The 114751-nt window shown below is 37.7% G+C and overlaps 7 protein-coding genes, 4 long non-coding RNA genes and 4 pseudogenes across 18 annotated transcripts; 8 read left to right on the top strand and 7 right to left on the bottom strand.

The window, feature by feature from the left end:
* Positions 1-4767: 4767 nt before the first annotated feature.
* Positions 4768-9332, top strand: LOC137720935 (tRNA-specific adenosine deaminase TAD1-like; annotated as a pseudogene). The gene is made up of 12 exons (XR_015964879.1): positions 4768-5037; positions 5143-5263; positions 5583-5773; positions 5869-5991; positions 6166-6278; positions 6434-6602; positions 6662-6737; positions 6847-6966; positions 7047-7134; positions 8732-8846; positions 8976-9071; positions 9193-9332. The product of XR_015964879.1 is annotated as a tRNA-specific adenosine deaminase TAD1-like (transcript).
* Positions 6677-22798, top strand: LOC137720934 (uncharacterized). Of its 2 annotated transcripts, XM_088697966.1 has the most exons (9): positions 6677-6737; positions 6847-6966; positions 7047-7134; positions 14352-14578; positions 15126-15682; positions 15822-16014; positions 16158-16222; positions 21920-22130; positions 22287-22798. In XM_088697966.1, exons 4-9 carry the CDS (start codon positions 14396-14398, stop codon positions 22647-22649), a joined length of 1572 nt encoding a protein of 523 aa, XP_088554092.1. In that variant the 5' UTR covers positions 6677-6737; positions 6847-6966; positions 7047-7134; positions 14352-14395; the 3' UTR covers positions 22650-22798. The 2 variants fall into 2 exon arrangements, with proteins under 2 accessions (XP_088554092.1, XP_068316155.2); XM_068460054.2 differs by lacking the exons at positions 6677-6737; positions 6847-6966; positions 7047-7134 and adding an exon at positions 13528-13630 and having other exon boundaries at positions 14325-14578.
* A 788-nt stretch (positions 22799-23586) lies between these two features.
* On the bottom strand, positions 23587-25406 carry LOC137721425 (actin-depolymerizing factor 1-like). The gene is made up of 3 exons (XM_068460516.2): positions 25265-25406; positions 24372-24637; positions 23587-23961 (listed from the first exon to the last, which is right to left on the bottom strand). Exons 1-3 carry the CDS (start codon positions 25265-25267, stop codon positions 23811-23813), a joined length of 420 nt encoding a protein of 139 aa, XP_068316617.2. The 5' UTR covers positions 25268-25406; the 3' UTR covers positions 23587-23810.
* A 34776-nt stretch (positions 25407-60182) lies between these two features.
* Positions 60183-65344, top strand: LOC137720115 (FT-interacting protein 7). 4 transcript variants are annotated; one of them, XM_088697960.1, is made up of 4 exons: positions 60370-60622; positions 61587-61613; positions 61717-61758; positions 62001-65344. In XM_088697960.1, the coding sequence occupies exon 4, from the start codon at positions 62082-62084 to the stop codon at positions 65112-65114; it is 3033 nt and encodes a 1010-aa protein (XP_088554086.1). In that variant the 5' UTR covers positions 60370-60622; positions 61587-61613; positions 61717-61758; positions 62001-62081; the 3' UTR covers positions 65115-65344. The 4 variants fall into 4 exon arrangements, with proteins under 4 accessions (XP_068315228.2, XP_088554086.1, XP_088554080.1 ...); XM_088697954.1 differs by lacking the exon at positions 61587-61613 and having other exon boundaries at positions 60387-60622; XM_088697964.1 differs by lacking the exon at positions 61717-61758 and having other exon boundaries at positions 60387-60622.
* A 1889-nt stretch (positions 65345-67233) lies between these two features.
* LOC137720116 (kiwellin-1 pseudogene) lies at positions 67234-67806 on the bottom strand (annotated as a pseudogene).
* A 6411-nt stretch (positions 67807-74217) lies between these two features.
* On the bottom strand, positions 74218-74527 carry LOC148699184 (uncharacterized). Its single transcript, XR_015954452.1, has 2 exons — positions 74457-74527; positions 74218-74312 (listed from the first exon to the last, which is right to left on the bottom strand). It is a non-coding gene; the product is annotated as an uncharacterized LOC148699184 (long non-coding RNA).
* A 1255-nt stretch (positions 74528-75782) lies between these two features.
* On the bottom strand, positions 75783-76570 carry LOC148699183 (uncharacterized). The gene is made up of 3 exons (XR_015964801.1): positions 76482-76570; positions 76208-76333; positions 75783-75908 (listed from the first exon to the last, which is right to left on the bottom strand). It is a non-coding gene; the product is annotated as an uncharacterized LOC148699183 (long non-coding RNA).
* A 168-nt stretch (positions 76571-76738) lies between these two features.
* Positions 76739-78165, bottom strand: LOC148699182 (uncharacterized). Its single transcript, XR_015964804.1, has 2 exons — positions 77882-78165; positions 76739-77189 (listed from the first exon to the last, which is right to left on the bottom strand). It is a non-coding gene; the product is annotated as an uncharacterized LOC148699182 (long non-coding RNA).
* A 409-nt stretch (positions 78166-78574) lies between these two features.
* LOC148699181 (uncharacterized) lies at positions 78575-81062 on the bottom strand. Its single transcript, XR_015964799.1, has 3 exons — positions 79587-81062; positions 78922-79009; positions 78575-78783 (listed from the first exon to the last, which is right to left on the bottom strand). It is a non-coding gene; the product is annotated as an uncharacterized LOC148699181 (long non-coding RNA).
* A 10017-nt stretch (positions 81063-91079) lies between these two features.
* On the top strand, positions 91080-91649 carry LOC137719432 (putative ripening-related protein 1). Of its 3 annotated transcripts, none has more exons than XM_088681969.1 (2): positions 91080-91193; positions 91275-91649. In XM_088681969.1, the coding sequence occupies exons 1-2, from the start codon at positions 91080-91082 to the stop codon at positions 91647-91649; spliced, it is 489 nt and encodes a 162-aa protein (XP_088538095.1). The 3 variants fall into 3 exon arrangements, with proteins under 3 accessions (XP_088538095.1, XP_088538118.1, XP_068314571.1); XM_088681992.1 differs by having other exon boundaries at positions 91080-91210; positions 91298-91649; XM_068458470.2 differs by having other exon boundaries at positions 91080-91649.
* Positions 91650-96342: 4693 nt separating this feature from the next.
* Positions 96343-97009, top strand: LOC148699180 (putative ripening-related protein 1). The gene has a single exon (XM_088681909.1). The coding sequence runs from the start codon at positions 96380-96382 to the stop codon at positions 96944-96946; it is 567 nt and encodes a 188-aa protein (XP_088538035.1). The 5' UTR covers positions 96343-96379; the 3' UTR covers positions 96947-97009.
* Positions 97010-98579: 1570 nt separating this feature from the next.
* Positions 98580-99707, top strand: LOC137719821 (putative ripening-related protein 1; annotated as a pseudogene).
* A 4966-nt stretch (positions 99708-104673) lies between these two features.
* LOC148699179 (uncharacterized) lies at positions 104674-105093 on the bottom strand. The gene has a single exon (XM_088691262.1). It carries the CDS (start codon positions 105091-105093, stop codon positions 104674-104676), a length of 420 nt encoding a protein of 139 aa, XP_088547388.1.
* A 1176-nt stretch (positions 105094-106269) lies between these two features.
* On the top strand, positions 106270-106955 carry LOC148699178 (putative ripening-related protein 1). Its single transcript, XM_088681849.1, has one exon. It carries the CDS (start codon positions 106368-106370, stop codon positions 106932-106934), a length of 567 nt encoding a protein of 188 aa, XP_088537975.1. The 5' UTR covers positions 106270-106367; the 3' UTR covers positions 106935-106955.
* Positions 106956-109379: 2424 nt separating this feature from the next.
* Positions 109380-109954, top strand: LOC148699177 (putative ripening-related protein 2; annotated as a pseudogene).
* The last annotated feature ends 4797 nt before the right edge of the window (positions 109955-114751 follow it).

Below are 114751 nucleotides of genomic sequence, written 5' to 3'. Positions count from 1 at the left end.
GCTTTTGGGACCCATAAACATTTTATCTAATAGTGCTTTTAGTCAACAAGTCGATTTCTTCCAAACACTTCCCGACTCAAATAATTGAGAAAAACTTATGTGGAGCTTAGCTTGTCACTAGACTTTGCTGAGTGGCACTTCACTCAGAACTTGCCACGTGTTAAACAAATTAATATAAAATTCTCTTTATTAAGTTTAATCTAAAAAATAAAGGGTAAATTACATTTTCATACCTCAGGTTTGGGGCCTATTTCAATTCCTTACAACATCTTCAAAACATTTCACTTTCATACCTTAAGTACTATTTTATTTCAAAATAATACATCCGTTACATTTTCCATCCATGAATCCGTTAAGTGCTGACGTGGCTACCAAATGTGTGCCATGTGGCAAAAAAAAATATTTTAATTTTTTAAAATCTGACTTTTCTCAAAAAAAATAAATAAAAAAATAATAATTGAAACCCATCCCATCTCCTCTCAACCACCCCCCACATCCCTAAACCTACAACAACAACAAGGAAGAAGGAAAAAAAAAAAAAAACAAAAAACAAAAAAAAAAAACCTAGGAAACCCAGAACCACCCCCCTCCCCCACGTCGAAGCCCCATCCCCTTCAGTCTTCACCATCTTCCCTCCCACCCCCATGTTTCCCATCTGTAACCCAAAAAAGAAGGGGAACCAAAAAAAAAAAAAAATTAAAAAAACCCATCCCATATGCAACCCAGAAAAGAAGGGGAACCAGAAAAAAACAAGGAAAAACAAAAAAAACCCATATGCCTTTCCCTGCAATCCAAATCCCGTCTTCCTAATGAGTGTGAATTTAAGGAGTGGGGTGTGTAGAGGAGATGCGAGGGTGGGTGCGAGGGTCGGACGAGCCCACTCGACAATGCGTCGGGGAGCACTGGGTTCGGTTTTTTTGGGGGGGAAGGGTTCGGATCTGGGTATGTTTGGGGCGGGGGGAGGGGGAGTTTTCTTGGTTTGGTTGTAGGTGTTTTTTGGGGTGGGGGGGGGGGGGGGGGGTGGGCGGGGGCGGTGCGGGGATCATTGCTTCTCTTTCTTTCTTTGTTTTTTTTTTTTCCTCCAGGTTTAAAAAAAAATTATTCTTTATGCCACGTGTCACACGTTTGGCAGTCACGTGGTACAAATGTGGCAACCACGTCAACACTTAACGGATCAATGGATGGAAAATGTAACAGATGTATTATTTTGAAATAAAATAGTTAAGGTATCAAATTGAAATGTTTTGAAGATGTTGTAAGGAGTTGAAATAGACCTCAAACCTGAGGTGATAAAGTGTAATTTACCCAAAAATAAATTACATAAAAATATCGAAAAACAAAATATATGAAAGTCTCAAACTCACCTCATCCCTCTCCCCCCTCTTCCTGTCCCCACAAACCCAACCCATTCATTAAATCAATGATCAATTCCTGCCCAAAAATACATCTTCCTCAGCTCATCACGGTCCTTACCCAGAAAAAAGGTTGGAATCAATGACCAACTCATCAAACCCTTTTTCTGGGCACTGCTAGCTCTTCGTTTTTTTGGGGAAGATGGATTGATGGGATTCCAAACCCTTCATTTAAACCAATGATCAACCCTTGCCAAAAAAATACATCTTCCTCAGTTCCTCAATTCGGAGTTTAGATGTCAATGCTCTATGTATATTTAATCAAGGCCTTTACCCATAAACCCTAAAATGATTAGACCAATAAAAGATTTTCTTTTTTTAGTACAATGATATATATATATATATATATATATATATATATATATATTTTTTTTTTTTTTTATTATCTACACTAAGGGGGGAAGTTGGATTGATGGGATTCCAAACCCTTCATTTAAACCAATGATCAACCCTTGCCAAAAAATACATCTTCCCCAGTTCCTCAATTCGGAGTTTAGATGTCACTGCTCTATGTATATTTAATCAAAGCCTTTACCCATAAACCCTAAAATGATTAGACCAATAAAAGATTTTCTTTTTTTAGTTCAACGATATATATATATATATATATATTTTTTTTTTAAAATTTTTTTTATTATCTACACTAAGGGAGAGATGGTGAGCTTAGCCTCACAATAGGCTAGTAATAATGTGGTTCAAATTCGCTTTTGACGAGAATTGAACATAAGACCTCTCACTTACTAGTGAAGAGGAATACCACTAGACTGTAGTACTAAGTGGCAGTACAATGATATATTTTACTCTAAGAGAAGGGGAGAGTGCGGCTAAACTACACAAAAAAACAATTTAATTTGGTATCGAATTCGCCACCCACACAATAAAAGACCTTTTAAATAATGAAATGAAAACATTAATGAATGGGAAAAGACCAAGTAAAGTCGTTGTCGAAGTAATAAAAAGAGAAGAAGAATTCAATTACGCATCCGATCTTTAGTTGAGGGATTCCAATGAACTGGGAAGGGGTGGATGGACCGTGTGAGAGTTTGTTTTCATTTTCATCTTTTAGTTTTAATAATCTTTTTTAATTTTTATATTCTAATATTTTGAAACTTTTAAACAGAAATTATATTCAATGTTTAACAAATGGCAAATTTTGAGTGGATGAGAGTGCCACTCAACAAAGTTTAGTGGCAAGCTAAGTCCCACATAAGTTTTTCTTTAAATAATTTAGCATTAACAATAACAATAATAATAAGAAATTTTCTTTTATTGAATCGAGAAGGAGTGATAATTGGATATTCGCAAAAGGTCTATAATTTAGTTGGGGCTTTTTAACCCAAAATAGTAATAAGATTTGCATAACTTCTCACTTTGGTTCATGAGATTTGAAATCAATATAATTGGTCCCTAAGTTTGTCCACCATCAATCATTTTGGTCATTCTGTGCAAAATTATGTTAAATAAGGATCAAAATGATAAATATATCATCAATTTAATACACAATAGGCTATAATGATTTGACAAAATAACGGACCGAGACTCAATCAAGAAAAACCATACCAAATTTGAAGTGCAAGAATTTTTGTTTTGTTTTGTTTTTTTATAAACAAATACTACTCTTACCACGTTTGTACAAAAAATATAATAAGTGTGTTTTCAAAAATAATAATAATAATAAGTGTAGCTAATTTTAGAATCAATAGTACTAGAGGCACCACCGTATTACAAGAAGATTGAGGTGCCAACTGATGCAGTAATTTTAATTTTTTTGGTAAATAAATAATATTCAAAGTGGGCCTACACCAAACGATAGTGTTTGTAATAAAGCGTTTTCTAATGTGCGGACCCAGCTTTGTGGACTACACATGCGGATCGAATGTGCAAGAACAAGGATGATGCCTTCAAATTAGGTCTAGTATACCTTTCCCAAGATGTATTGATAAGGGTAAAGAACAATGTTGATGTGATATTAATGTAGTCTTCTTATTTGGAAGTTTTGTCAAACTCAGGAGGAGTGTCCAAAAACATATTCACTTGATTTTAATATACTCTTTTTCCTCACAAAGCAAGTTTTTTACCACTTAGTATTAAGGTCTAGTGGTATTCTTCTGTATTTGTAAGTGAGAGGTCTTAATTTCAATTCTCGCCAAAGACGAATTTGAACTACATTATTGCTAGCTCATTGTGAAGTTAAGTTCATTCCTTTGCTAATAAATTAAATTAGAGTTAAAATTAAAACGTTAGTTTATTTTTGTTGGCTACATGATATAGTTTGTTAAAAAAATAACGAGGTTTTGATGAAACACTTGTCTTGGGCTAGTCATACCATTATGAGGTTGACTACTTTCGTTCCGTATGACATTTGTTTTTAACCTTATACATACTTCTCAAGTTTTTCTTTCGTCTAAGAGTTTTTCATCTACTTTAGGTTTTACTATAGCAAGGTTTTGGGAGTTTTGTGACCAGTGCATGCTTTCGTTAATTTGAGACTCGCATTCGCCCGTTGTGTCGATGGCTTCATCAACTGATGTACTTCGTTCGTCGAAGATCTGATGTGAGATTGTGTTTGAGTATTTACACACTCGAGGGGAAGTGTTGCAGACCTATTAGATTCGAAATGTGATCGTGTAAATTCTAACTTATCTTGGGATCCTTGTGGGATTCTACTATATCTCTTAGATTATAAATCATTGTGTAATTCTAGAGAGACTAAATTTGGAGATTAAATTTGCAAACTAAATAATGTGTCACCAATAGTAATAAGCATGTTTATCAACGTTTAAATAATAAACCAATCATCAACTTTCATGTCCTTTAGTTTGCAAAATTGTATCTAAATTTAGTCTCTCTAGCATGACCCTATATTATTCTATTAGAATTGTAATCCTATTAGGATAAGAAATTTACATTCCCTACTACTATAAATATAAAATAATTATATTAAATAAGAGGAATTCAAATTAAGATATAAAAGAAAAAATATATTGTTCGAACCAACTTGACTAAATAAAGGTGCCACTAATTATAATCTTGTTAGTTAGTTCCTCGGACTTTGTAATATTATTCTTTAAAAAAAAAAAAAAAACTAATGAAAAAGACTTGAAAACTTTGAGTTTTAATCAAAATGACAAAGAGTGTTGTAACTGAATAGTACCATGAGTGACTTTTTAGAGTAAAAATATCATTTTCGTTAAAAATGAACAGTACCGGGAGTGTTTCGTTAAAACTAATAAAAAAAAAAAATTAATGTTTGAGTGCAAAATGCAAAGATATAACTTTTAAGCTTTTATGGAGAAGTAAAAAAAAGACTAGGCCCAATTACTTGAACTTAACCGGCCCAACTACAATTACGTAGGGGTCCGGCCGACCCGAACTCCGAGACCGGAGCTTCTCTTCTCTCTCAATGAGTCACTGGCCCGACTACCCGCCGCTTCCCAAACCATGGCGCCGACGCCCTGCTCCGAAACGCCGTCGTCTCCTTCTCCTTCTTCCTCAGAACTAGCATGGGGCACTAAGGTCTCAGACAAAGTGTTCTCACTCTACAACTCCCTCCCCAAGAAAGGTAAGCCTCAGGGCCGCGAAGTCACCGTCTTGGCCGCTTTCCTCCTCTCCTCCCCTTCTCAAGGTCCTCCCCTGACCCCCTCCATTTCTTTCCTCTTCGCGAATTTAATTTTCCTGCATTTTCCCGGAAACCAAACAGTGCTTTAAGTAACGGTTTCCATTTGCTCAGAGCTTGAAGTCGTCGCATTGGGAACTGGGACCAAATGCATCGGGCGGTCACTGAGGAGTCCCCACGGCGACGTCGTCAACGATTCCCACGCCGAGATTATATCTCGAAGATCTTTACTCAGGTTCTATTTTCATTTTTCCTCAAATTTTATTTTTCCTTAATTTGATTTAATTTGTATATTTAATTAGTTTTTAGTTACTAATTTATAGAAATTGCTTTATGTTGCAAGCAATGCATCCAGATTATTTTGTAAGATGATAATAATACAGTGGGACATTGTGTTAATATGTTTTAGTTTGGATGCTTAGCTGAAAAGTTACCATTTTTCAGGGGGGAATTTGCATTTACCCTTGTTCTTAACTATATTTTGTTAACTATATATGTATCTCATATTTGTAATGTATGGTGCTTATTCGGGTACGCGGGTTTCGTGGTGGTAGGTTCTTCTATGCACAGATTCAATGTCTTTCCCAAATTTGTAGTAAGAAGAGTGATGACGATGAAAGCACGCAGATTCAAAACGGTGATGCCAAAAACTTGATTTTTGAATTGGACCCGGGTGGTGATGGCGAAAGAAAATACACAATGAAGAAGGATTGGAATTTGCACTTGTACATATCGCAACTACCATGTAATTTTCTGTTCATCTTGTTTTTGGTCTAATTAGACGTTAACTTATATCAGGAGGAACCTCAATTGTAGTTATACTGTTTATTGTTCTTGCAGGTGGGGTTGCTTCTCCGAGTTCAATGTCGTCTCCTCCAAAACATACTGCACCGAGAGAACGGGGTTCATCTTTGGACGAGCTTAATAATGCCATCTCAGGAGAGGCTCCACCAAAGACTAATGGTAGTGTAATTTTGAACCATTCTCTACTTTGTTTCCATTTTTTACCCCAATGCGGTGGGTTTAGTAAAAAGTATTTCTGTAGTGGTTTGTGGTGGTTTCCTTTCGAGAAAAGAATCATTGCACTTGATACGAAACTTAAGTGATGTAGCATCTGTATGTTGCTTCCATTTTCAGGTGATGCTTCACAACTAATTGGCTTGGTACAAAGAAATCCTGGTCGCGGTGATACAACATTATCAGTTAGTTGCTCTGACAAGATAGCCCGCTGGAATGTTGTTGGAGTTCAAGGTTTGTCGTTTGATCTGTTGTGTACTCCAGATACGGTTTCATTCAGTCGATCCTGGATATTCACAGCTTGACTTCTTCATGATTACTGGAAGTACTTAAATGGTTGGGCACTTCTAGTTATAATTAGTTGATGACCATTCACATTCTTATTCCTGGATCTTTGCTTTCATTCTTTCTGCAACCTGCATACCTTTCTTCAGCCACTGTTGGGCAATCCTGAAACTATAAAATGGTTTCTGTGGTTGATCAATTGAAACAAGCGTTGCATGATCGCGTTCTACCGTTATCAAATGAGCTGACGAGTCCTTTCCAAGTGAACCAGGTGAGTGAAATTTGTACTCTGTGATTTTGAAATTGAGAAGGTTATCATAAACGTGTGCACTAATGCTACTGGCAGCTCCAACACCATGAAAGGAATTTCAGCATTCTTAGACTGCTTTGACCACTTTAACATGCAGGTAATTTAATCCGACATGTTCCAACAAAGTTATCATGTAATTATTTGGTTACTAATTTCTTAATGCTTTACGTTTTTGGTACATGATTCTCTAATGTTCTGATTCTCAGGTATTTGATATGTTGGAATAAATCTGGTCTGCATGAAGTCATTCTTGGAACCACTGGGAGAAAGCAAGGAACCGCTGCCAAAGGGGCACGTTATCCATCAACTGAGTCATTATTGTGCAAGTAGGGTGATAAGCGTGATGCAACCTATATATAGAGAAGGCATTTATTACCATTTTCATATCGTTCTTATTGTTTGACAGAAAGCTTCTGTTGGAGATTTTCTTGTTTCTAAGACATGAATGCCCTATCAAAATCCCAGTGAATGAGACGTCTTATCAAGAAATCAAGGTACGGTCAATACTCCAGATACTGATTTGCAGACTTCTTTATATAATATTTTGTTGATCTAGGTGATTATGTAGTTTTGGGAATAGTCTTTACAAGTCATCAATAAATTCATGACATTAAACTATCAAAACCTGCTAAGTTGCACAAGTCGTTTAACAGGTCTGTGTGCTTTGATTACTTAGAAGTTCAAACTACGTACTGAGACCATTGTTCGCATGTAACTGCAAGATTAGTTGTTGCTTGTTGTGTAAAATGGTATGATCTACATAATTTTAGATATCTGTAGAAGTAATCTTCTGCTCAACATCTTTTAGTACAAAATTATGAATTAGTTATTGTTGACACTAAAAATTACAAAGCCTACGTGGTATGCAGGCTGAGTAACTAATAAACTAACTACGTCATTCGGTTGATGCGGGGCGTGCCAACTCATCGGCCGAGGAGTAAAATTTATTGATGTTGCGTTGAGCACGTTGTTGACTTCTTGATCTTGCAACTGCGGCTGAGGAAGGAACACGTCTCGGCCTTCGGGTTCTCAAGCCTGAAGACAAGGCTGTTAGTTCTGCGAAGTTCACGAATCGTCGGCACCGGGTTCGGTCATGGTGATTATATTCGTAAGAGTATAAGCACGTTGAACTGACTCCAAATCGTACAGACACATGTACTTAAAAGAGATGTACGTCTTGATGGTAAATGTGGTTCGGCCGTCAGAATGTCGAACTCTGAAACTCACTTGTGAGTATCTAATTATAAAATCACTCGGCGTTCAATGTGCCAAATGTAGTAATTTGTAATACCTTACTTCCCCGAGAAGGCTCCTAAGATGACCTCTGCCGATAAGGATTCGGAAACCCTTCTCGACCAAGACTTGAATAGGTAACCAGTCGGCCTCGACGCAGTGCTGTTTATCCAAACTAAAGGTGCTCCTCAATTGGTTGACAACAGTGCTGTTTATCCAAACTGAAGATGTTCACTGGTTGCTTTCACAGTTCTGTTTATCCAAACTGAAGATGTGTTGGCAGAAAAAGAAAATAAAAATCTCAAGATGTTTGAGAGGTTTGCGCAGGGCAATTTGTGTGTTGAATTGGAGAGCTTTGAATGATGCATTCTGCTCTCTATTTATAACAACAAATCCTCCTTAAGATCGAGTTGAAACCATATTCGGATTAGGACTTCTTATTCTGATCCAACCTTATCTCGACCAATCATATTCCTATTAGGACTTTGAACTCACTCCCTTTTGAGGCTGTATTCATTTCCGGCCAAGAATCCTCATTGCATTAGGACCCCTTATCATACTAGGACTTCGACCCATCCGCTCTTATCCAAATCACTCCTTTTTGCCATAGGACTTGACCATCCTAACTGAGCGGCTTAGGACCACCAGACAGCCCATAGTACATTTGAAAAAGCTTTGGGCCGAACATAAACCTACGCTTGGCCCAATAATATTATTTTGGGCCCAAACAGTTATATAATTACTAATGCTTATATATTGTGCAACAGCCAAACAATAGAGGGAAAAAGAAGTGCTTCTTAATTAACTGGATATCATTTCTTTTTCCATTAGCTAATTTTACCCTGTTGCTTCATGCAGGAAGGGGCACAGGAATACAATTTAACATCAAAACTTCTAAAAACAAGACCTCCCTTTAGTAATTGGCCATTGAAATCCCCACATTTTGAGGCATTCGCTGCCATGATACAGTAAGGTCAGTGCATATCAAGAAATAATAGTGGTTAGTGTGTGTGTATATTACGATCTTTGCACGATCTTTGTGAGTATATAATTATTTATGGTAATCAAGTGAAAAGTGACACAGATTGTTTGGAGGTTTCAGGAGTCAGGACATTAGCTGTTAGAAAATGACAGTTTCCGCACTCCAATGGCATAATACCGATGGAGTGGTTTGTGTTCGGACCAACAAAGGAGAGAGGTCATTGTGTCTCCCCTCGTTACACCTTTCTGCATATCTCTTCTTGAAATAGCAGACTCGCAGTTAATATTTTGGTTCTATTGCTTATTACTGTGAATTGTGTGAATGCTTCTGTCTGCAGCAGCTGCGCAGCCTTTCTCGCAAACAACTCTTTAGTGCCAAACTGGCTGAGAGTTCGATCCTCCAGCTTTCATAACTGATCTTTTTGTTGATTAGAGAACTTCTGGAAGTGTTAGAATGGCTATTTGAACGGGCATGAAAATTAGCAGAACTTAAGAGCTGGAAGTGTATGTTATGTCGAAGGCCCGAAGAGCTCTGGTCTGTATTTTTTGCTGGACATGTCAAAACTACACGCCCAAGGCCGGCAATGCTGTGATTAAGGAACCGAAATATGAGTCCCTACTGCCTAGGGGGGGCCCAAAGAAGCAAGGGATTTTGTAGGTTACGTACTTGTTACTCTTAGATTCACAAGTCATAAGGACTTGTACCTTTATAATCCCTTGACTTACTTTTAAGTTCCACACGGCAATTGTTGTGGTGGTGCGCCTAACTTGCATCCCCATTCTGCACCTAGCGTGTACATTTTACAAAAGCTAGAAAACAAATTTAGAGATTTTGATAACCATTTTGTGTTTAATGTTATTTTTTTTAATTATCTGTGATAAAGATAGAGGAAAGGAATATGAGGAAAAATATGAACCAGCGAAGGGTGAAGGGAGGGAGAAACGAAGGATGATGCATGAGACAAACTTGGAAGTGAAATTAATTTAAATAGTTCTCAGTTTCTTACTTTTGTTTTCAATTTTGTGTACCACTTCATATTCATTTCTTTCTTGTCCATTATACCATTCTTCTTTTCTCAATTCAGATCCTTTCTGGATCTTTGTGTCCAGAGACGATGGATTAGAGAATCTGGATCGTTCAAGAGAGAGAGAAAGAGATTTGGGCCATCTAAAGTCTTAGTTTTGTGTGGGGTGCGTTTGTGGGATGAGTTAATGACGCATTACTCTAACAAGTAATCATATTTTATATATATATATATATATATATATATATATATATATTACTAATAAAATCTAAATTACCTATTAATAAAATTCTCTTTGTCAACCAAGCATAGGTAAAAAGACAATTTGCCACTCAGTACTACAATCTGGTGGTATTTCTTCTCACTTGGAAGTGAGAGGTCTTAGGTTCAAATCTCGTGGATGGCAAATTCGATATCAAAGTAGATTGCCTATTGTTTGGCTTAACTGAACTCCTTATCTCCTTAGTGCAAAAATATCGATGTACTTATAAAAAGACAATTTTACCCAAACTAATTTTTTTTCTTCCAAACTTCACTTACATATCAGCATAGCATCTCTAATATAAAAAAATAAAAATGAAAAAACTCACATTCTCTCTCCCTTGCACTCTCTTTTTTCTCTCAAACTACTTTCTTTCCATATTATGGTTTTTCTTCTTTTTAAAAAATTTATATGTACGCATACATAAAATATAGGGTGAAGTGCCGCTTTAGTCTCTAAACTATCATCTCAGGGAAAATTAGGCTCTTGAATTATTTTTTGGGTAAAATAAGCCCCTAATTTCGTTCCTTGGAAAATTAGGCTCCTGAATTATTTTTTGGGTAAAATAAGCCCCTAATTTCGTTCCTACTATTATATTCAAAGTTATTTTATTCAATTTTTCGTCAATTTAAGTCACTTAACAGACTTTATAGTGTAATACCGTCATTTTCTCGTCTATAAGCCCTTAACATTTCATATAGGTTACAAATCTAACATCTAATTTACTCTTCAAAGTTAACTCCATGCACTATTTTTATGGAAAATTACCAATCTACTCTCCAATGTGTATCAAATGAAAGTAACGTTACTTAAATTGACAAAACATTGAATATAATAGTTTCAAATCTAATATTAGGCATGTAATTGGTAGATTTTTATAATTTAGTGACTAATTTTTCTAAAAAAATAATTTTAAGATCTAATTTTTACTTAAGTGATAATTCAAAAACTATATTAGTAGTTTACTTTACAATATATAAAATGGTAAAATGGTATGAGTAATCCCACAATACACGTAATATGGCCGAAGGTGACAGGATTTTTCTGGGCGTTGAAGTGGAGGAGGGTTTGGGGCCTCAAATTAGGAGGGGTGGGCCATGCGTGTTTAGTGTGTGCCGTAGAAGATCCGGTGGTCTGTTATCATACGGTAGAATTCCATCAACGCAATTTAAAATATCATGAAGGTTGTAAGAGAGTAGGCGTCAGTATTACTGTCTAGTAATATTTCTCTTTATTTGTAAGTAAGAGATTTTGAGTTTGAATCTTGTAGAGGGCAAATTCGATACCAAATTAGGTTGTTCACTGTGTGGCTTAGCCGAACTCTCCCTCCTCTTAAGGTAAAATATATCGTTGTACAATACATATATATATATATATATATATCATGAAGGTTACAAGTTTTAAGCTATTGCCGCCTCCCTCTCTCCCAGTGGCTGAGCTAGAATTTTGGCTCAAGAGGGAAAGTCTCACTCTAAAATGCTCTTTTGATCCAAGAAAAATAAGGATCTATTGTGTCCTAACTACCGACCACCATCATTTGAGTTTGATATGATGTTGTTCTTATCATTCTCTTCCTGAACTCAACCCCCATGCCCAGTATGATCACGACTCAGATTCAAAATAAAAATCCCTTTAACCGGAAGAATGAAGGAAGGAGGACGGAAATAGAAAAATAAGAAAAAAGCAAAAGCAAAAGTAATAGTATTAAAAGACTTTAAAGATTAAAAAAAACAAAAAAAAAACCAGCTCTCTCGCCAACTTCCTGTCTCTCCCTCTTCTAATGATTACCTGAGCCCCTCAAAACTTACAGTGATGTCGGTTAACTGCATAAGAGTCACCAACCTCAAATCGAACTTAATGAAGGAATAAGGAAAAGATTGGGGGCTCTAATATCCTGAAAAGTCTTTGAAAATTAGAGAGGTAGCTCTAGTTTTTTTATATGGAAAAAAATTATTAAAGTCGGTCTGAGACCATCCTTGTTCCTTCATGGCTCCACGCCTGCTCCCTTCCCACCAAATTAGTTTATATTGGTTATTTGGTTCGTGGTTTTCAATATCGTTCCATCTTCTTTTCTAGGATTTAACAAAACTTCCTTTTACATCTTTAATCTCTTATTTTATGTACTTCGGCTTTACTATTTTCAGCCCTTCACACGTCAAATTTTTACTGTCCTGCCCATAACGGTGTTTTAGTGCCATACAACAAATGGGTATTGCCTCCCATTTTTTTATTTGTGAGTCTGTGAGTATGGGAAGGGCTGAAAGCAAGACACCGCACACTCCACGACAATGTATACATACATGGATATTTGTGAGTCTGTGAGCCTGTGAGTCTGTGACTATGGGAACGGCTGAAAGCAAGACACCGCACATTCCACGACAATGTATACATACATGGATATTGCCTCCCATTTTTTCTTTGTGAGTCTGTGACTCTGGGAAAGGCTGAGAGCAACCTCTTCCAGTCGTACTTTGGAATCATAAAGTACAAACTACAAACCATGATGCACCAAATTAAGTACATAATTAGTCGGTTCACGTTTTTCCTTAATTAATCTTCATTTCACGCTGGAGAGCTTGCGCAGTGATGGATAATTTGCATGGAAGCAACTGTTACTTGAATAAATAAATAAATAAATAATAGAGGAAGCAAAGCATGCATGCAAGCAATTCATCATATATACAGGAGAGTTAAAAACACACCCTTTCGGCCTTGATGCATGCATGCAACGTTGTTTCCCTACAATTTCCACTTTAACCGTCGCTATGTTTCACCCCTTTTTCCAATTTTTACTCATCATCCTTGTAAATGATCAAGGTTAACTTATGATGATATATAATCGATAACAATTACGTCAACAACTTTCTAAACTTTTTCTTCAGAGATTTTTTTTTTTCATTTAAAAACCATATATATCCCCTTTTGAACTACAAGACAATTATTATTATAATATTTCTATTCTTTTCTGTCGAAGTAAACGATACAATTAGTTAATTTTCTACTTAATTAATAAACTTAATTACTGTAACATGTTTGATTTAATTGAGTAGTTTGTCATCTGTAATTATCTGACTCCTTTTGTTTATTTAAGTATATATTTAATAAACTTTATTACCGCAAATTGTCCCAGTAGGTCACGGTAGCAGCGTACCTTATCCATCCACTGGATTAAATGAGGACTGTTGAAATTTAGATATATATGTAGGATAAAAATTCTTAGATGGTTTAGGTCAATAATGAAAATTAGGCCATAACGGCGGAGGGTGTTCCATTTTCGAAGATCGATAAAACACGCAACCCCTTGACTAACTTGGTCCATTGTTAGGCCGAAGACCTTATAGGCTTTGGAGACTTTTCTTCAAAAATTAGGGAGTCCTTCATGCGGAGATGGTGGCATAAAACGAGAATTATGAAAGTAAGACACAGCACATTCCGCGATAATGTAAAAATACATGGTAAGTGCAAAGTACGTATATGTATAGTTTTCTTGCCAAACAAATGTTGTCAATTGTTAATATATATATATATATATATATATATATATACACACACACACAACACACACACACACGAGTTTTCTTGCCAAACAATATATAAGTTGTTATGGTGGCAGAAAACCTATATGAGTTGCTATATGGGCCCTTGTTTGACTGGACGGTCTAAATTGATAGTCTGACAATATAAATAATAAGGGGGTGTATTCAATTGAGAATTTAAAAGACTTTAATGGATTTATAAATCCATGGATTTTTCTGGAGTTTAATTGATTTGTAGAGATTCCATATAAAATTTTGATTCAATTCTCTTGAAATCTTATGGGGAGAGATGAGATTTGTGGATGATTAAAATACACTACGAAATCTCTTCAATTCCCTCTAATTCCTCAACTTTCTCAAATTCTTTAAAATCAATTTCTAATTGAATATACCTGGAATGTTATAAACTTCTTTAAAATCCTAATTAAATACACCCATATTTCTAAGGATTTTAATAAACTATCTTAAAATTCTAATTGAATACACCTTGAATTTCAGAGAATCACTTAAAATCCTGATTGAATACCTCTAGATTCATTAAAACAATTAAAATCCCTCAAAATCCCAATTGAATACACCCCCCTAAATATCTGATCGAGAAGAAGCTAGATAGCAAGGCCAAGGACTTGTAATTGAAGTTCTCATAGACTTGACTATATAGCATAGAAGTACAGGAGGCCTCCTCAAGGTGGCTTGGAGGATAGCTTGAAGCATAAACATGAAGAGGAACAATCGGAAGCATTTGTATGAGTTGTTGGATGGGACAGGATTGCATCGGCATTTTATAGGAACAAGTTGGAGGCCATTGCAGAAGAGAAGTGCAATAGCTTCTTTAATCTTCTTCCTGTTGTTGCTGCTTTTGTGTGTTGCTGCGTTGTTATCTGCTGGCTGGATTGATACTGTAAGTTCAATGAACTCAAAATGCTAGATTATACATAAAGTTTGAATAAAGGAATTCTAGTTTGTCACAGGGTATGTTTATTATCTTCTATATTTTGTTACTTTAAATAAGACTATTTATAACAAAAATCCTAAACTAAAGAAAAACATATCGAAGGTATTTATCAACCACCTTACTTGAAGTGGATCCATATATTGCAGAGATGGTCAGAAAATGTAGTCTGGAAAATAATAACGCTACTATACATAAGGGCTTGGTCGTTAGACGACTATTGTAGTCTTACTCTCTTCTCACTTAGCACGAGTGGAAAAAACTAAGATTTCCAAAGTTTGGTCATAGAAATACAATAATAGTTTACTTCCTTGTTGTTCAGAGCAATTAGAAAGAACCAACTTCAAACTCCAGATGGAGTGTTTAATCTTTTTACTTCTCTAATATTTAATTTTATTTTTTGGTACCTTTGCATTTCACATAAAAGATTCTTTTGTATCAAAATTTCGCATTATACTAACGTATAAAATATTTTCATCCCTTCTCTCTTTCTCAGAGAAAGTTTATATTTTCAGGTACTTATTCTAACGAATCAATCATACCCACAAAAGAAACCCCAAAAAGAACTGAATTCCCTCTGCAGTGTACCAAAGGAATTAATGTAACACAAACTTGTCCAAGAACCTACCCTACCACACACAACCCCACAAATCCTAACCATCCATCAAACCTCACATGCCCGTCACACTTCCGATGGATCCATGAAGATCTAAGACCATGGAAAGGGACGGGAATCACAAGGGACATGATAGAGCGGGCCCGAAAGACTGCGCATTTTAGGCTTGTGATCGTGGACGGAAAGGCCTACATAGAGAAGTACAGACAATCCATACAAACTAGGGACATGTTCACGTTATGGGGCATTTTACAGCTTCTGAGGGTTTACCCTGGTAGATTGCCTGACTTGGAGCTCATGTTTGACTGCGATGATCGGCCTGTCGTCCAATCAAAGGACTTTCAGGGGCCTAATGTTGGCCCGCCACCGGTGTTTCGATATTGTGCAGATGAGGAGAGCTTGGACATTGTGTTTCCAGATTGGTCCTTTTGGGGCTGGTAAAATTGCTTATGTCTCACTCTTACAAATATATAGTGTTTTTCATGTGAAATGCCCTTTGTTTTTGTTTCTTTGTTTATTTGAAGGAACCATATGTTACACATGGAATCTTGCAAACTCTTCTTTTAATTTTGGCAGGGCTGAGATCAACATAAAACCATGGAGAAGTTTATTGCCAAGCATAAAAGAAGGCAATAAAAGAACAAAGTGGAAGGACAGGATCCCCTATGCTTACTGGAAAGGTAACCCTCATGTGGCTCCAACCAGAAAGGACCTTCTCAAATGCAATGTCTCAGAAAAAAATGACTGGAATACACGCCTATATATACAGGTAAATTTCTCTATATATACACAAACATAACTTCCTAATGTATTAGTTTGTGTACTTTCTCGTACCCAAATTAATCTCAGAAACTGTTTACTTTTGTATAATAGATAACACTGCATGTTTCTATTTGTTACTTTAATTTTCAGGATTGGGAGAAAGAATCTAAACAAGGGTACAAGCAATCCAACTTGGAAGACCAATGCAAGCATAGGTAGTTTTCGATATCTTTTCATTTCACTAGTACAAAATATGTTTTGCGTGACGGAAACTTGCCCGACGAAGCAAATTTTGTCGCGCAAGGTTTGTTTGCGCGACGGAGGCAACAAAGCGTTACGCAAAATTTCTTCGCGTGACGAAACTTTGCGTGACGAAGTATAACGTCACGCAAAACAGTTTTGCGCGACAGATATATACATAACGTCACGGAAAACTGTTTTGCGCGACGAAGAAACACCTCCGTCGCGCAAAACAGTTTTGCGTGACGTTATGCTTCATCGCGCAAAGTTTTACGCGACGTACATAAACCCTTCATCACGCGATGTTGGGAAAAAAGCGGTAATCATCCTTGGTTTCGCGCCAAAATCTTGCGGGACGCACAATTGTGTCACGCAAACTACCTTTGCGTGACGAATCTCTTATTCGTCGCGCAAAACTATTTTGCGTGACGTGACGTTCGTCGCGCAAAGTGGACGACTTTTAGCCCCGTTACTTGATCTCCGAACGTTTGTTTTTTGTGATTTTTTACGTATACGATCTCCACGCATATACAAACAAGTTTGACGGTTCGATCGTTCAAATTAGTTTTCAACAATCCGTATCCCATCAAAACAATAGATTCACTAACACTTTTGGAATTTATTTATACTTTCATTAAGTATAACATAAGATTTTGTGGTATCCACTAGCGTAAATATTTTAAATTGACGATCGAATTTGTTCATTGTATTCATATAGGATCAAGGAGTGTAGCTGTAAAAAATCACCAAAATCGGAGTTAAAACTACCGTTGAATCATGCTTTTTCGTTTTTAACCGTCCAAATATTTTGTCCCGTTACTTGATCTCCGAACATTTGTTTTTTGTGATTTTTTACGTATACGATCTCCACGCATATACAAACAAGTTTGACGGTTCGATCGTTCAAATTAGTTTCCAACAATCCGTATCCCATGAAAACAATAGATTCACTAACACTTTTGGAATTTATTTATACTTTCATTAAGTATAACATAAGATTTTGTGGTATCCACCAGCGTAAATATTTTAAATTGACGATCGAATTAGTTCATTGTATTCATATAGGATCAAGGAGTATAGCTGTAAAAAATCACCAAAATCGGAGTTAAAACTACCGTTGAATCATGATTTTTCGTTTTTAACCGTCCAAATGTTTTGTCCCGTTACTTGATCTCCGAACGTTTGTTTTTTGTGATTTTTTACATATACGATCTCCACGCATACACAAACAAGTTTGACGGTTCGATCGTTCAAATTAGTTTCCTACAATCCGTATCCCATCAAAACGATAGATTCACTAACACTTTTGGAATTTATTTATACTTTCATTAAGTATAACATAAGATTTGTGGTATCCACTAGCGTAAATATTTTAAATTGACGATCGAATTAGTTCATTGTATTCATATAGGATCAAGGAGTGTAGCTGTAAAAAATCACCAAAATCGGAGTTAAAACTACCGTTGAATCATGATTTTTCGTTTTTAACCGTCCAAATGTTTTGTCCCGTTACTTGATCTCCGAACGTTTGTTTTTTGTGATTTTTTACGTATACGATCTCCACGCATATACAAACAAGTTTGACGGTTTGATCGTTCAAATTAGTTTCCTCCATCAAAACAATAGATTCACTAACACTTTTGGAATTTATTTATACTTTCATTAAGTATAACATAAGATTTTGTGGTATACACTAGCGTAAATATTTTAAATTGACGATTGAATTAGTTCATTGTATTCATATAGGATCAAGGAGTGTAACTATAAAAAATCACCAAAATCGGAGTTACAACTACCGTTGAATCATGATTTTTCGTTTTTAACCGTCCAAATGTTTTGTCCCGTTACTTGATCTCCGAACGTTTGTTTTTTGTGATTTTTTACGTATACGATCTCCACGCATATACAAACAAGTTTGACGGTTCGATCGTTCAAATTAGTTTCCTACAATCTGTATCCCATCAAAACGATAGATTCACTAACACTTTTGGAATTTATTTATACTTTCATTAAGTATAACATAAGATTTTGTGGTATCCACTAGCGTAAATATTTGAAATTGACGATCGAATTAGTTCATTGTATTCATATAGGATCAAGGAGTGTAGCTGTAAAAAATCACCAAAATTGGAGTTATAACTACCGTTGAATCATGATTTTTCGTTTTTAACCGTCCAAATGTTTTGTCCCGTTACTTGATCTCTGAACGTTTATTTTTTGTAATTTTTTACGTATACGATCTCGATGCATATACAAACAAATTTGACGGTTCGATTGTTCAAATTAGTTTCGTACAATCCCTATCCCATCAAGTTCAATGGTATATATATTTATTAAGTATATTTAAATTTATTTATTTTGTATGTATAACACTTAAGAAATTGAATGATATATATATTTATTAAGTAGCTTTAAATTTATTATTCTAGTTCGGGTCGAGTTTTTGTTAGAAAAATATATTATTGTGGATTTTATGTAAAAAAAAATTGATTTTGAAAGGAATAAAGTCATTTTATCAGTATTTAAAATAATTTAAAAAAAAAAAAAAAAAACCCTTGCGCGACGCCTGAATGTAGTCGTCACGCAAAAACAATTTGCGTGACATGAACTTGAATACCTACGTCACGCAATTTGTTACAATTTTGGCGTGCAATTGTAAAAATAAGGCGGTTTTTTTGAACTTTCCAAGTTCAATTATGCGCCCTTTCTTATGCCCAAATTCATATAGCCTTCCTCATCATTTCACCCTTTCTTATACCTGGACTCCCGTAGCCTTTCTTATACCCAAATTCCTATAGCCTTCCTCATCATTTCACCCTTTCTTATCACTGGGTCTTTCACCCTTCCTCATCATCTCACCCTTCCTCATCATCTCGCCCTCTCTCTCCGTCTCTGTATCATCTTTTATATTTTGAACTCAGACCTCTGTTTTGAATCCAGATCTCTCTCCCTCTCGTTCTAAACGACGGGCAGCCACCACCCCTTCGTCATGCTTGTCTCTCTCATTAAAGGTAAGTCTAATTACAAATTATGAAATTGTGAAATTAAGGATTTTGATTGTGAATTGAGATGAATTTTAGAATTTAGGGTTTTAATTTGGGATAAATTACTAAGGCATGTGATGGATTTCAGGGTTTAAAAATTTGTGAATGGGATTTAGGTTTTTAATTTTGAAATGGGGATTGAATCAGGGTTTTTATTTGGGATAAATTATTACGAAATGGGGATTGAGTAAGGATTGCATGGTAAATATATTGGTGCCTCTGTTGCTGCTACTACTATTGGTACCTCAGTTTCATAGTGTTTGTTCCCTGCTGGATACCTGCTGTACAGTTTCATTTCTGTTTCTTCATAACTTTCTTGGTCCTGGGATATATGCATATTGAGTACAACAAATGTCCATTGTTCTCTAACTGTTGGGCTTTACTATCTTTGTAGCAGCCTGCCTAACATTTTTTAAGCTCTACAGTCTACCATCCAATTTAATGAAAAATTCAAAGATTGGACGGTATTGATTGCAGAAATGAAAAAAATACCATGATATTAGAAAGGTGAATGTAATTGTGTTAGAAGAAGCGTCTAGCATGATGGGTTATATTTTAAGTTTCTATTTCTAAAATTTTTTCGTTCTGGAGTATCATTTACCTCAATTGTTTTGTACTTTAATCTTTACAAATTTTCATTGTGGAGTATGATTTACCTCAACTAACAACTTTTCATTGTTTAACTTTTTCCTCCCTTAGATAGTTGCATATGTTTGATTTGTTAATCTGCTTCTTACACATGTTGTTTCCTAATGGTGTAGGTGGGTTGCCGGATGCATGTGCAGATTACTCGAATAGACGAAGCTAAAAATGACTTGGTATTGAGTGAGAAAGAAGCTTGGGTCAGTTGGATTTCGACATTTGATTTATTCATGTTTTTTGTTGCTTGCAATGTTCTCTCAATGTTTGTTCTGAGATTCTATGTTCGTATTTTTCATAAGAACTGACATTGGTTTGCCATATAATGTTTCAGGAACTTATACAACAACTAATCACCTTGCTTAGCTCTCACGAGACATACTTAACAGGTTAACAAACACTAACCTATAAACTGATCTGCTGAGCGGGACCATTAACCTCTGTTTATATCCCCGCCACTCATCTTTTGGCACTTATCAATAGCAAAATCTAGAATTGCAGAAACCCCAATTTTAATGAATATTATTTTTAGTTGATAATTAAAATTAATTGATGATTAATCTATTCCATTGTGCCTTATTTTATCGCCAAATACTTTGAATATTCATTAGCAAAAGATATAGGGTTCACTATTTAATGAATACAATTTTGATCGTGGATTGCATTTCTTGAGTTATAAATGTGGTCAATCCATTATTTACTAGCTGAATAATCATAATGTTTTGGCCACTTATCTTGAATTTTGTTCAAATTGAAGAAGTCACATGTTTCTTTCCGTTGTTGAGGTAATCTCTGTTGAAAACTTCTGTTTCTTTTTTCTATTTGCAGGTAAAGCTTCAATTACCATATAAAGTTTACGTTTTTCATGATTTCTTGAATTAGGGTTTTAAACAATGGAAATACTGCTAGATTCTTATCATTATGTGCAAATTACTGGCGATTTGGATTGGTGCCTAATTGATTCAGTGGAACATTAATTTTTTTTGCTAATTTGCTAACTATTGTTTACTAGGTAAGATTAGAAATGGGCTGTTGTGTCATCCCAATTTAATATGATAATGTTGATAGTTGAACATGTAATTCTTTATTTTGTTTTCCCCAGGCTCCTGATCCTTGAAAGTACTTTCAGAGAGGTACCTCCTCTTCCAGATTGACCACAGGAGAGGTCATTGCCCTCAAAGAGGAAGTGACAACCTTGAAAGGTAAGCTTGCGGCCCAGGACGAGCAAATGAGGGCTCGGGACGAAGAGATGAGGGCCCGGGACGAGCTAATAAGGGCCCAGGGTGAGCAGATGAGGACCCAAGGCACGCAGATGGGTATGATTCTACAGGCCTTAGCGATGTCCGGTCTTCAAATCCCGATGCCAACACCTGATCTTGATCCACCTTCGACTTCCCAGCCATTTTGCCCACCCGAAACCCAATAGCATGATGTATCAAACTTAGAAGATTACTTGTAGTTTTTTCTTTTGTTTGGACATCTTGTACGTACATTTTCATATATTTTAAAATTAAATACTTTTTTTCTTTGTTTATTAATTATTGTTTAGAATTTAATTACAATATTTATTAAAAATTAAATAAAAATATTTTTGTAAAAAAAAAATGAAAAAAAAAATAATGGTTTGCGTGACGAAGAACCATACGACGTCGTGCAAACCTGCTTTGCATGACGTAGGTACATACGTCGCGCAAAGTGGGTTTGCGTGACGTACGTACCTACGTCGCGCAAAGTGGGTTTGCGCGACGTAGGATATTTCTTCGTCCCGCAAACCCTGGTTTCACAGCCTTGGCGCGACGCTTGTCGCGCGACGAAGGTTTGTCGGGCAAATATTTGTGCGACATTTTCTTGATTTTGCGTGACGTAGGACCTACGTCGCGCAAAGTATTTTTTGTACTAGTGTTTGAAGTTCCACTTATTAACAACTTAAAACTTTCTTCCTTTTTGCTGTGTTGTACTGATATATAGAGCTTAATTTGGTTTGCACAGGTATAAAATTTATGTAGAAGGATGGGCATGGTCTGTAAGTGAAAAATACATCATGGCATGCAATTCTATGACGCTGTATGTAAAGCCTCGGTACTACGATTTCTTTATGAGAGGTATGACGCCATTGCAGCATTACTGGCCTATTAGGGACAACAGCAAGTGCACTTCTCTTAAGTTCGCGGTGGAATGGGGCAATAATCACACAGACAAGGTTATATACCTCTGTCTATGTCCTAGTAAAACTTCAAGCATACGATGAAATTATATGTATTTTTTGTGAAACAATAGGGCATGTTATGTTGCATACTGTGAATTTGAATTGTAGGTTCATGAAATTAACATTTTTGGTATCTTGTAAATATGGCAGGTGCAGGAAATTGGGGAGGCAGCTAGCAAATTCATACAAGAAGATCTAAAGATGGACTATGTGTACGATTACATGTTTCATGTGCTAAATGAATATGCAAAGCTCTTGCAATTCAAACCGACTATACCTCCCAGTGCAGTGGAGGTATGCTCAGAAACAATGGCATGTGCTGCAAATGGTACATGGAAGAACTTCATGGTGGAGTCCATGGTGAAGTATCCTAGTGATGAACTGCCATGCACTCTGCCTCCTCCATACGATTCTCCGGCTCTTCGTAATTTTCTTGAGAGAAAGGCTAATTCAACTAGGCAAGTAGAAGTTTGGGAAGATGAATACTGGAAAAGTAGAAATAAAACGCAATAGAACCTTTTCCAATGTCTCCTGTTGTGCATTTTCTATGTGTTCCGTAGGCTATGACTTGTAATTTTATGTCCTAGACTTAAATGAAGAGATTTGAACATAAGATTCCAAGTAACTTTGCTGATTAATATCCACTTAAAGTTTTGTCCTTACACGATCATTTAGTTGACTGACAGTCTTCACAGAGAATGTTCTGAATTCAAATCTCCTAGGTGACAGTTATATCAAAGAAGGTTTTATCCTTGACTTTGGCTAAACAACACTCCCCTTAAAGTTGATAGGGAATTTTAAACACACCCTAACAATATTTTCCTCAAGTCTCAAATACGGAAAAATCCCAAAGATAAGTTTACACCAAATACCTTGCCACTTAGTACATCTAGTGATATTCCTCTTTACTTATAAGTGAGAAGTCTTAGGTTCGATTCTCTCTAAAGGTAAGGTTCTAAAAGACGCTAGACACTAGTTGGGCAATGGGTTGGGGCCTAGCGCCTAGGCAGGGCCTAAGCGGGCACTTAGGTGGACTAAGTGAATTTAAGTAAATCTATTATATTTCGTTTAAATAAGTGTCTGCTTATACTTAAAATATTTATAATTTCACCTTAAACTTAAAAATAAAATGACATAAATATTATGAAGTATTGGAACGTAATGAAACATGGGTTGTGTGTTCATTTAAGTAAGCAACAAGTTTCTTACAATTTATTGAAAAAAATAAAATGCAAAGTGAAAGTTATCTATTTTCTGTCTAAGTCACAACCTAGGCGGGTTTGGGCAGGTGCTTAGATGATCTAGGAGGGCACCTCAGCAAGTCTAGGGCCCATTTCTTAATTTTTAAACACCTAGACATTAATCGAGGTGGTGGTCAACCCATTGTGAGGTTTAACCCACTTCCCTCAATCTCTTTAGTGTAGATAAAATCGTATGCTAAAAAAAAAAGTTTACACCAAATATCTTAAGTGATATTATCCTTTGGTAAGAGAACATAACAAACTCTGACATACACCAATACAGTAGAGGAATGTATCAATCAAATTAAGTTTTAGATCTGAATAAACAGCTGATCTGAAAATAAAGTAATTAATTTAAAATAACTCACACGACTAGGAAAATTGAAAGACAGATCATATGACGAAGTGATGGACCAATGCTTTACAGGAATGTTTAGAGCGCCCGCCCTTTTATGATATCCAAGCTCATCTCACTAGGATCTGTTGCCTGCAACTCCACTTGAATGCCTTCCAACTCCCTCTTGAATCTGTCCTTGGAGCTTGCATAAAGCATCTTACTTCTCACCCTTGATGTATCAGGTGCCCTATATATGTACATCCACAAGAAGCCGATAAAATGGTCTATAGCTTTCATTAATCAATTCTAGTACTTTTTCTTTACTTTTAAGGAATTTGATTGTCAACAATGGGTGTTTGAAGACTACGGTTCTCTTGTTAGATATCTCTGACATGTTATTCCTACGAAATGATATCAATTAGAGCCTTAATTATACCAAGATTCTTCCTAACATCAGTTCAGTTTTAACTTTTAGCTTAACAATCATAGTACACAATATGTCTCGTCTGATAAGAAAACATCTCTATTACGTCGTGTTACGCAAATATTCACATAATGAGCCATACATAACACAAGCAACTTAAGTAAAATCAATTTGTGTACTTTTGTCTTTTTTATTTTTAAGAAAAAAAAAAATCAATTTGCATACTTACTAACCATGCAATGAAGAATATTTTGCTTTTCTGGCAGTTCTCATTGGTTGTAAAATCAAAATCATAGACGGCATAGCGGCACTCATCGGCAGGCATGGAGGCACTGAAATCATCGTAGCTTTCGTAAGGACCTCCAAGCTTCTCTACAATCACCTGTTGTATCTTCTCCTCGATCTTGAACACAATAAATCGGAAATTTCTCTTCGCTTTTAGTTCTAAGAACTTGAGCTTACAATCATCATGCACAGCCATTCCAGACGCCGCGTTTGCCTACCCATCAATGTCACCGAAAATTAAAATAGTCTAACAGCATAATTGATTAGATTTTTTTAAGTCACAGTACAGTTTGTTTGGAACTGTGCGGTCCTAGAACAATTTAGCAACATAACATGCCAGATTATATGATAATCATAGAACAGTTTAACAACATAACATGTCAGGCTATCTAGCTAGCGAGAAAGATGTGTACGTCCCAAACATTATGATCATTGGAAAACAAGATAGATCAAGAGATTTGGAAAATGTTGAATTATGCCTGAAATTTCCCACATTAATGGGTCCAAAGAAAATGAAAACAGTTCCATAGCATCACAATTCGGAGGTAGAAAAAGATTTGATATGTGATAATATTAAGAAAACAAATCATCACAGATCTTCTACTCTAGCCAATAGCTTTTATGATTTAGGGCTGGTTTGGTATTGTTGTGCTTTGAAAAAAAAACTGTTTCTGCTGCGAGAATAAGCTCATTTTTGCTGCTTCACATTTTCAGCTTTTTTTTATACCAATTTTTTATAAAAGCACCTCAGTACCAAACCAGTACTTAATTACGCATACATTTCCATAATTACCTTCACAGAAAGAAAAAAAAAAAATTAGCTGGAGAGGAGCATGCTTACCATGTTGATCTTCTATAGGAGAAAAACCTTGTGCAATGAGAAAAGAAAATGCAGATAAAAGAGAAAGGTGCGACAGATATGCAAAAATCTCTGATTTTGATAACTGCATGGGAAAGTGAGTTTGGAAGGAAAAGAAAGGCAGGGGAGAAGAGATTTTTGTGGGAGAAAATGGGGGTCGGTATTTTCTTGGGATTTTATTTTTATCTTAATTAGTTAGGCTGATTACGTCAAATAAGTTCATGTTGCCACGTTAAAGGGAGCATTTGGTGCCTTATTGGCCAATAATTAAATGTGATTAAGATTTTTAATCAAAGGGTTACATTGTTTGGGCGTTTTGACCATGTTTTGATCTCCCATATTAAGATTTCTGGAGCCTTGGCCTTCCATGTACTTCGCAATTCAGTTATGTTTTTAGAGGTGGCCAATATGGGGATCCAACTAGGGTTTGAAGCTGCATGAGTCGTGAGTTATTAACTTTAAGGATAAACCACACAAAAATACCTTAATTATGGGTCGAATCACAATTTCATACATCATGTTTTAAAAGTTACAATGTCATACCTTATTTACGAATTTATTGCAATGTCAAACCGCATCAGTTTTTCGAGAAAAACTTGTGTGGGGCTTGTCTTGCCACTGAATTTTGCTGAGTGGCACTACAATCCAATCAAAACTCACCGCATGACAATTCTACAATATAAAACTTTTATTACTTTTTTATATTTAAAGCTCTCATAATTATTTTTTCTATGAGATTAATCTAATGTTTTTTTTTCCTACTCGTGTCTTCCTTTCCTTTCTTCATAAGAATATGATAAAAAAAAATTAAGCCATTCAAATTTTCTTCCCAAGTCCTTTCTATTGCTGGGAAAAAGGAAAATGGAGATGGAAGTTTGTTCCTTTTTCCTTTGTTGTGTAATATTTTTCAAAATCTATTTTTCCTTTTTAACTTTTCACCTTCCTCAATGTATATATAAAAATATAGTTTTCCTCAGGTATGTGAACTCACCTTGTATCAACAGCCGGTTTTGGTCACTGGGTTTCCAACATTTGCAATCTTAATTACTGTAGTAAGTTTGTGTGTTTAAAATATCAAAACGTTCATTATTATTTATAATATTGTTAAAAATATATAATTAAATTTTAAATGAACGAACAACTCTTGTAAAAATACAGCTTTTGTACAATATGAAATATTTGTTGGATTTTTTTTTTTCATTTCATGATAGTGGGAGAAGATGACTTAATTGTGTTTTTTTCCCATATTCATATGAAGAAAGGAAAGACAGAGTGGGGAAGAAGACAGTAGAGAAAATTTGGGAAGAAAAAAGAGAGAGGAGAAGAGGAAAAAAAAACCATTAAATTATTCTTATGGTATATATTAATTAGTAAGAAATTTTTTTATAAGAGCTTTAAATTTAAAAATAAAAGATTATATTTAGACTTACCATGTGGTGAATTTTGATTGGATTGTAATGCCACTCAATAAAATCCAATGGCACGCCAAGCCCCACATAAGTTTTTCTCCAATTTTTCTGTCAATTTTTCTACTAAATACTGACGTGGCTTGAGGTGAAACTCACTTCTTAGCCCAATTGCATTAAAAATTTAATTAAATATTAATTTTTTTTTAATAAATATTTTTATAAAAATTGTGGAACATCATCAGCCTCACCCTTTTCCCCGGCAACATCGGCCTCGCAGCCACTCATTCGACTCCCCCTCCCTCTGTTGCTCTCCTACCTTCACCACCACCTACCTTCACCTCCTTCATACATATATTTTCCTTGTTTCCGGTGTTATTTCCGTCAAACAACAAAAAAATCCCCAAATGTCCATGTAACGACCCCCTCTCTCTCTCTTCATTTTTCCTAAATCCTCGCCACACTTGTAGCCCACAAAGTCTCAACGGAAAGTAGCTCCATCTGCCATGGAAAACGGCGACTCAGTTGAAAAACTTGACCAGCTGCTCCTCTCCTCCGCCATCTGCAACAGCGAGGATGTGGGCCCCTTCGTTTACAAGGCCTTCACTTCCGGGAAGCCCAAGACGTGCTCCAACATCTCTAACACTTCTTCCGATCCAAGGAGTCAGAAATTGAGGAGGTTTGCAAGGTCCATTACCAAGACTCCCCTCCCTCCGTTGTCTTCAGCTTCACTCCAATTAGTTGATCCAAAGCTTTTATTATTACACATGTTTGTTTTTACTAGGGTGGGTCCGGTGCGGTTTCAAATAAAACCGCAATCGAAACTGAAACTTTTTGCAATGCGTTTCGTTGCGGTTTTGAAACTAAAACTGAAATGAAACCAAAGCGTTTGGTTTGATTTGGTGCGGTTTCAACCAGTTTCGGTTTGGTTTTTTAGAAAAAAAAAATATACAATTTAAAATATACACCTATTTACGCATAAGATGGTTTTATTTTCCTCATATATTAATTAATGAACCTGGAGCAAAAATGGCAACAACAATGCAGCAAAACTGCAACAAAAAACAGCGGCAAAACTGCAAAAAAATGCAGCAAAACTGTATAAAAAGTGAACAGGCTCGTATAAGTTCTGTGAAATTATTAATTCTAGCTTGTTGATTATAAACCTCTGTCCTCTGATAAATTTTCTTTAAACAATATGTAGGTCGACAAATAAGCTGCTCTCGCAAGAGAAGCACCTTCGTGATCAACCCTCATCATTGAGGAAACCAGTGGCAAATTAAGTATGACTTGTATCAAATTGTGAATACTTTGTGATGCTTGTTAGTATGAATAGAAGTATCGCAAATAAATCACTTTAAGGCGGCTTTGATGACATGAAAATAAAAACTTATGCAACAGAATCTAATCGAGATAGAATTAGAAAACAAACGAAATTAGAAAATCTAATTGATGTCGACTGTGGAAGAGATGAATATGAGTTTTGAGAGAGAGTGATAGACATATGGATATGATGACTCAAATAGTGTAGTTGAACTAATTAAAAGTTAAAACATAACATTCAAAATATATAGCGCGTTTTTGGTTTCGATGCCGTTTTGAAAACCTAAAACCGAAACCAAACCGTTTTCTTTGCCGCGGTTTGGTTTCTAAACCGCAAAACCAAACCGTTCGGTGCGGTCCAATTTGATTCGTTTTTCGGTTTCGATTTTGGTTTTCGTTCCAAGTGCCCACCCTTAGATTGACCTCCTATTCCCATCTTAATCAGACCTACTTAACTAATTTCTATGGGTTAAAGTAATTGTCTTGGATTATCAAAACAAAATCGGGGTTGAGATTGAAAACGCACTAGCCGATTCTAATCATATTTATCCGGTTCCCATCATTATGTGTCTTTTTGTTTTTTTGTTTAGAGTTAGTTTCCTCTGCAATTTTCCGTCAAAATGGGCCGGAGTGGAATAGATTTTCTTGGCTACGACATGCTCTCTTTTCAAGATTGGGATTTGGGGAATATCGGATTTTTGGGGCTGGGTCTTGGCGTAGGCTTTGAGGGTTAAATCTCCGAAGAGGAGGGTCATCTCGTTGTTGACGACGACGTTGTAGAACCCGGATTAGGCTTCGGGTCTGGAACCGAATTGGGTTTTGAAGAGGTATCAGAAGAGGGAATGTTGGGGGAGAGCTTCTTGGAGTCGTTCTTCTTCTAGAAGAGAAAGGGCTTGATGGGGAGGTGGAAGGAAGGGGAGGAGAGCGACAGAGGGAGGGGGAGTCGAAGGAGTGGCCGAGGTTGATGCCTTCGGGAGGATTGGGGAAGAAGGGTAAGGGTGATGGGTTTGTAGGATGTGGGTTCTACATTTTTTTTAAAAAATAGTTAAATGATTTTATTTTAAATTTTGGATAAATTACATTTTATCCCTTCAGATTTGGGGTTGACTTCAATTTCTTACAACATCTTTAAAACATTTCAATTTCATACATTTACTTATCATTTTATTTCAATTTCATACATCCGTTAGAAAATCTGTTAAGCAAACCGTTAAGTTATGATGTGGCTGTCAAATTTGTGTAACGTGGCAAAAAAAAAAAAATTTATGGATTTAAAATATTAAAATAGTTGACCTATTTAAAAAAAAAAAAAAAAAAAAACATACAAACCCAGAACCCCCGACCCACCTCCCTCTCCTCCACTCTCTTCACCTCCCCTCCCATCCAAAAACCCACCCCATCCCACGCCACCCCGACCCTTACCTCCCCCGCAACCCCCCCCCCCCCCCCCCCAAAAAAAAAAAAACTATGTAAAAAATTTGAACTTTTGAATTCAATTTTATTTTTTTCTCACCTTGGGCTTAATTTCTGTTTGGTTACAAAGAAAATGGCGTTGAGCCAGTCGGATCTGTCCATGGCATGTAGGGCGTTCGCGACGGAGGCGGAATCACCAGTTCTGGAGCACCAGGTGAGGGGTGCGCACGATAAGGGGTGTGGTGGGGGGGGGGTTGTGGGGGAGGTGGGGGAAGGGTGGGATGGGATGGGGTAGGTTTTTGGATGGGAAGGGAGGTGAAGAAAGTGGAGGAGAGGGAGGTGGGACAGGGGTTCTGGGTTTGTATGTTTTTATTTTATTTTTTATTTAATAGGATAAATATTATAATATTTTAAATGTATAAAAAATTATTTTTTTGCCACATCACACAAATTTGGTAGCCACGTCAGCACTTAATGGTTTACTTAACAGATTTTCTAATGGATATATGAAATTGAAATAAAATGATAAGTAAATGTATGAAATTGAAATGTTTTTAAAATGTTGTAAGAAATTGAAATCGACCCCAAACATGAGGGGATAAAATGTAATTTACCCTTAAATTTTTTAATCTAATTGGACTAGGAAGTGAGCTCTAACATTGCAATAAATTCGTAAAATGATGTATGACATTGTAATTTTCAAAATATGAGGTATGAAATTGTGGTTCGACCCCATAATTAAGGTAGTTTTGTGTAATTTACCTTAACTTTAATTTTAATTAAGGCACGTGCATATGATAGCCATTTCACCTGGGGCTATGACTATGTGGATTGATGTGAGACTTTTCATGTACCTAGAAAGAGTTGAGTATTTTATTTTTTTTATTGTCAATTAGTTTTATTGAGATCATATATTTTTGGAATCATGTAGTTGCTTCATATGTAAAGTCTAATGGCTACAAGTGCACGTCACTTAGATAATACGTGTTGTTTATTTGTTTGGCTTGACTGTCATCACACGTGAGAGGGAGTCTGAAGATGTAGAATGTGATCTCACATTGAAAAGTCAAGAGACATTGCATGCACTTAGGATAGAAATAAGAAGTTAGGCTAGCTATTTCCTTATTTATAATTGGCTTAAGGGCTTGTGTCAAAACCACTCAAGTTTCTTTAAGGGCTTTTCGTAAAACCAAACAAGCTACTAATTGATCATAGAATTGAAGACGGAATGCAGATATAACTTTTCATCCACTCATGTGTACATGTTATTAGATAGCCAATGAAAACCTCACATTCGAGCAATATATTTTGACAAAATCAACGATCTTGATGGACAATCTAATAATATAACATATTTGGCTTTAAAATTTACTCATGATGTCATTTACAGACATGTATGATTACTTTTCTTAACATTATTGGGTTTTGAATATGATTATATGTCATGAACTCGAGATATAGATTCATTTGATTTTTAGCTACTGAAGTTAAAGAGGCACTATTTACATCTTGCAATTATACTAATAGGCCAACGATCAAGAACAATTCTCCCCAGTTTGACATTACTACCTCATATGAAATTGTTCAGGTTCTTTCACGTTCTCCTTTAGCAAGGCAGCTACAAAGATAGGTGTTTAATAAAATACCTAAAAGAGACGGAGACGAGCAAGGGAAACAAGAAAAAGTGGTATGCATGCTTCATCCTGATTCTAGTAAGCAAAATTCTTGAATCCGTCATCACCATATATGGTATTTAGATTTATCTTATAGTTATATGATTCGTATGAAATTTATTTTGCTCTCTCTATGTAGATTGAAAGTTAATTACAAGCTCACCCAAAGATCAAAGCTTTAAAAATCTTCAGGTTTCAGGCCATCTTAAAATTATTCAAAGCTGTGCAATGTCTAGCAAAAGCCCGTACGTATGAGTTTAAAGGAATCACATTAGAAAATGATCAACTTTAGAACATGAAGCTTTGTGGCATGCATGATTATCACTTTCATGAAATTAATATATATAATAAGAGATCCACCTTTTCTGAACACATTTAATTATTAAGATGCAGATGGCTAATTTTTTGTTAACGAATCCAGAAACCTCCCTATGGGTGTTAAGGCTAATCGAACCATTTTTGTGATAGTTAATGCTGTCATCTGAGTCATTCTTAGGAATGTTTTTTGTTAATTTTCTTCAAGTGATGATGATACTTCGTATTCTATTTGTCATTAGTAGATATGTGTAGTGAATAGATACAAATCTCAAAATTTAAACTTATCCAACAATGATAGATAGATTGGTGAGCACTATCACTACTTGAGGGTGAGATGCAAATTTCTACCGTCCCCTTCTTTGATAAAATGTACCTGCAAAACAATAACACCTAAGATTAAGGCCAAAAACCTCACGTGCCCTCGATGAATTGGAGGGGGGACTTTGGCCGAACAATCTCCGATGTCAAAGTTAGAATTTTGAAAAGAATGTATTTTGGAGTTTGTGGGTAGCAAATAGCCTAGTATTTTAGTGTGATAAGAGGAGTATTTATAGGAGGGTGACCAACCCTTTGGGTGGAGAGTGGCCGGCCATATGTGGTAGTAATTGGAGAATAACTACAAGATATTATGTGAAATATTATCTTGCAATTAACATGACAATTATTCTTAATTTAAATAGGAAGTTTTGAGAGTTACCTTTTGAATAAAATCAATAAGGGATTGATGAGGAGTGATGAGAGGAATATGAAATAAATTCCATATTGATCACCTTTGACTCTTCCTTGATTGAGTCGTTATTGTCCATTGCGTGAGAATCTCAATATACCTCAAAGGTAATTTTGTTTTTTGTTTTTTTTTTTTAATAAAAAAATCCACGCGTTACCTTCATAGTTTTTTAGATTATTTTTTGCCCCACATGGTGACAAAAAGACAACCATTCTAATACTTGCAAATACTGCTCTCACATGATAATCAATATATAATTAGACATTGGTATTATTTTCTTGTGGATAATGTGTTCATTTGATTTTTATTTTTTTTACATTGGAATTTTCTAAACAAGTGGTAAGGTTGCAGTGCTTTCCGATCACCATAAAAATGATTTTTGTGACCATTCTGGGGGCCCTCATTGATTGATTAATACCGTATATCTCAGTGTACAACAGGTTAAAAGTGTTGAGGCGTATTTTATTAAAGGAAGAGAGAGTGAGGGTGAGCGATCTAAGGGAAGGGTATTCAATTAAGATTTTAAGGAATTTTAATTCTTTTAATTAATCTAGGTGTGTTCAATCAGGATTTTAAGTGATTCTTTGAAATTCAATATGTATTTAATCATGATTTTAAGATAGTGTATAACATTTCAGGTGTATTTAATTAGAATTTGATTTTAAAGAATTTGAAAAAGTTGAGTAATTAGAGAGATTTCTTAGTGTATTTTAAGTATCTCACATCTCCTCATGAGATTTCGAGGGAATTGAATCAAAATTTTACTTAGAATCTCTACAAATCAATTAAACTCCATAAAAATCCATGAATTTATAAATCCATTTAAATCTCTCAAATTCCCAATTGAATACAACCCCCTCAAGATGGAGAGGCATGAGGAATTATGTGTTATATTTTATGTTTTGTGCCTTTATTTATAGTTAATTAGATACGATTCTTTGCCATAGAAGTAATACAATTATAAGAGATAGGATCTTCTAGTATCCTAAATACAATCTATTAGTAATTCACATAATCACATGTGCTATAATTAATTTAACAACACTCCCCCTTGAGTGTATAAATACTTAAGTAGATGGCACATCAGATCTTTAGGCAAATGTAGAAGCAGTTGATGAAGTCGTCTCATCTAGTCGGCACAAGTAACAAACGCTAGTCTCCAATGAGTAATGCATGTAGGAGTAAGTCTCACCAAAAACTGGCTAAGGTAAAACCCAATACGATAAAACCATAGTTTAAGGAAAAAAAGATGAGTTCATGCAACATGTCAATACTTAACATCTTTAGGATGTAAGTAGTAGAACAAGCACATGAGGGTATGACCATTCTGAAGTGGGTGCCTCGTTAAAACCTTGTTAGGTTAGCAAAAACCTAAAGGAAAAAATACTTCTAATCTAAGGGAAAATGAGTACATTAAAAGGTCAAGTGAGTATACTTTAGGGTACTCCTCTTGAGTTCGACAAAACTCCCCTTGAGAACTACAAGTATTGCAAATGAGATAGTTATATATATATATATATATATATATATATATATATATATATATATATATCTATTCCTCGAACAAGCTTTTGGAAGGTTGACTGTGGCGATGACTTTGTGAAGAAGTCGGCATGGTTGTCTTGGGATGAGATTTGCTTGACTTCAATCTTCTGATACTTTGCTAATGTGAGAATGGTGCAATATGCTTGTGTGGCATGCTCCGGAAGAGATTGACCCTTCCCCGAGTCAGTCCAGTCGGAAAGGGAAGGGCCCGTTGTCTAGACTGCATATATCTATTCCTCGAACAAGCTTTTGGAAGGTTGACTTTGGCGGTGACTTTGTGAAGAAGTCGGCATGGTTGTCTTGGGATGAGATTTGCTTGACTTTAATCTTCTGATACTTTGCTATTGTGAGAAGGGTGCAATATGCTTGTGCGGCATGCCCCGGAGGAGATTGACCCTTCCCTGAGTCGGTCCAGTCGGAAAGGGAAGGGCCCGTTGTCTAGACTGCATTTCGAGAGTTTGAACACCATCTCATTTCAACCTTGTCTTAATTGTTATCCTTATAATTTAATTTTTTATGTTGTAATCAACTACTATGATATTAAACACTCAAGTAGACTCTCGCACAAAATTCTAAATAAAAAAGAAGAGAACACAACCCCTTCAGCAGAGTAGCTCATTCTTTGCTCCTTCTTCGAAGCCACAAAAGCAGTAGCAGCAATCGTCATTTCAAATTCAACAGTCCTCACAGCCCTTTCAGCGAAGCAGCTCATTCTTCTCCCAACAACCACCGCAGCAACAGCAGCAGCAGACGTCGTTGTTTCAACAACCACAATTCCAGCAGTAACAACCGCATCAACAACAACTGTATTTTGCATCAAAATGTCTGCCTCCCTCCCTTCTCTTTCAACAGTGCAGTGACGAGCACGTCGTCTCCACGGCTTCCCTTTTAGAGGTTGCTCCTCGAGCCTTCAAGTTCCGATCTTCGTGAGACGACTCAAGTGACGATCAATCCAAACTATTTTTCTCCTTGTCTCTTGGTTTCATGGTTTCACATCAAACACGAAATCTGACAAATTTTTTCTTCCTCCCTGTAATCAATTACATGGCTGTTTGGAAAATTTAATTTATGGGTTATAAGGGTGTTTGGAAAATACAAAAAAAAATCGTATATTAAAAAAAAAAAAAAAAAAAAAAGGTTTATGGGCATTTTTTGTTGGGTGAAGAAAAAAAAGTAGGGATTAGGGATGGGTAGGATGGGGGTAAAGATCGGGTTTTGGTGTGTTTAATGAGTTGGCTTGAATGATTTTCTGCTTGAGACCAACAAATATACTTGTTTTGAAATATGAGATGCATGAGGCGAGGGGAAGGTGACACTGAGAAGCAAAATAGGACGCAAGCAACGTCGATTTACTTGAAACGGTGAAGAGAAGAAGGTGAGGATTGAGAGAGGGTGAAGAAGATGATAAAAAAGAAAGAAGAGTTATGTAAAGAGGAAAAAAAAAAACCAATTATTAGGTGGTGTCGCTTTATAGTGGCTATTTTATTTCTCCAATTATTAGGTGGTGTCGATTAGAACCGACACCAGTCTGTCAGTACTTCATGTCGCTTATATCCGACGTAAGCTTCAATGTCGGATTAAGGGGATTAACCAACATCAAAAGCCTTTTCGTGACGCTAGCAATGATGTCGGTTCTTTTATCCGACATTGCACGAGTTTATGTTGGATTTTTACCAAATATCTGACATAAATTATGTTTTCTTGTCGTTTTTTGGACCGCCACTTATAGGTAATTTTGTGGTAGTGTCCCTAACTTTGGCAAAATTTGTCAGCCATTGTACTTACTTAAAAACAAAAAAATGGTTTTCACTAGAATCCAGAAGCTGAGCAAGCTTTTCACTCTCTCAAAAGCACCATGTCTTCTCCACAAGTTTTAGCCCTTCCAAACTTTGCACTTCCATTCGAACTTGAATGCGATGCCTATGGTAATGGAATTGGTGTTGTATTGCAACAGCAGGGTAGACCTATTGCCTTCACTACTTAGGCACTTGGTCCTAAGAACCAAGCCCTCTCTACTTATGAGAAAGAACTTATTGTGATTGTACATGTAGTTAAAAAATGCCAGTCCTATCTTCAAGGCAGGCACTTTGTGATTAAGATTGATCATTGCAGTTTAAAGTACTTTCTTAACCAAAGGGCTCACACAGCTTTTCAACAGAAATGGGTTTCAAAACTATTGGGATTTAACTATGAAATTCACTACAAGAAGGGTTCTGATAATTGTGTAGCTGATGCACTATCAAGGGTGCAAGTGTCTGATGAAAAAGCTAAGGGACTAATGGAGGTGAATGATGAGACTATGAGTTGCAATGCCATATCTTAACCCTACTTTGGATGGCTTGATGAATTGAGAAGGAACAATGAGAGTGATGATTGGATTAAATAGAAAATGAAGACCATTGCAGATTCTGAGGTTATTGATGCTACAAGTTCAAAATCAGTCCATTACCACATTGATAATGGTCTGCTTAAGTACAAATCTAGGATTGTGCTTTGTCCTAACTCACCCTGGAAATTCAAATTGATGGAGGAACATCACTCTACCTCAGCTGTAGGTCACCAAGAGGTGTTAAAAATGTATCACAGGCTTAAAATGGGGTTTTATTGGCCTGGCATGAAAGGGGGCATCAAGTCTATTGTGGCTCAGTGCAATACCTGTTAACAAAACAAGTATAAAACCCTATCTCCACTTGGTTTAGTTCAACCCTTGCCTATACCACTAAAATTTGGACTAATATTAGCATGGATTTCATTGTTGGGTTAACTACTTGTCATGGGAAATCAGTTATATTTGTGGTTATGGATAGGCTCACCAAATATGCTTATTTCTTAGCCTTAGCTCATCCTTATACGGCTGTCAGTGTAGTTCACTTATTTGTGGAACATATATTCAAGTTGCATGGCATGCCCTCTACAATTCTGAGTGATAGAGATCCATTGTTCTTCAGTATTTTCTGGAAGGAATTTTTCAAATTACAAGGCTTCAAGCTTTGTATGAGCTCAGGTTACCATCCTCAGAGTGATGAGCAAATTGAAGTGGTAAATAGGTGCTTAGAGACCTATCTCAGATGCTTTGTGGGAAATAAACCAAAAGGTTGGGTTAAATGGTTACCTTAGGCAGAGTGGAACTATACCACCTCATACCACACTACATCTAGGTTCACTCCATTTGAGTTAGTTTATGGCAACCCACCTCCGCATGTGACAACTTATGAGTTTGGTACTGCTAAGGTAGACATTGTTGAACAAAAACTTATGGAAAGGGATCGATTACTCTCAGTGCTCAAGAACAACTTAGCTATGTCTCATAACCGGATGAAAGTGCAAGCAAATAAAAATAGGACTGAAAGGGAGTTCGAAGTTGGAGACTATGTTTATTTAAGGTTGCTGCCCTACCAATTGCAGTCTTTAGCCTCACATTCCTATCACAAATTACATCCCAGGTATTATGGACCATATGAGGTACTAGAAAGGATTGGCCTAGTCGCCTACAAACTAAAGTTGTCTGAAGGAACAAAGATACACCCAATTTTTCATGTGTGTTGTTTAAAAAAAACATGTGGGAAATAGGGATTTGCAGGTGGCAGCTCTTCCAGTAATTACAGAAGATGGTCATGTGCAGGATTATCCATTGGTAGTGCTTGCTAGAAGAATGTACAAGAAATGGGACAAAGCTAGTGTTCAGTTGTTGATATAATGGGTTGGACAATAGGAGAATGTAGTTACTTGGGAGGATTATGACGACTTTCACATCAAATTTCCAGAATTCCAGCTCTAAAAACCTTGTAGACAAGGTTATTTTGAAGGGAGGAGTGATGTTAGGAATGGTTTATTGCACCTCTTGTATTTTGAGGGTTTTATTTTAAATAAAAAAGGAGTTTATCTTGTAGTGAGTTAGTTAGCTATTGGAATGCCGAGTTTGCATTTCTTATGGGAATACTTTAAATGGAGCAATAGCCTCATTGCTCTCGGAATGGTTATTTTGGAATATATATTAAAAAAATACAACATGAGCTTTGCTCATCTTCTTCCTTCGTATGTTCCCTCTCTATCTCCATTGTCGCAATTGCTTGGTTAATGCAGGTTTCTAATAGAATGCCGATGAGCTTGACACTATTGCCGATGCTGCTGCTCCTCTGTGTACGACGGCGTTTGGGTTTCTTGTTTTTCGTTTAAAGTTTCGGTATTTGTTGGTATTTTTGGGTTTTTGAGGTTGGTTTTGATGGTGGATTGGGTTTGGCTTCTGCAGAATCTGGTACGCCCAATCGGTTCTACGTGCAAGAAATATTAAATAAATGTAACAATGCAATAATTTAAAGGTAGAAAATGGAGGAATTTGAGGCAAGAGAAGGAAAGAGAAGTCTTTTTCTTTTCAAAGATGACAACAGAGGCCAGAGCATTACATATATCAAGACAAAAAGGGGAAACCCTAGCTCAATGGTAAATACCAGATGTTGTGTCGTTCCAAGAGCCTGGGGGCTTGGGCTTGAAAACAAGGTAGGTAATTATTCACATAAAAAGGGCCGGTGCTGAGAGAGAAGTGTGATGCCCAAAAAGCAGGTTCGAACAACTCCTCCCTTGAAATGAGGTTTGTCCTCAGGTTGTAAAGTCGGGGTATCTAGTAATGATGTCATTTGCTTCTTCCCATGTGGCGTCTTCGGCTGGAAGTCCCGACCACTTGATTAACCACTTAATTACTGCAAAATTTTTCTTTTTGAACAGTCCTCTATCCAAGATGGTATCTGGTTTCTAATGGAAGACACATGTAGCATCTATTGGACGCAGGTTGGGGTTTGGAGAAATCGCATCACCTCTCTTTTTCTTCATCAACGAAACATGGAATATGAGGTGGATTTTGGAGTCTGGTTGAAGATTCAGGAGATAAGCGATTATGCTAATGCACTCCTGCACTTGGAATAGACCATAATATTTGGGTGCGAGTTTGTTAAATTGTCGAGCAGCCACAGATTGTTGGCGATAAGGCTGGAGCTTGAGGTATACCCAGTCACCAACATTGAAAACTTGCTATGTTCGCCCTTTATCATACTTTGCTTCATGTGATTTTGAGCAAGTTGCAAATTTGCTAGCAATAAACGAAGCAATTTGTTGTGGTCTTGTAATGCCTGATCAACAGAGTGCACGATAATGGTGCCTAGCAGGTATGATTGAACTGATGGTGGATGGACATCGTACAATGCTTGTAATGGAGACATTCGAATGACCGATTGAAACGTGGTGTTGTACCACCATGCAACCCAAGGAAGAAGTGTAGCCCATTTGTGCGGTCGATCAACAGAAAACAACGAAGTAAATGTTCCAAGGTGCGATTAAGGACCTCGGATTGGCCGTCGAATTGAGGGTGGTAGGCGATGCTACGACATAGTTTGGTGCCCTAGAATTTAAAAAACTCTTGCCAAAAATGACTGAGGAAGGTTGGGTCGCGATCCGAGACGACTGATTTTGGCATGCCGTGGAGGTGAAATGTTTCCTTGATGAAAATGTTCGTAATAGAGGAAGCCGTATATGGATGCTTGATTGGGATAAAATGGCCATATTTAGTTAGTCGATCCATGTCAACTAAAATGATTGTATAACCATTTGAGGAAGGCAAACTTTCAATGAAATCGAGTGCGATGTTCTGCCACCCTGGGGAATAGGCAGGGGCTATAAGAAACGGGGCAGGTGAATATTCTCACTTTTTATCATTGGCATTTGTTGCATGTGGAGACAAAATTCTTGACATCCTTCCTAATGTCGGGCCAAAGAAAATTGCGAGAGAAGTGGTGATAAGTTTGAAGGAATCCGAAGTGACCACGCTGGAGTGAAAAGTGAAAATCCTCCAATATCTTGGGACACCATTGTGACTTAAGAGGAACAAATACCCTGTGCTTGTAATAAAGGATGCCATTCACAAGAGAGAAACCATGAATGCTTATGTTGGGTGCCTGGAGCAATGAAGGCCAAATAGCTTGGACTTGTGGCTCTGTAAGGTAGGCGTTTTGCAGTTTCAGAATACAATCGAAAATAGGTGTTGATAAACCCATAAAAGGTAGTAGTTCATGTTTGCGAGAAAGGGCATCTGGAGCTCCATTATGAGAACCCGGCCGGTAATCAACCGTATAATTGTACCTAAGAAGTTTGACAAGCCATTTTTGCTGCTGAGGAGTCGTAATCTGCTGCTCTAGGAAGTACTTTGTTGATAAGGTTGTTAGTAGTCATAAGCCGTCCTACCTACAAAGTACAAGCCGTCCTATAAGCCGTCCTACCTACAAAGTATAAGTCGTCCTATAAGCCGTCCTACCCACAAAGTATAAGCCGTCCTAAGCCGTCCTATAAGCCGTCCTACCTACACACTTGTATCCCTTAATTTAGGGTGATTTGATCTTGATACTTGAAGTCATGTATATAAATCCTTGTAACCTTGTAGAGAAAGATGATGAGAATCCAAAAGTTTACATGGTATCTTCCACCTTTTCAATCCCCAATATCTCTACCCTCGTTTCCGTTAAGCTTTCTGAAACCAACTATCTTCCTTGGGAAAGTCAGGTTAAGCCTTTTCTGATTGGCCAAAATCTTTGGCGTTTTGTTGATGGAACTCACCCCTGTCCTCCTCTCTTTATCACCACCCCTGCGCCTGCTGCCTCCCCCACTGCTTCTGTTGATTCTGATGTTACTTCTACGGTGGTTCCTCCTGTGGTCACTACGACTCCTAATCCCGATTACCTTGTGTGGTACCAGACTGATCAGACACTTGTGAGCCTGCTACGTGCTACGCTTACTGAGCCCGTTCTTTCTTTGACTGTTGGGCTGTCCACTTCTCGTGAGATATGGGAGCATCTTCGTCAGAATTTTTCTCAACAATCCCTTGCCAATTCTACCCATAATCGGTTTCAGTTGCTTTCTCTTCAGAAAGGGAACCAAACAATTGCAGAATACTTGGGTCTGGCCAAGCATTTGGCAGATCAATTGGCCTCCATTGGTCAACCTGTTCAGAATGTTGATTTGGTTACGTATGTGCTTAACGGCTTGGGGCCTGAATATGAAATGCTTGTCTTGGCCCTGACCAATTTTCCACCTCTGCCATCCTTTAATGATCTGCGTACCCGTCTCCTAGTCTTTGAGTCCAAGCACGCCATGAAACAGGTTGCTGCATCATCCCATTCTGCTTTCTATTCTGCCCGTCATACGGTTGGTGGTTCGTCTAATGGACGCGGTGGTCACTCTTCTTCTCGCCCCAATGGTGCTTCTGGTGGCCATCGATTTCCCCGTACCCCTAGTGGTGGCCGATCGAATCAACATGGAGGTGTTGGGCGATATGGTCAACGTGGTGCTGTACAACAACGCCTTGGTATTCTTGGACCTGCTCCTGTCAATCGTGGTCCTCAGTGTTGGGCCTGCAACCAATTTGGCCACATTGCTGCATTGTGTCCTCAAGCTCCTCGTTCAAATGATGATATCTCTCGTGCCTTTGCTGGTATGCATCTTGCTTCTCCCTCTGATCCAACATGGTATCCCGATACTGGGGCTACTCATCATATGACGAGTGATGCTCGAACAATGACTTCGGCTACTGGGTATGGTTCTCATGACAAGGTGGTTGTTGGTAGTGGTGAGGCCCTCCCTATTGCGCACACTGGTAATATTTCATTTGAGTCTGGGTCGTTTATTTTTCGATTATCCCAAGTTTTACATGTTCCAGCAATTAAAAAGAATTTATTGTCGGTTGCTAAGTTTACACGTGATAATCTTGTTAGTTTAACGTTCTTTCCTTGGGGTTTTGTCATCCGTGATTTAAAAACCGGTGTTGTTCTTTTTCAGGGCCCATGTGAGGATGGCCTCTATCCCATTAAGCTTGGTCTTGCCTCTAGGAATTGGTCAGCTCCCAAACGTGCTTTTGTTTCCGTTTTAGCGTCGTCCTCACTTTGGCATCGTCGTCTTGGGCATCCATCTCGTCAAGTTCTTAGTGTATTAGCCTCTAGTGATGTATTAGGCTCGTCTTTTTCAGTTTCAAATAAAGATTTTTGTAATCATTGTGCGTTGGCTAAATCCCATCGTCTGTCATTTCATTCTTCTGAACATTATGCTAAGTCTCCTTTTGAATTAATTCATTCTGATGTTTGGATGTCTCCTATTTTTTCAGTCTCCGGTTTTCGTTATTATGTCTTGTTTACCGATGACTACACACGGTATACATGGATTTATCCCATGCGTAATAAGTCAGAGGTTTTTACTCACTTTAATACTTTTCTCACTCTTATTTATAATCAATTTTCGACCATGGTTAAAATCTTCCAAAGTGATGGGGGTAAGGAGTATGATAATTTATCGTTTCGGACCTTGTGTGCGCAAAAAGGGATTCACCACAGATTTTCTTGTCCGCATACCCCGCAGCAAAACGGCCTTGCTGAACGCAAACACCGTCATATTTCTGAAATGGGACGCACATTGTTACTTGCTGCCAATCTTCCTCCTAAATTTTGGGCTGAGGCACTTTGCACCGCTGTTTATGTTTTGAATCGGTTACCCTCTCATGTTCTTAAGTGGGCCTCTCCATTCCAAATGCTATTTGGACGATCTCCAGATTATATGGCTTTCCGAACTTTTGGTTGTGCTTGCTTTCCGTATCTTGGTGATTATATGACTAATAAACTACAACCTAGATCTTTGGCTTGTGTTTTTCTTGGCTACAGTGACCAATACAAGGGTTATCGATGTCTTCACCCTCCGACTGGCCGAGTATATCTCTCTCGTCATGTTATTTTTAATGAGGACTCCTATCCTTATGGTGCTCTTGCTGCTTCTTCCACGATGCCACCATCGGACTTTGCATTTGTGCCAATTATTCATGCACCTTACTCGCTGCCCTCTGAGACGCAAACTCTGCCTACACCGCCATCTACTAGTTCTCTGCAACCACCTGTTGCTCCTCTCTCTGCAGCAGCTGCTTCAGATTCTGGTACTGGATAGGGTCCACCTGCATCTGGTAGCTTACTCCCGTCAGCTAGCGAGCCATCTCAAGCTATTGTTACTGCCCCAGTTCCATATATTGGACCTCAAACTCGCTCCAAATCGGGTATCTTTAAACCCAAAGCTCGGTCTTACTTTGCATCGCGCCATCCCATTCCTCACGCCTTCATTGCTTTGGTTGGGGAAGATTCTGAACCTACATGTTACAGCCAAGCATCTAGGTCCCCTGAATGGAGACAGGCGATGTCAGATGAATTCAATGCTTTATTAAAACAACGTACGTGGTCTTTGGTTCCTCCGGTTCCTCGTGCCAACATCGTCGGTTGTAAATGGGTGTTTAAGTTGAAACAGAATTCGGATGGCTCGATTGAACGTCATAAGGCGCGTCTTGTCGCCAAGGGGTTTCACCAACAAGCCGGTGTTGATTATTCAGAAACTTTTAGTCCCGTGGTTAAACCTACGACGATTCGCACAGTTTTGAGTTTAGCAGTGCACTTTGGGTGGCCTCTTCATCAACTTGATGTGAAGAATGCTTTTCTTCATGGCTCTCTTATGGAGGAGGTTTATATGCAGCAGCCGCCAGGTTTCGTTGATCCCACTCGCCCTAATTATGTGTGTAAATTGCACAAGGCACTCTATGGTCTTAAACAAGCACCACGTGCTTGGTTTCAACGCCTCAGTGCTTTCCTTGTCCATTCTGGCTTTGTTCAAAGTAGGGCGGATAGCTCCATGTTCACTTTTCATCAGGGTTCTACAATTTTGATTTTTCTTCTCTATGTTGATGACATAGTGTTGACGGGTAATGCTTCTTCTCTACTTCAAACCTTTATTGCAGTTTTGGGTAAGGAGTTTGAACTTAAAGACCTTGGGCGTTTACACTATTTCTTGGGTGTCGAAGTCTCCCATCTATCTTCTGGCCTCCGGTTGACACAAAACAAATATACTCTTGATATTTTGAAACGTAGTAATATGCTTGAGTGTAAACCATGCCCTACTCCAGTTGCTGCCAAGACTTCTTTATCTGCTACCTCAGGTTCACCTCTTCCAGATGCATCCCTTTATAGACAAATTGTGGGCTCACTTCAGTATCTCACGTTAACGCGTCCTGACATCTCCTTTGCGGTGCAAACTGTTGCTCAATTTATGGGACGTCCTACCACTGACCATATGGATGCTGTTAAACGTATCTTGCGATATCTTAAAGGGACTTTGGGCATGGGAATTACGTTCACACCCTCTGCTCAACCATTTCAGCTTGCTGCCTATTCGGATGCGGATTGGGCGGGGTGTCCAGACACCCGCCGTTCTACAACTGGTTTTTGTGTTTACTTGGGGAATAATTTAATTTCTTGGTGTGCCAAGAAGCAACGGACAGTGTCTCGCTCTAGTGCTGAAGCGGAGTATAGGGCTCTTGCCTTTGCTTGTGCCGATACCATTTGGATCCTCAGTTTACTACATGAACTACGGGTGCCTGTTCGTCTTCCTGTTTTGATGCATTGTGACAACTTAAGTGCAACGTACATGGCTGCTAACCCCGTGTTTCATGCTCGCACTAAGCATATTGCCCTTGACTATCATTTCGTTCGTGAACGAGTTGCTTCTGGTACTCATCGAGTTCAGTTTTTGCCTTCCACATTGCAGCTTGCAGATGTCTTTACGAAGGGGCTGTCTACGGCGCGTTTTCGATCTCTGTGTTCAAACTTTGTCTCCTCCCCGGAGTCAAGTTTGCGAGGGGATGTTGATAAGGTTGTTAGTAGTCATAAGCCGTCCTACCTACAAAGTACAAGTCGTCCTATAAGCCGTCCTACCTACAAAGTATAAGTCGTCCTATAAGCCGTCCTACCCACAAAGTATAAGCCGTCCTAAGCCGTCCTATAAGCCGTCCTACCTACAAAGTATAAGCCGTCCTACCTACACACTTGTATCCCTTAATTTAGGGTGATTTGATCTTGATACTTGAAGTCATGTATATAAATCCTTGTAACCTTGTAGAGAAAGATGATGAGAATCCAAAAGTTTACATACTTAATAGGCTTGTGATCAATCACTATGCGAAACTGTTGGCCAAGTAAATATGGTCTCTAGTTTTGCACTGCGAATACGATGGCAAGCATTTCTTTGTCATAAGTGGAGAGATCGAGATTACGACCCGATAAGGCCTTACTAAGGTAAGCAATGGGGTGACCATCTTGGCATAAAACATCACCTATATCGATCGTAAAAGCGTCTATTTCCACTACAAACTGCTTAGTGAAATCTGGAAGGGCAAGGACCGGCATGGTGGTTAGCGCTTGCTTGAGGTTGGCGAAGGCAGCGAGTGATTCAATTATCCACGAGAAGTTCCCTTGTTAAAGCATGTTTGTCAAAGGCTTCGCTATCAGTCCATAATTACGAATGAATATTCGATAATAACCGATAAAACCTAAGAATCCTCTAAGACTTTTGAGGGATGTTGGTTGAGGCCATTCTGTGATTGCTCGGATCTTGGAATTGTCCATTGCCACGCCGTGTCACAAAATGGAGTGTCCCAAGTAATCAATATTGGTTTGCCCGAAAAAGCATTTGCTAAGCTTGACTCGCATGCTGTTAGTAGACAAAACTTGAAAAACAGTCTCCAAATGGGAGATGTGGGTAGTCAAAGAAGGACTATACACAAAGATATCATCAAAAAAGACTAGAACAAACTTACGTAAGTAGGTCGAAAAATGGAGTTCATCAGAGCTTGAAACATGGATGATGCATTGGAGAGTCTGAATGACATAACCAAGAATTCAAAGTGGCCGTCATGTGTTCGAAAGGCTGTTTTTGGGATGTCGTCAGATCACCATGTTGTTTTTGGGATGTCATTAGAGTACCCTGACCGAAGGTCAAGCTTAGAGAAAATGGCTGCACCATGTAGTTCGTCAAGCAACTCATCGACAACATGAATACGGAAACGGTCTTTTATGGTGGCTACATTCAAGTTCTGTAATTAATGCAAAGACACCTCTTTTTTTTTTTTTGTCACGAGAATGACTGGAGAGGAAAATGGGCTGATACTGTTTTGTATGACCCATGAGTTGAGAAGGTCTTGTACTTGCCTTTCTATTTCAGCTTTTTGAGAGTGAGGTATCGATAAGGGCTTACATTGATAGGGGTGGTGTTTGGTAACAAGGGTATTTTATGGTCGATGTGGCGTTGTAGTGGAAGGCCTGATGGAATACAGAAAAGGTGTTGGTATTTGGTCAACAAGGAAGTAATGGTTGGGTGGGTATTAGGGGGTGGGGAAAGGGAGGTATCGTTGGGTGAGGTAATGGGGAAGAGGGAATGGGTAGTAGGGGATGTAGGTTGTAACAAGTGTAAGGCTAGGATTGTAGGTTGAGTAATTACTAAGCCTTGAAGAGTATGGGTTTTACCCTGGACATTGAATAACATTGTTGTGTTCTTGAAGTGCCAACCAATAAAACCAAGTGACTTTAACCATTCGGACCCCAAAATGAAGTCATAGCCTGGTATGTTTAAGAGGAGAAATGAACCATTAAGATTATAGCCCTACGGTTGCACATCGACGTTATGAACTGGCAAGGAAGAAGAAACCTGTTTGTTAGATGTCGTGGTGAAGTGAATTGGGGCAATTGATTCCATGGGTAAACCCAGGTGGTGTGTAACGTCAATGTGGAGCAAATTACAAGCAGCACCGGAGTCAATAAAAACCATAATTGGTTTGGATTTAATGAACCCTTGCAATCTCATTGGTTGACCCATGCTATAACCTGGAATGGCAAAGAGCTCCAATATGTGACAAGTTGGATCGGGAGGAAGGTCTTCCTCTGATTGACAATCATGAAACTTCGTGGATTCATCCTCTGGACTAATAACATCAAGTAGCACAATCATCAGGGCTTTGCATTTATGTCCTGGAACATGAGGTTCGGAGCAATGGAAACATTCCCGTTTCCGAATCTTCTCGTGAACCTTCATTGGGGTTAACCTTTTAAATGGACCAAGAGGGGGCTGCGAGGGTTTAGGATCAAGAAGGGTTGGTGTGGTGGTGGGGTTAGGAGGTCGAGGGAAGCTGGAAGAGGTGTATTGGTGAGAGAATAGAGGACGAGAGAATTGTTTAGCTTGGTTCTTGGTCTAAAAAATTTTGGCTAACTTTTGAGCCTAGTGTAAGGAGTCAGGTTCTAAAGCTAGGACATCATGACGAATGTCCTCTTTTAAACCTCCCAAAAAGACATGCTTCAGTTGATTCTCGGTCCAATCAATTACCCAGCACGAAAGTTTAGTAAACTCGAAGATATATTCATCCATTGTTCCAGTTTGTTGGATGTGGGTGAGTTGTGATTCGATATTGGCTCGATCACCACCCCTAAAACGTTGTAGCAACAATTCCATAGTGAGGCCCCAATTATCTTGGATGTGGGTGAGTTGTGATTCAATATTGGCTCGATCACCACCCCTAAAACGTTGTAGCAACAATTCCATAGTGAGGCCCCAATTATCATGGCCATATCGTTATTCACAGTGACGGATCCATATAGGGACCCGGGAGGTCCCGGGACTCTCCGAAAGCTCGAAGAAATACTTGCGATCAACCTTCGGGACCCTCTAAAAATTTGGGTAGGTGCAGAGGGATGGATCTGTTAAGGGGCCTGGGTGGTCCTAGCATTACCGCAAGCTGAGATAAATTTCTGTGAGGACCTCCGAGGATCACCCAAGTCTGGGCATATATGGTGGAGGAGAAGATGAACGGAGTTGTAGAGTGTTCTGGTATTCTGCAAACCAGAAAGAAGAAAGAAGACTACTTTTTATTCAAATGACTTGGGAAAACGGTGCGTTTGATGTATGGTTTGAAAAAACCTTCTAAGTAAAACGGTGCGTCAATACAACGTTCTTTAATATATAGTTTTTGCAATTTTTTATTAAGCAAAATGGTTCATCTTTCAAACAGAGTCAGAACTTTTCCAATTCCATATCTAACTACTAATTGGCTAATCCTATTCTCCAGTCACCTCCCCACCCACTAGCACAACCCCAGTCTCCTCCCCCGTCTTCACAAACTAAGTAGTTCAATTCCAATTTTAGATAATTTCAACTATATTCTGGATATTTTCGTTCTAGTTTGCAATAAATCTATAATGACACATTTTCGAGTATGAAACTTCGTCATGGACAAATTTAGTTTTTGTAATTTATATTTTCATCTAATATTTTTTTGAACTTTTATATTGAGACCACCCAATCTTAAAATCCTGCATCTACCATTGGGTGCAATGGAGTGGCTTGTAGCCTCCATGGATGTGCAAGCAGCAATGGAGAGGACATTTTTTGCTATGAATATCATTGAGGGTCTACTCCGCAACAAAATGGGAGATCAATAGTTCCGTGGAGCGGACATTTTTCACTATAATTTTTTTTATCTTTATTATTGAGACCCTCCGAGTCTAAAATCCTGGATCCGCCACTGGTTGTTCAAAGCCCCTCATCCAAATGGAAGCATCAACACCAAAGTTACATGCTACCACAAGGACCCGTTGCTAATGAGGGACTTCGTAATAATCGAGGTAGTGTTCGGCCATGGCCAACCAAACGTAAGGATCATCCATGTTGAAACGAGGAAGTTCCAATTTAATGGCTTTAAAGTTGTTTGGAGGGTATTGGTAGGTATGTGGTGTTGGATGGGTGTGGGTAACAGAAGTAGGGGTGGGGGATTGAGCAACATGGAAAGAGTGGGAGAGGGATGAAACAAATGTGTAAGTGGGGGATGAGAATAGTGACAAAGAGCCTTGGTGCGGTTGAAAATGGGTGGGTTAACTTATAATGGTAGTAGGGGATAGGGTGGGCCGGGTTGAGGGAATGTAAGTGAGGAGTGGGGCTAAAGTGGGTGGTGGGGGATTAGACAGGCCCAAAGCCGAATAGGAAGTTGTGGGTAGAGCAAAAAGTGAGCGGAACGATGGTTATAGGTTTGGAGTCGAGGAATGTGGGTAGGTGGGGGTGGCTGTGGGTAGGACTTTGGTGATTGGGGTGGCTGTGGGTGGGACAGTAGTGGTTGGGGTAGAAGGGAGGGCCGATTTAAGGAGGCGAAGCTCGTCGAGCATCAAAGATTGGAAGGCTGCGAACTGGGATGTCATGGTGCTTTGGAAGGCCAAGTTAGATTCGTTCATTTGGTCGAGCGACTTCTGGAAGGATGTTTGTTGGTTTTCCAGGCCAAGATGGAATCGCAAACATCGTCGACCTGGTTACGGAGGTATTCATGGTGGACATCGACCGTCGCGGCGACAGCGTCGGGGTCAGAGTTTGCGGATGAAGTGTTTTGCCCATCGGATCGACAGACTCTGATACCAATTGATATTCCCAATCGATTCTATGTGCAAGAAATATTAAATAAATGGAATAATGCAATAAATTAAAGGCAGAAAAGGAAGGAATTTGAAGCAAGAGAAGGAAAGATAAGTCTTTTTCATTTCATAGTTGAGAACAGAGGCCAGAACATTACATATTTATATCAATACAAAAAAGGGAAACCTTAGCTCAATGGTAAATGCCAGATGTTGTGTCGTTCCAAGAGCCTGGGGACTTGGGCTTGAAAACAAGGCTGGTAATTATTCACATAAAAAAGGTCGGTGCTGAGAGAGAAGTGTTAAGCCCAAAGGGCAGGTTCTGACATAATCTGACAATTGCAGAGTTGCGGCGGTTTTTAGGACTGTTGGAGCGGTGGCGCCCTAACGGAAAATCTTGGTGGATGAGTTTTTGAATTCAGAGAATGAGAAATCTGATTATGGCTGGTGAGTAAATTATTGTCAAGTTTAAGTCTTTGATTTTATTCTTATTTTTGGTGGGATTAAATTTTCTTAAGACTAATCAAAGTTATAAGTCCCTGGTTATGGTAACTTGTTGAGGTGATGAAGAAAATTGTTGGGTTACTAAATTGGGTGGGATTAATTTATCATTGTCTAATGAATTGTAATGAAATTAATTCTAGGGCATTGATTTAAACAAATTGCATAATGGGAGTTTTGTGTTCTTGCATAATTATGTTTGAATTATAAGAGTAAAAAGAAAAAACTCGAGAGTCTGCTACACGTGGTGTAAGTTTCTTTATGTTTTGTTATATTGCCACATTGAATTCCATGATCAGGGTTCTTCATACTGCCACATTGAATTCTAGGATCATGTTGCAGAGAAAGGTTTTGGTTGGAAGAGGTGTGTCATAAGGTATTGCTATCTTTCTTGTTTGAAATGTAGTAAATGATATTTCTATCATGTCGTACATGACTAGTTGAGTACCCAAGTGTTATCTAGAGAAGGAGAATTAAAGATGAATTGTCACATCCCGGTCTGAGGCGGATCACTTCCCAGGCCCGCTCCACCACCATAGCACGATATTGTCCGCTTTGGGTCTCGACCACGCCCTCACGGTTTTGTTTTTGGGAACTCACGAGCAACTTCCCAGTAGGTTACCCATCATGGGATTGCTCAAGCTCCCTTCTCGCTTAACTTCGGAGTTCCTACGGAACGCGAAGCTAGTGAGCTCCCAAAAGGCCTCGTGCTAGGTAGGGATGAGAATATACATTTAAAGATCACACCCCTAGGTGATGTGGGATGTCACAATCCACCCCCCTTAGGGGCTCGACGTCCTCGTCGGCACACCACGACCAGGGTTAGGCTCTGATACCAAATTGTCACATCCCGGCCCAGGACGGATCACTTCCCGGGCCCGCTCCATCACCGTAGCACAATATTGTCCGCTTTGGGCTTACCATTCCCTCACGGTTTTGTTTTTGGGAACTCACGAGCAACTTCCCAGTGGGTCACCCATATTGGGATTGCTCAAGCCCCCTTCTCGTTTAACTTCAGAGTTCCTACGGAACGCGAAGCCAGTGAACTCCCAAAAGGCCTCGTGTTAGGTAGGGATGAGAATATACATTTAAGGATCACACCCTTGGGTGATGTGGGATGTCACATGATTCCTTTGTTGGATGTTGAACAAGAGTTGGTATGTATTGTATCTAATGCTAAATGAAGTTTCAATGTTCCTTGACTCTTTGGTCTTATAATTTTAGGTGCTGCTAGAGATTGCTTACCAGTTACAACTATGCTAAATCAATTGAAAAGTAGGGTTCGCTCTGCAATACACACTAAAGGTTCACGGTCCTTTAATCGGTGCCGAGAACTGAAAATTTTAATTGCAAGGTTTGGTGAACTGTTGTCTTGACCTCTAAGAACATAGTGCGTTAAATGAATTACTTTAATGTAAGCCCTGTGATAAACTCTCATCTCTCATCTCTCGCTCTCTCTCACACACACATAGACGAAGACATGCACATTGATCTTCATATGCTTGATGCTTATACATGAGGTCTCTTAGGTGCTTTTTGACAGGCATCGTGTACTCACTTAGATCATGATTACTTGCCTTTTGTCTAATTGACCTTGTGAATTTGAATTGTTTTGTATATGATGTCCTTAAGTGATGTGTTTTGATTTCTAAGCTTTATATTTTTCCTTGTTTGTCTCATAGGTGGCTGTTCTAATTCATGAGGTTTATAACTCAAATATCAACTACTACGTTTGGGCACCAGTAAATTTAAATTGTGATTGACTTGCTAGAGATGTGTGTTTTCTTGAAGAAAAGATTGCAGAGAAGATGAGTATCAGTGGAGGACCAAGGTTGGAACTAGGACTTGAGTTTGTTTTAGAGTGAAACAAAGTCTACATGTTTTGGTACACAACTGTAGCATAACTCAATGATTTGGTATTCTTAATATAACTACTCATTTTGTTGTTAGCTTTTAGTGTAATATTTGAATATGTGAATTTTTATAAAGTAAATATGCAAAATGTTGTAAATAAATATCTTTATATATATTTATTTGTTTATTGATTTAATAAATTTTTTTTTTTTTTTTGGAATTTTTTTACGACGGCCAATAGTCGTGATCAATTTGTAATCCACAATGGCCATAACACGTGGTGTAAGATCCCAATCTACCACGGGCACAATCCGTGGTTACTTTGTATTTGACAACGGGCATAGTCCGTGGTAGAAACATAGACTTTTTATTACATCCAAAATACTAATGGACACAATATCCGTGGTAGATTGCAATTTATCACGGGCATCCAATGTGGTAGATGAGCTTTATTCAGATGAGTAATTTCCAGATCGTAAGAAATTAAGAATTAGGTCAAGTGAAGAATAAATACATTACAAAATTTTAGATATGAGAGATTAGAAATACATTCCATGATCAGTACAAATATATGTACAAGAGATTTGCAAATGATACATTTTAAGTAAGAATTTGGGTAAATTACATCAAACTACCTCAATTATAGGTCGAACTACAATCTCATACCTCATGTTTTAAAAATGATAATATCATACATCATCTTACGAATTTGTTACAATGTTATACTTCCATCAGTTTGTTTGTTAGTTTTTTTATTAAATGCTAACGTGGTTTGAGACAAAACCCACTTCTCATCTAAATGGATAAAAATATTAATTAAATATTAATAAATTAAACATGAATTATTTAAATATTTTTATTTAAAAACATGCGGAACCCACCCTATAATTCTCTCACTTTCTCCCATTTTTCGTAATCCGTTCCAAATCGCCCTTTCTCCCCCACACCTCCGCATAAACCCTAGGCACCTCTCACCCGCCGCCGCCAAATCCATGGACCCAAAAGCCGTGGAATCGGAGCTGGTCCTGATTCTCGACTTTGGCTCTCAATACACCCACATCATCACCCGCCGAATTCGATCCCTCTCAGTCTTCTCCCTCTGCATCTCCGGCACAAGCCCTTTCAAATCCATCACCGACCTCAACCCCCACGTCGTAATCCTCTCCGGCGGGCCCCACTCGGTCCACACCCTGGACTCCCCTAGCTTCCCGACCGGGATCACCGAGTGGGCTGAAGCCAACTGCGTGTTCGTGCTCGGCGTCTGCTACGGGCTTCAGTTGATTGTGCAGAGGCTCGATGGAGTGGTTAAGGTTGGGGAGAAGCAGGAATATGGGAGGATGGAGATTGAGGTGGAGAGGGACTCTGCAATTTTTAAGTCCAAGAAGGTTGGGGATAGGCAGGTGGTTTGGATGAGCCACGGGGATGAGGTGGCAAAATTGCCAGAAGGTTTTTGAGGTTGTGGCGGGGACCAGCAGGGATCGGTGGCTGCAATCGAGAGCCCAGCCATGAGGTTCTTTGGGTTGCAGACTTGCAGTACCACGTAGAGGTAATTGGGAGGTAATTGGGTTTGGATTGAATTTTTGGTTTAATTGGAGAGAATTATAAGAGTGGGTCCACATGTTTTTAAATAAAAAATTTAAAAAAATTTATCTTTAATTTATTAATATTTTTATCCATTTGATTGGGAGTGAACCTTATCTCAAGACACATCAGTATTTAACTAAAAATTAAGAGATGAAGGTATGATATTGTAACAAATTCGTAAGATGAGGTATGATATTGTCATTTTTAAAACATGATGTATGAAATTGTAGTTCGATCCATAGTTAAAGTAATTTTATGTAATTTACCATAAGAATTTGTACAATCCTCTCTCATGTTTTTGTAAGCATATATGATGCGTTTCTAATATGGCCCTCCGAAATTTTGTGATCTATTTCTTATTGGCTAGGCGTCAATCCTTCAAAACTTTAAAATCCTTCGCCCAAACTTATACTGAAAGATTTAAGAATGGTGTTATGCATATTTGTCTTATATTGCACACGATGTTGAAAAGTCTAATTATAAAAATTTTATTTCTTGCTTTTTTCCTTGCAAAAGATTTCAGAGGGTATGCGTTTTGTTCTTTCTTACATGCCAAAAAAAAAAAAAAAATAACCAAGAAGAAAAGGGAAGAAATAAACGAAATTCTTTTTTATGTAGGTGAACTAGCATTTGGTGTGACTCTGTGAGGTTACTTTCAAACATCAGAGCCACAAGCTCCAACACAAATACAAGATAAAAAATTTTGTATTTGTTATGCAACAAATATTTTATTTAACGGGTGAGTGATTTTAGATAGCTATATATATATATATATATATATATATATATAGAGAGAGAGAGAGAGAGAGAGAGAGAGAGAGAGAGAGAGAGAGAGAGGCTAATTTCGTGACGGACGCATTAGCTCATGTGGGCCTCATTGTTGCCAATCCGCATGTTTTGGGATTTTTGTCTTCCAACTTCGGCTATGGAGGCTTTTAATTTTGATTGTATGAGAAATGGTTGTATTAGAGGTTTTAAGCTTTAATTAATTTCTTCTTCATAAAAAATAAATATATATATTTTTTATTTTAACAAACGATATCTACACTAAGACAATCTTCAACTCTTGGATTAAAATCTAAAATTCTTAACCCAGAAATAGTTTTTCTTCTCCAACCTTTTTGGGTCAAATTTTTAGGCCGAAATTATTCAATAATGAATTTAGGATATTTTTTTTTTTCTTAAGGTAACTTTAAAAAAACAAAAAAAATTTAGACTATCCTAATTTAATTTTATAAACATTTTAATCCAAAAATATTTAAATTTCGATAAATATTAAAAAATCACTAAACATACACTATGAAACTTGTGAACACTATGAAATAATATGAAACACATAAAATATTTTTTTTAATTACTTTAGCTGTTGGATTTAAATTTAGACCATTGGATTTTTTTTTTTTTTTTTTTTATACCGTTGAATTTGATCAGATTATATCTTAACCATTGGATTTAATGAATGTATAACCATTGTCGGCATATGTTGGCGGGATTAGCAATAGGTGCTCAACAAAATGGCCCAATGAAACTTTTTTAGTTAATATCACGTGTTAATAGATTATTTCCTACGGCCATATCTCAAAAGTGGATGTTTTAGACTTTTCATTTTATTCATCAAGGATTTACTCTTGTAATCCTTACTAGCTTCGTGCTGCGTCATAATATTGAACTCATTTATCAAAGAAGTCAAACATGAGATCTCTAACTTATAAGTATAGAGGAATATCATTAAGTAATTTTTAAATAAATCACATCTTCAAATTTTCTCACATATGACCATGAGGTCTTGAAACCTTATCAATTTATGCCTTGTATTTTTTTTTATTATTTATTATTTATTTTTATTTTAATTTTACTATTATTAGGGGGAGGGGGAGAAGGAAGAGTTTGAAACTATTACAATAAATTAGAGGAGGGGCAGTTTCAGACCCAAAATGCTTGAGTAGAAATTCAATACTCTATCCACTAGGATATTAGACTGTAGAATTTATTATTAAATTGATAATGTGATAGTTGTAGTTAGGGGTGCGTTTGGTTCGGTTTTTGGCCGAAATTGAAACCAAACTAAAATTACGGTTCAATTTGGTTTAACTTTGGTTCGGTTTTTTACTGTTCAGTTTCGGTTCGGTTCAATTTTTTGAGTGGTTAAAGTGGAGCAAAATGGCTTGTGGAAGAGAAATCTGCAAAGGCAGGCAAACAATACTGAGCATAAGAAATATGAGATGTTGTACGGCCAATTAGTGTGGTTATGCATCGTCAGCCCTAAGTTAATCCAGGGGACATCCGAGTTCAGGTACATCACCTTCATGCCTTTGATCTAAGCCAAATATGATTAGAAACACATGCAGATTTCCAAACACCGTAGTAGCACCTTCTTACTAGCTCATCACCTTAGCAGCACTTTCTTACTAGCTCATCATTTACCGCATCTATTAAAGCTTTTATTTTATTAATTCCATGAGAAAAATATTAAGAAAGAAAACCTGGTAAGAGTACTAAGAAAACATTGTAAACCAAAACAATAAAATAAATTAAGATCAGTGTTTGAAATATCCTGGATATATTCGATATTTCCATGGATATCCACAATATTTCTGGAAAGCAGTTAATTTCCTCGATATTTTCAGGAAATATTCAGTGTTTGCATACAATTTGCAAAAAGTTTGTAGGAAATATCTGAGCCTATGCATTCTTTATTTTTTAATTTCTTTCTTTATGGTATTAGTTTACTTCAATAAAACTTGTGCTGTGTTCATGATGAAAATTTCAATGCAGTTATGTATAATTTATTCTTTCTAGTGAAATGCTTTATTTTATTACTTGTCATTATAATTAAGGATTTTTCTTCTCACAATCACATACTTATTGCTTAAACAGTATCTAATCATAATTAATTCTTGATTCATATGTGTGTTGTGACTTCATATGTCATTCCCTAAAAAATAATTTTAAATTTCCATGTTTTGAGCAAATTTTCCTCATTTCCATCGAAGGTAATTGATATCGATACATGATATATCCATTGATATTTCCACAAATTTGCCTATCAATATTTCAACCAATACCGATATTTTAAACATTGATTAAGATTCACACACACGGATGATATATTTTATTAGAAACAATATCAACAATGAACTATGTTGAGAAATTAAAACCACTGAAAAAATCTTTTAACATAAAATTGCATCGTTTTTGTAATTTCATCATCACCTAAAATGAATAGATCTGTGAGCATGGAAACCAAAATCAAAACTCAAAAAAGTCTCTTTAGGGTAAGGGATTGTTTGATTCAGTTTGTTTCGGTTTTCAAATCACCGAAATCGAATCGAACCAACCAATTTTGGTTCGGTTCAGTTTTTCAATTTCGGTTCAATTTTTTTCGACTTCGGTGTGATGTTCGGTTCGATTTTTTTCGATTTTCAATTTTTTGAACTCACCCTTAGTTGTAGCCCGTGATTCTTAGTTATCTAGAAGCCACAATTACACTATTACAACCAAATTATGTAAGTGATTGTCGTTTTGAAATATGAAGTATTGATTGAGGAGATCGCCGAAGCTCTATAATGCTGTTTTCACATCAATTCTTACAGTCATGCTTGTTAAGTTACCAATTTAACAAAGAACCAGACAATCAAGAATATATAAGGATAAATTTATCAAATTCAAAATACAATGTCAGAATTTATTTTGAAAATGGCCCGAAACCTAATTAGGTCATATATATTTGTGCGTTTGGCCATACGACCACTATCATGGGTCCCCTGCGTCAGTAACCCAAATGTTTGTCATTGATTGATAATTACGCGAGTCCTTTCTGGTGTGAGGAGATACTTTTTGGTTTGAGTCAATCTTTTTGCCTACCTTTAATTTATTTTCTTGAAAGATAGACGGATATTATATATTTTTAAAAGGGTTTCGATACAGTTGTATGGGTTTTAAAATTTTAAGATTAAACATTTATACTTTTTGGAGTTTTGATTAAATATTTTTCTACAATTTGGGTGCCACATGGATTAGAAGTAGCCTTTTTCTTATAATTTAAAATTACCCAACTTGCCATTATATAAACATGCCTTTTAATTCCTAGATAATACATCAAAACTCCTAAAATCTTGTAGATAAATATTGTAGAATTTAATTCCAATAAAAAGTCTTTCAAAATACCCATGAATGCGACTTGCCATTATATTTAATATACCTTGTAATTTTCTTAGATAATATCTCAAAACTCCTAAAATCTTGTAAATAAATATTGCAGTATTCAATTTTAATAAAAAGTCTTTCAACTTACACATGAAATGTAGATTTTCAACTTACACATGAAACGTAGATTTCTTCTTGGTACATATTTGGTATGTTTGTTTTCCTTTTTGTATGTATTGGGTACGTTTATATTTATTTAAAAAAAAAACATATTTGGTACATATATTTCCTCTTGATTAAACATATATTTCTCCCTGGTATATATTTGGTATGTTACTTTATATATCTTCTTGGTACGTATTTGGTACGTTCATATTTCTTTTTTGTATCTATTTGGTACATTTATATATTATTTTGGTATGTTTATATTTATTTAAAAAAACATATTTGGTACGTTACTTTATATATCTTCTTGGTACGTTTAAATATATTCTCTGAACATACCAGCCTTAAGCCTCCGAAAATAAAGAATACGTCTAATTATCTCACATGCTATCAATATAAAATAATGAAAACAACAACTAATTGAAATGGATAAGTCCATTCAAAATTCAAAAATGAGGATCACATAATTCTAATGTGGGAGAAGAAACCATATAGCTCAAACGCGGGAGAAGAAACTAGCTTTCTAAAAAAAAAGGCCACGTACAAAAATATATCAACCTAAAAGGATATATATGGAATTTAATAATTAACATTTTAAATTAAAAAAACACAATAGTTACATGTAATCTAAATAAATATAAAAATGCTGACATGGTTATTGTTTAGGCATCCTAATCAAATTTCAAAATAGAACCAATGTCTAATCTAAAGTGTATTAGAAAGATTCTAATTTTTCCCTTTTTAAATTCAACCGCTTATGATATTGAATTCAAGTATTCTTTCAAAACAAGTAAAAGATGTTTAGTTTTAATTACACCATCTAGAACTCAATTTTAATTTTATTTTACTTATTGTAATTTAAAAGATGTCACTTAGCTCTCTGAATCTCAAAGTTCGCTTCATTTTGCCATTTGAAACTCGATTTTGATCCCATTTTGCCCTTGAAACTTGAAAATCGTCTCTATTAAACCCCAAATTAGCTCCACATTGCCTTGGATATGTTATTTTCTTATGTGGATTTGATTAGGGTGCATGGGGCTAATCAATTTCTTTTTCTTTTTTTTTCGATATCTTTTAAACTTAATATTTTCTGATTGGTGAATGTTAACGCATAATGGAGGTTTATAATCAAATTTATTGCACATGTGGCATAGTTTGATTGGGTCTTGAGTCCCACATATGTTTCAGGAGGTTAACACATAATGGAGGTTTATAATCAAATTTATTGCATATATGGCATAGTTTGATTGGGTCTTGCGTCCCACATATGCTTCAGGAGGCAACCTATAAGTTTTAGAGAGAAGAGACAGTTCACAAGTTAAAGTGGAACAAATTTTGAATTTAAAAGAGTAAAGTGATGACTTTTGAGTTACAATGAGTAAAGTAAAATCAAAATGAAATTCCAAGGGCCGTAACTAAAAATAAGTCCAAAATTGCTAAGACTACTCACACGAACGTCTGTTTTTAAGCGCAATGAGCACCTAATTATTTTGAGTCATATTGAAGTCATTTAGAGTCAACAATCTATATTTGCTAACAACTTAGAAACACATGTTTTCTTTGCCTACACTTCATCGGACCAAGTCACGTTTTACCCTCTTTAAAATAATAGAAGATGAGATAAACAAATTCTTGTCTGGTTTTGAATTTCAATGCACTAAAATCATGCTAGTATGTGAAATAACCAGTAGCAGAGCTAGAATTTTCAAATAATGAGGTCGTAACATTAACTAAAAAAGTTTTGTTGGGCTATTTCGCTGAGCACTTACCTGCTAATCCCTACCAACATATGCCAACAATTCCTATTATTTGCTAATTCCTGTCGAAGGTGGATGCCGGATACTTGGATTTCAAGTAAGGTATTTCATCAAATACATTGAGCGCACAATAAAGTCACACACAAGAAGAGAGAAAAGAAAAACAAATATGATAGAAGAAAATAAAAAAATTAGGAATATAAGGTTATAATTTAATTTATCTTAACTATTTATGCGGTCAAATACATTATACAAACAAATATATATAGAGTTTTTGCTGGAATTAAGGACAACCAATAACTCTATACTAGCTCCACTGGAAATAACATGGGAGGGTGGTCAGCCAGTCAACCAACGTCAACCAGTCAACCAACGTCAACCAACAACTCTCCTGCTTGGTAAATTTCTTGCAAATTAGACTTGACCGAGACTGATGTTATGTTCATGACCAAATTGACTAAAATTATGGCTCAAATGACGAAAAACTTAATTGCGATAATTTTGTGATATTTAAATTTTTTAATCAATTGGAATAGATGAGTCGCTTAATACTATGATCTAGTGGTATTTGGTAAATGAAATGTTTTAAATTTGATTCTCGCCAAAGGTAAATTTAAAACACATTAATGCTAATCCATTATGAGGATAAGCTTATTCTCTTCCCAATTTAGATAATATCATTTGTTAAAAAAAAAATTCAATTAGAATAGAGGGAGGGTATCATCGAGTTGGCACCATAATTTTTAAACGCACCTCTATGCTCAAGTTGAAATTCTCATTATAATTTAGACTAAATTAAACGTGTCCCCTTGAATGGTAAAAAAAAAATTCATCCCCCTAAACAAACCTTTTTGCCTACTCAACCAACGTGCTAGATAGCATCATTAAGAGCGAGATTTTTTGTTTTTTTTTAACTTCAAAATTAATAAACAACCAAGAAATGAGTTATAAACTTATAAGAGTTGAGTTGGTAACGTAAGTTACGCAACACCAAAATTCAATTAAAAATAAAGGGAAACTGTACCCAGCGAGTACACAGATTGTCCTTTAAACGCACAAGTGTGTTACGTAACTTACGTTACTCGTTGTCTAATATTTTTTATTAATTCTTTAAAAGGAGATTAGTCAGTGGTTTTGTTTCTGTATTTAACTTTTTTAGAGATTAGAAAGACTTATAAATGCTTTTTAATATCTCTCGACCATCATCCTGTAATTCATTAGCGTCAGAATTAAACTCAAGACTTACCGTGTGAAAAAATGAATCTGAGTTCGTCCTCAATCACCAAGCCAACCCGTAATGATTTGTTGTCTAACGTCTATTGGTTTTTCCAGTCTTTCGCACAAATGCGCCTCCGCTAAAATACAAACCAGGAAACTCATCCTTTCAGAGTCGTATAACAGAGTAGGATCCCCCACCCCCTCTCTCTCTCTAGCCAATCAAAGTCCATTATTAACTCGTATTCCACGGCTCTCTTTCTCTTGGAACCATCCCAGAAAACTCACTCACCCTTCATTTCCATTTCTCTCCAGTTTTGTGTCTTGTGTATAAGAGTTTCTTCTGGTCTATGTTCTTGGCTTCAATTCAATCAATCTCCCAAAAAGCTGAGAGCTTCTGAACTCAACCTGTCAAGCTCAAAAACCAAGGTGAGAGCTTCTTTTTAATGTTGTTTTTATGTACTTTATTGGGTGCTTTTGTGTTGGATGGTAGATTATGGTTGTTTTAACTAATGGGGTTTTTGATCATTGAGGAAATTTGTGAATTTTGGAGTTTGGAATTGAAGCTTGGTAAATATTTGAGATAATCTCTTCTGGGTTTTTATTATTTTTGGAATTTATAATCAGAGAATTTTTGTGTGTGGATATATGACTATTTGTTCTTGATAAAGTTTTTATCTTTTTTACCAATTACCATAATAATTGGTTCTTATCTCTCATGTATCTGGGTCTCCAGTAATTTTTCATTTCCTCCAATTTTGTCCAAATCGGATGAAAAGTTTTGTATTTTCTCTGAGTATTTAGACTTTAGACAGAAGTTGACATGGTACTATTTCTTTCTGGATGGTAAATGATGGTTATTTGAGTTAATTGGTTTATGATCATGGAAGAAACTTAAGAAATTTGTTGTCTGGAGGTGAAATTTTGTCAAGAAGGGTGGTGGGTTTTGTATAATTTCCTGAAATTTAAGAAAAAATAAGATTAAAAGTTTGAATATTTTCCTGTTTGTTTCTTGAGAAAGTTTAGCTGAACAAGGGGACATGGTATATACCATTTTTGGTCCAACTTTAGCTGAACAGAGGGACATGATATATACCATTTCTTTCTGGATACCTTACTTTTCAAATATTTAAGTTTTAGTATCCTCAATGAGCAAAACACGAAATTACTGCTCTGGGGAAAGTTAAAAGGAGGGATTTTGGATGATTCTGTATGTTCTTGTCCTTCTGTTTTGTTGGTAAGAAACTGGGGAGTTTGGTTGTTTGATACTCTCTGGAATTTTGTAAAAGTGGAGGCTTTTTGTTGTTTGTTTCTCCCTTTCTTTTGTTTTCAGAATGTCTTGGTGTTACAGATCACATACTCAGTAGCTAAAGCACTGAATATTTTTTGCCAGAATCTGCCCTTTGTTGAATACAAAGATGTAAGATTCTCATCACCCTTTTGATTTTTTTTTATTTCTTTTAAATTATCAATTTTAAGGGACATACAAGATAGATCGTATAACTCCATTTTCCCTTGAACAGATTTATGTTCTGTTTGGTTGCCGAAATATCTGCGGGGAAAAGGTGACTGTAAATTTGTTAATGGATAGTATCAGATTCCAGAAGACAACAAGTGATTAGTTGTAATTATACCATGCAAATTGGGATTATCATTCGTTATTTTTTGTGATGCTCATTCAAACACTTGGTTTTTTACTGATTACACTGTTCTATATATATGGGTTTTTTGGGATTATCTTCCTATTAGTTTCGGCATTTGATATATTATCTGCAAACTTTGAGTTACTTTTTTGGTTCATTCTCAGGTACTTCGTTCGGTGTTACCAATTCCTTTAAGCACCTAGTTATATATTTTTCAGCAGTATTGCTTCAATCGTCAAAGTCCGATGAACCTCAAGTTAGGGGTGGAGGTTGTGGCTGCCCATGACCTTATGCCCAAAGATGGGCAGGGCGCAGCCAGTGCATTTGTGGAGCTCCACTTTGATCATCAGAGATACCAAACCACTACGAAAGAAAAAGATCTCAATCCTGTTTGGAATGAGAGCTTCTACTTCAACATTTCTGATCCAAACAACCTCTCTAACCTCAGTCTTGAAGCCTGTATTTACCACCATGGTAAAGGCAACTCCAAATCTTTCCTCGGAAAGGTTTGTCTTACTGGGACATCATTTGTTCCATATTCTGATGCTGTTGTTTTGCACTACCCTCTGGAGAAGCGAGGCCTTTTTTCACGCGTTAAAGGAGAGCTTGGTCTAAAAGTTTTTGTTACTGATGACCCGTCTATAAGATCCTCAAATCCACTTCCTGCACTGGATGCGTCTCTGGACAGAGATTCACGGTCTGCACATGTTCAATCACAATCACAAGTTGTTCCAAATGTTAACTCAAACATGTTGTCCAATGATAAAGCTGCGTCGAGACACACATTTCATCACCTTCCAAATCCCAACCTAGCACAGCAGCAGAATATTTCTTCAGCGGCAATGCAGCCGTCAGTGAACTATGGGATGCAGGAAATGAGGTCTGAACCACAGTCTTCTAAAGTTGTTCGCAGCATGTACTCAGGTTCATCAGCTCAAGTGCCTGATTATTCCCTTAAAGAGACGAGCCCTTACCTTGGAGGGGGGCAAATTGTTGGAGGGCGAGTCATACCTGGAGACAGGCCATCTGGCACCTATGACCTTGTTGAAAAGATGCAATACCTGTTTGTACGAGTTGTGAAAGCCCGTGACCTTCCTCACAAGGATATAACAGGTAGCCTTGATCCATATGTTGAAGTAAGAGTTGGTAACTACAAAGGAACTACAAGGCATTTTGAGAAAAGACAGAACCCTGAATGGAACGAGGTATTTGCTTTTGCAAAGGACAATCAGCAATCATCTGTTTTGGACGTTGTAGTCAAAGACAAGAATCTTTTGAAAGATGATTTTGTTGGGTTAGTACGGTTTGATCTCCATGAAGTTCCTCATCGAGTTCCACCAGACAGCCCATTGGCTCCAGAATGGTATCGGCTCGCAGACAAGGATGGAAGGAAGGACAAAGGAGAACTGATGCTTGCAGTATGGTTTGGCACACAAGCTGATGAGGCATTTCCAGAGGCCTGGCATTCAGATGCAATTGGTCCTGATGATGGTTCTTCGGTTGCTTATGGACACATCCGTTCAAAAGTTTACCATTCACCAAGACTATGGTATGTTCGAGTAAATGTGATTGAGGCACAGGACTTGGTTCTGCACGACAGGTCCCGCTTCCCAGATGCATATGCAAAAGTACAGATTGGTAATCAGGTTTTAAAGACAAAACCAGTTCAATCTCGAGCTATGAACTCAGTGTGGAATGAGGACCTGATGTTTGTTGCTGCTGAACCCTTTGACGATCATCTGATTGTTTCAGTTGAAGATCGTGTAGGTCCAAGCAAAGATGAGACCTTAGGAAGGGTAGTTATACCATTGAACGCTGTTGAGAGGCGTGCAGATGATCGATTAATCCGTGGCCGGTGGTTTAACCTTGAAAAGCACATGTCAGATGCCATGGAGGGGGAGCAACGGAAGAAAGATAAAGAAAAGTTTTCCAGTAGAATCCATCTCCGTGTTTGCCTTGATGGAGGGTACCATGTGCTTGATGAGTCAACTCACTACAGCAGTGACCTTCGACCCACAGCTAAGCAGCTATGGAAGTCACATATTGGTGTGTTGGAGCTTGGAATTCTAAATGCTGAAGGGTTGCACCCAATGAAAACAAGGGATGGGAAGGGTATGTCAGACACATATTGTGTAGCAAAGTATGGGCACAAATGGGTTCGTACTCGAACCATAAATAACAGCCTAAGCCCAAAATACAATGAGCAGTACACATGGGAGGTATATGATCCTGCCACAGTTCTCACTGTTGGGGTTTTTGATAACAGTCAGATTGGTAATATAAACGGCAGCGGCAGGGATTTGAAAATTGGCAAGGTCCGGATTCGAATCTCTACCCTTGAGACTGGCCGTGTCTACACACACAATTACCCATTACTAGTCCTTCATCCTTCAGGTGTCAAAAAGATGGGTGAATTGCATCTTGCAATTAGATTTACGTGCACTTCATTCGTTAACATGATGTTTAAATACTCTAAACCACTTTTGCCAAAGATGCATTATACAAGGCCATTGACTGTGATGCAGCAGGATATGTTACGTCACCAAGCTGTCAACATAGTTGCAGCTCGTGTTAGTCGGGCAGAACCACCTCTAAGGAAGGAAGTAGTTGAATACATGTCTGATGCAGACTCTCATCTTTGGAGCATGAGGCGAAGCAAGGCAAACTTTTTCAGACTGATGTCAGTTTTTTCAGGGTTGCTTGCTGTTGCAAAATGGTTCGGAGAAGTCTCTGCGTGGAAGAACCCCATCACTACCGTGCTAGTACATGTTCTTTTCGTGATGCTTGTGTGCTTCCCCGAATTGATTTTGCCAACTGTTTTCCTATACATGTTTCTGATAGGGATTTGGAACTGGAGGTACCGCCCAAGGTACCCTCCTCATATGAACACAAGGATCTCATATGCAGATGCTGTGCACCCTGATGAGCTTGATGAAGAATTTGACACATTCCCCACATCCCGGAGTTCAGATATAGTTCGAATGAGGTATGATCGCTTGAGGAGTGTTGCTGGAAGGATTCAAACTGTGGTGGGAGATGTTGCAACCCAAGGGGAGCGGCTTCAGGCACTTCTCAATTGGCGCGATCCTCGTGCCACTATTTTATATATTACCTTCTGTCTTGTGGCTTCTATTGTGTTGTACGTGACACCTTTCCAGGTTCTGGTTCTTCTTGGTGGTGTTTACCTCATGAGGCACCCGAGGTTCAGGGGTAAGATGCCATCAGCCCCGGTTAACTTCTTTAGAAGGCTGCCAGCAAGGACAGATAGTATGTTGTAAAAGGTCTACTCAGATGTGGTAAAGTTTGTCCTGCCAGTGTCTCCGATTTTGGATTTTCATGGCAGTACTTGTAAATTGTAACGTGTATCTGCTGGTGTTCTGTTTATTGTTTATTGTCAATCATGGAAGTGCACACAGATGTATGCAAACTGTTGTGAACCCGGTTAGTGCTACTCCTATTGATGTACTGTTCTGCATTTTCAAGCATCTATAAATATGGTTGAATCATACCTCCTACTTTGTCAAAGCTATTCAAGAAACTTGACATTCAAAGATTGATGAACTGGTACAGCAGCACCAGTGACTTCCAGTCAATATTCTTTCCGACATAAGATTAATATGCAATCAGTATGAACTGTTGTTTTACCGAGAAAACCAAGATCTGTCATTCTCTTGGTTGCATTGTTGTCCTGGAGCTGGAGGAACCTTTTTTTCCCGTTATATTGCCACTAGGGTTGCACATATGAGCTTCGATGCTTAACCAGTTTGTTACAATAATGATTAAGCTGAAGGGAAGAGCACCTGCATAAGTCTGATCATGATCTTCTTCTTCAATCTTCCTTCTTTTGCTTTGGTAATATCGGTGTTTTAAAAACATCGCGTATGCGTTCGTCTTTTAAAACATTGGGTAACATATAGAGAAAGTGAACTGCCTTAAACAGCTGTTTTTTTTGGTGTCAAATTATGACATGTTTGTAGTCTTCTATGGAGAGAGTATGCTGCTTCAAGTACTTGGTGTTTTGTAATGCAATAAAGTGAGGTAAATGAATAGACGCGCAATCTGATTATCGGCAGAGATCAAGTAACAAAAACGTCGAAAAGCTGCTTTTATTTTTTTATTTTTATATTTTATATTTTATATTATATATATATTTTTTTATCACCATCTGGGTGAGACAATGCTCTTGGTTGATTCAAATACCTGATAAGTTACCACTAAAAAAGATGCTAAAAATCCATAATTAAAGAAATTGCTAGTAAGAATATCCTTTCGGATTTTGAAAGGGCCAACTGAACTTGGGACTAATACTGATGCAAAATGAGTCCATAAGATGCAAATGAGTCTATACAGATTTATGGAGAAGCTACTTATAAGGGAAGATTTAAATGGACATGTAAGCAAGGAGACATGTAACTATTGAAGTTTCTATAGTGGCTATGGTTTTGGGGTCACTTTTTGGCTACAAAGAATGCGGGTAATTCTAATCTTTTCAATGAAAGACAAGAAAAAAGTACTTCATAATCTCAACCATATAATACAAGTTGGACAGATGAAGTGCAAAAGTGCATTGGTTGTTTATATCGTGCAATCGTCGTATGGCTCTAAAACTCAAGGAAATTTTTATAGGATGACAATAAGGCCTTCAATGCTTTATGGCATAAAATGTTGGGCGGTCAAGCATCAACACATGCAAAAAAAAAATGAATGTAGTAGAGTTGAGAATGCTTCGTTGGATGTGTAGGCACACGAGAAATGACATATTTAAGGACAAGGATATTTGAGGTAAAGGAGGAGCAAGCGCAATTGATGATGAGATGAGAGAAAATCGGTTAAGTTGGTTTAGACATATGAACCGAAGACCTAGGTAAACTTGCAAAAAAGTCTTTAAGAAAAGATATTGAGTACTTGGAGCTACTTGGGGCAAGACCAAGCTCAGTGGCGTTTTAGGATTCATGTAGTTGATCCGACTTAGTGGGATAAGACTTTGTTGTTGTTAACATTTTATTGTAATTTAGACGTTTATTGTTAATATCACATTAATGATCATATTGTCATAATGTCAAATTAAAAATGATTGGTTATTTGGACTATACTATGAATGCGGAGTGTACTAAATTTGACTACTTAACAACAAAACATGTCATTCACACAATAAAAAAACGACATAGCAAATATATGACAGGAAAAAAAAAACATTATTCATTTCACTAATTCAAGTGAACTTTATCCACCAACAACTTGGAAATAGGAAAGAAGAAACAAGAGAGATGATCCTATACAACATCTTGTACAGCTTCACACTCTTTAAGACAGTAGCACTATGAGGAATGAGCTAGCCAACAAAAGCATTGAACCTTTCACACTAGTTTTTATTGGAAAATGGAGGAAAACATTCACTTAGGCATCAGACCAGAATATATCCATAAAACCCCGTCTGGGGTCACTTTCTGACACTCCCAAGGCCTTCCAAACAGCTTTAGAGGCATCAACAATATTGTTAGGACACGGAGGCTGGTAATCGTGCTCGGCATCACATCCTGTGGTGGAGTCACACTCGTCGACAACCATCGCTTTGACACTCCTTCCATTACCATGGATGGTAATGTGGCCTAAACACCGTCTCCTTTTGTTGAACCACCCCGTTGACAATGCCACAATAAGGGTCTTATCCGAGTGGTACTTATTGTCACATGCTGATGGACCGCCGCCATCACCATCCTTTTGAAAGCTGTTGATGGTCAAGGTTGCTTTCGTTTGCTTAGACACCTGCGGCGAGCACTTGAAGATGGGGTAAAGCTGGCCTTTTTTGCAGCACTCGGAGTCATTCCCTTTGTTACATTGTCCTCGAGGAGGCTTTTTCCCCCTAATGTTGCCACTAGGTTTGCATTTTTGAGCTTCAATGCTCAACCAATTCGTAGCAAGAAAGATTAAGATGAAGAGAAAAGCAGCTGAATAAATCTTGTTCTTCATCTTCTTTCTTCTCCTGCTTTGGTTTATGTTGGTTTGAAGAACTCGGATCCTTGAGTTGGCTATATATATAGGACATGCATGAAGTGTTGTTTGTTATTTTTGTTTTTTTGGATACCTTTAAGTGCTTGAATCAGCTGGGATTTTAATGTTAAATTATGACATTTTTTGTACTCTTTGTACAGTACAGTATACTGTTTCTTAAACATACCGATCGGTATACAATTGATGAGGTATATGAATTAAAAATAATCACAAACGTACAATATGATTATCTGCAGATAGTACCTAGACTGTCAAAAGCCTTCTAAAGAATATCACCACGTCTAAGTATTAAGTATCACTTCTGTATTTTGTGTTATTTCGTTCGGTATCCAAGCTGTGTGAGATGAGGGCTTGTTTGATTCCGGTACTTAGGGTTCATCGATGTGAAATACTAAAAGATCCATCAATGGAATAATAATAATAACAACAACAACTAGAAAGATGTTTGGATTCCTTAGCTTGTAATAAAACATAGGACAGACAGATCTTCAAAATGTGCCAAATATTATGTTGGATGCCAAAATGTACGGCTTATTAGGTCTCCTCGATAAATTATTTTCCCTGAATGGGGTTTTGCTCACAGTGCTAAAAGAAGGCTTGAGAGAAAAGGTGCGTGCGAGCGTTCTACCATTTGATGTTTCCAACAGACAGAGAGTGATTGAGTGTTTGTACGTGTGTTTTATGCATTTAATCAATTTCTGGAACAAGAGATTGTGCCGTAAGTGGGATGTTGGTTTAGTCTAGATCCTTTCTTTGCCTCGAGTGCTAAGGAAGATTTTGTTCAATTTTTTTTTCCTAGAGAAGCCATAGATATGCATTAAAACTGGTTTTAACCATTCCACAGATAAAAAAACAATCAAACAAGTGTACAAATCTTAAAACCGAAATAGTAATCGACTGGAAGCTAATGCAAATGTTGTAAAAGAAAAGACGTATGCTTAAAAGTAAACGAAAACAAAGGAGAAAGCAAGATGAAGCAATCTCAGACCAATTCACCATATTGGGCTAGGTTTAGTGGCTTTTCCTTGACATCTTTCTCATCCTACTACAATATTGTAGTAGAGCGATAAATTCTAAGGTGTATTTGCCTAGTTTTGGATTCTAGCTAGGATGCTTTTGATTACAAGGAATTTGATAGTGAAATCGCTTTTACGCTGAGAGAGTTGAAGGTCCTAGATTTTGAGCCCTCCTCTAACACACACAGACACACACACACACACACACACACACACACACATATATATATATATGCATAGGAACCTTCTACGTCATTACTTTCAGAGAGTGAATTTTGGGTTTTTTTTTTTTTTTTTCTTGAACCAGCTCTGCGCCAGTGCCCGAAATTTGTACACCTTAACAATTGGGCGTTTGTACAAGGAAGGGAGTTGATATGCCTTGCGCGCACACAAATACTTTGATGGCTCATTTCTCCCTAGCTAGTTTATTTAAATGCAAGGGTGCACAATTCCTTTAGCGTATGCTGAAATCCTTATTTCAGTCGGTGAATGAGGCACCAAGATATCGATTCTGCTATATGTGATGATTATTTGACGGCTTCTAAGCATATGATAACATCGCAATTTAGACAAAAATACTTTAAACTCATGACATAGTTGTGGGGTGAGTTTTCTAATCATTCACTAATTATTTGAACTCTTGAAGTGTTTTTCAATAAAACCTAATAGTTGCAGGGCGATTCTTCTAATTCACTAATTATTTTGTTTATGCTAAATCGGTATAAAATTCATGACGGCCAATATTTCCTTTCACACTTACCATCTCCCAGTGAAAAGCCATATACGATTTTAAACTTCCTTCTGAAGGTGACATTTTGCCATATATGTCTTCTGACTGTGCTTCGTCTTGTTTACAACTGAATCATATGGCAGTGGGAGTGCTGAACCTGCCGATGGAGAGATACCGTGACAAACATATGAAAGTTGAAACAATAAAACCCAAGTTTCCTTAGTTGGAGTAAGCAATCAAGTAGTCAATAAGCAAACAAGTAGTCAATTTTAGGGGACATATACGATGCGATTCTGACATACAATTTTAACTTTTCAACAGCATACTGGTTTTGATTGGTATAAAATTAACGGCGACTAAATATATATGAGTAATGCTAAGGAGATTAAATTTGTCGACTAAATTTTGTAAAGTAAATGACGTGGAAGTTGGTGATTGAATTATTACTTAATTGTTAATAAACGTACTCTTTTTTTATTGGTGACACATAATTGAATTTGCTAATTTAGTCTACAAATTTAGTCTCCCTATCAATACTCATTATATATAAAGTCATATATCTGCTATAGTATTCACGAGAAAATATGCCCATGCGTTGCTGCGGGACTTCAATGCACTCGCCTTAACTGCATGAATAAGACACATTTGACCTGAATAAATTAAGACACATGTACCATGCACTCGTCTCTCAAAGAGATAAACAAAGATACCAAAAACAGAGAGGCAATGTCACATTGTTTTGATTGATCTTCAAAATTGGGGATAGGGTATTCAAAGTGCTAACAAAGACGTGCAAATGGTATTGAAATGCTAAAAAGAGCATTTTGAATAATTATATGATGCGGCAACAGAAACACAATTAACTTTCAAACTACTGAAATAAATGATAAAAACCACGTACTTGCACCCAATACGTTGTTTTTTTTTTTTTTTTTTTTTTTTTCTGTGCAATATAAGAAAAAAACAGGATAACATTCTCCCTGAAACCAAATTCATCCCCCAATTTCTTGCAACAAATTTCAGTAATTACGAACGCAACTAAATCTTAAATAAATATAGCTGTTCAATTATATTAAACTACATATAGGGAGAGGGAAAAAGAGAAAAGAGAGACCTGGATACCTCCATCGTGTATTGAAAGATGCCAAATTCTATCACTAAGGAGAACAAACATTTTCAAATGCTTAGGCTTGGGTGGCATGTCTGAGCATATGTGCCAACTCATACATACATACATATATACACACACACACACATACCCTAAAAGTAAGAGTGTAAAATCTATGCTAAAATAAAGAACTAAGTATGAGCAGGACCTCGTAAAAAGTAGGTGATCATATGTGTTCTTCAACTTTCTGTCGAACCTACAATCAATGAAAGTGATCCATCGTGAAAAACATGGTTAACCACCATGTACTGAAGCTATATATAATCATTGAAGGAAAAACATTTTACATCCAGCACAAAACAAACTATAATTGATATTTCAACAAACCAAAATAACATGCAGATAAATAAATAGAAAAAAAAAAGTTGAAATTTCTTTTATGTCCAGCAATGGAACCATTAGAGATTGTGTAGAAACAATGCAGTAAACACCATCAGAGAATGGGGATAAACATAATAGTAATATACACATACCTATCAGGATAGTAAAACAAAAACAACTCAACATGTAAATTCAAAGGTCACTCAAAACATGCTAAAAGTAAAAACTAAATTGCATAGTGATTGGCATCTAGATGTACCCTTAAAATCGCCTGTGATATGTCATTAATAAAAGCCCTGAATTCTTGGTTCACTCCGCTAAATTGGGAGGAGCTTTTGCTTAATCCATCAGAACCTTAAAACAAAAGCTGTAATAGTATGATAAGCGATGAAGATCTGGTAAGTTTATTAAACATTGTTTCAAATACAAATTGAGACTCATGGAAAAAAAAAGAGAGAAAGAATCAAATATCATATTATATTCTGACAATACTCTGAGATGGTATGAAGTCACCTCTTCTAATTTTATAACAAATGGGTGAGACTCGTTAAAGAAAGTCAATAATGGGTAGAATATTTAAATCTATCTGATGAAAGAAGTGATAACGTTGTAGTTATTTTATCAAGAGGCGTTAAAACCATGAATCAAGAGGATTACAGACCAGGGATTTCAAATATTCAATTATAAGAAAACTCGTTTGCAATACTGAGAAAAAGCTTATTATTGTTGATAAAAATGCACACGACACCAATGGATCATGCCATAAAAATTACACCATGAAAAATGCCGGCAAAATTTATTCACATCAAAGGACGCACAATCTTGGTTAAAAAAACCAATCAAATTTAAATTCTAACACCATACGATCAAATTTAATCAAACACACAATCTCAAAAAGCCGAAACCATGTTAAGCAAAAGAAACAGAAGGAAAAGAGTGAAGATGTATGCATCGATAAGAACATGAAAAGTGGCAGCATTGATATCATGCATAGATAGGACAACGAAATATCGGAACCAGCAGCAACAAATAGAACCAAGATGGACAGAGGCACAAACCAACGACATGAGGTCAATTTTTTCACCATGGATTTTGCATGGCCTGAAATCAAGAAAAGGACGTGTTTACTGGGATTTTGAAGTGGACGCCCACAGTCCAAATGACATCAATCATCCCTCTTTTGATGGTCCAGAATCGACCTGGGACATTCATACGAAATCCAAAAAGGTAGCATTATTTGGAAAGAACATGCGAAGCCGTTAACAACAACAAAGTAAATATATAGTTCCATAGATGCAAACAAAATAACACTATGGCATGATATTTGATTAAGATCCGTCTATACCAGTTTGATGGCAAAAACACACACCTCTCCCATGCGGGAATGAACCTAACCATTTAGTGAAAAAAAGACGAAAACCCATGCGGGAATGAACCTAACCACGCTGCATGCACTCACATACACTGCATACACACACTCACACACACCGAAGAAAGAACGCATCATATTCAGTTAGCACCATTCAACTTTAAAAGCAGTGAGACCTTCTAAAGGCACAGCCTAACTGGCCTCGGTTCAAATAATCAAATTGAGAACAACAGTTCAATTTTAGAAAAGCTGTACAAAGGGAAAAAAAAAAAGAAAAAAAAACATAGAGAGACAAAACAATCTTATAACCACAACTGAAAAACAAAATCAAAATGAACAGAATAAAATATCAGCAGAGCATGAACACTAACATCCTTTGGAAACATGTGTTGGTTACGTATAATATATGTGTGCATAAATTAAGAAAATGACTTGAGTGCCCTAGCAGTGGTCTTTACGCTGAACCAAATCACTATTAGGTTAATTGTATTGATTCACGCATCTTCTTTTATGTGCTAAATCTCTACTAAATTGCCCTACGAAAATGACATAAAACTAAGTAAATTCCCAATATATCTGAGAAATACAACTTTCAAAAGTGTGAGAATATATGCATTACTAGGATGTTGTAGAACTCACTGGCCCAATTTAAGATTCGGTTTTTGTCCAATGTATGTATATACTTAGATACATCTGAGAATTTGCTTTGCAACAGTTGCTACTCTCATCGTCTTTTGAGAGAGATAGATACAAAGGTAAAGATTACAATGGGGAATAGTTAAGAATCCCTCTAAAATACTAAAGAAAAACATACCTAGAACGGAGTAAACAACTGTTTGTCTCCATAGCAGTTTCTCAGAGCATTTATGCTATCAGAAAGATAGTGCTCCACTCCAAAAGGATGGACAAATGTACTAGATGGAGACTGACCCAAAGAAAACATAATTAAAAGTTAGTATCTAATGAACAATTAAGGTGATGCAAAAGGGCAACACATGATGTGAAATTATTATACCAAAATATCCAAGGTCTGTTAATCTAATCACCCAATAAAATAAAACAGAAATTAAGCACAACAATATCAAAATTAAAAGGAAGGAATAATATGAAACCTTGTGCATAGAACGTTTGTGAGAATGAATCACACAACAATCAAGGGTGGACAAATCACAAAAGTGACAATTAATGGGCACCTAACAGACACCCCCATCTCTCTCTCTCTCTCCCTTTCTGCAATCGTAGAAATCCCTCGGGTTTGAGGAAGCAAATGCAAAACGAAATGCTTTTCCAATCCCCTAACCATACCCATACCTCTCTTACCCATTCCCTTTACCCTCGCAGAAAATCCTCCCATCTCTCTCTCTCACCCTTGTCCCATCTCTCTGTCTGCAAATCGCAGAAAAGAAACCCTATACAAATCCCTGAAATCCCTTGCCTAAATCCTCCCACATTTCTCTAGGACACCCCCTATCTCTCTCTCTGCAAAACCTAAACCAGATCTCCTAAATCCTATCTTAGACACCCCACATACAACAAAGAAGCCAAGATATTAAAGCAATCTCTACATAATACTTTGGAACAATGAAGCAAAATGGTATTTACTTGTTCCTTGTCCAAAACCATTGGTGCCGCCGCACATTGTTATCAATTGTGGGTTTATCAAATTCTTCATGGCTTAGACTGCATGAAGAATTAGAAACTAAAAGATGAATATATGCTGTAAATCATCATATAAATGTAACTTCATTTAAAAAAAAAAAGAAGGGAATGAAAAAATTGAATTCTATTTCATCAGTATGTAACTGCATGAAAAGTTACATTGAATGCAGACTCAATCAATTTCCCCAAAGTCATTGTTAACTGAGAACCAATACCAAACCCATAAATACCAACATTGAATTTGGCAAAACCCAAAAACAAAATACAAAAATTTACTCATATAATCACAGAAAAACATGAAATTTGAGCACCCATTTGGTCAAGTAAAAGGATAAAGGCACTCACATCATCATAGTACTCTTTGGGAAGATCTTCTAATACTGGTTCTTCCGTTTTCTTGCTCTTCCTCAGAATTGCCATAAAAAAAAAACCCACAGAAGCACACAAATTCAGAAAAGAAAAGGTCCAAAGCTACCATAAAAAATCCAAAAAGCATACAAATTTATCAAAAAGAAAAGTTCAAATTACAAAAACCAACTGACGTGAGTAGTGAGAGGTTGTGTTAGGCACCTGAAACACGTTTTGGTTTCAATTGAGAGGGCCAGAGCCTTGCATGCAAGGAAGATGACGATAGGATTCCAGAGACAGAGAAAGGAGGAGTAAGACGACGGAGGCGAGAGGAGGATAGGACGGAGGCGAGACTGTCTGTGGTGCGACACACAAGTGGGTTTCACAGCTATTAATTAAAATACGCAACATGAAAGCTTGTCACTGTGCCAGAGTTTTTGCTTGTCTGGGAAATTGGCAAAATTGGCACACAGGTTCACAACTCGTCGTCTTCCCTTTATCAATGGCTCCTTTAAATATCCAAGTGATCAAGGTCGATCTTGTTCGCAGAATACTTGATGAGCTCCTTTTGGTAATCCACCTAAAACAAATAAGCACAATCTCTATGTAAACTGGCATTTCACTCAATTATACATTAGTTATGGCATCTTTGGAACTAAATGACTTCAACCTTAATATCCTATAAACAGTATGTTTCTATATTTTAAATCCTGTTATAATAACAGGTAAAAATAAATGATACAAAAGTAATTTAGTTCCATCATGCATAAAGGTGCAACCTCCAACCTGAGCTTCACATATTTTTGTTTTAATTTTAATGAGTAAAACTCTATTCATGTTATCATCAATATCTCACAGAGCGAAGCAACATATTGGAAATGCGTATCTGATTAACAGCCCTTTCATTCGAGCAATTAAATAAATCCATAACGCGGATTAGAAAAACAGGCAAATAACAGAAAAACCTGTCATTTACTTGCAAAACTCCTGCCTAACCCGTCTTTGCAATTAAATATAAACTAACACTTCCTCAGTGTGCTCTCTTTGTATAAAAATATACGCTATCATTTAAACCCTGAAATGTAGAATTTGATGCCAAGAACAAATCCTCAGCATCCACGCTATACAATATAGTAACTAATGAACTTACTATTGTGTTGGAAAACACAAACTCTAGGTCCATATCCTCTTGCGCCATTGACAATGGAATTGTGGTTCAAAGAATCACTAACAATCAAGCCTCCTTGTAAAGTCAAATGGCACATATTCAGATAAGGAATGTAAACACAAAATTAGAACTCATACATTTGAGAAAAATGCAAACCTTCCCCATCAGAACAGGAAAGATAGCAGAGTTTGTGACAAAACCCATTCTGAAAAATATAGCAGCAGGTTTCCCAACAAAATTTGCAACACACTCTTCCAGCTCATTATGCAAATCCGTGGTGCCTGGTGATAGAAGCGTATCATGGTAAATTCATTTAGAAAAATAGTTCACACAAATTTTCCTTGCAAAGTAGTATTAGTATACCAACAGCCATTAACTCGGCTACTACAAATATTGGGGGAATATTTTTTCAACGTCTCAATAGAGCGAGGTGTGCAGTACTCATCAGATGCAGCAAAGCCAAGGTAATTGTAAGATCCCGAGTTATGGCATCTACTGGTTTTTTTGGTTAGCCTGCATCAGCCAAGTTACACAATCAGAATATAAATCAAGAAAACATAACAAAAGGCCTGAAATATACATGAAATTGCGAAATCGGAGGAAATTTGTAATCATTACTTGAGTGTTTTGTTGAAGTCATTGGAGTAGCGTTCAACCACATCAAACCAAGCATCAGGAGCACTTGCAATAAGCCCATTGAAACATCCTGACCAGTCAAAACTTTAAAAAATTAACCAGAGTTATCAAAATTATGTTTATGGGACTCCATGGAATTCAAGATTAATTGCAGGGCCAGCTGCATCCATTTCATATAGCTCAAGAAATATAACACAATCAAATCAATAACCAAATACCTGAATTCGAAGATAAAGCTGGCGAATATAGAAATCTTCAAGTCCTAAACAGATTTGAGCATAACCCTGATTTTTGCAACAAAGCAATGCTTTTTTTTTTTTTTACATAAAATTACAGGAAAAGCTAAACAATAGAAACAAACTAGAAAATGTGCTCGCGCGTTGCTGCGGGACTTGAATGCATCAACTTGAACTACATGAATAAGATACATTTTACCTGAATAAATTCAACACAATCATAAATGAATAAAGGGATAGATGAGTGAATGAGGTCAGTACGATATGCAGCTTCGTTTTTATATACATTCAACTGAGCTGACATAAAAAGACATTGTACAATGAACAGGACGAAACTGAACGTTTTGGTTCCCTAATAAACAGAAGTAACATACAGTTCACACAAATCTTGCCCCTGTAGTCAATGTGGCAAAATATATATCCTATAGGTTAGGCAACATAAAAACTGTTTCATTCTTATTCTAGCATCAAAGTTTTCAAGCACAAACATGCAAAGCTAAAAACATGCAGGACGCCTGTTTCAGTAAGAAACAGAAGTAACATCCAGTCCACACATATTTTGCCTTGTAGTTAAGATGGTGTTTCGTTCTTGTTCAAGCAGCTGAGTCTTGAAGCAAAAATGTTGAAAGCCAAAAACATGTAGAACGCCCTGCAGCAGTCGTTCTTGTTCAAGCAACTAAGTCTTCCGCACTATAGCAAAGAATATAAATCATAGTTTAAAAGAATATCTCACGATGGTCCTGTTTAGAATCACAATTTACTCCCTCCCAATTTCCACCTAACTCCGAACAAACAATGTTGATAAATCTTTATCATCACCTTTAACCAAACAGATCACAGCGAAAAGAAGAAAAAAAGTTCCTATGCAAACAAATTCTTCTGGATGTCTAACTTAAATCATCTATGGGAAGGCAAGCAATCAGACGTGCATTTAGACCAATGAAAATAAATTATACAATTAAAAACATCAACTGATCCTCTTGAAGAGAACACACACACATGCCAACATATTATTCACCAGATTCTAAGCTTTCATTTTAGTTCTATCCCCTTCGTTATCTAAACTTATAATTATCAAAACAGCAAAAGAATCATAGAGCAACCTTCAATCATTTATCAAAACTGAATCAATTAAACTTCTGCTCAGCACTCCGTTAATTTTAATTGCAACTCTCATTCTAAAAATTAAAAATTTTGCATTTGAATAATCAAACTCACTTACACATTACATTCCTTTTATTGGTTCTTGACACAATACATTTTAGGATTTGATGTTACAATAATATCACTGCAAGCATGAATTGCGATAGATATAGAAACCAAACTTGCACACAAATGTTCGACTGAATTCAGAACCACTTAATTCAACACAAAAAAATTACCTCACATGCTTGCTCCCCTTATGCTCTCACATCATTGGCTGCGCTTCTAAACGATTAATGAAGTCCTAAAAACAGAACAACAAAAAACGTTTAGCTATCCAACATTTCAACATAATGGTTTTGGCAGGTATAACATTTCAACATAAGCATGATATAGAAAGACAGAAATCCACATGTCGCTTTGTTTTTTCAGAACCAACACCCTCTCCTCTCTCCCCCATATCACACACCCCCATCCCGTGAAGGCACTGACACCAGACCACCTCCCTAGAAACCGGCCCTAAAAACCCATACCCATACCTCCTTTACCCATTACCCTTCTCAAAGCAAAAAGTGTTATATATGATAGTACTTACCCCAATCTGGTTAATGACATTCACTGCATAACATTCACCAGTAGGTGTAGTCTCGCTCTTTGAGAAAGGCCTGAGGTCAAAATTGGCAACAACAAATTAACAAAGCAAAATGAAAGATTAAATCTATAGTTGCCACAAATATTTTCTAAAATAGAAGATAGACCAGAGTTAAACAGGAAAGGGATAGCAGACACGGTGAGCTTTGTCTCAGTTTGAAAAGAAAAAAGAAAAGAAAATTGGGTAGTTTCAGGAGCAATAACTATGTTGAGTATAGTGAAGGGGGAAAGCCATATTTCCTATGAATGAATTTAAAAGAGGGGATTTTTCTGCATTTTAGGACAAAAAACGAAGCAGCTAACATTTCTTTCTGTTTTTTGCCTTTTATGATCTTCTGATCTTCTTCTAGTAACATGGATAGCTGAAGCAGGATTGCCATTGTATCCAACATATATCAAATTCGCCAAACTTTGGTTTGGATATAACAGTGTCATGAGGGCCCACTGGATCTACAGATTCAGAAAAACTCTGTGAGCCATTCACATATACCTGTCAAAGTGCACAACACCATTAAATGCTAGAGTTGACATCTACCTGTTCATCCACAGAACAGATACAGTGAAGGAGACACAGAAAACAAACCAAGCTTCGAGTCCCCATGTCTAATCTAAATTAGAGAACGCTCACCCAGAAGACAAAGTAATACACATTTCTTAGGAAATTGTTTTGCAGTAGAGGCTATATAAGTGATCATTTCAGCAACCTGTTGCTGAACCTGCGTTTATCAAGACATAACAAAGTAAAGCAAACAAAAAAAGGCATTGTTAAATCTTCCTAACTAAAAATTCATAAAGTAACACCACCAAAACAAACAAAAAAACGCGTTGTTAAATCTTCCTCACTTTAAAGAAAAAAATTAAGGAATATCCCCACCGTAAAAAGTAACACCACAAAAAAAAAAAAAAAAAAAAACAAAAAACAAAAAAGACTTCGTAAAGACAGCACTCTTGTTAAGATACCCCAACTAAATCAGTTAGCAGCAAGAGAACAACATGGCAATGGGAGTCTACAAAAAGGAAAAAGAACAGAAGATATAAAATAGTAGACAAATGGTCATAATTATATTAATTGAAATTGTTCAAAAAAAAAAACAAATGATGAATACATACTTCCTTAGAATAAAAAAATTGATTAATTCATTATAATGGTTTCTTGGAACCCAAGTAGAAAAGGATACAACTTAATAACAATGGAAGCCACAAACCTATGTCATTTCTTATTCGGGATCAAATAGAGCATATTTCTTATTCGGGAACCAGAAATTTAAGATTGCAAGCTCGAGACTTCCATACCTCAAACCGAAGTCGGCATGCTGTCTAGTAGTCGAAACCTTGATCCTTGATAAATTGAACTTCCTTCTTTGATCGAACAATCGAAAAATCGAAAAAATAGATAAATTAGGCAGAATGTCATATCAATATAACACCCCTATACGTACACACACATACCAAAACAGCCTACATTCAGATTTGCATCATATCCTTGTTTCTAACTCTCTGGGGAATTTTCACAAACACCTAATAGGCAAGATTTGCTTCCATTTAAAAGAAATCTGATTTAATCAGTGATCTCAATTGCATGTATATCTGAACGACCATGCTTGTTAGTCAGTCATGTTATAGGATGTATTTAACACTTACCAAGCGGTTCCAAAAAAAAAAAAAAAAATAATCGACCTTAAGACATAGAACAAACAGGCAGACAGAGAGATGAATGTGCAAAATGAGAGAAAAGAAAACTAAACCAAGATTGGTATACAAAAGAGCATTAGATCTATAACCTGGAAAACAAAAAGAAAAAAAAAAGCCATACAAAAAACCCCAAAAAAAAAAAAAAAAAAAAATTACGGACCTTAAGACAGAGAGCAAACAGGCAGACAGAGAGATCAATGTGCAAAATGAGAGAAAAGAAAACTAATAAGGGAAATAAATATCTCTGATGATTCCCCCAAAATTTGACCTAACACACTAAAAAATTCGAAAATAATCCACAACAAAAAGGCAGAAATGTGACAATCTAAGCTGATAGAAAAAAAAAAAAAAAAAAATTTAAAAGCACTTATCTTTCGAAATTCAGGCATGCAGCGGTAGATCCGGATAACCCGTATGGTTTTCTCTGACCATCCCTACTCTCCCACTTTTGAAATCCATGACTCATACCTCTCCCCTTCGCTCTCTTTCCATCGTCATCTCTCTCTCTCTCTCTCTCTCTCTCTTTCTCTTCCGCTCTCTGTCAGAGTCTCCATCCCCCCGAAACCCTCATTGAAGGACAGCAAATGAAACTGTACACAACAACCCTCGAATTCAGTCAAAACCGAGAAGACAAAACCCACTTTCCCACTTTTGAAATCCATCACCCATACCTCTCCCTTGCGTTGTCTTCCCCTCGGCATCTCTCTCTCTCTCTGTCTCTCTCTCTCTCTCTCTCTCTCTGTTTCTTCCGCTCTCTGTGAGAGCTTCAATTCCCCGAAACCATCAGTGAAGGACAGCAAATGCAACCCTACACGGCAACCCCTTAATTCACTCAAAACCGAGAGGACAAAATTGCCCTTCCAACCTAGTCCACATATAATGGGTTTCTTGCAAATAAGGTGAAATGAAGGGGTAATTCGTCCTAAACCCTCCGGACAAAATTACCCTTATCAGTTCAAATAATACCCTTCAAACCCAGCCCAATTCTCATGGTTTTATTGTAAATAAGATGAAATCAAGAGGCAAACAATTGACTGTAGCCCAATGAACAGTCAATTGCTCCTCAATTTTAGAATAGATAATTATGTACAATGATTACAGAATGCACTCCACCAGTCGATGATTTTGCGGAAGAAATCTCTGACTTGGCCGAAAACGAAAAACAATCCAAAGCTGAAGTACGTGGTTAACGCGGTTAAATAAGGGATCACAATCATTTTTGAGGTGGGACGTTTGCATGATCCGAAAGCTGGAGGATTTGGGAATTATTGTCTCCGCCACATTTTCCTGCAATGAAAATAACAATTGTAACAAAAATCAGATATTTGGATCGAAGGTAAGATTCTAGCGTTTTCTCCGTGTCACAAGGGTCATGCATAGATCTTGCACATTATTTAATTGGTGGGATCTTGATGCAGCACAAGGGTAACAGGGATACCAACTTAAGCCCTTGAAGAACAAGTTCTGAAGTTCACCAGATTTTGGTTGAAAACTAAAAGGTTTGTTTGATTATTGATTGAAAATGATATTATTACATGGGAAGCCAACGATTTTAATAACTTAATCACAATCCCCTGGGGAAGCTCAAGGTTCTTACGAAAATAAACGACAAACGAAAAGTCTGAGTTTTATTAAATAATTTAAAATGATGTTCTGGAAGCTAAACGGGATCGGATGACCAAAATCCACCATATATCACGGTAATGTTGTGGGTTTGAAACGTTATGTCATTTTTTTTCATAAAGGTATCATGAACCTAAATCAGTGCTCGAACGCCAAATTTACAAATTCCTGTTGTGTCCCTTTGATTTCCGTCGGTTTATTTCATCTTCAATTCACTTAGCCATCTGTTTTACATGAGATCTATATTGATAATGAATCACTTACCCATTTGGTAACCATTATAGTTTCTCTTTTTTTTTTTTTTTTTTTTTTTTTTTAACAATCGAACCAAAATTTGAAAACTTACAAAACGAGCACATTCAGTTTCATTATTTATTTATATTAAAATTTTATAATTAACAACATTTACCAAACCAGAGATAGCAAAAGCAAGAGTTGGCAAAGAGATGCTAATTATTAGCTTTCTTCATGATGCATTTTGTCATCTGCTAACATAAACAGGAGAATGTGGTTGGGAATTTTTCTCTATATATACCTTTAAGGGAAGGAATTCTTATTTTTTCAAAAAAAATGGGGACATCCTCTTGACCGTTAGATTTGGATTTAATGAAATTATGTGGTTGAGATTCTGTGGCCTGTGATTTAATCTCAACCACAGAATTTCATTACAGTCAAATCTAATAGTTAAGAAGGTGTCCCCTTTTTTTTTGAAAAATGGAGATCCCTTCCCTTAAAGGGCCTAGAATATATATATATATATATATATATATATATATATATATATATATATATATGAATTTTTATGTAGAAATCTCTTCCTATTTTATTGTCCTACATTGCTCACTACTAAAAGTTTCTCACACCTTATAACACTTTGTCTTAATTACTAAGTGATTGGAAAGATGGATTATAGAGAGCAAATTTGGGCTTGAACCTGGAGTTTGGGCTTGAGTGTGATAATTATTGGAAAGATGGACTATATAGAGAGCCAATTTCGGATTTAATTACCAATTTTTCATTCTATGTTCTGAGATTTGAAATCTCAAAAAACGTGTCATGATAGCTTCATTGTTATTTAAAACAAATATTGATGATTTGGGCTTGGGTGTAATAATTATTGGAAAGATGGACTATATAGAGAGAGCAAATTTCGGATTTAATTACCAATTTTTCATTCCATGCCGAGATTTCATACTCTAAAAAACGTGTCATGATAGCTTCATTGTTATTTAAAACAAATATTGATGATTTGGAACTATCCAAAATTGGAGTTGAACTATTTGAAATAGGATTGTCTAAATTAATACATTGATGATTGTGGATGCAAATTTCTTCCTCCTTGGTTTTGGACAAAATTGCACGTACAAAACAAATAACACCTTAAATCAAGGCCAAGAACCTCAAGCGCTCACGATTAATTTGGGGGGGGGGGGGGGGGTGGCTTTGGCCGAAGAACCTTCGATGCTAAAGTTAGAATTTTGAGAGAAAAGTGTTTGAGAATTTTGGAGAATTTTAGCAAGAGTGAAGACCTAGGTTTTTAGGGGAAATGAGGTTGAATATATAGTGCATGGCCGGTCCCCTTGGGAGAGAAAGTGACCGGCCTTTGTGTATTTTTTGGGTATAATTGGTGATTTAATCGGCCATTAATAGATTAATTAGGTAATAAATCCATTGATTAGCCAATTAACATAATTTAAAAGGAATGTTTTGGGGGTTACCTTGTGGAGAGGATTGGATGAAATAGGTTTTGAATTGTTTACCTATTTTGGGACTTTTGACTTGGTTGAGTGATGATTGTCTGCTGCTCATGCGTAGGAATCCCAGTATGCCTCAAGGGTATTTTTATCCTCTTTTATCCAAAAATTCACGTGTTGCCTTGTGATTATTTTTGGCTCCACAAGTGCCCCCACACCTGTTGGGCTACTCGCAGCAAAGGGCAGCAGGTGTAGAGATCTTCTTGCTTTAGGAAATGTAGGATTGTTTCCTATTTTGATGTAAATTCCCTCTTTAATTAAAAATTAGATCCTTCTAGGAAAGAGAAATAAATTTCTCTCAAAACCTATTTAAGTCCACCTTAAGTGAATTATTAAATCAACTTTGGAGAGCGATTTATTCTACCTTACAAGAGAGAGAAAGCTAGAGGATATTTGTTTCCCGTCCCCTAGCATCTTCTACATTTGCCCGTGCAAATGACCGTGTTTCGGTGTTTTCTTTGTCTTCTCCGCGCTGCACCGAGGTAAGAAAAAATTGATTTTCCTTATCTTCTTCTTGGATAATGCTGCCACGAGGCAGCCGTCGAGGTGGTGCGGCACGTCGGTTGGCAGGGGCTAGGAGTCTGCTCGGCATGGGCCGAGGAGGTGTTGTGGCAGAGACCACTGCTTGGGCTGCTCAGCTTGGCTAGAGCCAAGGGCAGCTTGCGCGGCTGGGGCCGCAGATTGAGGTGTTGGGGGGCATTGTTAGGCAAGCCGCATGGCTTATGTCCTTTGGGCTTTTGGACCTAACGGGGGCCAGGCTGGCGATTGAGGGAGATGAGGAGGTTACGGACCTCATGGGCTACTGGAATGGTGGGCATGCAGGCCTCCTACCTACTGGTCTGAGAGAAAAAATGAAGAAAAAGCCAGTATGGGTTGAGTTCCCTTGTTGAGTATCGTGAATAACGTTAGCTGCTTAGTTTTCTTTGCCGGGAGAAATGTGGGTTGCTCCCGAGAGAGAAGGTAAAGAGGATTAAGACGGATACTTTGATTCGTCTGATCGCTGTTGTGGAGCCTACTATGAATGAAGGTGGAAAGAAGAGATTTTCCTCGTCTGCTCAAGAGATGCTGGTTAAGAAAAAACTGAAGACTTCATTTGCTGCTCGTTAGGGTCCGCCTGCTGTCGAGAGGCTTGTGATTGACATGACTTCTTCCAATGGGAAGAAAAATAAGGCTGCTAGATCTGAGCCTGTGGCGTCTGCTATGTCGAGAATGGCTAATTCGATTGTTGATAGTATTACTTAGTGTAGAGGTCTTGTTATGCCCCTAGTGCCGAAGTCTATGCCAAGACGTTCGTTGGGAGCTAAGTCCGATTTTCCTTCGGAAAGGTTTTCTATTATGAAGAGCAATAAGATGGACTATGCTGCTAAAGTGGCACTAAGGCCCACTCCCTCTGCTGCTAAGACTGATTCGCCTGCTGAGAAGGAGAAGACTGCTCGCGTGGGCAACTGTGAGAAATCCACTAAGCCTGCTTCTGGGGAGGCTGCTGAGATTTGTGTGCTCTTGAAACCAGATCTTCTTTGAAGACATGGACACTTGTGCTAAGTTTGTTGATGGCATTAGAAAGGATTGTTTGCCCAAGTTCCTTTACGAAGTATACGACCTAATATAGAATGATTGCTCTGCTTGCTATGATGTAGATATAGCAAGGCTACCAAGGAATATGACAGTTGAAACTTATTCCTCGGCTGAGGGGATCAAGAGGTTGGATTTTGAGCTCGTTACTTTGAAGGGGTCTAATATTTCTGCCCCCACTTCTCTGCAGACTAGGTTTGACGTAATCTAAGTTAAGTATGAAAGTATAGAGAAGGAGATTAGATGTTACATACCTCAAATTCAAGATCTTGAGTTTGTAGTTTTTGAGCTTCATTTCGTTGCTTATGCAAAGGATGAAGAGTTAATTGCTGCTTATAATCAAATGATCCACTTCAAAAGAATCGTCGATAGGCTTGAACCCCAAGTGTTGGAACTTCAAGGTGTACTGAAGATCAAAAAAAGTCTGAAGAAGGAAGTGGATGAGCTATAGCGCTTCCGTGTTGGTCTGCTCGAGGAGAATGAGCAACTGAAGGGTGAGAATGATGGGCTCGAGGTTTGAAGACCTTCTCTATTTCTCCAGAAGACTTGCTTGCTTTTACTTTTGAGGCTTCCATTGGTGAAGTAGTTAAAGAAGTTGGTGCCTAGGCTAGGGTAGCCGGGGATGAAGTGCTTGATGATGTCGCTGCTAAGAGCGTCGCGGCTGCTGAAGGTGTGGCGACCAAGTAGTCGTGGGATGTCCAAGCTGCTGAAGTGTAGTCTTCTAGGTAGCCTTTAGGATTTTCTTTGTTTTTCCTTGTAGCTCTTGTTTTTCTTGAACTCTTTCGGCCTTTGCTAGATGTTTATAAACATGCTTCCTTCGTTTTTCTTCATTTTCGCTTCTTTTGTTCATGAGCTAACCTTTAGACTTTATAGACCACCAGAATAGAGCATTTGAGTTGGTGGTCGAGGGTGGAGCCTAGGTCGGCTAGTAATTAGCTAGGAATCAGAATGAATTGCGAGTTTTTTCACCACTAAGTCTTCTGCCATTCAGAGGCCTGCTAGTAGGGTCTCATTTTTTACTTCGTTGTTAAATGCTTTAAAGCCTAGAGCGATTGCCTGTTCGGGTATCGAATCATCTGGGGTGACAAAGACTTTGCCTGCTCTCGAACCTTTGCAGTTAGACGGGCCGTTGACATGAAAATAGCAGAAGTTTCCATCAGGTGGAGCAGACGTGGTTAGGGCTTGTTCCCTACCTCCGGGGCGTCGTTGGACCTTTCTATTGGGTCGTGAGTGCGTGGTAGGGAATCGCGGAGCTGGGGCCATGTTACACATAACAGGAGATGCTCAATTGCTGGTATTGGACCACTCTAGAACTAAATTATAGAGCAAAGGTTGGCTAGGGCCGTGTGACACGCAGCATGAAATGGTGCTCAACTGCCCGTAGATGTTGCTCATATGTAGAATCTTTTGGGGCGATGAGGACAAAACTTGCTTCCGGGTTGCAACATCTATTGCCAAAGTTAGCTTTTGAATTTCTGGTAGCATCGAGGAGAGCTTTTGAACTGTGGAATACAAGTAGTCGGGCCCCTAGCTTTTCTCTATGATAGTAGAGCTTATTGCTGTTTCAAATATCATCAAACATGCGAATAAGTCCTTCACTGCTTTCGGTTTGGACAGTAGGGAGGTGATATCGGGTACTTCTTCAAGTCCTTGAATGTGCATTGGCGAGCCTCGTCCCAAAGTGCATACTTCTCTACTAGAGCGAAAAAGTCTGCTAGAGTTAGATCTTCTTCCATGATCAATTTTTCGAATAACGAGTGGTATGCTGGAAGTCCTTTTTGGAAGGCTACTCTAGCTATTGAGTCGTTGTATCCGACTATCCTTGCCTTCTTTGTTTTGAACTTCTTCACATAGTCATGAAGGGACTCTTTTAGGTTCTTCTTAACGTTGAACAAATGGTCAGACTTCTTTTTGATCGAGCAATAGGATGCATATTCTTTGGTGAAAACTAAAGAAAGTTCGATGAAACTCCGAATAAATTATGCTGGCAGGGTGTAGAACCAATCTTGCGCTTTGCCTTGCAGAGTGGTGGCGAATATCTTGCACATGAGATAATCATTATTTTGATAGAGGATAATTGCGCTTCAGTAGTGCCTTAAGTGTCTCTCTGGGTCTTCATCCCCTTTGAAAGATGTGAAATGTGGCATGCTAAACTCACGTGGAGGTTTTGCCTCTTCGATCTCGTTCGTGAAGGATGACCTGCTTATGTTGGTCATGTTCCATCGTAGTGCCTCGTCGGTGACCTCGTTGCGTTGGAAATTATGCAATCGCTTGGTCAAGAATCTTTCTACTTTTTCCTGAATTTGCTTTTGTTGGGGGTAGCGGAACTCTTGGCTGCCCCTAGCCGTGACTTGCTGGTTTGGGCTGCTCTTCCATGTGTTTATCTCGTCTATGATGTGGATACGATGCGTTCCTAGCAGGCGAACGAGTTCTTCGCAGGCTGCCGGTTGAACTTTGAGCCGGATTGAGTGACTGCTTATCTCCGTCCGTCGTGCTACCTATTCCGATGTGAGGTGGAAGATGCTCCTTATGGGCTTAGTCGCGAATGAACACTTAGCCTGGAAGGTTGCTCATGTTGACTATCGGTGTGTGACCCCAACCGTGAATGTACGCTCGTTCGTAGGCTTAGTCGAGAGTGCACACTCATCCACTTGCTAAAACGGGAGCATACACTATCTCGGGGGCCTAATCGGGAGTGTACACTGCCCAAACGCTCGATTTGTGGCTGGTCGAGTGGCTGCTTGCCAGGACGTTACTGGAGAGGTTCTTTGTCTGCCCTTGTCCTACTTCGGGACACCTCGTCTGGGTTGGAATAGCTTGGAAAGAATGTGTCTCCTTGAGTAGTGGAAGTGTGGTAGACTCTGGGAGCGAGATTTGAGTTAGGAAATGTCAAATCCGCAGAAAAATGAGGTGAAAATGCTTCCATTTCAATCGTCGGTCCGGAAATTTGAAGCCAGGACGGTTAAACTAATCTTGGATCGATTGGCTACTTGGAAAGCCACAGAAGCAAACTGGGCTGCGCGAGTGGGCTGCTCGGCGGGAGCAGGTTGGGCCACGGGAGTAAGCTGGGCCAAGAGAATGGGCTACGGGAAGGAAGCAGGCTAGGCCACGGAAGTGGGCTACTCAACGTGTGGCGCACGTAAGTGGGAGGCTTAGGATTGGAGTGACATGGCTTGGGCCATGGTCTTGGTGCTGTCATGGTGGTGACACCATGGACCTCGCCACAGGTGGCTATTGTGGTGGCCATTGTGGTGGTTCCCGTGATGGAAACTCATGGTAGTGGTGCCACTTCACTTATTGTCACATTTAGCCTTATGGATCGCCGCGGTCCCATCTCTTAAATATTGGAATTTTCACTTGTTGAATTTTCTAAATTTCTAGCCATTGTACTTCTCTTTTACGTTTTATCAAAGAATTTTTGTAAATAAAAAAATTCTAAAAGTAAGAATGTATGAAAAATCTACAAATGGACAAGAAAATAGAAAAACCTTGGATGCGAGAGTCTTCTACGAGTGTGGGACTCAACTCTCAATAAAATCACCAATTTGTGGATGCAAATTTCTTCCTCCTTGATCTTGGACAAAATTGCACCTACAAAACAAATAACACCTTAGGTCAAAGCCAAGAACCTCACACGCCCTTCGATGCCAAAGTTAGAATTTTGAAAGAAAAGTGTTCGAGAATTTTGGAGAATTTTAGCAAGAGTGAATACCTAGGTTTTTAGAGGAAATGAGGTTGAATATATAGTGCATGGCCGGTCCCCTTGGGAGAGAAGGTGACCGGCCCTTGTGTATTTTGGGTATAATTGGTAATTTAATTGGCCATTAATAGATTAATTAGGTAATAAATCCTTTAATTAGCCAATTAACATAATTTAAAAGGAATGTTTTGGGGGTTACCTTGTGTAGAGGATTTGATGAGGGTGGATGAAATAGGTTTTGAATTGTTTACCTATTTTGGGCACTTTTGACTTGGTTGAGTAATGATTATCTGCTGCTCGTGCGTAGGAATCCCGGTATGCCTCAAGGGTATTTTTGTCTTCTTTTATCCTTCTAATTTTTACACATGTCAATTAGGCAACACTAAAAACCATATCAATTCATGAAGCTAAAAGAATATGTATGAACTAATTAACATATGATCCAAACAATTTCAAACAATCATAACAAAATAAGAGTATATAATCTATTATGAATCTAAATTTTCCATCCACTATGCATCAATTTTAACATCCTATATGATTAATTTAGACAGTTGGAAACATGGAGATCTTGGGTATGTAGGAGGAAAAGTAATAGACACTTGTTATTTTTTTCCCCTAATTAAAAAAGGTCTCCCTCGCATAGGTTAATAAGAATACTTGTTTTTAATTATTTTGTTTTAAATAACTTGACTCAATATGATGTCGTTTTGGCCAAGTATTTCAAAAAACAGAATAGTCTTCTTCTTCTTTATTAATCATTTGGAGAACCTTCTCCTCCACCACATCCCCAAATTTGGATAGTCCTAAGAGGTCCTTACTAGGGCTGGGTTCGGTTTTTTTCGGTTCGGTTTTTTCTCAAAACCGAAACCGAACCGAAATTTCGGTTCGGTTCGGTTCGGTTCAAATTTTTTTCGGTTTTTTTCGGTTCGGTTTTTTTTCGGTTCGGTTTTTTTCGGTTCGGTTTTCGGTTTTTTTCGGTTTTTTTTTTTTTTTTTTTTTTTTTTTTTTTTTTCCTCCCTCCAAAATTATTTAAAAAAAAAAAAGGAAATATGAAAGTTCACATTCATATTAATAGGCCAGGCGGAATGAAAAATAAGGAGGAGGAGGGTTAGGGTTACACTTAAGGGTTTTGTTAAAAAGATTAAAAAATTAAAAAAAATCTCACAAATCCTGGAGGCATGAGGGTTCGAACCCATGCCTCCATGCTTGTAAAGTTTCACTGAAACCAACATGGCAACAGGTTCTGTTTTGTTATGATTGTATGACTAAACTATTTATAAATATTCAAAAAAATTATATATATATATATTTCGGTTCGGTTCGGTTCGGTTCGGTTTCCGAGCCTCAAAAACCGAAACCGAACCGGTCAGATTCGGTTCGGTTCGGTTTGACAATTTCGGTTCGGTTTTTTTTTCGGTTCGGTTTTTTTCGGTCTCGGTCCGGTTCGGTTTTCGGTTTTTTTCGGTTTTCGGTTTTTTGAACCCACCCCTAGTCCTTACATCCACTTATCTGGATTTCCAGGTGATCCCGAAACCACCCGGGTCGCTTAATGTATTACCCCTAGCCTAATCAATAGTAGGTTTGCGGTCCCTAGCTGTCATATCATGATCATTTCTAAATATTGGGTCAATACTGTTTATTTGTACAAAAATTAAATACCCAACAAGCCTCTAGTGGTTCTATGCAGGAATTGGGTCGGGACTTGGGCCCAGTGTTTATTTTCAAACAAGAGCTTGGAAACAACACTAGCTGGCAATACTACAATTTTCGAAAGATCGCACTATGTTAAAAGTCACCGAGATTGCTGTCACGGCCTGCAGTCTGTGAGTACAAATATTTGATTTGCAAGTTTATATTATACACAGTATGACTAACTTGGGGTTAAAATTGCGTATTTTATGTATACTAAAAGGGAAGTGTTATTGGTAATCCAAAAATCTCATTCTACACTCCTCACAAGTGTATTTTTCTATCCAAATATAGAAAGTTTGAAGTGTAAAATAAGATTTTTGAAGTGCCAATAACGTTCCCTACTAAATGTGGTCGCTTCCTGTTTGAAGTTCAAACAAATCGCTGTTGGACTGTCCAGGGCTACTTGTAAGGCCAATATAAGGATCAACTCTTTCGCATATAAACCACAAAATTCCACTGGAAGTTTATGATTTTGATCCTTAGCATAACTTTTTGTTTCGAGTATATCGTGGCATAGTTTAGTAGTAGGACAGTAGATTTACCCTTACTTAAAAAAATGATTTAGGCCGTTGGCGTAATGCAGATGGAATGTAATATAAAATTGCATTCCAAAAGATTTGTTGACAAGTGTTTAGTATTTTCTGGTGAGTAGTTTGCTATATAACCACCCCAAATTGCTTTTATGCATCAGGCATCCCACACAAGAACTCGCTACCATAACTAGAGCTAGGGACAGAAAAATAAAGAAAAATGAAGAGCTTTTTCTCAAAGAGGTCTATCGTCTTGTTAGTCATTTTCCTTTCAGCAATTTGCTTAGTCACTGAGGCTCAACAATGTCGTCCAAGCGGCAAAATTAGAGGAAGGAAGGCCCCTCCAGGACAATGCAACAAGGAAAATGACTCTGATTGTTGTAAGGCTGGCAAAATGTACCCAACCTACACATGTTCACCGCCGTTGTCTGGTGGGAGCACCAAGGCCTACCTCACTCTTAACAGTTTCGAGAAAGGTGGAGATGGCGGTGGTCCATCAGAATGTGATAATCAATACCACAATGACAACACACCAGTAGTGGCATTGTCGACTGGGTGGTACAGCAACGGAGATAGGTGCCATAACCACATCAGAATTAATGGCAACGGGCGCAGTGTGGTGGCCATGGTGGTGGATGAGTGTGACTCTACTGAGGGATGTGATGCTGACCATGACTATCAACCTCCTTGTCCTAACAACATTGTTGATGCCTCAAAGGCTGTCTGGAAAGCCTTGGGCGTGTCGGAGGACAGCTGGGGTGGCCTAGATATTACATGGTCCGACGCTTAGTTACATTAGGTTTAATCTATCATGTTGCGTCTTGTCTATGTTTATGGAATGTATTCTCTAACATATATATATATATATATATATATATATATATATATGTTATGTGTATATTATAGAAGTCAATATAGAGCATTGACTTTGGTTTATGTGAGCACATGTACTGAATCTTCTATCATCTTATTTTGTTTATGTGAAGTTATAAAACAATATTAAACATGGACTTCTCTGTTTTCTATTTTTTCTTATCATATAGAGATGAGCTGCTTGAAATGTTAACCTACATGTTCAAAGTAAACCAATATCTTATAATGAACAATGATATATTAGTAAGGTTGCTTTATTGGCTAAAAAATTCAGTTACGTACGCTAATAATCTTCCTACAGGTTTATGTATATGAAGTTTACTCATTTAGGACTATCGAGATTAAGGAACTTGCATAATTCGGGATGGGGTTTCACATGTCTCCTATACTATTTATTCTATAACTGTTTGACAGAACTACATGTTAGAGAAAACATGACGTAGAAAGATAGACACCAAGAATTTACATGGTTAGGCATTTGTGCTTATGTCCATTGGGCAGCAACCAACCTTCCATGCACTATATCAAAATAATGAGTACAACAATAAACATCTTGCCAAGCCGAAGACAAGACTTAATGAATACAAGAATGTATAACATTCACTGACACAATTTGTGGTTGAACACTCTCCCTCTCAACCTTGGAGTGGAACAACACTTAGAAACTCTCACTTTCTCACTTGGAGTGGTATGCTTGCTTTTTGGGATGATTCACAATGGTGAAATGCCACTCCTATTTATATGCATGGATGAAACATCATAATGAGTCCAAGAATTAACTCCACACTATCACTGGAAGTCGAAACAATACCATTCAATGCACTAGCATTGGAACTCCATTTATTATGCACCACACAGAATTCCTATGATTGGTTAGAGTAATACGAGGGAGACCAAAATTTTAAACTAAATTTTGTAAACCAAATGATGTTAATGATAATTAGATTATTACTCAAGTGTTAATTAACGTGATCATTTGGTTTGCAAATTTAGTTTAAAAATTTGGTCTCCTAGCATTATCCATTTCGTTAATGCCATTTGCAGTTCCAATGTATAAGGTAAATGAACCAACCATTACTTCCTTTGAATGTAGTATTCTCCAATGCATCATTAGTTCACTAAATACTTGTAGAGATTCCATGCCATCCTTCATCAGGGTTGGACCCGTGGTATACCAACATTTTGGCGTGAGTTTAACATTCTCGGTGTAATTAGTTGGATTTGCTTCCTAATTGTTTTCTTGTAATTAGGGTAGACTTAGGGCTAATTTGGTATTGTTGTGCTTTAAAAAAATAAAATAAAATAAAATAAAACTACTTCTACTGTGTTGTGAGAATAAACAGCTATAAAATAAAATTGTTAAGTGTTTAGTAAACTTTTTTTTGAAAAAAAATGTTTTTACCAAAAAAAAAAAAAAAAAAAAAGGCAGTATCAGAGTATTTGACAAACTTTTATATAAATTGATGTGACTATGTTAAATGACTAAAAATGTTATGATATTTAAAGTGATATAGTAAGTGACAAGACAATATTGTACTGGTAAATATTATAATTTTATAAAATATGTGGGGGTAGACTTGCCATTTGAAAAGTTCATTAAATTGGCACTGATTACTATGCTTTGAAAAAAAAAAACTTTTTTAGAAGAATGATAGACTGTGTTTCTGTTTTTCTATATTTTTCTAGTGTCATTAAAACCAATTTTTTTTTTTTTACCAAACACATTTAATGTTCCAGATTTTTTTAGGGAATTGTTATTAACACTCCAAAAATCTCATTCTACACTTCAAACTTTCTATATTAGGAAAGAAAACTACACTAATGAGGAGTGTAAAATGAAATTTTTGGAGTGCCAATAATACTTCCCTTTTAATAAGCTACTTTTTTTTTAAAAGCACTACAATCTCAAATCAGCCCTTAATATGCCATGTAAGTTAAAGTTGTATTATATATCTTGCCTCCTAAGTAAGAAGAATACATTGAAGAATTCTATAACCTAAATTTAGCATGGTCTCATAATAGAGATCTGAGGATTTTTGCTTTACCTGTTCCCATTTGAAAATGAAGATAAAAAATCCTAAAAAAGCTTCGACAGAAAATCTACCCCTGGTGGTGGAAACACCACCGATTATGTCAACCCTAATCTACCTGAATTTATCCCTACTATGACTCCTACTACTGACTTGTCCTAACCCCGATGATGATACCCTATGTGGTGAACAATCTGTTCACCACGATACATCTGCTGAGCTGATTTCCATCAAGCTCAACTGTGCTAATTATAGAGTTTGGTTCCAAATTTTCGAAATGTTCGTCGTTGGTAAAGACAAATTGGGATATTTTTTTGGAAGCAATCCATAACCCCTACGACTGACCCGGCCTTTAATAAATGGCGAACAGAGAATGGCATCGTGAAAGGATGACTGATTAACTCTACTGAACCCAATCTAATTGGGTATCTTATTCGACTACCAACAACAAAGGAGGTTTGAGACGATATGCCGTCTTTCCCAGGCACTTTCTCCCCGACGCACTGAGCCGTTTCCAGCTCCTGCGGAGTAAGAAAGATTTTAAAGGCCCTGTCAATGAATTCAAGGCGGCATTGTTTGAGATTTTGATCATCTATTATGCAATCGATGTCTTTTCCCGGCTTACAGGGAACTCTCGGTTCGGATATAACATCCTCCCAGTTTCCCTTTACCAAGAGAACGTCTGTATACCAATCTTTATCATGACCAAGAAGTAACGAGTATTAGTGCTTCACCGGAATGTGTAGAGAACGTGAAATTCAGATAAGCCCAGTTCGATGTGATACCATTCTTTCAGGCGTTCGAAGCAGAGTATAATGCGGATGAAAGTATGAATAAGATTGCATATACCAATTTGGAAATGCGTGAGGATCTCCTTCCACAGCGCCGACAAGGGGAATCTCAACACCAATCGAGGTAACAAGGATGGATCTTAGTGCAAGGACGAAGGGGATCAATAGGTGGGGGAAGTTTGGCCGTTACATTATCACTATCTTCCCACCAGGCACGACGCTCGTTGAGAAGGTGGTTGTGACTGCGAGAAAAGCTTCTTCCTCACCCTTGTTGCAAACCTTGACCATGGGGCTTCGGGGTTATCCAGAATAGCAGGTTGAGCAGGTTAGGCAAAAGGACTGGCAACCGCGATTTCGTTTGAATACAAGAAGGCTAACAATGACAAATGTAAAATTGAAGTGCTCTTTAGATGATAAAGGAGATTTGGGAATTCAGGAAGAGAATGAAGGCAGTGGTACGACAGATATTTAAAGAAGATATTTCAAATCATCTTACCGTTGAATACAAACTAGTTTGCCATGAGATCAACAAACTCGATTGTTGTGTCTTTAGGGGTAGAATGCTGAAGGAGAATTCTCATTTTTATGTTTATGCAACAGACAGGACACATCATCATTACGGGGTCTTAGGTACGGAGTCCAAGATAGCCCACTCAAGATTGAAAGGGCAGCCGCTTCAAAGCCAAAAGTTAGGTAGAATGCTGAAGGAGAATTGCAGCGAGATTCAAACTACCTAAATAACCGCCTAGCGCCGCTTAGGCGGCCGCCTAAGTCTTCCCCGCCTAATTGAACGTTTTGGTCTAAATCGGGTTGGAGCTTCGCCACCCAGTGCCTAGGCGGCCGCTTAGGCCGATTTTTAGAACACTTGCGATACCACCATCACTCAACTTCGGAGGACTAGGTGGAGTCCTAGCGACTTTGTTGGATGACCATGCTTGTTCCAAAAGGCACGCGATTTGACCTAGATATAGACACAATCAAATCCTTTACGTCTTGGAGTTCCTACAACCTGGGGATTGGTGTGCGCTGCAAGTAATCATAACTTCTACGAGGGTGCAATATCTAAAAAATGTCTCTCTTCCCCTGGTATAAATACATTCATCTAGGGTTCATCTATGATAACACAATCTAATAAACACTTCAATTCTCTTGCCCACTGCTTTGAGTCTAAAGTCATTCACTAACTTGACCGTTGGAGAGCCCTTGGCTGGGACACACTCCCTATCCCCCGGTCTTAGGCTTGCTTACTGTTGTTTACTATTTTGTAGGTTGCCCAAGTTTACTTGGATTTGTGCTCAACCACCGTTCACGGAGGTGCTCGAATTTGGTTCCAACAATTTCTAAGTTAGTTTCCTATCTCGTGGACTGAAGGTTTGTTTCAGATTTGTTTCCAAGTAGGCTAGTAGTGCTATTTTGTTCTCTAAACATTCTCCACCAAGAAGAATTAAAGAATTCCGAGTGCATTTGAGATTAATCAAGAATTTTGAAATTTAAACCTAAAACTTTTATTTTTAGAAAATGCACATAATGAAATAGGAATTAGAAAATTTGAATGCCTAAGTAGTGTGTTCCTTCAAAATTATTTTTACGTTGCCGTACCGTTAATGGAGTGTGTATGTATATTACTACGTTGAATTGCGTTCTGGCAAAGAAACTAATTAGTTTTCTTCAGTGTCAGAATTTAATTTTGTCAATATTCAGCAAACATCCAAAGATAACATGGTTCGAAAGTTCCTATATATGCCCACCCACAATTTCTTTTATGCATCAAACCAAGCATATTCACCACAAGAGCACAACTAGAGAGATAGAGAGAAACAGAGAAAATGAAGAGTTTCATTTCCAAAGAGTCCATTGTCCTACTAGTAATTCTTCTTTCGGCAATTTGTTTGGTCGCTGAAGCTCAACAATGTCATCCAAGCGGCAAAATCAGAGGAAGGAAGGCCCCTCCTGGACAATGCAACCAGGAAAATGATTCTGATTGTTGTAAGCCGGGCAAAATGTACCCAACCTACACATGTTCACCGCCATTGTCTGGGAGCACCAAGGCCACCCTCACCCTTAACAGTTTCGAGAAAGGTGGAGATGGTGGCGGTCCATCAGAATGTGACAACCAATACCACAATGACAACACACCAGTTGTGGCACTGTCCACCGGATGGTATAGCAACGGAGATAGGTGCCATAAACAAATCAGAATTAATGGTAACGGACGTAGCGTGTTGGCCATGGTGGTGGATGAATGTGACTCTACTGAGGGATGTGATGCAGATCATGATTACCAGCCTCCTTGTCCTAACAACATTGTTGATGCCTCAAAAGCTGTTTGGAAAGCCTTGGGTGTGCCTAAAGACCAATGGGGTGGCCTAGATATCACTTGGTCCGAAGCTTAGTTACATTAATTAATTTCCGTCTTGCTTTGCGTATATGATCGTTGTGGATTGTGTTCTATAATATGTTACAAGTACTATACTATTTAAGAAGTCAATATATTTAAACTTGTTTTTCTTATACTTTGTCTATTGTAAATTATAAAGTAATATTACATAATCATATACATATCACTCGACTTCTGTTTTGTTCTAGTTCGTTATCTAGGTCTTATCTCATACCTTCAAGCAGCTGTCTTTTTGGCTATTCTTTCTTTGGTGTCAGGGCATACCTGTCTTCTTATCACAAGAAGTTAAAAACAAAGTGAGAGTGTGAAAGTAAAAAGTCTTACATTGGTGGAGAAATTTTATAAGAACTTTATAAGAGGTTGGAGTATTCCCCATATTGATAATTGGTTTTATGGTAGAACCCTAATTTCTTCATGGTTTCAGAGCATGCTATTCCACGTGTGAAGCCAAATGGCCACACGCGCTCCACAACACCCCATTGTGTTGTCCACATGTTAGGCTTGAAAATACGCCACATGTGAGGGGGCGTATTGAGAATGAATCTCACATTGATGGATGGAGGAACCTTGGTTGGGCTTATAAGTAAGTTGGGCTACTCCATATATTGTCAATTAGTTTTACGATGACTCCAACTTTTTTTATGGTATCAGAGTAGGTTGGTCCACGTGTGAAGCCCAACAACCACACTTTTCCACATCAATTCGTGTTGTTCACGTGTTTAGCATGAAAGTTCGCCACACGTGAGGGAGTGTGTGAAAATGTAATGTTAAAAGAGTTCCAAATTGGTGAAAGGAGAAATCTTGAAAGGGCTTATAAAAGGTTTGGCCACTCCCCATATTACCAATTGGTTTTATAAAGGAATCTCAGTAATCCTCACGAAAGACAGGAATGTAAAATCTAAGTTAAGCATGTGGTCTAATATCCTAATGGCTAAGATGTTAGTCTTCTACCCATGCATCCCGGGTTGAAAACTACCCCCTTTCCTAAGTTATTGTAATAGTTTCGAACCCTCCCCCTTCTCTTAATAATAATAATTTTACAAAAAAAATCTAAATCAAGGTTTACTAATTAATCGAAAATCTCCAAAAGGGACTTATTGTCGCAACACATACAAGCATCATTTTTATTTTTACTGTTATGCTCCTAATTTGAATTTATCCAGATGAACTTGGTTGATTCCTGTACTAGAAAAACCCTTTATCATAAAAATATTTCTTAAGATGTTCAAAAACAGTTATAAAAAATAGACGAAAAATGAGCCTAACCAAGCTAAATAAGAGACCTATTAATGCTTGGAACTTTATAATACAAAAACCATTTTCATTGGTACTAAAATTCACAGGAGATGGCATTCAACTGTTCAGAAGATGGTACCATATTTGCAATCACGAATCAAGATGATCCTTCTAGTACCGGTGTAGGTGTCACGGTCTGCTGCGTTCCAAACTTTGATTATTCACCGTCATAGCGTTATATAATTAACATGCTTGTAATTGCTTATGAGTTACTAGCTCCTTAAAGTAAGACGATATCACGCTAGCGGCCCAATTTGGATTAAGTCACGTTAATGAGTCCCAACCTTGCTATCCTTGAATGGAAAATCAACTATAGATTCCCTATGCCGTTGGATTGATTATTACAGAGAAAACTATGAAAAATTCTTGAGTAAGTAGACTAGACATCTTTGTATTCCGAGAAACAGTTCATCGTAAACGAATTGGTAATTAATGTCACTCTATGTATTGGGGGGATATAATAATATGGATTGTCTTTAATTAATTAAGATTTTGGCGCTTAGCATAATTGGGAAGGATTTATTTTCAAGATGATTCAGGTAGTGGAGAAATTTTTCAGTGTGACCGTCACATGCGGTGGTACACCACATATCTCTATATAAATGGTGGATTATATATGTTAAAATATTAATAAATTAAAATTTAAAATTTTTCGCCACTTGTATAAAAATACGTAGTGTACCATCTGTGTTCCCGTCACAACTAAAAATTTCTCCTGGACTTCTCCGTGACTTTGATGGAGTGTACAACAGGTTGCATAGCAAAATATTTATTGAATGTTGATTGTTACTTTTTCTAGGTATACAGCTATATATATATATATATATATATGCCACCCTCAATTGCTTTTAGGCATCAAACATATCCCAATTCATAAAAACATTCAGAAAAATGAAGAGCTTCGCAATTTTCTCAAATGGTTCACTTGTCCTTCTAATCATTCTCCTTTCAACAATTTGCTTGGTCACTGAAGCTCAGCAATGTCGTCCAAGCGGCAGAATTAGAGGAAGGAAGCCCCCAGGCCTCCTGGACAACGCAACCAGGAGAATGATTCTGACTGTTGCAGAATGTGCCCAACATATACATGTTCACCACCATTGTCCGGGAGCACCAAGGCCTAGCTCACTCTTAACAGTTTCGAGAAAGGTGGAGATAGTGGCGGTCCATCAGAATGTGACAACAAATACCACAATGACAACATCCCTGTTGTGGCATTGTCCACTGGCTGGTATAACAACGGAGGAAGATGCCTCCACAACATTACCATAAGTGCTAATGGAAGGAGTCTGGTGGCAACGGTCGTTGATGAGTGTGACTCTATTGAAGGATGTGATGCCGACCATGGTTATCAACCGCCTTGCCCGAACAACATTGTTGATGCCTCAAAGGCTGTCTGGGATGCCTTGGGCGTGCCCAAGGACAACTGGGGTAACCTAGATATCACATGGTCCGATACTTAATTTAATTTATAACTTACCTTAGTGCGATCAGTCTAGCTTGTTGCTTTGGTTGTTTTTATTAAGGGTGCAAGTTAGAAATACAATTAGAAATATAGTTAGCAAGTTTGTTAGCATTTGGTAGAATTGTCAGGCTTAGTAGTATAAAAACAAAGTGTGTAATCTTCATTCTTGCAGTTAATACAAGTCATAATTCTCTCTCTAATTTCTCTCTAAAACTCTTTGTGTTCATCTTTCTTCTCTTCATCTTTCTTCTTCATTTTCTCTTCAGTTCTCAAACATTACAATGTAGTTAACATGGTATCAGAATCACCAAGCTCATGGCATTGATTCTGGTGGTTCCACCTCCCATTATTTTTCATCTGTTTCTAGCTTAGGTTCTTTCCAAATTTTCATTAGATGTTCGGATAAATTTCTGGGTGCTTTCGCGATCATTCTTTTAGTTCTGGGTTGATTTTATTCCGAAGTCCCCGAGAGAGAGGCCTCTCCGTCTTCCTCCGCGTAAAACCTCTGATAAAAACCCCAAAACCCAAGACCCCATTAATTTTTCTCTCACAAAGCTTCAATCTTTTGCTTCAAAGAGATCAAAAATCCCATTTTCTGCAAAACCCAGCTCTGACCCTGCAACAAAATCGCCAAAACCCACAACAGCAATTGTTTCCGGGAGGTTTTCTGAAATGGGGTTCGCTGGGTTTCTTCAGGTTCTGATTCACGCCATGGATCTTGGTGGTTCTAAATCATCTGGATCTTCATCGTCTTCGATTTTTCAAGAGTTGAATTGTTTCTGGGTTTCAAGATGAAGCAATGAATTGGAAGCAGTTATTGTTAAAATATGAACCTGCTAGGGTTTCGTGGGCTCTAGGGTTTAAGCCGTGAGAGAGAAGTGTTGAAGATGTTTTCGTATATTAATTTTCTTCACAAGAAGTACAAGCTTTATACAATAAGAATTAGGCTATTCTAGGAAGTCTACTTATACAAGGATTACATAAATCAATCTATTCCTATAATAAAGGAAAGGAAACAATCATACTCCAAGATATTGTCGCTTAATACTCCCCCTCAAGGTGGAATGTGAATGTCAATCACACCCATCTTGCCAAGTAATGAGTGAAACATCCCTTGTCCAAGCGGCTTGGTAAATATATCAGCCAACTGTGCTCCAGTTCGAACGTAAGCTGTCGTGATAACCCCTGATTGAATACGTTCACGAACAACATGGCAATCGATCTCTATGTGTTTGGTACGCTCGTGGAACACGGGATTGGCTGCTATATGAAGAGCCGCTTGATTGTCACAATGCAGTTTTGCTGGCACATGATGATCAACTCGTAAGTCAGCCAACAAGTATTTCATCCATGTAAGCTCACACGTCGCAGAGGCCATGGCACGATACTCCGCTTCTGCTGAAGATCGAGAAACGGTGGTTTATTTCTTAGTCTTCCAAGATACCAATGCTCCTCCAAGGAATATGCAATAACCCGTGACAGATCTCCTTGTAATTGAACATCGAGCCCAATCGGCATCACAATATCCAGCCAAGATTAGGTCCCCCTTTGAAGGAAATAGAAGTCCTTGTCCAGGTGCCCCTTTCAAGTATCGCAAGAGACGATGGACTGCACAAGTATCGCAAGAGACGATGGACTGCATCTAAATGTGGTTTTCTTGGTTGTTGCATGTATTGGCTGAGTACATGAACTGCATATGAAATTTCCGGTCTAGTGATAGTAAGGTAAATAAGTTTACCAACAAGTCTCCTATACTTCGAGGCATCATGAAGAATTTGCCCTTTCGTTGGAGATAACTTCAAATTTTCTTCCATGGGAAATTTTGCAGGTTTGGAACCCAGTAAGCCAGCTTCATCAAGAATGTCAAGCGTGTATTTCCGTTGCGAGATAGAAATACCTTGAGAAGACCTAGCCACCTCTACGCCGAGAAAGTATTTTAATGGTCCCAGATCCTTGATTCGAAACTGAGTGTGAAGAAACTGTTTGAGATCACGAATGGCCTCTTCATCATTGCCTGTGATGATCATGTCATCGACGTAGATTAGTATAGCTGTGAATGAGTGATCACGTACCTTGGTGAACAAGGAATAATCGGCCTTGGATTGTTGATACCCAGCTTGGTGTATAGCAGTGGAAAATTTGTGAAACCAGCTTCGAAAGGCTTGTTTAAGCCCGTAAAGTGACTTGTTGAGTCGGCATAAATTGTGCTCCCCCTGACGACGAAGACCAGGAGGCAGTTGCATATAGACTTCTTCCCCAAGATCTCCATGGAGGAAGGCATTTTGAACATCCATTTGGTGGAGAGACCAACGACGAACAGAAGCTACGGCCAAAAGACATCGGACGGTAATAAGTTTAGCAACTGGGGCGAAAGTCTCTTTGTAATCGATACCTTCACGTTGTGTAAAACCCTTGGCAACAAGGCGAGCTTTATAACGCTCGACAGACCTATCTGAATGATACTTGACCTTGTAAACCCATTTGCAACCAATAGCTCGATGACCGGGAGGAAGACGAGTGAGAGTCCAAGTCTGATTTTGTTCCAAGGCTAGGAGTTCAGCTTGCATGGCGGCTTGCCATGCAGGATCACTATTAGCTTGCTCAAAGGTAGTGGGTTCAACAATGGTGGAAATAGCACAAGCAAAAGAACGGTGTGAAGAATAAAGATAAGCATAAGAAACATAGTGAGATAAAGGGTAACGTGTACCTGACATGGAAGAGGAGGTGGCACTGGGAGCAAGAGAGTGTACATGATATAAATGATAGCCCTGTAGTCGTACGGAGGGTTTTGGAGGACGGTTGGAGTGGCGAGTGGCAAGGGGAAGAGGTGAGGGGGCAGGCTCGGTGATGAGAGGATCCGGGGAAGGGTTGGTGGCATGGATAGGGGGTGTGGCTTGTGGTGGGTCATGCGGTGTGTCGTGTGGTGTGTCGTGGGATGGAAGGGGGATGGTAGTGGTGGTAGGGGCAGGTGGGTCGATGGTAGTATCAAGGGGAAGGGGGAGAACAACACTATCAGGTTGGTGATCGGGGGGTTGGGAAGCAAAGGGAAAGGTGTCCTCATGAAAGATCACATCACGGGAGGTGGAGAATTTGTGGGTAGTGAGATCATAAACACGGTACCCCTTTTGACCAAGAGGATATCCAACAAATATGCATTTCCGAGCACGTTGATCAAACTTGTGTGTGGGAGTGAGATTCGTGGCATAGCATAAGCAACAAAACACACGCAAGTGATGAAAATCTGGAGGTGTACAATGTAAAAGCTCAAATGGGGTTTTGTGATGGAGGAGTGGTGTTGGTAAGCGATTGATTAAATAACATGCCGTTTGAACACTTTCCCCCCAAAAAATTAAAGGTAAATTGGCTTGAAAACGAAGTGCTCGCCCAACATTTAAAAGATGGCGATGTTTTCGTTCAACGACCCCATTTTGTTGGGGAGTAGAGGGACAAGAAGTGTGAAACACAATACCCTTGCTATCAAAAAAGGAACGTAAAGAAATGAATTCAGCCCCATTATCTGCCCTAATCGTCTTGATCATGCGATTGAATTGTGTTTGAACCCAAGCAATAAAAGAACGTAACAACCCGTGTGTTTCAGATTTTAAACGCATAAGATGGATCCAAGTAAATCGTGAATAATCATCAACAATAGTCAAAAAATATCTAGCCCCCGAATGAGAATTGACTCGATGGGGTCCCCAAATATCACAATGTATTAAATCAAAAGGTGCTTGAGATGAAATAAAGCTTGACGGAAAAGACAAACGAGTTTGTTTAGCAAAGGGACAAATGTCACACAAATGACTAGAATCAAACATAATAGTTGGAACTTGCTTGGTCAAAAGTTGTAAGGGACCGGTGGAGGGATGTCCTAAGCGTCGGTGCCAAAGGTTTGAATGACGGTTGACATTGTGAGCTAAATGAGGATTTTGTGTTGACGACAAGTAATAGAGCCCATTATATCGCTTGCCCAGGCCAATCGTCCTCCTCGTAGCCATGTCCTGTATCACACAAAAGGTAGGAAAGAAAATCACTATGCATTGTAGAGACTCAGTGAGTTTGCTAACGGATAACAAATAAACTTGAAAATTTGGAACATGTAACACATCATCAAGTTTAAGAAGAGGAGTTGCTTGGACGGAACCAACAGATTCTATAATGGCTTTTCCCCCATTCGGCATTTGTACATAATCACACATAGATTTCTTGTGAAGCAAGTGAGGTGAAGGAGATATATGATCCGTTGCCCCACTATCAATGATCCAATATAGGTTTTTCTGTGGTAAGGCTCCTGACATTTTAGACAGAGGTGTAAGAGTACCTGTGGCGTTTGCAAAATGGTGAGGATTACCATCCAAGTTGTTTTTCTTGAGCATGGCCATGATTTGGTTGTACTCTTCAAGAGTGAACTTGGGGCTGTCACCGCTGGTTTCATGATGGTGCTGATCCGTGATTGTGGCGACTTCACTGCCAGTCTTTATTTGATTAGCCGCAGGTTTCTTCTTGTTAGGAGGAATCATCTTTTTGCCATGGTATTTGTGCCCCGGTGGAAAGCCATTGAGATAAAAACACCGATCTACGGTATGATATTTTTTATCACAATATGAGCATTTAATAGAGGAGTTACCTCGTTGTGCAACAGATTCCCTATGGCTTGTCAAATGCATCGCATGCAAACTGTTTCTATGACGAGTGAGAGATACCTCCACTTGTTTCTCTTGTTGTAAAACAAGAGAGTATGCCTTCCGAGTGTCGGGAAGTGGCTGCATCAACAAGATTTGCCCACGTACTACGGCATATGACTCGTTTAATCCCATGAGAAACTGCATCACTCTTTCCTTTTCATCACGTTCATTGATCTTCTTCAAACCCCCACAAGTGCATGTCGAGGGCTCATGATAGGACGTCAATTCATCCCACAATGCCTTTAGTTTGGTGTAGTAGACTGAGATCGATTGTTGCTCCTATCTGTGCTCAACAATTTCTCTCTTAATTTGATAAACACGTGAATCGTTCCCTTGAGAGAAACGATCACGTAAGTCAGCCCACACATCTGTTGCTGATGTGTAGTAGGAAACGCTGCTTGCAATGTCTTCATGCACAGAATTCAGGATCCACGCGAGGACCATGTCATTGCATTGTTGCCACAATGCAAATTGTTTATCTGTTTCAGCAGGTGGGTCAATGGTTCCATCGACCAAACCTAGCTTGTTCTTAGCACTTAAACTGATGCGCATAGCACGGCTCCATGTGTTGTAGTTGTCTCCTTGAAGGGTTTTGGAGACCAAGATATTCCCAAGTTGATCAGAAGGGTGTAATAAAAACGGGTTCGAGAGATCAGTAGCCATCTCTAATGGTTTTGTGTTGGTTCCTGAATCACTCATGGTGTCGATGTTGTTGGTTGTGGTGCGGAAGCGTTGAAGATAGGTGGGGTATTCAGAGTCACCAGAAACGGTGCTCTGATACCATGTTAAAATATGAACCTGCTAGGGTTTCGTGGGCTTTAGGGTTTAAGCCGTGAGAGAGAAGTGTTGAAGATGTTTTCGTATATTAATTTTCTTCACAAGAAGTACAAGCTTTATACAATAAGAATTAGGCTATTCTAGGAAGTCTACTTATACAAGGATTACATAAATCAATCTATTCCTATAATAAAGGAAAGGAAACAATCATACTCCAAGATATTGTCGCTTAATAGTTATCTAGTGCATTCTTGCACATTATATGTTCGACGAAAGACACACGATTTGACCTAGATATAGACACAATCAAATTCTTTAAGTCTTGGAGTTCCTACGACTTAGGGATTGGCATGCACTGCAAGTAATCATAACTCCTACAAGGGTACTTCTAGATATCCTCTAGGATTCTCCCATCTTAGAACAAGGATTCTATCCTTAAAAAGGTCTCTCTTCCCCTGGTATAAATACATTCATCTAAGGTTCATCTATGATAACGCAATCTAATAAACTTCAATTCTCTTGCCCATTGCTTTGAGTCTAAAGTCATTCACTAACTTGACCGTCGGAGAGCCTTTGGTTGGGACACACTCCCCATCCCCTGGTCTTAGGCTTGCTTACTGTTGTTTACTGTCTTGTAGGTTGCCCAAGTTTACTTGGATTTGTGCACAACCACCGTTCATAGAGGTGCTCGAATTTGGTTCCAACAATTTCTAAGTTAGTTTCCTATCTCGTGGACTGAAGGTTTGTTTCAGATTTGTTTCCAAGTAGGCTAGTAGTGCTATTTTGTTCTCTAAACATTCTCCTCCAAGAAGAATTAAAGAATTCCGAGTGCATTTGAGATTAATCAAGAATTCTGAAGTTTAAACCTAAAACTTTTATTTTTAGAAAATGCACATAATGAAATAGGAATTGGAAATTTTGAATACTTAAGTAGTGTGTTCCTTCAAAATTATTTTTACGTTGCCGTTCCGTTAATGGAGTGTGTATATATATTACTACGTTGAATTGCGTTCTGGCAAAGAAACTAATTAGTTTTCTTCAGTGTCAGAATTTAATTTTGTCAATATTCAGCAAACATCCAAGGATAACATGGTTCGAAAGTTCCTATATATACCCACCCACAATTTCTTTTATGCATCAAACCAAGCATATTCACCACAAGAGCACAACTAGAGAGATAGAGAGAAACAGAGAAAATGAAGAGTTTCATTTCCAAAGAGTCCATTGTCCTACTAGTAATTCTTCTTTCGGCAATTTGCTTGGTCGCTGAAGCTCAACAATGTCGTCCAAGCGGCAAAATCAGAGGAAGGAAGGCCCCTCCTGGACAATGCAACCAGGAAAATGATTCTGATTGTTGTAAGCCGGGCAAAATGTACCCAACCTACACATGTTCACCGCCATTGTCTGGGAGCACCAAGGCCACCCTCACCCTTAACAGTTTCGAGAAAGGTGGAGATGGTGGCGGTCCATCAGAATGTGACAACCAATACCACAATGACAACACACCAGTTGTGGCACTGTCCACCGGATGGTATAGCAACGGAGATAGGTGCCATAAACAAATCAGAATTAATGGTAACGGACGTAGCGTGTTGGCCATGGTGGTGGATGAATGTGACTCTACTGAGGGATGTGATGCAGATCATGATTACCAGCCTCCTTGTCCTAACAACATTGTTGATGCCTCAAAAGCTGTTTGGAAAGCCTTGGGTGTGCCTGAAGACCAATGGGGTGGCCTAGATATCACTTGGTCCGAAGCTTAGTTACATTAATTAATTTCCGTCTTGCTTTGCGTATATGATCGTTGTGGATTGTGTTCTATAATATGTTACAAGTACTATACTATTTAAGAAGTCAGTATATTTAAACTTGTTTTTCTTATACTTTGTCTATTGTAAATTATAAAGTAATATTACATAATCATATACATATCACTCGACTTCTGTTTTGTTCTAGTTCGTTATCTAGGTCTTATCTCATACCTTCAAGCAGCTGTCTTTTTGGCTATTCTTTCTTTGGTGTCAGGGCATACCTGCCTTCTTATCACAACAAGTTAAAAAAAAAGTGAGAATGTGAAAGTAAAAAAGTCTTACATCGGTGGAGAAACCTTGTAAGAACTTTATAAGAGGTTGGGGTATTTTCCTTATTGATAATTGGTTTTATGGTAGAATCCTAATTTCTTCATGGTATCAGAGCATGTTGTTCCACGTGTGAAGTCAAATGGCCACCCGCGCTCCACGACACCCCATTGTGTTGTCCACATGTTAGACTTGGAAATACACCACATGTGAGGGGGCGTATTAAGAATGAATCTCACATTGATGGATGGAGGAACCTTGGTTGGGCTTATAAGTAAGTTGGGCTACTCCATATATTGTCAATTAGTTTTACAATGACTCCAACTTTTTTCATGGTATCAGAGTAGGTTGGTCCACGTGTGAAGCCCAACAGCCACATTGTTCCACATCAATTCGTATTGTTCACGTGTTTAACATGAAAGTTCGCCACACTCGAGGTAGTGTGTGAGAATGTAATGTTAAAAGAGTTCCACGTTGGTGAAAGGAGAAACCTTGAAAGAGCTTATAAAAGGTTTGGCCACTCCCCATATTACCAATTGGTTTTATAGAGGAATCTCAATAATCTTCACGAAAGACAGGAATGTAAAATCTAAATTAAGCATGTGGTACAATATCTTAGTGGCTAACATGTTAGTTTTCTACCTATGCATCCCGGGTTGAAAATTTCCTCCTTTCCTAAGTTATTATAATAGTTTCGAACCCTTCCCCTTCCCTTAATAATAATAATTTAAAAAATAAAATCTAAATCAAGGTTTACTAATTAATCAAAAATCCCCAAAAGGGACTTATGGTCGCAACACATACAAGCATCATTTTTATTTTTACTGTTATGCTCCTAATTTGAATTTATCCGGATGAACTTGGTTGATTCCTGTACTAGAAAAACCCTTTATCATAAAAATATTCCTTAAGATGTTCAAAAACTGTTATAAAAAAATAGACGAAAAATGAGCCTAAACAAGCTAAATAAGAGACCTATTAATGCTTGGAACTTTATAATACAAAAACCATTTTCACTGGTATTAAAATTCATAGGAGCTGGCATTCAACTTTTCAGAAGATGGTACCATATTTGCAATCATGAATGGACAAGGACTGTCTGCTCTCCCACTTCCGGTGCCCTTCTGTTTGTGTGATCACGGTTAAACCACGTTAATATTTTATATTACTATTCATTTTTGTCTTATTATCTCTATAAAAATAAAAAAAAACAATATAAAATGTTGATGTGACTTAACCGTGATCATACAAAACAGGAGGGCACGGAAAAGCACCGGAAGTGGGAGAGCAGACAATCCTTGTCCATCATGAATCAATATGATCCTTCTAGTACCGGTGTAGGTGTCACGGTCTGCTGCGTTCCAAACTTTGATTATTCACCATCATGGTGTTATATAATTAACTTGCTTGTAATTGCTTATGAGTTACTAGCTCCTTGGAGTAAGACGATATCACGCTAGCGGCCCAATTTGGATAAGTCATGTTATGAGTCCTAAACTTGCTATCCTTGAATGGAAAATCAAGTATAGATTCCCTATGCCGTTGGATTGATTATTACAGAGAAAACTATGAAAAATTCTTGAGTAAGTAGACTGGAGATCTTTGTATTCCGAGAAAGAGTTCATGGTAACATTTTTTACGAATTGGTAATTAATGTCACTCTCTGTATGTCCCGTTGGGGGGATATAATAATATGGATTATCTTTAATTAATTAAGATTTTGGCGCTTAGTATAATTGGGAAGGATTTATTTTCAAGATGATTCAGGTAGTAGAAAAAATTTTCAGTGTGCCGTCACACAAGATGGTATATTACGTATTTCTATATAAATGGTGGGTTATGTATGTTAAAATGTTAATAAATTAAAAATTAAAATTTTCCGCCACTTGCATAAAAACACGTAGTGTACCATCCGTGTTCCCATCACAACTAAAAATTTCTCCAAGCAGTGGACTTCTCCGTGACGTTGATGGAGTGTACAGCAACAGCTTGCATAGCAAAATATTTATTGAATGTTGATTGTTATTTTTTCCAGGTATACAGCTGTGTGTGTGTGTGTGTGTATTATATGCCACCCTCAATTGCTTTTAGGCATCAAACATATCCCAATTCATAAAAACATTCAGAAAAATGAAGAGCTTCGCAATTTTCTCAAATGGTTCACTTGTCCTTCTAATCATTCTCCTTTCAACAATTTGCTTGGTCACTAAAGCTCAGCAATGTCGTCCAAGCGGCAGAATTAGAGGAAGGAAGCCCCCTCCTGGACAATGAAACCAGGAGAATGACTCTGACTGTTATTTAGCAGGCAGAATGTGCCCAACATATACATGTTCACCAACATTGTCCGGGAGCACCAAGGCCTACCTCACTCTTAACAGTTTCGAGAAAGCTGTGGAGATGGTGGCGGTCCATCAGAATGTGACAACAAATACTACAATGACAACATCCCTGTTGTGGCATTGTCCACTGGCTGGTATAACAATGGAGGAAGATGCCTCCACAACATTACCATAAGTGCTAATGGGAGGAGTCTGGTGGCAATGGTCGTTGATGAGTGTGACTCTACTGAAGGATGTGATGCTGACCATGGTTATCAACCGCCTTGCCCGAACAACATTGTTGATGCCTCAAAGGCTGTCTGGGATGCCTTGGGCGTGCCCAAGGACAACTGGGGTGGCCTAGATATCACATGGTCCGATACTTAATTTAATTTATAACTTACCTTAGTGCGATCAGTCTAGCTTGTTGCTTTGGTTGTTTTTATTAAGGTGCAAGTTAGAAATACAGTTAGAAATATAGTTAGCAAGTTTGTTAGTATTTGGTTAGAATTGTTAGGCTTACTAGTATAAAAACAAAGTGTGTAATCTTCATTCTTTCAGTTAATATAAGTCATAATTCTCTCTCTAAAACTCTTTCTGTTCATCTTTGTTCTCTTCATCTTTCTTGTTGATTTTCTCTTCAAGTCTCAAACATTACAATGTAGTTAACATGGTATCAGAGCCACCAGGCTCATGCCATTGATTCTGGTGGTTCCACTTCCCATTATTTTTCATCTGTTTCTAGCTTAGGTTCTTTCCAAATTTTTATTAGATGTTCGATAAATTTCTGGGTGCTTTCGCGATCGTTCTTTTACTTCTGGGTTGATTTTACTCCGAAGTCCGAGAGAGAGAGGCCTCTCCATCTTCCTCCGCGTAAAACCTGTGATAAAACCCCCAAAACCCAAAACCCCATTAATTTTTCTCTAACAAAGCTTCAATCTTTTGCTTTAAAGAGATCAAAAATCCCATTTTCTGCAAAACCCAACTCTGACCCTGCAACAAAATCGCCAAAACCCACAACAACAATCGTTTCTGGGAGGTTTTCTGAAGTGGGGTTTGCTGGGTTTCTTCAGTTTCTGATTCACGCCATGGATCTTGGTGGCTCTAAATCATCTGGATCTTCATCGTCTTCGATTTTTCAAGAGTTGAATGTAAGATTTTAGTGTGAGTTTGCCACATCATTTTATCTGTATTATATTAAATAAGAAATAGAATTATACATGTATTAGGAGATAGATAATATAATTATTTATATCAAAATTGATTGCGAATAGAACTCTGAAGGAGTGGTTTACGCCACTCACATAATGGGATGACAGTTTTCCTTAATAGGAGGAAACTGTCAACAGTTGGATATATATGGATTTGGTCTCTCCTCTCACTCTTATGCTCATTAAGAAGTTTTCCCTATTGAAACTGAACACCAATTGCCAGAGAGGAGAAGGCTAATTCAAGAACCATTTACTATGAATTCATCAAGTAAGTTTTACAGATTGTTTCTATAAAGTCAATGCTATATTTGATTGTGATGTTAATTGTAGTTCCTTGTATTTAATTGGTTTAGATTCTTTATTTGAAAAACACCAACATGTGGTATCAGAGCCACCAGTTAAATCATGAACTCAATTATTTTGACTTAAAGAATATAAAGCTGAAACGGTGTCGGTTGTCTTTTGGGTATAAAACTTCACTTTTCTTCCGCTGTTCTGGGTATAACGATGAACTTTTTCTCTTCAATTCTTATATGGCGGCTGTTCAATTTTTCTTTTCTGATCTTGACATTTGAGATTGATCTCAATTTTATCAACTCTACTTTTCGTCTTATATTAAAGGTATGGACCTTAATTTAGTTTTCTGCCATTTCGATCATTATTTCATCAAAAATCTATAATCTTGTCTAATTAAATCAGATAAAGTTTACCTTTTGTTTAAAATTATTACTGTAATCGTTTATTTTGAGTTCGTTTTCGATTATGGTTATAGTTGTGAACCTTGTCTGAATCATATTAGAATTCATTGGAAATCAAATTTAGTTGAATTGATTTGTCTGATGGCCTTCTGTAAATTTTTTGTTTTTGTCAATATCTTGGATCGACAAATATGAATTTTGGGTTGGTTTCATTAAGATGTTCAATTTGCTACCAAAGTGGTTTATTTGAAATTTTGCTCTTAAGAAATCAAGTTTCGTTTAACCAGATTATGGTTTATGAACTGTAACAAGTAAAATTAGCCTCCAAAGGGGTTGTTTTTGCTAGGATTAGTCATAAGCTAATGTATAGTGAGCAATGGAAAACTTGGATTATGTATTGTTCTTCTTGCCTAAAGGTGTGGATTGACATAATTTCTGGTGCTTTATTCTTGGCTATGCAAATGTTTGAATGTTCATCTTAATATATAGAATGGTTTCTTGCCCAAAGGTGTAACCAGTTTCTATAGTTGAATATGGAGAAAGCTTGTTCAACTTTCTTGTCATAGATATTATGAAATTCAAACACTTATGAAATTCTGAACAACTTTCAGGTCTCAATATTCTGAATCTCATCAATATTGAGAAATTGAATAGGAACAACTTCAAAACATGGAAGCAGCAAATTGACATGAATCTGGGACTTTTGGAGTTTGCGATTGCTTTCAAGCAGCCTAAGCCACATGCCTTGACTACCGAGAGTACAAAAGAACAGAAAGATGCATTTGGAAAATGGGAAAGAGCAAATGAAATGTCCCTGCTTATTATGCAGAATGCTATGGAGGAACATATTAGAGGAGGCATACCTTCATGTGATTTGGCCAAGGATTATTTGACAGCTATTGAGGAAAAATACAAGAGGTCAGATAAAGTGGAGGCAGGGTCTTATTTATCCTCTCTCACTTCTGCCAAGTTTGATGGGATTGGGAGCATCAGAGAACACCTACTCAAGCTTGTCAATATTGCCAACAAGCTGAACAACTAGGATGTGCCGATTTCTGAGCAATTTCTAGTGCACATGGCACTTGGTTCTCTATCAACTGAATATGAACAGGTCAAAATCAACTACAACACACAAAAGGAATCTCGGAGTGTTAATGAACTGATTGCAATCTGTTGTCAAGAGGAAGAAAGGCTCAAGAAAGGCAAGGAAGAAGCTGTCAACCTTGTGAATATGGGAAAAAGGAAGAAGGCTGCTGCATTCAACAAATTTGGAAATGCTGGGAACTTTCTAATCAAATCTGTAAAATTCAAAGCAGGTTCTTCTTCTGGAACTAAAAAGGGTGCTCAAAACTTTGGTGTCTATGCTAAAAATGTTCCTTCCTCTAATCTGAAAGTGAGTAAAGATTGTGTCAAAAAATGTCATTTTTGTCAATCAACTGAACATCTTAGAAGAGATTGTGTTGGTTTTAAGGCTTGGTTGATTAAGAAAGGTATCAAAATTGTTGATGTTTTTGTTACTGTTGAATCAAATTTAGTTTTTGTACCTCAAAATTCATGGTGGTTTGATACTGGTTGCACTGTCCATATCACTAATTCATTTCAGGGATTCAAAAGCCAGAGGGAACCAAGTAGAGAAGCCTACATAGTGTTTGTTGGAAATGGGACAAAAGTAGATGTCGAGTCTGTTGGAAGTATCAAATTAGAGTTGTCTTCTGGTTTTATTTTAACTTTGAACAGTGTCTTATATGTACCTTCTATGAGAAGGAATTTATTTTCAGTTTCTAAGTTTGTAATGGATGGTATTTCTTTTATTGGAGATAATGAAAGCATCAGACTTTTTCATAAGAACCAATTTGATAATTTACTTGGTTATACTTTTCCAAATGGGGATTTATGGCAGCTTCAATGTACTTATGTTCAAGAATGTTTCAATATTGAAAATTCTGCTTCTAAGAGAGTGCTCTCTAATGATAAGTCATCTATGCTTTGGCATAGGAGATTGGGGCATATCTCCAAGGATAGAATGAAACGTTTGATGAAAGCTAGTATGCTGCCAGAATTGGATTTTACTGATTTAGAGTCATGCATTGATTGTTTTAAAGGCAAAACCACAAGTACTAAGAAGCTAGGTTCAACTAGAAGCAGTAACTTATTAGAAATGATACACACAGATGTTTGTGGCCCACTTCCAACAAAGACTATCTGTGGTAATCTCTATTTTGTTCTATTTATTGATGATTTTTCACGGTTCACTTATCTTTATTTAATTTCTCAAAAGTCTCAAGTTTTCAATTGTTTTAAAGTCTTTAAACTGGAAGTTGAAAAACAATTAGAAAAGTCTATTAAAGTTGTTAGGTCAGATAGAGGAGGGGAATTTTTTGGCAGGTACACAGAAAGTGGGCAACAAAATGGACCTTTTGCCTTGTTTCTCCAACAACAAGGGATAGTGGCACAATATACAACTCCGGGAACTCCACATCAAAATGGAGTAGCTGAGAGGAGAAATAGAACGTTGAAAGACATGGTAAGAAGCATGCTATCTCATTCTCAATTGCTAGAATTCTTATGGGGATAAGTTATTAAGACTGCCAACTATATTCTTAATTGTGTGCCTAGCAAATCTGTTCACTCTACTCCATTTGAAATCTGGACAAGCAGGAAACCAAGCTTAGCTCATTTTCACACTTGGGGTTGTAGAGCAGAAGCACGACTTTATAATCCTAATGAAAGGAAGCTTGATCCAAGAACGACCAGTTGTTATTTTGTGGGTTATTCAGAGAAGTCAAAGGGATTTAAATTCTATTGTCCTCATTCTCATACTTGAATTTTTGAGACAAATAATGCAAAGTTCATTGAGGATTTCAATACACTCCACTGTCAATCCAAGAATTCATATGTTTTTGAGGAAATTGATGAAACACAAGGGCCATCTTCTAGCAATACCGTATCTCTGCCTATTCCCATGCAAAGTGTAGCTTTTGAGAATCAGGTTACATCCACTCAACAACCTGAAATCAATGTAGTTCCACCTCAGATTGCTGATATGCAACCATTACAGTCGCAAGAAGAAAACATAGTAACTGCACCAGTTCTGAGAAAGTCTCAAAGACCAAGAAAGTCAGCAATTTATGATGACTATTTGGTTTACTTACAGGAAGTCGAATATGATTTGGGAGATGATGATGATCCTACCTCTTTTCAACAAGCTATGCAAAGTGATAAAGCTGCCTTTTGGCTTACAGCTATGGAAGATGAATTGGCATCTATGCAGAAAA

The sequence above is a fragment of the Pyrus communis genome, chromosome 1, assembly GCF_041283825.1.
Source record: "Pyrus communis isolate YQ-2024b chromosome 1, ASM4128382v1, whole genome shotgun sequence".
NCBI classification, from domain to species: domain Eukaryota; kingdom Viridiplantae; phylum Streptophyta; class Magnoliopsida; order Rosales; family Rosaceae; genus Pyrus; species Pyrus communis.
The sequence above is the reverse complement of the archived record's forward strand: the minus strand, read 5'-3'. Positions and strand labels throughout refer to the sequence as shown.

What these genes read in the sequence shown, in the direction of transcription:
- LOC137720934 (XM_088697966.1), top strand. Translation starts at nt 14,396, where the DNA reads ATGAAGAGGAACAATCGGAAGCATTTGTATGAGTTGTTGGATGGGACA. An exon ending in CTGCTGGCTGGATTGATACT is followed by an intron (nt 14,579 to 15,125) that starts GTAAGTTCAATG and finishes TCTCTTTCTCAG; the next exon opens with AGAAAGTTTATATTTTCAGG. An exon ending in GAAGACCAATGCAAGCATAG is followed by an intron (nt 16,223 to 21,919) that starts GTAGTTTTCGAT and finishes TGGTTTGCACAG; the next exon opens with GTATAAAATTTATGTAGAAG.
- LOC137721425 (XM_068460516.2), bottom strand. An exon ending in AAAATATTCTTCATTGCATG is followed by an intron (nt 23,962 to 24,371) that starts GTTAGTAAGTAT and finishes GTACATATATAG; the next exon opens with GGCACCTGATACATCAAGGG.
- LOC137720115 (XM_068459127.2), top strand. Translation starts at nt 62,082, where the DNA reads ATGAACCTCAAGTTAGGGGTGGAGGTTGTGGCTGCCCATGACCTTATG.
- LOC137719432 (XM_068458470.2), top strand. Translation starts at nt 91,080, where the DNA reads ATGAAGAGCTTTTTCTCAAAGAGGTCTATCGTCTTGTTAGTCATTTTC.
- LOC148699180 (XM_088681909.1), top strand. Translation starts at nt 96,380, where the DNA reads ATGAAGAGTTTCATTTCCAAAGAGTCCATTGTCCTACTAGTAATTCTT.
- LOC148699179 (XM_088691262.1), bottom strand. Translation starts at nt 105,093, where the DNA reads ATGAGTGATTCAGGAACCAACACAAAACCATTAGAGATGGCTACTGAT.
- LOC148699178 (XM_088681849.1), top strand. Translation starts at nt 106,368, where the DNA reads ATGAAGAGTTTCATTTCCAAAGAGTCCATTGTCCTACTAGTAATTCTT.